The sequence below is a fragment of the Pan troglodytes genome, chromosome 1, assembly GCF_028858775.2.
Source record: "Pan troglodytes isolate AG18354 chromosome 1, NHGRI_mPanTro3-v2.0_pri, whole genome shotgun sequence".
Lineage (NCBI taxonomy): Eukaryota > Metazoa > Chordata > Mammalia > Primates > Hominidae > Pan > Pan troglodytes.
In genome coordinates, this window is record NC_072398.2 from 222,383,254 (window position 1) to 222,525,087 (window position 141,834).

At 50.1% G+C, this 141,834-nt stretch overlaps 2 protein-coding genes and 1 pseudogene across 9 annotated transcripts; all 3 read right to left on the reverse strand.

The window, feature by feature from the left end:
- Nucleotides 1-2,211: 2,211 nt before the first annotated feature.
- Nucleotides 2,212-28,538, reverse strand: TMEM201 (transmembrane protein 201). Of its 6 annotated transcripts, XM_063805114.1 has the most exons (13): nt 28,250-28,538; nt 21,275-21,395; nt 20,236-20,430; nt 18,664-18,840; nt 15,843-16,192; nt 15,025-15,228; nt 9,523-9,755; nt 7,171-7,242; nt 6,290-6,589; nt 6,022-6,080; nt 5,754-5,875; nt 5,204-5,341; nt 2,212-4,107 (listed from the first exon to the last, which is right to left on the reverse strand). In XM_063805114.1, the coding sequence occupies exons 1-13, from the start codon at nt 28,360-28,362 to the stop codon at nt 3,894-3,896; spliced, it is 2,298 nt and encodes a 765-aa protein (XP_063661184.1). In that variant the 5' UTR covers nt 28,363-28,538; the 3' UTR covers nt 2,212-3,893. The 6 variants fall into 6 exon arrangements, 5 of the variants coding, with proteins under 5 accessions (XP_063661184.1, XP_063661187.1, XP_016809144.1 ...); XR_010155045.1 differs by lacking the exon at nt 5,754-5,875; XM_063805117.1 differs by lacking the exon at nt 7,171-7,242.
- Nucleotides 28,539-34,504: 5,966 nt separating this feature from the next.
- SLC25A33 (solute carrier family 25 member 33) lies at nt 34,505-77,649 on the reverse strand. Of its 3 annotated transcripts, none has more exons than XM_009447908.5 (7): nt 77,317-77,649; nt 63,156-63,335; nt 49,602-49,679; nt 46,599-46,699; nt 43,550-43,616; nt 37,030-37,310; nt 34,505-34,979 (listed from the first exon to the last, which is right to left on the reverse strand). In XM_009447908.5, the coding sequence occupies exons 1-7, from the start codon at nt 77,370-77,372 to the stop codon at nt 34,777-34,779; spliced, it is 966 nt and encodes a 321-aa protein (XP_009446183.1). In that variant the 5' UTR covers nt 77,373-77,649; the 3' UTR covers nt 34,505-34,776. The 3 variants fall into 3 exon arrangements, with proteins under 3 accessions (XP_009446183.1, XP_063661208.1, XP_063661218.1); XM_063805138.1 differs by having other exon boundaries at nt 77,164-77,324; XM_063805148.1 differs by lacking the exon at nt 77,317-77,649 and adding an exon at nt 76,672-77,200.
- Nucleotides 40,154-40,962, reverse strand: LOC134809419 (large ribosomal subunit protein uL6-like; annotated as a pseudogene).
- Nucleotides 77,650-141,834: the final 64,185 nt, after the last annotated feature.

The window sequence follows — 141,834 nt, forward strand, 5'->3', positions numbered from 1 at the left end:
AGAGGGGTGGTGCCGGGCACCCTGCCTGCCTCTCTTCACCTCTCCAAATTCCTTCCTGATCTTCTGATGAGCTTTCAACTGCATGGTGGAAGATGCCTGGGAACCAGGGGCAGGTTTCTACAGCAAAACTCAGCTCAAGTACAAAACTAATTTTTCTGTACCTTTCTGTAATGCAACACACAAAAAGCTTTAGCATCTTATTTTTTAGAGAGAGGGTCTTGCTCTTGTCACTCAGGCTGGGCAGTGGTGCAATCACAGCTCACTGCAGCCATGACCTCCCAGGGACTCAAGCAATCCTCCCACCTCAGCTTCCGGAGTAGCTGGGACGACAGGCATGTGCCACCACACCCAGCTTTTTTTTTTTTTTTGAGACGGAGTCTCGCTCTGTCGCCCAGGCTTGAGTGCAGTGGCGCCATCTCGGCTCACTGCAAGCTCCGCCTCCCAGGTTCACGCCATTCTCCTGCCTCAGCCTCCCGAGTAGCTGGGACTACAGGCGCCCGCCACCACGCCCAGCTAATTTTTTGTATTTTTAGTAGAGACGCGGTTTCACCCTGTTAGCCAGGATGGTCTCGATCTCCTGACCTCATGATCCACCCGCCTCGGCCTCCCAAAGTGCTGGGATTACAGGTGTGAGCCACTGTGCCCGGCCCCAGCTAATTTTCTTAAGTTTTTGTAGAGACGAGTTTACACTATATTACCCAGGCTGCTGTTGAACTCCTGGGCTCAAGAGATCCTCCTGCCTTGGCCGCTCAAAGTGCTGGGATTACAGGCATGAGCTACTGCAGTGGGCCCTTGGGATAATCCTTCAGAGGTGAATCATTCTACTGAAGATTCTGGCCAGGCACAGTGGCTCATACCTATAATCCCAGGACTTTGGGAGGCTGAGGTGGGTGGATTGCTTGAGCTCAGGAGTTCGAAACCAGCCTGGGCAACATGGTGAAACCTCTTCTCTACAAAAAATACAACAAAAATTAGCTGCGTGTGGTGGTGTGCTCCTGTATTCCCAGCTACTGGGAGGGCTGAGGCGGGAGGAATGTTTGAGCCCCTGAGGTTGAGGCTGCAGTGAGCTATGATTGCATCACTGCACTCCAGCCTGGGGGACAGCGAGACCCTGTCTCAAACAAAACCACCACAAAGAAGAGATGCCAATATCTTAATGCCAGGATTATGAGGCATTTTCTTTTTTGCTCACTTCTATTTCTAGGTTTTCTACATAAATGTGTTACCTTTTGATAAGAAAACCATAGATGGCGTTACTACTGGTGCTCCCAAGTTGGGGAGAACCTCACAGCTGAGGGCGTTTGGCTCTCTGCTGCCCTCACTTGGCCTCTCCTCGCCAGGCCGGGGTAGGAGCTGAATGGGCTGCTGGAAGCCTGAGCCTCAGGTTTAAACATGATGTTCCCAACATCTTGAGGACCCGGGGTCAGTGAGCTCAGAGGCGTTTGCGGCTCCCGCTGCAGGCAGCTCCTGATGGGAAGCCGACCCAGCCCTGCACCCTCATCTGCCCTCAGGGTCTGGTTCAGGTTGGTCCTGCCGGCCCCTGGGAGCCGGTCCCCCTGCTCACTGGCTGTGGTCCTCCTGCCCGCTGGGCACTGGGCCAGAATGACAGCCCACCTTGGTAGAGCTCCCTCTGCGTTGTGCTGTGGCTTAAGGGTCCCCATATCAGCCCTGGATGGCCGTCCTGTTACTCTCGTGTCAAACTGAAGCCAACAGAAATGCAGATCCCAGTCATCAGAAAGGTGACCCCAGAGCTTGTGCTGTGACACCCCGGCCATTCCCCATCCCCGCCGCCTCAGCATGGAGCCGTGCAGCAGCTCTAAGCCCTCTCTGAGGAAGACAAGGTCTTTTTCACAACCTGACCGTGGTCCCTGCAGCCAGGGGCAAGGACGGTCAGGGATGGCTGGTGGGCTCAGGCTTTTCTGAAGAGCTGAGCTGAGCATTTCCTGCCTGGACACCCTTCTCTGCGCAGCAAACTCTGGGGTGTCCTTCCAGCCCAGGCTCAGCCAGGCAGCGAGTCTCCTGTCCAAATCCCTAAGCCCCTCCAGGGACACTGTCTGGTCACACTGTGGCCACCCCAACCCGAGCCCCCCACTCCAGAACCCCCCATTGAAGAGGAAAGACAAAGTGGATGAGAGCCCCCTTAGCAGGGACCCTGCCCTACCTGGAAGGCCCGAGCTGCCCAAGCAAACGAATACAGACAGCCAGCAGGCATCATTCAAAGGCTGTATCTTTTTTGGTTTCCTTTTTTGCTTTTGTAAAGAAAAATAAGGTTGTGTTTTCTGTTTGAAACAAAACATAAAACCCCCTCCCGCTGGGCCTGTTCCCTGGCTCTGGGGGATGCTGGGACCACAGGTCTGGGCAGGAGAGGCCAGGCTGCCCGGCTGAGAGGAGGGAGCGCCCTCAGAGCCAGAGATGAAGTGCATTTGGGAATGGAGTTTGATTAAGCAAAAAATAAAAAACCTCGACACGCACACACATGCCTGCTATACAGAAATGGGGACCAAGAGGCGCTGCCTCCGAGTTGGAACCATTGCTGGCAGCTGGACTCAAAAGTCCTGATGCTGTCCTGGGGCCCCCATTCCCCACGTTTCGGGGGTAGGCAGAGCAGGAGGCGGCATCCACAGCTCTCAGGACAGGAGTCAGGGGAGAGGAGGGTGACGTCAGAGCAAGCTCCTTCCCCACATTAAAAAAAAAGTATTAAAAAAGCACCCAAAGCTTAAAAAAAAAAATCCTCCATGGCAGGGAGAGTTGGGGGCATCCTGCTTACTAGCAAAATGCCTGACCTGGCAAAATGTGTAGAAAAATAAAATTAAACTTTATCCCTGAATGGCAGAGTGAAGACCCTTCTTCCCGCCCCACAGTGAGTCTCAGAATCCACCGAGACAGCTGATTCCTCCCCAACTGGCACCAGCACATGACCAGCAGACACACACTGTCCCAGGCCCGTGTCCCAGGCCCAGGGTGGGACAGCGGAGGGGCTCTGATAGCCACGGGTGCACGGTCCCTCCCCGCTGCCTCACAGCATTGGGAGCGCCCCTCCTCAGTGCCAGGAAGGAGCCCCAGCAGGGGAGTGGGCAAGAGAACCAGGGGAAGATGGGGTTCTCAGGGGCTCCTGGGCAGGAGAACTAGGGGAAGATGGAGTTCTCAGGGGCTGAAGGGAGGCAGGTGCCCAGTAGGGTGGGCGAAGGGGTGCAGTCTCATCTGAGATCTGAAGGCCCCCCACCAGCCTGCCCTGCAGTTCCATGTGCAGCTGAAGGACCAGACGTGCAGGCCTGGAAACACAGGGCGAGGTGGGCCAGGGCTCTCCGCATTCTCAGGGTAAAGGGGCTGCTTCCAGGAAGTTCCACAGAGGTCACAAAGCGGGGCACATGTGGCAGGGGAGGGTGGGGCAGAGGCTCGCGCTGGTCCTGGAGGCCCAGCTGGGCCTTTGGCTGCTCAGACCTGGGAGCTCTGAGGATCCTGGGAGCCCTTCTGCCCACTCCACAGGAAGGGGCAAGACAGGGCAGATGATAAGGACCATGCTTCCCCCTCCCCCAGGGGGCCTTCAGCTTAGTGGGGCTCTGAGGTTGCCCCAGGTGAGACAGGGGAGTACAGTACAAAGATGTGACTACGCCTGTGGGCGTGGGGCTGGAAGGCAGGCCGGGCAGCTCCTGCTGCAGTTACAGTAGTACTGGCGTCCCTGCCAGGCAGGGCTGAACCGTGTGGGGCACCCCAGGGTCATGCAGCCCCTTGGGGCTCCCTGGCTTCGGGATCAGAGTGTCAGCACCAAACACAACCGATGTCAGCCAAGGAGGTGGGCGGGCAGAGAGTGTGACCTCAGACACACGCTCAGCCCTGCAGTCTGTTAGGTGAGGAGGGGCAGGTGTCCTGAGGACAGTCACAGTCCAGTGAGGTCAAGGCCCTGGAGATGAGGGCAGAGGTGGCAGCCCCTCCAGGGAGGGTTCTGAGGCCGGCAGTGGTGAAGCAGCAGGCACCGGGTTGCTCCCCTCCGAGGGGCTCCAATGGTGGGTCAGCGCAGGCTCTGGTACAGAAACACCGAGGTGAACAGGGCGTTGGCGGCCAAGCTCACGGCCAGGAGGCCCCGGACCAGGGAAGGGCCGAAACGACCTGCAAAGCAGAGACCTGGTCAGAACATTGTTTGGGTGGGTGGGGTCGCTGTGCAGCTGAGCAGCCCCCTAGAGCATGCGGTTTGTGGGGAGCTCAAGGCTCTGCCCAGGGTACTCTCCGAGACCGGTGAGGCTCACCCCCAATTCTTCTCTTGGCCAAAGGCTTCCCTAGCAGGAAAGACCCCCACTCCCTGCCTCCCTGAAGGCACAGCTTTTCCTAACTCTGAGCCGCCAGGAAGGCCATGGGCTGGGCTGTCATGAGCTGGGGCCTGGGTGATGAGGCAGTGACCACAATGGCCACTTTACAGATGAGGTCACGGGGGCTGGGAACAGGAGCACCCCGTCCAGGCCTCCAAGGGAATAAGCAGCCAACCCAGGTCCACCTGCCGCATGCCGCAGCCTGCGTTCTTACCAAGGCCTCCAAGCTGCTGGGCCACCCTCCAGCCTGGGGCAGCACTGGCTTTGAGAGTCAGTGCAAAATGACCTGCCCAGGAAAAGCCCTGCTTGCTGATCTGTCCATCTCCCTCAACACACACCCCCTCCTCCCCACCCAGGGAGTGATGATGTGTACCACAGATCTGGTCTCTTGCCCCTGAGCCCCAGGGTTAGTGAGCAGAGAACCTGGGATCTGAGCCAGGCAGCTCGGCACCCGGTGCAGGCTGCAGCCCCAGCGTGACGTGGTCCCGGTGCACCCAGGCTCTCTGGGCACTTCCGGCCAGGATGGCAGCCTTCGGTATGTGTCCTAAATGGCAGCCACGGGCCACAGGTGCCTACTGAGCACTTGAAATGTGGCTAGTGCAGCTCAAGAACTACATTTCAAACTTTATTTAATTTTAATTCAGTTAATTTAAATAGCTGCCTGGGGCCAGAAGCTACTGGAATAGTGCAGATCGGGGCCCAAATCCCGAGGGGGGGAGTGCCGTCTACTGAGTCCCTGACCCTGGATTCAGAGGCGCCGGGTGGGTTACTTGTCGGCCACTCAGGGACTGCAATGTCCTGGAAGATTCTTTCTGTCAGCGCTCTGGACCCCCCAGGGGGAGATGGTGGCTTCGGATGTGTGCCCAACCCCCTCCCCTCCGGCACCTCACGGTACAGACCTCTCCAGGTGGCGGCCTCCTCCGAGCAGCCCCTGGTGGTGGTGTCCACCACACAGGTAGATGACTGGGAAGAGTCGTCCTCTTTCTTGATGGAGCGGTTGCTGCAGGCGCTGCCTCTTTCCAGCTTGGATCTCAGGTCTGCAGAGAGAAGGGTGTGCTTCTCAGTGGCGCTCACGGCTCCCTCCAGGGACAGACGTGGGGCAGCTGTACTTCCACTCTAAGGACAGCTGTCAGAAGTGGTGAGCCAGCCTGTCCCAAGCCACTCATCCACCCTGGACAGTGGGGGGCCAGGTCCTTGCTCAACTGTCCTGCCACCTCTTGTCTGCCAGTATTCAGGCCCAAGGTGACCAGATCTCTGACATCGAAAGAGACATGGGAAATCTAAACATTCGAGGCCGGGCGCAGTGGCCCACGCCTGTGATCCCAGCACTTTGGGAAGCCAAGATGGGTGGGTCACTTGAGATCAGGAGTTCAAGACCAGCCTGGGAAACATGGTGATATCCCATCTCTACTAAAAATATAAAAATTAGCCAGGCATGGTGGTGCGCACCTGTAGTCCCAGCTACTCGGGAGGCTGAAGCAGGACAATCTCTTGAACCCTGGAGGAGGAGGTTGCAGTGGGCCAAGATCACGCCACTGCACTCCAGCCTGGGCGACAGAGTGAGACTGCATCTCGAAAAAAAAAAAAAAAAAGGAAATCTACAAATTCATGTGAAAGTTGAAAGTTGTAGGTTTTAATGGCTGGGGGCTAACTGTAAACATTTTAAATGCTTTGCATACAGCACCATTTGAGTGAAACTATCTGTGACCACACGCACCTGGCAATGCGTGATGTGTTTTCGATCAGTTCCAAGAAACAGAGGACCCTGAAGGTCAACTGCAAAAGGAGAAACTGAAATCAGCCATTAGAGGTCAATGTCCCAGAGGGTTCAAGTCACCAGAGCTGGAATGGGGTGCCTAGAGCTCCAGGGTGGGAAGTCGCACACCGGAGTCAGAGCAAGGATGAGCCCCCCCACCGCCGCACAGCCAGGCCTCTTGGCAGCAGAGGCCCTCCCACGGCCCCTTGGGGTGGTCAGAAGGCCGTACCCAGGGCGTGCTTCACGTCCTGCAGGGGTGGCTTCCGGGGAACGTGGGGCGGCTCCATGGTGAAGAGGCTGCCGTTGTGAGGCGAGTGCTCATCGGAGCTGCTGGGCGTGGTGGGGGCCTCTCCAGGGGGTGACGGGAACAGCAGCAGCTTCTGTCCCTTCAGGTTGAGCCGGGCAGGGCTGATGAGGGGCCTGCGGTGGCGCAGCGAGCCGGAGCTGGAGGCCACCGAGCCAGCCACGGAAGGCGCTGGGGAAGGGAGTGGGGAGGAGGGGCAGCTCCCCGACAGAAGAGAGAAGTAATCTGGAGGGAGGGAGGAAGATGCTCCTGTCACTGCAACGCTACGACGCGCTATTTCATTTCTGGGGGCTTTCTCCTATTAACCCGGGAAGACAGGAAAGGTGCAGAGACTGGGGACAGGGGGACATCCTGCTGCAAAGCTGAAGGAGGAGAGGTGCCCTCTACCAGGCACCTGAGGGAGAGGAGAGATCCCGGAGCCTCAGCCATGGCCTTCTGCCCTTGATTTCCATCCAAAGCCCCGGGCACCAACAGCTGAGAGCAAGGCCAGATAGCAGCAAACCCTGGAGGTACAAGGCCAGCTCACCCGAGGCCTTGCTGCCAGCTGGCACCTGGTGCACCAGCTCCAGCCGTGACTGCCACTGAGGACGGCAGAGCAGCATGGTACCATCTGATCCTAGAGACTGTCATTCCCATTTCACGCAAGAGGAAACTGAGGCACAGGTGTGTAGGTCACTTGCCCAGGGCTGAGATGTGAACACACACTTGGGGTCTGTCTGACCCCAAAGCTCACACAAACCACTGTGCTCTGGAACGCCCGGGCTTCATGCTGCCCCGTCCCCCACTTAGCTCTCTGTCTTCCTCACCTGAAACAGGAAACTCCCCAGATCGAGACACCTGAGATGGTGGGCGGCTACCGCTGAACAGATAGCCGGAGTCTGGAGACAGAGAGAAGCGGGCGACACGTCAGGCCTGTGGATGACGTGCAGAGGCCCCCACAAATGCTCTGCCGAAATCCCAATCCAGCCTTTGCTCTTTACAAATGTGCTTTCATGGGAACACAGGTGCTCACGGATTCCTCGGACTGCTGTCTGAGGGGTGCTGGGCACGTTCCCTTTTTGCAGATAAAGAAACTGAGGCTCGGGCTGGGCGCAGTGGCTCATGCCTGTAATCCCAGCACTTTGGGAGGCTGAGGTAGGCAGATCAGATCACGAGGTCAGGAGACTGAGACCATCCTGGCTAATATGGTGAAACCCCGTCTCTACTGAAAATACAAAAAATTAGCTGGGCGTGGTGGCAGGTGCCTGTAGTCCCAGCTACCCAGGAGGCTGAGGCAGGAGAATCACTTGAACTTGGGAGGCGGAGGTTGCAGGGAGCTGAGATGGCGCCACTGCACTCCAGCCTGGGAGACAGAGCGAGACTCCATCTCACAAAAAAAAAAAAAAAAAAAAAAGAAACTTGAGGCTCACAGCAGGTGGTGAGAAGAGTCGGCACCGGGCATATTGTCCACTCCTCGTTCCATGCCCTTCTTCCCACAGAAGGGCCTGCTTTTCCAGCCATCTAGTCCCACTTTCTCCACTAATTGCAGACCCCAACTGCCTGTTCTCTCGACCCCAGGGATCACCAACCACGCTGCCTTTTCCTAAATCAGGTGCACGCACCCCAAGGGCAGGGGCCCCAATTCCAAGTGGCTGGCTGAGAGCTGAATGTGGGACCCAGGGACTGCCTCATGTCCTGTTGCCACCTGTGGGCTCTGAAGGGTCTGTTGCAGCATGCAGATAACCCTCCCCTCACCAGGCCAGGGGATAGGCTGGATAAGGGTGGTCACAAGAACCCAGCATGCCAACCAGGGTCCTTCTAGAATCCATTCTATGGATGCTGGGAGAGGCCGTCTTCCTGCTGGGCATGGGCTGCAGGACACAGGGATGAGGTGTGTGGCAGAGAAGCGGACTGAGGACAGACAGGGAGACAGCAAGCTGGATTCTGGCCACAGCACCTGAGCCCGGTCCAGCGCGTCTCTGAATACATGAGCCAAAGCCCTGCAGGAACTCCTGCCCCCGACCCACCCTCTGGCGATGGAGACCGGGCTCCTTCCCCCGACCCACTCTGGCAATGGAGACTGGGGTCCCATCTGTCACCGGACACTCCAAGACAAGCTTGCGCCCCAAGACCTCTGCTGCCACCTCAGACAGGTCACTACTGTGTCCCTGCCTTGAGCCTTAACAGGGAGATTGCCTGTTCTTCTCTGTGGGCAGGAGCCCCTGCCTTGGAGGCCTGAACTGGCCCTGGGATTGCCACGCTCCCCTCCCAAGGGGCTTGAAACAGAAGTCCCTGAGCTCTGCCACCTTGGTCAGTGCGCACAGAGTTTACTCGGAGTGCTCAGGCCCAGGGCAGGGCTGCTCCTGGAACCTCCCACCCCAAGTTCCATTCAAGTGCCACCAGGCTGGGGTGCCCTGAAAATAGGGGGGTATCTCTGCTTAGGGGAAAAGCAAAAGCATCCTAATATAAACCTTGGCGTGTGTGCAAAATGGCCTGCCCTCTAACTGCACGAGAGGAGAGGGGCCTTGGCTGTTATCAGCATCTCCTCCCCTAGAATAACTAGAGTGGCCCCCTTTGCTGAGGGGCATGTTGCAATTTTAGAGGAAAAGATTAGGGCACAGCACGGTGCACACATTTACCCAAGGTCATGTCACCAGAGCTGGGACTAAGGGGCTGTGCTGGGGCTCCCAGATGATATGGCAATTCTGGGCACTTTATTTTTATTTTTGTTGAGACAGGGTCTTGCTCTGTTGCCCATGGTGGAATGCAGTGGCGTGATCATAGCTCACTGCAGCTTCCAACTCCTGGGTTCAACTGATCCTCCCACCTCAGCCTAAATAGCTGGGACTATAGGTGTACGCCACCATGCCCAGTTAATTAAAACAACTTTTTTTGTAGAGACAGCGTCTCCCTATGTTGCCCAGGCTGGTCTTGAACTCCTAGCCTCAAGCCATCCTCCCACCTTGGCCTCCTAAAGTGCTGGGATTAAAGGCATGAGCCACCTATTCCTAGCTAGTCTCATTTCTTTGGGGGGAACTAAGGCTCAAAGCTCTGTGCTGCCTGTCTCTGTAGCAGGAACACTAACCACTCCCGGCCCTCCCTACACTATGTACCCATCCACAGTTCTGTCCCAGCTGCCCCCAGCCCTGACTGTCTGCCAATGCCTGGGCACCCCTTACCTGCTCGAGTCAGAGAGGGTATGGTTCCCAGAGAGAGGGCCCGGCTGAGGCGGCCGGGCAATGAGGAGGGTGAGGTCCGTCGAGGAGACCGGAAGAGCTGCTGGTTGGCGAGGGGCAGGAAGCTGGGCGGGCTGGGGATGAACAGAGACGCTGGAGAGCCTCCGACACTCGGGTGAGGGATGGCCAAGCTGGGGCTGGTGGGGAAAAGGCCGGCAGAGTCTCCTGGGAAGAACCTGCAAGGGCCCGTCAGGCACGGGACAAGAAGAGGGTCAGCGGGAGGTCCTGGAGGCAGCCTTGCGGTGGGTCCCACCCCTCTCCCACAGTGCAAGGTGGGGGCCTCAGCTGGGGTCCCAGAGGAGGCGTGCGTTAGTTAAAGCAGAAAAGCAATCCGACCACATTCACGCCATTAGGAGCGGGTGGCTGGGAGGTGCCAGCAAGACCCGGCCCTCCCCGCATGCCCCCTCCTACCCCCTCGGCTCACAGCAAACTATCTCCACTACGAGTCTCGGTATTAAAGTGACACTGTCGCCTTTGCCAACCTCATGCCAACCCTTTCGCCTTGAAGCAAAAATGCCCAGCCCCGTGCCAGGCACTCAATGAAGGTTAATGGACTTGGACTCCTTGCCACTTCTTGTTCTGTGCCGAGCCTTCCCACAGAGCGGCTGGGCTCAGGGACATCCTGGCTCATCTCCCAGACGGGCCTGGATCATAGGAAGTCAGGCCCCAGCACGGCTCTGGGCACCCTCTGTTCCCAGGTGTGATTCCTGGAAGTCCTCCACAGCTCTGCCCTTAGAAGGCTGCCTCCTGCTCTCTGGCCTTGCACTCTGGAAACTCCTCTGAAGTTCCTGGTAGAGCAGAACTGGGGGGCAGCCAGGCCTTGGAACCCCCTGGAAGAGGCTCTCACGGGACAACGCCAAAACCGAAGTTAGAAGAGACCCATCCACGACCGCAAGGCTGCCCGAAAGACGGAAGGTGACAGTGTCTCTTTAACTCGAGATGGTACAAATCACACAACAGGACCTGATGGCCCCACGCCAGAACGTCAACCATGCTTCTGATTAAGGCACCCAATTACAGAGGGAAGAGAGGGACAGAGGCAGTTAATACATTAGTCCACCGTCTGGACGGAGCTCCGGGGGTCCAGCCTTACCTCGGTGCCAAGGGACAAATGAGCCCAGTGGACAACGTGCTGGTGAGCGGGCAGGCTGGCCCACGCCCTGCAGGAGCCGGGGGCTGCTTAAGGGACCTGTGCCCAGCACGACTGCATGCTCGGGGATCGCTAGCCAAGCCGCGCGCCACCAAACTCCCAGCTACCTTCCCTCTGAAAAAGTTTTACAAGGAAAGTGTGGGGCCAGCTCTTGACTTCCCGGAGAATCATGTAACCTTTCTAATGCCTTCCAAGGTGCCAGGAGACCACCTGGACTTCAGAACCAAAGGCGAGGCCATGTTTGGCGAATGTGGGCATCAAGGCAGGAGCTGAGCTGGGGACCCTGGGGAAGGCCCCGGTCAGCCGGACTGGACACATCCTTGTTCCGCCTGCTGACCTGTGATTCCCAGGCCCAGCGCCCGCTGCTTGCTCCCAAGACTCCAGGGAAGGCTCCACCTCTACACAGAAGATGAGATTTTGTGTCGTCATGTTAGAATTCTGATTCCATTTGGCGGGACAGCGCAGCAACTTCAGGGAATGACCCTGAGGGCACCTTTAGGCAGGGGCAGTGAAGGTGTTGCTGGGACCTTGGGGCATGACCCTCCATGGGAGGGAGTTTGTGGGGCAGGGCTCTGCGCTGGGCTTCCTGTGCCCACCCTGCCCGGCAGCACAGACATAGCCAAGAGTCAGCCAAGGGTGACCAGGTCCCCCAGTGACCTGAGAGTACCGTTGGGGGACGCGTGAAAGGAGGGTCCTAGTGGGCTGTGGGTATGAGGTGGTCAGCTGGGCCACGCAGCTCCTGGCCCCAAAGGGTGGGCTCCAGCAGGAGTGGCTGGGTCTTGCCAGTGCATCCCCACTCCTCCCAGCTCCTGCTCACACCACCCGGGGCTGCCTCAGTGCTTAAAGGCTGAATCTCCTGGCCACCTGGCACAGGGGCTGTTGTTCCCAGTTTGGTGCCACTGAAGATGGTGCTGTGGGGAGTTCCTTCGCAGTTTGACTCCCTCACTGTGATATGTGGGAACATCACTCAACGAGCAAGACCTCGTAAATCGCTCACAGGGCTGGACTCTGTACAGGGGCCCCAGCGAGCCTCCGCCAGCTAAAGGAGCCCAATCTGTTGGACCCTGGAGAACTCCAAAGGTGCTGACATTTCCTTTGGCGAAAGACCCCCCCGACTGCCCTGTGCCCTCAAACCACGTCTCAGAGAGGGACTAAGAGACCAGGATCAGGCCTGGATGCTGGCTCTGGGGAGTGTCAGAGAGGGACTAAGAGGCCAGGATCAGGCCTGGATGCTGGCTCTGGGGAGTGTCAGAGAGGGACTAAGAGGCCAGGATCAGGCCTGGATGCTGGCTCTGGGGAGTGCCGGAGCAGATACGCTCATCTGACACCAAGGGGAGATGTCTGGTCTTCTCCGACCCAATCCCAGCCCACATCAGGAGTGGAAGGGGAGAGACCACGTTTTAAGCAACAGTTTATTGAGACGGAAAAAATATGATCCAGCAAAGGCGAGGAGGCGAGCCGGGCCCCGAGCCAGCTGGTGTCATTGTCACTGGCTCCCAAACCTGACTCCTGTGGACGTGTCTGTACCCCAAACACAGCTGCCCACCCCAGCCCTGGCACAGAGACCTTCTGAAAGAAAGAAAAAAGAAGAAAGACGCGGCACCTGACGCCAGCGGGTAAAAGCAGGGCCCCAGAGGCATTTATTGAAAACACAGCATCCAAAACACGACATCTAGGCCAGGCGCGATGGTTACAGTGATGAGAGGGTCACTAGACAATTATCCACAATTCTACGACATGAGACAGAGACTCAGCAACAGTCACAGACAGAAAGGTCACGCGTTCCTTCCTGGGCAGGGCGGGGTGCGGCAGGTGCGGCGTGGAGGCTGCGTCCTGGCGGTTTGCTCCCAGGCAAGGGGTACGGGGGTCCTGCTTGGCCTGGGTGGGGACCTCAAGTCTGAGGGTGAGGATGGCTGAATCTACCTCGCTTATGTCTCAGGGACGGTCACCCAAACCTAGGATGACCCTAGCCAGACCCTAGAAGGTCTGATGGCCATCCCAAGTCCCCCACGAGGAGAAGAGTTCCCTGGCAGGGGTGACACATTCCCGGTCAACAAGCCACAACACAGTGGTGCCTGCACTCTCTCAGCTGTTGCCACAACACTTGGTGCTGGAATTTTCTCCACGTAGTGAAACTTTTAAGGGACACATGAATAATTTAAAAAGTCACACAAAACTCTACAAAAGGCAGGAATCCTCACTCTGCTGAGAGCTACCTCCTGAGATGTCGTTTCCGGACCCCGGCAGAGGGCAGGAGCGACATCAGCTCGGCAGGAGGATCCTGGCCAGCGCGAGGGCTGGCTCTGGTTATTATAAATAATCTAATTTAAATACACACATACACACAGATGTCCTGCTTCTACCCAATGCCAAGAAAAGCAGAAATTAGCATCACACTGTCAACACTTCCTCGAGAACCGAAGATTCGAGACGCAAGCAACAGCATGGCCAGCCGACAGGACGCTTTCCCGTCCTGGCTCCACCACGTCCTTCTCTCAGATGGGCTCTTTGTGGGCTGGGGGGGTGGCGTGAGTGCACAGGCAGGCGGTTCCCTGCCCCTCAGGTAGACACCACGGGGGGACGCTTTGGCTCACCCGCCCCAACTCCTCACTGCAGAACCAGTGGGAAGCGTGGCCCCGACCACATCTTTTCAGAGGGGTTTTCTCACCTCACGCTCCACACAGAACAACAAGCTGAGCCCAGTAACGCTGGGGCCTTGTCTGAAGCCACACAGGTCATCGGGCACAGAGGCCACAGAAGCCCCAGAGGGTCTCCCGATGCACCTGGGTTCCTCACTTGTGAAGCTGGGTGGGATGTGAGCTGCTACCCAATCACTGGGGTGGGGCAGCCTCTAGGACCCCCAGGCGTGGCAGATTCACAGCAGTGAGGCCTGGCACCTGCCCCCCCAACCCATCCCGGCAGACCCAGGTGACGGGTGTAACCCTCATGCACCTGTGATCTGCTCTTGCCTCCCCCGGGGTTCCAACGCACAGGAGAGAGGAGCTGGCACACCCTGGCCACATCTGGAAGGTGAATTCGTGCTCAGAGTGGCGAGTGGCAGGACATGCGGGCCCCGAGGGAGTGGGCAGCCAGAGGGAACATGCCCGGTGAGGGACGGCCTCGGGCCACTCTCGACTGGGACCCCTGGATAAAGCCCCCAGGCCAGGAACTTCCTCTGCACGTGGCAGCCCCTCGACTTCCAGAGTGTATCTTCATGAGCCACCTCATGTGATCCCCACACCCACTGAGCTGGCACCCAAGGGCTATGGAGAGGGGTCCACCTCATTTCATAGATGGTAAACTGAGGCTGAGAACAGCAGGGGCCTGGCCAGGCCCTGCTACTGAGGAGCAGGTCTGTGGGCTGCCCCCTCACCTGAGTCGGAGGACAGAGTGGCGCTGGGCCATGGTGAGCAGGCACCTGCAGAGGCTCATGACAGGTCAGGGAGGGAAAGGATGACAATGACCTGATGTCACTGAAGGCCTGCATACCCTGGGTCCCTTACCCTTGGAAAAGCTCAGATTCCCCAAGGTCAGCACAGGCTCCTACTGCCTGTCTCAGGCGGGGTCTCGCTCCCCAAACTCATGGCGAAGGCCAGGCTGGGCCCAAGAACTGCATTCTCCATTTCCGGGGACTCGGGAGGGTCTCGGAGCAGGAGGCCAAGCAGCAGACAGAGCTGCAGCTCTGCCTCCTTCACGGCTCCACCACCTCCTGCAGGGCCGGTCCAGCCATAAGCAGGACCAAGGGGACAGACCACAGGTGCTCCTCAGGGGTGAGGCTGGGGCTCTCTGCTGCCCCAGCCTCACTCTGCTGCACGGTCAGGGCACGCCAGGGGCCCAGCCTGCAGCCACTGTCACCACCCCTGTGCAGAGGCCAGAAGGGAAGACAGCAGGACCAGGACCCTCACCCAACAGTGTCAGAGCCAGCAAACGGCGTGGTGAGAGGGGGGTGCCTGGAGCTGCCAGTAGGAAGCCACGGGCCAGAGCCTGTGTGGGCGCTGCCCACATTCCAGTCACCAGGCCAGTGAAAGGGCCATTGGCCAGAGAGGTGGCAGCAGTGGTGAGTGGCTACAGGGCACTTGGGGATGGCTGGTGGTGCCCGAAAGGAAAAGGCGGGACAGACTGACTCTTCGAGGCAGTGGAGGGACTGGGCCAGGACCTGGGGCTGTAGGGTGGGGGTGGGAGGGCGTGAGCAGGTGAAAAGAGGCAGGACAGAGAGGGGCCCGCTTCGGACCTGGCAAAGCCTGGGCCTGAGCATCCGTGTGTCCTCCCCCCGCAGTCATGGCTGCTTCTCTGACCTTCGGGGCCGGAACCTCCGTGGGCCCGTTGCCTTCCTTGTGGCCACAGCCGCCGTGAAGCCAACCAGGCAGCACAAAGATGTGGTGCTGAACTTGAGCGTGTCTAGCCAGCTAGGTGAGGCGGCCTGCAGGTGCTGCTCAGCCAGGTGCAGCCCCAGCAGCAGGGCCCACAGGCAGGTGCAGAAGGCATCGATCCTCCGGAGCCTGAAAGGGAAGCAGCGGGGTCACCCCAGGGGAGGACAAGACCTCCTGGGTCCACGCCTTCCTTCCTGCCTCCTCTGTCTATACCTGGCCCTGCTCAGAAGAGTCCAGAGCCAGGGGACAGCGTGGGCTCGGAATCCCCTCACACTCACACGCTCCCTGGCTCTGAGCAGGTGGGTCAGTGTTTCTCCTCAGCCTGTAAGTTCTAGCCTGTAACAGGGCTAAGGAAAATTCCTCCGAGTCGGTGAGCAGGGGCGACGGGGACACAGCACTCACAGGACATGCTCCCACTCAGGGAACCCCAGAGCCCCCCACGTGAGCCCCCACAACCCAGGAGGCAGGTGGTTATCGTCATCCTGATTTGACAGAGCCCGAGGAGGAGAGAGGAGGCAACCCGGCCCAGCTCACAGCGGGTGTGCACGGGGCTGGCTCAGAGGGCGTCTGCAGCCTCACCTCACCTACGACTCCCAGCCCCTGGGACCAAGCCTTGTACCAGTGACATGGTGGAGTTCAGCCTAGGGCTGTGCACCCAGTGGGGTCTCTTGGCCCCCGCCCTAGACAGTAATCCAGCACACAGTCCCCTGCCCGCCAACTCCTGGCCCTGGCCCCATGCACACCTGATGCGGCCAGCCAGCAGCATTGCCAGCAGGCAGGTGAGTAGGCCCAGTGCCACGACGCCCGTCTGGTGGCTCTGCCCAAAGGCCCAGGCCTCACACAGCTTCTCCGCCATGTGCTCGGGGAGTAGGCCCAGCAGCTGCCGCCAGCCCTCGGCCCCAGGGGTGGTGCCATTGTCAGGTGTGGCTGAGCCATTGCCACCAGGTGGCAGGGCCAGGGGCACAGTGGTGCCTGGGGCGAAGTGTCCGCTGGCCCCATACAGCGCGGTGGTCAGTAGGAAGGCGCAGGCCAGGAAGGCGAGGGCACGGAGCAGGATGACCTGGACCGGGGACTTCACGGCGGAGGAGAAGTTCTGCAGAGGAGGAAGAGAGGCGGGTTAGTGAGACGGCCACAGAGCCACCCCCAGCCATCACCGGTGCCAGTCTGTGCGGGGTTCTGGCCAGACCCATGTTCCCACACATCCTGGGCTTGGTTCAAAAACTCACCACTCAGTTCCACCGGCCCGCCTCACTTCTGGGCGGGGAGGAGTGCTGCTCTACCACCCTCTCCTTTTAAAGAAGACTTTCCATATCGTAGTGACCTTATTTTGGCTCACTGCAACCTCTTCCTCCTGGGTTTAAGCGATTCTCCTGCCCCAGTCTCCGCAGCAGCTGGGATTACAGGCGCCCACCACCACACTCAGCTAATTTTGTATTTTTTTTGTAGAGATGGGGTTTTACCGTGTTGGCCAGGCTGGTCTTGAACTCCTGACCACAGGTGATCCACCAGCCTCGGCCTTCCAAAGTGCTGGGATTACAGGTGTGAGCCACCGCGCCCAGCCAAGTTGAGCCCCTTCCTTTACTCTGGGGAAGCAACATGCCCATGGGGCCACCTCCCTATCCTGCTCCCCAGGCCCCTTCATGTCATCCAGGGTGGGTGTCCCGGGAGAGTGACTGGTATCACCACGCGTTTATTATGTGCGTATCTGAGCATGGGTTTTAGGGGTGGCCCTCCTGTTTCTCAGCACTTTCCTGGCACTTGCATTCGTCCTCCTAGCAGCCTTGGTGGTGCACTCCTAAGCCCTGGACCCATTTACAGCTGTGGAAACCACACTCAGGGAAGCTGAGAAACTTGCACAGGGCCACGTAGAAAGCCCACACCTGGTATGCAGTGGCTCCAGGGTTTGAGCCCAAGACCATCTGGCTAAAACTAATTTTTATCATAGTACTCAGTTGATAGAATATTCTGGTTGTTTAAAAAATCTGGTATGGTAGCAAGGAGGTTAAGTAGTAAAATCTACCCCTACAAGGAAACTCCTATCCACCCCTTTGTGTCTCTAGATGTGACCTGGGTCTGATTGATATGTGGTTTCCAGTCTGCAGCTGGGACACAGCCGTGCTACCTCTGCCCTGCCACACGTCTGCACAGCAAGGCACCAGGTGGACCCTCTCCTGGGGCCTTTGGTTCTCATTCTGTCTGCCTTGTTCCTGGTCTGAATAACTTACTACTGTACTTTTAAGGTTAACTTTTGCCACAGTTATCTGTCCATTTATGTCAGCTCCAATTAAAATCACAATAGGGGCCGGGCGCAGTGGCTCACGCCTGTAATGTCAGCACTTTGGGAGGCTGAGGCGGGCGGATCACGAGCTCAGGAGATTGAGACCACGGTGAAAACCTGTCTCTACTAAAAATACAAAAAATTAGCCAGGCGCCTGTAGTCCCAGCTACTTGGGAGGCTGAGGCAGGAGAATGGCATGAACCTGGGAGGCGGAGCTTGCAGTGAGCCGAGATCGCGCCACTGCACTCCAGTCTGGGCGACAGAGCGAGACGCCGTCTCAAAAAAACAAAACAAAACAAAACAAAACAAACAAAAAAACCTCACAATAGGAATTTTTGGTGAGAACTTCACAAAATGATGGAAACAGTTATTTGGAGGCTGGGTGCGGTGGCTCAGGCCTGTAATCTCAGCACTTTGGGAGGCCAAGGCGGGTGGATCATTTGATGTCAGGAGTTCAAGAGTTCAAGACCAGCCTGAGCAACAGGGTGAAACCTCATCTCTACTAAAATATAAATATTAGTCGGCTGTGGTGATGCGTGCCTGTAATCCCAGCTACTCAGGAGGCTGAGGCAGGAGAATTGCTTGAACCCAGGAGGAAGAGATTGCAGTGAGCCGAGATCGCGCCACTTCACTCCAGCCTGGGCGACAGTGCGAAACTGTCTCAAAAAATAAAATTTAAAAATAAATAAAAGGCTAGGCATGGTGGCTCACGCCTGTAATCCCAGCACTTTGGGAGGCCAAAGTGGGAGGATCACCTGAGGTCAGGAGTTCAAGACAAGTCTGGCCAACATGGTGAAACCCCATCTCTACAAAAATATAAAAATTAACTGGGCATGATGGCGGGTGCCTGTAATCCCAGCTACTCGAAAGGCTACCTGGGAGGCAAGGTTATAGTGAGCCGAGATCGTGCCACTGCACTCCAGCCTGGGTGACAGAGCAAGACTCTGTTTAAAAAAAAAAAAAGGACGGGTGCAGTGGCTCACATCTGTAATCCCAGAACTTTGGGAGGCCAAGGCAGGCGGATCACCAGAGATCGGGAGTTCGAGACCAGCCTGAACAACACGGAGAAACCCCGTTTCTACCAAAAATACAAAATTAGCCAGGCGTGGTGGCGTGTGCCTGTAATCCCAGCAAAACTTTATCTCAAAAATAAAATAAAATAAAATAAAAATAAAGGGGCTCAGCTCTGAAGAGCTACCCTCTGGTCACTAGTGCCCAGCCTCCTGGGAGGGTTTCCTGAACAAACTCAACGCCCCCACCCCCGCCCTGTGGATGCCGCCTCTCACCTGTGCGTGGGTCTGGTCGGCCTCCCGGCGCTTGAACTGGTGGCTGAGCAACAGGGCGCGCAGCTGGCGGTTCTGGTGCTTGATGTAGTACTCCACAGCCGCTTGGCACGGCCGGCACAGCTTGTACATCTGCTCCAGGTGATGCCGGTACACCTCGACCTCCTCGTCATACCTGCCCTGTGGGGTTGGGGGAACAGGCTCGGCATCTGCAGGGGTGGCTGAGCTGCCTCCATCTTACAGGTCAGACGTGGAATCAGATCCTGACCTGCCACTTACTAGGGGATGACCGGGGGCAAGTCAACCCCACTTTGAACCTGCTTCCCCTCTGCCCAACAGGACAAATGCCCACTGTGTAGAGCCATGTGGACTACCGGGAGTTAGAGCCAATCCAGGGCACGGCCCACAAGTGATGGGGACACTAACAAGGTTCTGTTGCTCCAGGGACGCACCCGCAGGCCAGGAGCTCAGGGTCTGCTCCCCAGATGCAGAGCTCCAAGAAGGTGGGTGAACATGGGGGAAGGTGGCTGCGGGCTGACACTGCCTGGAGTGGGGCAGATGGACAACCCAGACTGTGGCGCCTGCCCTTCCGCTTGAACGCTAGAGAGCCCCTGGCCAGGCCTGTCTTTGTGGCAGCTGAAGGTTTCTTTCAGCTTCTGAAATAGCCCAGAAGACAAGTCCCCTCCTTCTCAGCCCTTAGACGTGCAGCACTGCAACTCTCCCTCCCTGTTTCTGAGGAAGCAAACATTTTGGCCTGCAGGGCCAGGAGGGTCAGGAGTGTGATTCCTTGCTGCGACCAAGCATGCCGAAAAGCTGCCTGGCTGCCAAGTCACCCCTGCTTTCCCCTTCTCGCAGGTTCCCCATCCCTGCCTTGGCCTGAGTTCACCTCTGTTGTCCCTCCCTCCCAGGCTGGACCCCAGGAAAGCCAGTGTCTCTGGGCCCCAGCTGGGACCTGCCTCTTGAGGTGACAGGACTCCCTGGGCTGGCCGAGGGCAGGAAGGAGCAGCCAGTAAGCAAGGCTCTTGGACTCCATGGAGGGCACAGGCAAGGTGAGGCTCCCAGCTCAGCCCAGCTCCTTAATGCCAAGCCTCTCAGCAATGTCTAGCTTCCTCCTCCTCCCAGAAGCCAGTGGCATCCTACACCAACCCCACAGCAGACTGCCGGGGCCACCAGCAGGCAAGGCTGATTCAGAGAAACAGGACAGAGTGGGTCCAACAGGGCCCCACCTGGAACCCAAGGTCCCTTCCTCCCTCTGCCCAGGGACAAATTCCTCTGGACTGGCAGGTGCTGGGGTTTCCACGGTGTTCCTAGGCTTGGAACCCCGATAGCAGTGACTGTAAGACATGGGGAGAAGCAGCTCAGCTCCAACGGGGTCAGAAGAACTAACACATCCTGGAATGTGCTGGCAGTGGCAAGGATGAGGGGGCCCCTTTGGGCACTCAGAACAGAAAAGCCGCTGTCTAGCAGAGCAGGGGCCAGAGGACCAGAGTCAGCACCCTGCACGTGCCTGTCCCCCGGCTGCTCTAAGCATCCCTGGCCCCAGCCAGGACCCCTGCCCTCCCAACCCGGCCTCACCTCCTCGCGGGGAGCGAAGGCGGCCAGCTGCTTGATCTTGGTGGTCTGGTGGTGGTTGCACCTCTTGCACAGCAGGACTTGGCTGCTCACCCACTGCTGCGGCTGCGAAGGGTCGCGCAGGCTGGGCGCGCTGCTCACCACGTGGTTCAGGTGCTCCAAGTACTGGGCGGGGATCGGCTTGTTGTAGTCGCCGTTCTGCGGGAGAGAGGTGGGACTCGAGGCAGGCAGGCCCTCCCAGCTGGTTCAGGCTTGGTGATGTCCCTGGGGGCCCGCCCCGCTCCAGGCAAGTGATGGTAGATCTCAAACATCTCCATTCTTTTTTTCTTCTGCAAACAGCAGCTGCTTTTCTTCTCAAGACACCTCCATGGAACCCAAAGGCCCAGATGCCGAGTGAAGCCACCTAGCCTAAGCACAGAGCAGGGCCTGCAGCCCGCCGCCCACCCACACACCTCTAGCCAGCATCTGTCCTCAGAGCCCTACCCTCTCGGAACTCAGTCTGCAAACCCTGGTCTAGTCCAGGGGACAGCACACTATGACCCGTGGAGGAGCTGCCTGTTTCCGCAATCAAGTTTTATTGGAACACAGCCAGGCTAATTCACTCTTGTATTACCTACGGTGGCTCAGCAGGGTTAGCAGTTGTGACAGAGACCAAATGGCTTCCAAAGCTTAAAATACTATCTGGCCCTTTGCAGAAAAGGTTTGCTAGCCCTGATATAGTACAGAGAATGAGATGCAGAGCCAGAAAGACCTGGGTGTGAACCCCAAATCTGCCACTTTTAGTGGTATAACCTTGGACAAACTGCCATGGCTCCCTGCGTCGGGTTCCTCCTCAAGTGAGGAGACAGCGCCAGGGCAGTGGTGAGAATCGAGTGAGACGATGTACACGAAACACCATGCTCAGGGCCTGGAGAGGACAGGGTATGAGGGTGTGGGGTCCATGAGCCCCGGGGCAGGGCAGGGACACAGGGTGGTCTCAAGGTGCAAATCTCAAGATCCCCACCCCCGCATGCCCACCCGTCCGCCTGCCTGTGACCCACACCTCCTGGAAGCCGTTGTACTGCTCGCAGTGGGGACAGTCCCAGCAGTTGCGGTTCCCATAGGGCACCAGCGTATCCTGGTTGCAGAACCAGCAGTTGACCATCGTGTGCGTTGGCTTCATCCTGTGGACCAAGGAAAGTGCGGGTTGGCCTGGAAGACCCCAGCACCTGCTGGAGAGGGACCTCCATGCCCTGCCCCAGGGCCACCAGGGAAAGGGTGCTGGGAGTGGGATCTGGGATCTGGGGATGCAAAGCTGGAGATGCTGGCCCCAGAACAGCAGGAGGAACAAGGGCTCTGAAGGAGAGGAACGCAGACTAGGTATGGCTGCATCCACCCAGGACCAGACAGGGAGGCCACGGCCAACCTGGGCTTCTCAGTCTTCAAGGGGAGGAGGCCAGCTGGAGCCTCACCAGATCCCTAGGCTCCAGTGCGGCCGCATGGGGACCCAGGGCCACCAGCTCCTGGTGGCCTGGGGCTCACACATGGAGCACAACAGGGGCCAGGGCTGGCCAAACCACAGGACTGACTGGGACCAGGTTCTAGGACCACCCCTCCCCCACGAGGTCCTTGATCCTGGGCTGCAGAAAGGGTGCGCCCCAGGGAGCTTCCAGATTGAAAGGGGCCTCCTGTGCTCCAGAGAGAGACAGTCCCAGGATGTGAGAGCCAAGGAGGCTGAGGGGAGGGAGCAAGTGACAGCTGCCCAGCCTGGGGCCAACCCTCTCTGGTGGAGAGGACAGTGGCCCTCGCTGGCTACACGTGTGGTGACAGGTGGGGCCTCGGGATAATCCCAGCCCAGACACTGGGGGATCTATGCTCTGGGCCCCCCTCTACCCACCTCATTGGTTATGGGACACTGGGGGACTGGGGAGGGGTGGGCAGAGAGACCGCCACTGCCCAAAAACCCCCCCCAGTTCCGGAAATCCAGGAACAATGTGGGTGACAGGCAGCAGCTGTGGGAGCCCTGGGGCCCCGGCTTTGCTGCTCCGACTCTCCACCTCTCCCCCAGGGGCCACCTCCAGCTCGAGGACACTGCTTGAGCCCCTGCCAGAGTGGGCAGCCACTCCCTGCACAGACGGCCCCCCGTCCACAGGACCAGAGAGCACGGCCCTCTGGCCTTTCATCCTGAGGCGCTGCTCAGAGAAAGGAGGACGGAGCCCCAGGAAGTTCCTGTACTCTCAGCCTCAGTGTCCACATCTGTGAAGTAGGGGCAACCACAGCACCCCCGGCTTCTGCATGCTGCAAGGACGCAGTGACACAAGACAGAAAGGTGCTGTGCTCTGCAAAGAGCCAGCTCTGTCGCTAACCCATCGGGCTGGCCAGGGGCCTGAGGGGGAGGCTGGGCCCTGGGAAGCAGGGCTCCCGCTTCTGACACTACTGCTGCTGCCCGGCCCTCCCCTCCACCCCTTTCTCCTGACCAGGGGCATATGAAGGGAGATGTGTGATCACCTGTCAGCTGGGGACAAAAGCACCTCCCTCACAAGGGACTGCTCGTGGGACGCACTTAACAGTGACTGGCCTAGAGTATGTACGCAAAAAAGCCAAGTTACATGGAGTTGGGGGAGGCTTGGGAGAGAAGGGGAGATGGGACCAGGCCCTGCGGGGAAGGCCCAGGGCCCACAGGGGCAGCTGGGATCTCCCCCAGCAGCCTCGGCCCACACCCTTCTCACCCCACACCCCCTGCCCCAGCACAGGCCCAAGCCCTCACAGAGGACAAGGACCACTGCATCTTGTCAACAGCATGGAGACAGTGGGCAAGGCCTGCAGACCAGCGACGAAACGGAGCCAGCCAGCTGGGCAGGCAGTATGGCAACAGGCATGGCCTTGGAGAGCAGCTCTGCCTTCTAGGGCCGCAGTCTCATCCCTCACCTGTCAAAGGGGGCTGCTGAGCGTCCCTGCCCCAGGAGAGGCCACTGTGAGGATCCTACAGGAGAATGCAGGGAGGCGCTCAGTGCTCGGCATTAGGACAGCGCCACCGGGCGCCAACTACATGAACAGCCAGGGAAGGAGACTCGCTCTGGGGCATGTGGAGACCTGCTCTTCTGCGGTGCCCGCATCTAGCACTCCCGGGCAACTAAGCACGTGGACTTCCCTGTGCTAATTACTAGCTGTTGTACAGGCTTCTTTGTAACTGTGCACGGGGGCATGTCCTGATGGGTTATGACCTGCTTGTGTGACCCCCCACCCCAGAGCCCTGAGCCGGACAAGGCTCTGCACCCAACTGACTTTGGGTGACAGGCTTCCTATCCCCACGGAGGGCCCCTCAGCTCTCTTACCCTGTTTGAAAAGGAAGGTCAACCCTTGAGCCTGCCTAGGGGACCAATGACAGCTGAGCAGGGGCTGTGGCTTCTGTCCAGGGCGCCTGCCATGAAGCCCCGCCCACCCCAGGAAGTCATGTTTCCATTCTGAATCTCCTGCTCTGTTGCTAGGGAAATGGCTCCACTGATCTAGAATGAGGCGGCCTGGAAGAGGGGGGAGGCAAGGGATTAGCCCTTGTCCCTGGGGCCAGCAGCTTTAACTCCTGTCACTCTCAGCCCTGGGTAATCCCTGCTAAAGTTGGGGGTGGGCTCTCTCGTGGCCAGAGCAGCTGCCACCCACTTTGGCCAGGCAGGCCCTACCTGCCAGGGGGTCCTCTCCCACAGTGCCTTTGGGGGCAAGCCCTGAAAGGTCCCAAGAGGCAGGTAGGCCAGGGGTCGATGGGGAGCTGGGCATGAATTGCAGGTCCCCCAGGCACCAGCACAGCGGCGTCAGACACATGACCGCATGTGAAACACTGTCCACAGCTCGGACGAGGTCCCCACGCAGGTGGGGGAAGTCCTGGCCCCTAGCCTATGCTTGCCTCTGCCCGACCTGTTGAGGCAGCATCTGGGCCAATCTCTTCTGAGCCAGCCTAGGCTGGACCCTGTTTTTGCTCTGGGAGAAGCCCCCAAGTTTCCCTGATAAACCCCTCAGCCCACTTCTCTTCTGCAAGCCAACAACCTCCGTCCTTAACTTGACTCTGGGACAAACCACAGTTGGTGGGCAAGGTTTGAGGTAACGTGACAGAATGTCCCTGCAACACAAGCAAGAGAGGAGCTTGGGCCTGGAGGGGCTGCCCCTGCCCACAACGGTTCCAGCTCTGGGGGCACAGCAGCTGGCCCTATGGGTCCCATTTGATGGGTGGACACGAGGGCCTGGAGGCCACTATCTCGGCTCCTGCTAGCTCGATGCCGAGCCCCTGGGAAGCCTGAGGAAGCCCGGTGGGAGATGGGTCCCTAAGAAAAAGCTAGGGCAGCTGCATGCTCTGTACCTGCCCCGTCCACAAGCCCAACATACACACTGAGGGAAAACAAGACAGGCAGGTGTCCTTAATGATGACACCACTCCAGAGCCCTGAGCACGGACATGTATTGAAACAAAGCTCCTGCAGGATGCCTCACTATTCCCTGCAGGTGGGAGGGGCTCTGTTCTAGGTGCGAGCCCAGCGCTGGGTCCTCAGCCTAGGAAAGCACCAGGTAGGGGGCACCTGCTAGAGGGGGCACTGGATGGGGCTTGGTCCCTGCCCTGGGGAGCTCAGTGGTTGTAGCAGGCTGGCCAGCTCCCAGAGTCTCTGCCCAGCCCTGGGAAATCATCACCTCCTCAGACAGGGGCCTTAGCACATTGCTCGGGACCTGGGACACTGTGTGCTGGCCCCAGTGGGGGGTTGGAAAGACTGTAAGAGTCAGGTTCCCTCAGGGGCCAGGAAGCCAGAGGCCAGCCTCCCAAGCAGCTCCTCACCTGCACTTCCCGCTTAAGTGGGCAACACCGTGTTTCATTCAACCAGAAGGACCAGAGAAGGGGCCTCCTGGGCTTCAGCGACAGCAGCATCAAAATGCAACTCAGAACTTAGCACTGCCAGCGCCTCCAGCCCATCTCCAAGCAAAATATACTTGAATCCACAGCAGCAACTCCAACATCAGGATGGAAAACACCCCAATCCACCATTCTAGGGTCGCTCCTGGTGCGAGCGGAACATCCCATCAGTTAAGCAAGCACCACCCTAGGCTGGCAGAGATGCAAACATGAGCAAGACAAGAACGACGACCTCCCAGGGCAGCTGGTGACAGATGCCACAGGACAGAGGCCAATAAGCGGGGCATCTGCGGTCGCCCTGAAGCACAGCTGTGCTCACCAGCAGGGCAGACGGCAGAGGGAGGGGACCACCCAATGTATGCCCGGGGTGCGGCGGTTGCTCAGGGAGAGTGCGCAGCAGCAGGAGAGTGAGTGGGAGGGGTGAGCCTGGAAACGGGAAGGGCCGTTACAGGGGACTCTGACTTCCAGAATGAGGCTCTGCTGCATATCCTCTGGGAGGCTGCATCCTCTTTGTCCCCAAACACTAGAAAGGAGACAATCCCAGTAAACACCAACAAAGCCCCGGAGGCGGGGCGGTGGTGTGTGCAGGGATGTGCTGGCAGAGCATGGATCCTGGGCATCGTTTGAAGAGGGCTGAGGACAGGCACCCGAGCAGCAGCGTCCAGGGGACAGGGAGGCCTAGGAAGCCACAGACTTCACAACGGCCTGGACACAGGGAAGTGAAACTGGGGCATCTGCCCCCCAACTGTGCTGACCGTGGTGGCTTCCCATAGGTGCAGAGAAGCAGCCAAGGGGCTCCGTGAGCACCCAGAGGTTGAAGCTGGGCTGACAAGCTGAAGTTCTGGTGTGAGGCAGGGCCCTGCCATTTAACAGCCGGGTGATGTGGGGCAGGTAGCCCAACCTCCCCAAGCTTTGGTTTCCTCATCTGTAAAATGGGAGAACAGTAGAGCCCGCCCTGGCAGTTTCATGAGGAGACAGTGTGCTGTGCTTACAGCCATCAGCTGCTCCCATCAGTAACAACCATGGAAGCGAGAGGACTCCATGCGTGGGGAAGCCAGGGCGGGCCCTGACTGAGGCTGTGGGAGGACTCAGTCCTTCAGAGAAGCAGCCTCCTTCCCATGCGCCTCAGCCAGTCCTAAAGCACAAGGTGGGGCTGACCTGCCCACTCCCTCTACATCTTCCTCTCTGTCCATCTCTGTGCTGAGCCTGCAAACACCCACCCAGCCAAGTCGCCTTCCAAAAACAGCTCTCCTTACATGCCCTCCCGAGGGTCATTCAAAACCCACACTGCAGCCAGAGTCAATGCTTGGTTCCTCGCTGTCACAGCACTCTCCTCCTCGGAGGAAGGCTCAACCTCTTGCTAGGTTGGTCTGGCTTCTGAATCGTGACAGTGGCCAATTTATGACCTCCAGGTGAAACCCAGTGCTCTATGAGGACATCTTAAAGCATCCTGGGAAAGGCTGGCCCTTCTCAGCCCAATCAACAGCAAGGGTCTCAATGCCACACCGTGACCTGCTGGTGTCGTCAGGGGTGTGAAAGGACTTCCAGGCACCCTCCTAGTTCCCCTGGCACCAGCTAGCCCAATATCTCTCCAAGGCCCCAGACTCTTGTTTCCAGGAGATGGAGAGCTGTGGCCAGCAGGGCAGGAAGGGGAGACAGCATCCCTGAGGACAGCTGCAGTGTGTGCACAGTGAGCCACCCAGTCCAAGTCCAGCCTCAATAAACACAACGGAGGTGCTGTGTGGCTGGCAGACTATCCCCTCCCCCAGGCTCTCATCCTTGAGGCAACACCCCCCATCCTGGGTTAGCTGAGAAGCGGCTTCGTCCAGGAAGAACACCAGGTGCTGGACCAGCTCAGCTGGCAACATGCTCTGGGAATGTGAGCAAATCACCTGAGGTCTCTGGACCTCGGTCCCCTGGGTATAAAACCATCGGCTTGGACAAGCTGGTCCTGCAGATGCTCAACTTCCAGAAATCCAGCAGAAACCGACATGGAGAGACTTGTGTTGTCAGGGACCTCTGGGCTGGGGTCACTCAATCCCCAGCTACCCTCCTCAGTCACATCTGGCCCATCCTCCAGACACAGCTGATGTCCCTCCCATGCCTTCCTCCTCTGGGAAGCCTCTGTGACTCAACCACCTGTACTTCTTTTTCCCCGTTTCCTCCCTGGAGGAGAGAAGCAGCACCGGTATGTGTTAAGGAAGAACAAACAGACCAGCCAGACGATCAGGGTTCAAATCCCAGCTCTGCCACTTGCTGCTGAGTGGGCAAGTCCCTTCTCCCCTTTTTCCTAAGGGTGTGAGCTCATTGCATCCCTTGCCGAAGCTGCAAACCCATCCACTCTTTCTAGGATGTTCTCACAACCCCACTTTCCCCCCTGCCCTCTGGAAAGGTGGATCAAGTGGAGAAACAGTAAGCTACCTGCGAGGCTCTGCTGAAGCAAGAGGCCACTAAGCTTTTATGCCTGGCGATGGAGGCCGATGAAAGAGGCCGGATCTGAACCCGGGGGCCCGCATGGCCCGTGAGCCGGGCAGGGAGGAGGGTGGCCCCGGCCCGTCTTGAACTGTTTGGAGGCATCTCAGGCCTTGCCCACCTCTGGGAGGCAGCCCAGCCTCGGGGTCTGCCCTGCAGATTCCATCGGCTCAAACCATGATTCCTCTCATTAACAGCAAGTTACTGAGCCTCCCTGTCCCTCAGCTGCTCTAGCGTAAGCAGGGGCTGTGGCTCTGAAACGCGCGGATGCGAGGCGTGTAGAAAAACACCCGGGACGTCACATGCCGAGCAGCAAGCGCCAGCCGCGATCGCCAGCATCGCCGTGCACCGGGGCCCAGCACGGGGCTGAGGGCGGGGGCGGCCCGTGCGCACCGGCTCCAGGTCCCCGCGGCTCCCGGAGGAAGTTTGTGGCCCCCGCGCGGCGCTCTCGCCCGCACCCCACGTTCCCGGAGTCCCCGCCGCCCCACTCGACTCCGCAGCCGCTTCCCGACTGCAGTCTCAACCCGGTCTCCGGGGGCGGCGGCGCGCGCCGGGGGTCTCCGCGCGCCCGCGGGCAGCCCGGGTCCCGGCCGAGGGGGGCAGCGGGCCGGGGCGGCGCGGGGGCGGGCCGGGCGGGCGGCGCAGAGGGCCGCGTGGGGCCGAACCATGCACTCACCTCCGCGCGATCCGGTAGAGCAATACGCCGGCCGCGGCGCACGCCGTGACCCCCAGGCCGCCGGCCAGGCCGGCCGTGGGGCAGCGGGCCAGCAGCGCGCTCACTCCCTCCATGGCTCTCCGCGTGGAAGGACGGCAGGCCGGCAGGGAGGTAGGCGGGTAGGCGGGCAGGCGGGCAGGAGGCGGTGACGCCGGGGGCGCGGGCCGCAGGCGGGACGCGGGGCGGCGACGCGCGCCTCCTCGCTCCGTGACCTTCGCCGCTTTGTAGCAGGCGCGGGCCCGCCCCCTGACTCGGCGCGCTCCCGTCGCGCAGCCAATCGGGACGAGGGGTGAGCGCGGTTGGGCGGGGCGGCGGCGGAAGCGACAGCGCCGGCCCGGGAGCGCCCCCGCGCGGCCGGAGGTGGAAGGCGGCGCGGGGAGGGCGGGGCACGGAGCCCTGTAGGAAAGCCCCGCCTTCTGCCTCCCGCCCCAGCCGCCAGGCCCGGAGGTCTGGCTGCAGACAGTCCACCGAGCTTCTGCTAAGGGGAGCATCTCCAGAGTACGCAACTGCTTGTAATTAGTCTTTTTCCCCCTCGCTAATCCTGGCTAGTCAAACCCAGCCTATGCGCCCAGTGCTGTTTAGCAGCTCCTTGAGCCGCTCTAATGGTTGAAAAACTAGCTTTTTAGAAACACGATCATCCACGGATAGGGACATGGTTGAATAAATCATAGGACAGCCATAGTTCGGAACATAATGCAACCATTAGAAAGAATGCCAGATCCAGGCAGGGCGCGGTGGCTCACGCCTGTAATCCCAGCACTTTGAGAGGCCGAGGCGGGCGGATCACGAGGTCAGGTAATCGAGACCATCCTGGCTAACACGGTGAAACCCCCTCTCTACTAAAAATACAAAAAATTAGCCGGGCGTGGTGGCGGGCGCCTGTAGTCCCAGCTACTCGGGAGGCTGAGGCAGGAGAATGGCGTGAACCCGGGAGGTGAAGCTTGCAGTGAGCCGAGATCGCGCCACTGCACTCCAGCCTGGGCGACAAAAGCGAGACTCCTTCTCAAAAAAGAAAGGAAAGGAAAGGAAAGAGAGAGAGAGAGAGAAAGAAGGCAGGAAGGAAGAAAGGAAAGAAGGAAGGAAAGAAGGAAAGAAAGAAGGAAAGAAAGAAAGGAAGAAAAGAAAAGAAAGCCAGATCTGGAGTTATTGGCATAGATGGATGATACATTGTTTTTAAAAAGCAACATGCGGGCAGGGCGCGGTGGCTCACACCTGTAATTCCAGCACTTTGGGAGGCCGAGGCAGGCAGATCACCTGAGGTCAGAAGTTCAAGACCAGCCTGGGCAACATGGTGAAACCCCATCTCTACTGAAAATACAAAAATTAGCCGGGCGTGGTGGTGCACACCTGTAATCCCAGCTACTCGGGAAGCTGAGGCACAAGAATCGCTTGAACCTGGGAGGCGAAGGTTGCAACGAGTCAAGATTGTGCCGCTGCATTCCAGCCTGGTGACAGGAGACTCCTTCTGAAAAAACAAAAACGACAACAAAAAAGCAACATGCAGGCCGGGCACATGGTGGCTCACGCCTGTAATTCCAGCATTTTGGGAGGCCGAGGCAGGCGGATCACAAGGTCAGGAGTTGGAGACCATCCTGACCAACATGGTGAAACCTGGTCTCCACTAAAAACACAAAAATTAGCTGGGTGTGGTGGTGGGCGCCTGTAGTCCCAGCTACACGGGAGGCTAAGGCAGGAGAATTGCTTGAACCCAGGAGGCGGAGGTTGCAGCGAGCTGAGGTTGCGTCACTGCACTCCAGCCTGGCAACAGAGTGAGACTCCATCTCAAAAAAAAAAAAAAAAAAAAAAGAAAAAGAAAAAGAAAAAGCAACATGCAGATTGATTTTTAAATAATATCCAAAGCTTAAATAAAGCCTTATGTGCTTGTGGGAAGTGGAGAATAGTTAACACTGAACTGCAAACTGTGGTGGTGGGAGGAGATTCAAGGGGAAGAGTCACTGTGTTTCATTATTGATTTCAGCTAAATTACTAGTTTTAAAAAAGTAAACAGAAAATATTTGTATCTAATTACACACTATGTTCCAGTGTTCTGATCACTTTTTTTTGAGGTTAACACTGTAAACTCTTTGTGGGTAGTGATGGATTGAGGACAAATGTTTTTTTTGCTCCTGCAGCCAGTTCCTCTGTCCACACTGGAATCATGCACATTCACTGGGGGGAAGGGGGACTGGAGAGTGAAGCAGACAGGAAACCTGGAGGTTCACTTGGGTCTGGACCTCCTCTTTCTTGTGAGTATCCCAGCAAAAGCCTTTCCATGCAATCTTGATGCTTTCACCAGCCATGAGCAAACAAAATAATCATTTAAGGTGTATCTTCCCTCAAAACAGCAGGCAGGCATTGTGTTTAAGTACCATTTGCTTCCCAAGGAAGATTCAGTTTGCATGTCCCACCCAAAGGACTCTTTATGTGGCCAATTCTATTACGTGCATTAGTTTAAGCACACCTTTATCAGCAGTATCATCCATGGATCTGTAATTCTTAAGTAAATGGAATGAAATGGTTTGTCAGATCTTGACTTTGGAGTCAGACCATTCCACAGGCTCAGATGCCCCTCTTGCTGTGCCGTCCAGATTGGAGTAGAGTGGCACAATCCCATGGCTCACTGCAGCCTCAACCTCCTGGGCTCAAGGGATCCTCCCACCTCAGCCTCCCAAGTAGCTGGGACTACAGGTGCATGCTCAGCTAATTTTTTTGTAAAGAGAAGGTCTCCCTATGTTGCCCAGGCTGGCCTTGAACTCCTGGCCTCAAGCAATTCTCCTTCCTCAGCCTCCCAAAGTGCTGGGATTACAGGTGTGAGCTACCGCGAGGTGGCTAATGCCTGTAATCCCAGCACTTTGGGAGGCCAAGGCAGGCAGATAACTTGAGATCAGGAGTTTGAGACCAGCCTGGCCAATATGGTGAAACCCTGTCTCTACTAAAAATACAAAAATTAGCCAGGCGTGGTGGCGGGCACCTGTAATTCCAGATACTTGGGAGGCTGAGGCAGGAGAATCGCTTGAACCCAGGAGGTGGAGGTTGCAGTGAGCCGAGATCATGCCATTGCACTCCAGCCTGGGCCACAGAGCGAGACTCCATCTCAAAAAAAAATTGTTTTAATTTAAAAAATCTTTATATTAAAAAAAAGAGAAAGAAAAAAGCACAACAGGATGACTACAGTCAATAATAATTTAATCGTACTTTTGAGACAGGGTCACTCCTGTCACCCAAGCTGGACTGCAATGGTGCCATCTCAGCTCACTGCAACCTCCGCCTCCTGGGCTCAAGTCCTTCATTCTCCTGCCTCAGCCTCTGGAGTAGCTGAGACCACAAGTGCACACCACCGCACCCAGCTTTTTTTTTTTTTTTTTTTTTTTTTAAATAAAGACAGGGTTTCACCATGTTGCCAGGCTGGTCTCGAACTCCTGAGCGCAAGTGATCCTCCACCTGCCTCACCCTCCCAAAGTGCTGGGATTACAAGCGTGAACCACCCAGCCCCAACATTAACTGTGCATTTCAGAATAACAAGAGTGTAAATGGATTGTTTGCAACTCAATGGATACACGCTTGAAGGGACGGATACCCCATTCTTCATGATGTGCTTATTTCATGTTGCACGCCTGTATCAAAACATCTCATGTACCCCATAAATATATATACCTCCTATATACCCACAAAAATTAAGAGAAAAACCACAGGTATTTCCCATTTTTAAAGCTAATGAGCCCTTTACAGAGGAACCATCACTTCTTTCCTACTTTGGGTGCCTAAGCAGCTTGCATTTCCATGCCCTGGGGCAGGAGAAGCAGAAAACTAAAATTATAATTGGTTACTATCAAATTTATTCATTCAAGAAGGAGTGAAAACAAAGCAATTTTACACCTTCATATTAGACACAATCTTGGAAAACAGGTTTTAATATGGATATAGGAGGATGTTGCTAAGTGCCATCATCGAATATGAATATTAAAATAGGAATGTGAATATTAAAATTAGATGTTACTCTGTAATTCCAGTGCTTTGGGAGGCTGAGGAGGTAAGATCGCTTCTGGCCAGTAGTCTGAGACCAGCCTGGACAACATAGCAAAACCTCGTCTGCACAAAAATGAAAAAACATTAGCTGGGCATGGTGGTACTTTCCTGTGGTCCAAGCTACTTGGGAGGCTGAGATGGGAGGATCCCTTGTGCCCAGGAGTTTGAGGTTACAGTGAGCTATGATCTTGCCACTGTATCCAGCTTCAGTGATCGAGTGACACCTTGTCCCAAAACAACAACAACAACAAAGGAAGGGGCGGCGCGGGCCAGGTATGGTGGCTCCCTCCTGTAATCCCAGTACTTTGGGAGGCCGAGGCGGGTAGATCACCTGAGGTCAGGAGTTTGAGACCAGCCTGGCCAACATGGTGAAACCCCATCTCTACTAAAAATACAAAATTAGCCAGGTGTGGTGGCGCATGCCTGTAGTCCCAGCTACTCAGGAGGCTAAGACAGGAGAATTGCTTGAAACCGGGAGGTGGAGGCTGTAGTGAGCCGAGATTGTGCCACTGCACTCCAGCCTGGGAGAGACAGAGCGAGACTCCATCTCAAAAACAAAACAAAACAAAACTTCTGGAATAGCATTCCTGTCATGTATTGTGAAGTACAGAAGCTTCACTAAAGTCACTCATTTTGACTTCTACGTAGTTGTTGGAGCAATTACACTAGAGTCAAGAATCCCAGTTAAAAGTAAACTCAATTTAAATATAACTTGGAAATATCCTCCTCTTAACCCTACCAGGGTGTCTGCAAGTAAACCTGAAACTAGTGCATAGGTATTAGAAATGAGTATCTTTCTAGACGTTCAAATTGAAAACCAACCTTCATGTACAATATACTCAAATTCCAGTGAAAGAGCTAATGGAAGACTAGGGGTTTTACTTGCCTTCTTCTTAGTATCATCTTTTTGTTCCCTTATTAAATTTGCTTTAAAACCAAGGGGGTAACATCCTGGCTTTTTTTTTTTTTTTTGAGATGGAGTCGCACTCTGTGGCCCAGGCTGGAGTGCAGTGGCGCCATCTCAGCTCACTGCAAGCTCTGCCTCCCAGGTTCACGCCATTCTCCTGCCTCAGCCTCCCGAGTAGCTGGGACTATGGGTGCCCGCCACCATGCATGGCCAATTTTTTCGTATTTTTTTAGTAGAGACGGGGTTTCACCGTGTTAGCCAGGATAGTCTCGATCTCCTGACCTCGTGATCTGCCCGCCTTGGCCTCCCAAAGTGCTGGGATTAAATTTTTTTTTTAAATGTTGAACTAGGATATTTAAACAATCCCAGTGCTTCCTATCAGAATGTGAGCTCTCTGACGGGTGAGCCATAGTCCTACGTTGTGCTCCTTTTCTGCAAGAGCAGAGGTCCAAGAACAGGGCTAAAGACCTCAGTGGGAATGACTGTTCATCACATTCTGGATTCACAGCCAAACAGGGTAGCTGTGCTGTCAACACACTTAACAAGGCAACTGGTCTTAACTTCCGGAACTATATCCAGGAGCCAGGCCATTGATAAAACAGTTCTTTAAAAATTCTTGCCTTTGGTTCAAAGTAGGGAGAAAAGGATAACTTCAGGAAATTTTTTATAGCTTAAAATATTTAGTGTCAGAAAGTTATATATATTCATCTCAGCAGTCTGAATGCTTAGATGATCAATCTGCAAGTAATTGGAAATGTACAAAGAAGAAAAATTGCTGGGAAGTTTGTCCTGGTCCACACACCACCACCAAAATGTGACACAAATTTTTTTTTTTTTTTGAGATGGAGTCTCACTCTGTCGACCAGGCTGGAGTGAAGTGACGTGATCTCAGCTCGCTGCAACCTCTGCCCCCTGGGTTTCAAGTGATTCTCCTGCCTCAGCCTCCCAAGTAGCTGGGATTACAGGCACACGTCCGGCTAATTTTTGTATTTTTAGTAGAGACAGGGTTTCGCCATGTTGGCCAGCCTGGTCTGGAACTCCTGACTTCAGGTGATCCATCTGCCTCGGCCTCCCAAAGGGTTGGGATTACGGGCGTGAGCCACAGTGCCCAGCCAAAATGCGACACTTCTTCCCTGTCTAGCAGTGCAAGATCTTAAAGTCAGATTATAAAACAAGTTGTATTCTCACTTTATCATTTTTCTCTGCAGTTCTAGGGCAGGTTTATCTGAATTACTTAAGTCCTTCATAGTATAGTGAGCATAAAAGAGGACACAAGCCAAATGTATACTTAAATTAAATAGCATGATTTAATTTAGTTGGTGCTTAACCCTGAATCCTCTTAAGTTAAAAAAAAAGTTATAATTAACTATTAACGTTAATGAATTTAAACCTTCCAGAAAGCATGAATCCAAAAGGAAATGTCCAACAGGTGATATGAACCAGATATTTTATGGCCTTTCCTGTTTCAGTCTCAAACTTTCTAAACATCAATGGGGAAAAAAAATTCTCTAGAGTTTTTCAGTTTTATTCTTCTAGAGCACAATTTTCCGGCCTGTTACTGAGTACGGTCTTCTAACAGGTACACAATTAACTCATAAGTAGACAACACAATGGCAGTATTTGGGATCTGCCGGATAAGCTGGGCAAACAGTCCTCTATAAAAGGCAAGGTAGCCTTCTTCCCGGAACACCAGGCGCGCCGTCTGGACAAAAGACTTGTACTTGGTGCCCTCTTCCCGGAGCCTCGTCCTTATGACTTCTGCAGAGAGAGAAAGACCTACTTTACGCCACATATTAAATGGGGAACGAATTCATAGCACACAACTTTAAAACTGTCAAGGTTAGGCCGGGTGCGGTGGCTCACACCTGTAATCCCAGAATTTGGGGAGGCCGAGGCGGGTGGATCACTTGAGGCCAGGAGTTGGAGACCAGCCTGGCCAACATGGTGAAACCCTGTCTCTACTGAAAAACAAAAATTAGCCAGGCATGGTGGTGCACGCCTACTACTAGAGTGGCTGAGGAATGAGGATCGCTTGAACCTGGGAGGTGAAGGTCGCAGTGAGTCGGGATCGTGCCACTACACTCCAGCCTGGGCCACGGAGCAAGCAAGACTCTGTCTCAAAAAATAAATAAATAAAATAAAATTGTCAAGGTTACAACTGTGTCTATTTCCCACCTCAGCTGTATTTGGACAGGAAAGTCACATAACCTAGAGGGACAATGAAAAATTAAGTTCTTTTTAGAACCTTTTCCAACTCTAGGATTTGGTCAACTATGGACACTTACACATACATGAAAGTACACAATAACTTTTTTTTTTTTTTTTTTTGAGGCAGAGTCTCACTCTATTACTCAGGCTGGAGTGCAGTTGGTACGATCTTGGCTCACTGCAACCTCTGCCTTCTGGGTTCAAGTGATTCTCCTGCCTCAGCCTCCTGAGTAGCTGGGATTACAGGCACCTGCCACCACACCCAGCTAATTTTTGTATTTTTAGTAGAGACGGGGTTTCGCCATGTTGGCCAGCCTGGTTTCGAGCTCCTAATCTCAGGTGATGTGCCCATCTTGGCCTCCCAAAGTGCTGGGATTACAGCAAAATAACTTTTAAGGGGTTAAAAAAAGCTTAGTTTGAATGAGATTAATGTTAAAATAATTCATGGTTTTCTACTCCCAATTAAGCAAATGCTAATTTGTATGAAGTATGGCAATACCTTCAACGAATTCTTTTATTTTTCAGTTTCCTCCTCCTCCTGGAAACGTTTTCTACTCTGCCCAGCTCAAAAGCCACCCTCTCCTTTGCCAGCCTTTGCCCACCTGGGCCTCCTTCCCAGACACCTAGAGTTGGACATTCGTCACTCCTGCCCTCACACAGACCTCAGACCCTGGGAGGTATCACTGACCTCTTTCCTCAGATGTCCTCTGGGGTCAGCTTAGTGCTCCAGGACACAAAGGGGACTCAGCACCTGTTACTGAGTTGACCGTATGCATTTGCCATAGCTGACAGTACAGAAGGCTTATGAAAATAAAACCTGTTTTTCATGGCACAATAAACTAAGCATTTTTTAAAATAAGTAGGCCAGTAGGTCAACAATTCTATAACTTAAAAAAATAAACTTACCCAAAGTAGCCTTAAGGCTCCATTAGAAATAGAGGCTGAATGATTATTATTATTATTATTATTTTTTTTTTTTTGAGACAGAGTCTCGCTCTGTTGCCAGGGTGGAGTGCAGTGGCTTGATCTCGGCTCACTGCAACCTCCACCTCCCGGGTTCAAGCGATTCTCCTGCCTCAGCCTCCCAAGTAGCTGGGACTACAGGCGTGCGCCACCACACCCAGCTAATTTTTGTATTTTTAGTAGAGACGGGGTTTCACCATGTTGGCCAGGCTGGTCTCAATCCCTTGACCTCATGATCCGCCCGCCTCAGCCTCCCAAAGTGCTGGGAATACAGGCGTGAGCCACCGTGCCCCGCCGAGGCTGAGTAAGTTTGGCTCCCATATTATTATTTTGATTCAAGGAATATTAAATACAATCCAGATTTTTAGCTTCCTTGAAAACAGCAAAAGTTCAGCAACCCAGGACCTGCGTTTCTGCACAACAAGTTTTGGCTATTATCAGCTGGATTTGAGTAAGGTCGAGTTCCCACCACTCACGTGACCTCTGTCCATGCGGTTAGAGCTGTTTCCCTCATACTCACTGACCTTACCTGCAGGGATCCTGCACCTCAATGTGCGCCACAGAAGTCTAGATATACCCACAAACAACAAACGTGACAGCTGTTTTACTGCTCTGGAAGAACAAAAGCAAAACATACCGTGTGGATAAGCAATGCAGGAGGCACAGCCCTTAGAAAGAGCAGCAGCTGCCATAAGTCCAAAAAAACTTGTGGAATTTTTCTCAGTCCCATTTGCAGAAGAGGCTAATGGAGCTTCTTTCAGATACTTCTTTAAACTTTCATAAATAGCAAAGCAGATTATAGTTTCGGAAATTCCAGCATACGAGGCAGTTAATCCTCTATAGAAGCCACGAATGCCTTCGGTCTGGTAAACGTAACGAGCACACTGGAGTGTATTCATCTGCTTAGAGCCCCTCACTCTGCATAAAAGAGACCAACACAGGCTGTTAAGGAGACATATCATGGCGGAACACAGACATCACACAGTAGGATAACAGGTACGGGTCTTCCTTGTGGTGTTAGGATACTTGTTTCCTGGCTCCTAACTCTCATAGCCCTTGTCTTTTGTTATGTGGGGTGTGTGAGGCCGCAGGGGCAGCCTCTGACAGTCCCTTGATCTCCTTGCACCTGCCCCAAGGCCATCCTCTAATGTCCTTACCTTGTTGGTCTTACTCCATGAGAGTCCCCTCCTATCCCCTGGGAGAAGGAATGCTGCTGACAGGAAGCTTCCAGAAAAACCCAAGAGGACAGGGTTCAGGGAGCTTCCAGAGCTGATCGCATGGAGGCTCCTGGAGGGTGGCCCCCGGGGAGGGTATGAAAGCTCCACGCCCCTTACTCTGTACCTGGCCCTACCTGTCTCTTCTTCTGTATCCTTGCGATGTCCTCTATAACAAACCAGTAAATATTAAGTGTTTCCCTGAGTTCTGTGAGCCACTCCAGCACATTAATAGAATCCAAAGAGAGGGTCATGGGAACCCCAACTTGAAGCTGGTCGTTCAGAAGCTCTGGAGGCCCAGACATACAACTGGTGTGTGGGTAAGTGGGTGGGCGGGGGGTGGGCAGTCTTGGGGACTGAGCCCCCAATCTGTGGGGCTGTCTCCTGGTAGACAGTGTCGGAAGTGAACGAGAGGACACCCAGCTGGTGTCCGCTGTTTGGTGTGTGTGGAAAAACCCCCTACACATTTGGTCACAGAAGTCATCTTCTGTGTCAATGACTGTTGTGGTGTGACAGTGGAGGAAAAACATGGTTTGAGGAGAGTTTTTCCCACGTATCTTTGTACTGTTGTCAGCTGACCTCCAGCCCACTGTGAGGCCAGACCAAGTAGCTGGCACACCTGACAGGCCCACAGAACACTAGCTACATCTGTATCAAGAGTCATAGAAACATATTCATAAAAACATTAGCATTTGACCTAATTTTAGAAAGAGCTGCAGGGAGCAGTAAGGCTCATCACAGAGGAACTACAACTGCAAAACAATCAGGACAACAATCTAGATAGCTGACCACGGTATATCTGCTAGATTAAGTCACAAGGCCGTGAGACACAGGGAATGCTTTCAGTGGAAAACAGGACTAAGTTAAAGGTAAAGGATGATCACAAGGGCTGGGCGCAGTGGCTCACACCTGTAATCCCAGCACTTTGGGAGGCCAAGGCGGGAGGACTGCTTGAGGCCAGGAGTTCAAGACCAGCCTGGCCAATGTAGTGAGGCTCTATCTCTACAAAAAAAAAAAAATAATAAGAAAGAAAAATAGGAACATTCCAACCTGTTGGTGAGGCTACTTATTAGATTTCTGATCACACTCGTCTCCAAATAGATTCTATTATTGCTAAATTTATAAAATCATAAAACATCAAAATAAAACAGCAAATGAAAACCATGAGGTTTAGAGGCTCCTACCCCAGGACATAAAGCATTTATGAACTGCCTGGCTGCAAGGCAGGAGTGAGCCACCAGATGAGTGTAGTTAGGTGTGCACTGGTCACACATCACAGACCCCTCCGAGCGGGCGCAGACCTGGGGCCCCTTGGGCTTCAGTCTCAGCTGGGCTCTCTCCCTTCTTTATTATCTCCGCATAGACTGTTCCCGCTCCTTAGCCGCAGTGACCTTTCTAACACAAATCCAACCATGCAACTCCCGTGCTTAAAACCATCCAGAGGCCGGGTGCGGTGGCTCACACCTGTATTCCCAGCACTTTGGGAGGCTGAGGTGGGCAGATCACGAGGTCAGGAGATCGAGACCATCCTGGCTAACACGGTGAAACCCCGTCTCTACTAAAAAATACAAAAAATTAGCCGGGCATGGTGGCGGGCACTTCCCAGCTACTCGGGAGGCTGATGCAGGAGAATGGCGTGCACCCGGGAGGCGGAGCTCGCAGTGAGCTGAGATGCACCACTGCACTCCAGCCTGGACAACAGAGTGAGACTCTGTCTCAAAACAAAACAAAACATCCAGAGTTTCTCACCCTTGGCACTATTCACATTTGGGGCTAGACTATTCAGTTTGGGGAGAAGCAGGCTGTCATGTGCCTTGTAGGGTTTAGCAGCATCCTGGCCTCTATTCACACTAGACACCAAAAACACTCACCTAAGTTGTGGCAACTTCAAATGTCTCCAAACTTAAATGCTGAATGTCCCCTGGAGGGCACCCCCTACCTCCATCCTCCATTTCCCCTGAGGACCACTGCTCTGATGACTTTCCACTGCCCTCAAAGCCCAACTCCAAACTCCCTTTCAGGCCTGGGAAGGATCGGGCTCCCCTGCTCCTCCAGCCTTATTCTTCCATAACTCCCTTCTCCAGCGCAGATGCACGTACTACACGCCAAATACACTTCCTGTCTTACAGCTCCCCAGAACTAACCATGCTTTCTTTTCTTTTTTTTCTTTTTTCATTTTTTTGAGACGGAGTCTTACTCACTCTGTCCCCTAGGGTGGAGTGCAATGGTGCAATCTCAGCTGCAACCTCAACTTCTGGGTTCAAGCAATTCTCCTGCTTCAGCCTCCCTGGGATTACAGGCTCCCGGGTTCACGCCATTCTCCTGCCTCAGCCTCCCGAGGCATGACACCACACCCGGCTAATTTTTGTAGAGACAGGGTTTCACCATGTTGGCCAGGCTGGTCTCGAAATCCTGAGCTCAAGTGATTCGCACACCTCGGCCTCCCAAAGTACTGGGATTACAGGTGTGAGGCACCGAGTCCAGCCTAACCACGCTTTCTTGACTCAAGATTTCTATACTCACCTTCTCTCTGCCCAAAAGACTCTTCTCTGCCGCCCCCACCTGGCTATTCTTTTTTTCCCAAATCAATGTCTTTTATGGCATCATTTAAATATCACCAATAGGTCTTAGGAATCATCCAGCATGTTGTTTCTGTAGCGGGACAACTCTTAGTTCTTATTCATCAGCCTGCTGAACAGTTCCTTTTTCAGAGACATAGATACCATCCCCAAACTTCCTGATATCCTTAACTGTTGTGGCTTGCTGAATCAAGGCAACTGAATTTGAAACAAGCTCGATGTCATTTCCTTCAAGGATTAAATTCATCTTTCTAGGCTTGAGATACTGAACAAGCAACACCTGGTCTCATCTGAACCCTGCGGGTGTATTTTTCATCCAAGAAATTTCGGATTTCAACAAGAGACCCATCCTCCTGGATAACAATGTCGGTGGGGAAGTGAGCATACGCAGACCTCATCTTGTAACAGAAGCCCAGTGTAACACCCTTGATCGTGTTCTGCACATAACTACCAACAGTTCGAACGGTAGCCAGTTCCTTTCTGTTACCCCACCGTGTGGCACTCCAGAGCCTCTTTAGACTGAGTTCTACATTGATGTGACTGAAGTCCCTCTGCATGGTTCCTCTGGGGCCATTCACAGTAACTGTGCATCCCTTCAGGGTAATGTTGACATTTTCTGGAATGACAACAGTCTGATTGCTGTGAATGGTCTTCATTTCCACAGTAGACACGGCAAAGCCCACCTGGCTATTCTTAAGATGGGAGTTGGGTGCTGCTGCCTCTGAAGGCCCTCCCAACCTTCTCTCTCTTAACCCAACCTGTACTGGGTGACTCTTGAAGGTCTAGTGGCACCCTCAGCAACCATATCCCACCAAACTTTAATTATCTTATCTGTGAAGCTGTAAGTTCCTAGAAGCTAGGTCTTAATTCCCTGCTGTTTCCCTAGTGACTAGTGCAAGCAACAAATATTCACTGCTGAGAGACAAATATTAACAGAGCTCACCCAAAGTTCTGAAGTATTCTTGAGCACCATCATTAGGCAGAATGACAAGAATACATATACAAGCTCTCAGCTGATGGACGCATTTATCCCTTGCTAAACAGAAGTGATATGAGTTTACTATGGGACACTCAGAATTAGGAGGAATTACCAAAGGCTTCCACAACAGGTGATAGCATGACCAGGAAGGGGAAGGGGGAATCTCTGGTGAGGGACAGCATACGTGGGGAGACAGAGCAATAAAAGCACATGACATTTTTGGAAAACTACAGGACTGCTGAATTAGGAATTTACCCTGAGAGGAACAGATTCATCAAAAGAGTCTGAACAAATGGTCTGTTCAAATGATTATACCTGATGCATGTTAGAAGGCTCTTTTGGGCAGAATAGATTGATTGGGGGAACTTGGAGTCAGTGACTCATGCAGAGGTTATCATGGTCATTAGGAAGAAAAATGAACTGGGGCCCCTACCTACCCTTCCTGGGGTACTCCCTGCCTCCTTTCGTTTTGTTTTCGTTTTTTTTTCCAGACAGAGTCTTACTCTATCACCCATGCTGAAGTGCAGTGGTGTGATCTCGGCTCACTGCAACCTCCACCTCCCGGGTTCAAGTGATTCTCCTGCCTCACTCTCCTAAGTAGCTAGGATTACAGGCGCCCACCACCAGGCCTGGCTAATTTTTGTATTTTTAGTAGAGACGGGGTTTCACCATGTTGGCCAGGCTGGTCTCGAACTCCTGAGTTTGTGATCCACCCGCCTCGGCCTCCCAAAGTGCTGGGATTACAGGCATGAGCCACTACGCCCAGCTCTGCCTCCTTTCTTTAGAGGCAGCTGAAAATCAGAGTGGACTGGCTGGAAGTTTCCAGTGCATACATTTCCAGGCAACATAGTAATACAGGGGTTCTTAATAGAATGCTGGTAGTTCCTTCACTTGGACTGGGGAGAAAATGCATCTTTAACCCTAATCCCTAACCGAAATCCAATAGTTAAGTTGTTAACTATTGGAGTTTAGGGCTAAGCATAGTGGGGTATCTAATCCCAATTTGGGTCTTAGCTATTGTGTCTTCAGAAGTATTAAAGCCACCTTCATAGTTTATTTTATTTCAGCTAGGGTTTTTTACAACTTAGATGAAGCTTAGCTTTATTAAGTCTAAAACACTCTTTACACCGGGTTCCATTAGCTTGGGTTAATTGTATTCATTACGAATGTAAATACACAGGCCACAGTAGTAGCAGCAGTAGTACCTGTGATTTGACACACATAGAAATATTTTCATGTCACATTACATTTGTTGAAAACATCACAGGACACTGTTTATCATTTCTTAGAAATTATAGTAGTTACTGGACTACTGCCATATCTTATTCATTTAATGTGTTAAAGAGGCATACTACTGTATCACTGACAAGTGTATTTTTAAAAACCTTATTAAGGCCTGGTGTGGTGGTTCACGCCTGTAATCCCAGCACTTTGGGAAGCCAAGGCAGGAGGACTGCTTGAGCCCAGGAGTTGAGACCAGCCTGGGCAACATGGCAAGATCCATCTCTACAAGAAAAACAAAATTAGCTGGGTGTGGTGGTATGCACCTGCGGTCTCAAACTACTGAGGAGGTGAGGCTGAGGCAGGAGGATTGCTTGAGCCTGGGAGGTCGAGGCTGGGTGATAGATGAGGCCCTGCCTCAAAAGAACAAAAAAAAAAAAAAAAAAAAAAAGAAAGAAAGAAAAGAAAAGGAAAAAAAATACATTATTCTACTTAGGAGGCATAGATTGCAGTGAGCCAAGATTGGACCACTGCACTTCAGCTTGGGCAACAAGAAAGACCCTATCTCAAAACAAAAAAACAAAACAAAACAACAACAACAAAAAAACAAAAAAAAACTCAAAAAACAACATTATTCTAAAAAGGGCCTGCAGGTGTCACCAGACTACCAAAGGAATCCACAGCCCCACAAAATGTTACAAACCCCTGGCTGGAGCTTGAGGGCAGAAACCTATTACAGCTGAGAGCCTTTGGAGACTAAAATTAGCCCTCTGAGGTCTGAGGACACTCAGTGTTGTGCCCGTACTGTCTTCCCTTTTGAAAGGGAGACCATCCGGAGGAGAACCCACAGCACTTCAACTGGGGTGGGGTCTGCAAAGGAGAGACAGTCACTGACTCTCTGAGACAACAGGCGGGACTGCGGATCAGGGGACACAACCAGAGATATCCCCTCCTTCCCCTGTTTGTCATCTCTGTCGCCCTCATCTTCCCATGATGCTTACAGCACAAACCTCAACACAAAAGGAATCCCGCGTGCACTTAGATTAAGGAAACGAGGAGGGGGGTACATCTCTATATCTCATCCTTAGAGATGTGGAGGAATTGGGGCAAGAAAAAAAAATCCCAAAAATCCTTTCATTAAGGAAGGAACAAATAATAACTTACTTCTGTTCTAGCTGCATTCGGGTTTTAACCATCCATATAGGATTCATTAAGGAATTTGTGATAAAAGCTGGAAAAAAAAAAACAGTAAAGGTCAACACTGTACATAGTCAATACTTATTAAAGATGTCTATTATCATATAATAAACTTTGAAATAGGGATTTCAATGGCCTAATAAAAAGACAGTAGGAAGCAGTTATATTTCTATCCTGCAGATAGAAGCTTCAGTTTCCCCATTAAGTGTAACATCTATTGGTATTGCTGGATCTAAAAGAAATTTCTCTTAATTTTCTAGAATCCCTTCTAGTCTTTTCAACCTGTAGGTGGTGGTGTTGATATCTGTGTTAATGTGATTCCTACTGAAAATTGTAACTGTCCTAAACCTCAATTTATAAGCCTCAGATCCAGAAATAATTTAACTTTTAAGACTGATCTGCTTATTTGGTTATATGATAACCATTTGGTGAGTATGCCTTCTCCATCTCTTTAAAAAAAAATTTTTTTTTTTATAGCGACAGGGGTCTCCCTTGTTGCTCAGGCTAGTCTCAATTCCTGGGCTCAAGGGATCCTCCAGCCTCAGCCTCCCACAATGCTGGGATTACAAGCATGAGCCAACACACCCAGCCAAACCTCCCTCACCTAACATTGTGAATCATTCTAGGACAACCAAAAAAAGCAACACCATGGTATTAGTCTGACATACAGTATCTCTTCTGTAACACCTCACACCCTCTATAGTGCTATGGAAGCAGATTAATTTGATACTAGGAAGCCACTGGTTTTTTCTTTTTTTTTGAGATGGGAGTCTTGCTCTGTCGCAGGCTGGAGTGCAGTGGCGCGATCTCGGCTCACTGCAAGCTCCGCCTCCCGGGTTCACGCCATTCACCTGACTCAGCCTCCCGAGCAGCTGGGACTACAGGTGCCCGCCACCGCGCCTGGCTAATTTTTTTTTGTATTTTTAGTAGAGACAGGGTTTCACCGTGTTAGCCAGGATGGTCTCGATCTCCTGACCTCGTAATCCGCTCGCCTCGGCCTCCCAAAGTGCTGGGATTACAGGCGTGAGCCACCACGCCCGGCTGACACTGGTTTTAAGAACTTCCTTGAGGTCTGCTTTATTTATCAAGGGTTCTAAGTTAACTTTGCAAAAGTTACAAAACAGATTAATAGTTGTTAGCTTATGCTAACTCACTACTGGCCTATCTTTAAGCGAAGGGCTACCTGTTTTGGAACTCTGCCTTTCCTCCTCAGAGCTCTGTATCACACAGAAATGGCTTCCTTGTATAAAGCAACTTTAAGATTTTCTATTCAGGGTCTAGAAATAATTAGCTATAAATATTCAGACAGGTTGGTCATACTTGTATTTGGAGTAACAACGGCAGACAAAACTGGTGTGTACATCTTACAGACTGGTAAGAGATGCAAATTTTTCGTAAAATGCCAATTTAAGTTCTCTAAAATATCTTTCTAGGCTCGGTGTGGTGGCTTATGCCTGCGATCCCAGCACTCTAGGAGGCTAAGGCAGGTGAATCACTTGAGTTCAGTAGTTCGAGACGAGCTTGGGCAACATGGTTAAACTCCATTTCTACAAAAAATACAAAAAAATTAGCTGGGCATGGTGGCATGCAGCTATAGTTCCAGCTACTCAGGAGGCTGAGGCAGGAGGATGGCTTGAGCCCAGGAGGTGGGGGTTGCAGGGAGCTGAGATCATGCCACTGCACTCCAGCCTAGGTGACACAGCCAGACCCTGTATCAAAACAAAACAATACCAATTAAAAAAAAAAACCCTTCTGTTTAAATGAACATAGAACTCTATACAAAAGAGCCTTCTCGGCCGGGTGGGGTGGCTCACGCCTGTAATCCCAACACTTTGGGAGGCCGAGGCAGGCAGATCGAGACTATCCTGGCTAACACGGTGAAACCCTGCCTCTACTAAAAATACAAAAAATTGGCTGGGTGTGGTGACACGTGCCTATAGTCCCAACTACTCGGGAGGCTGAGACAGGAGAATCCCTTGAGCCCAGGAGGCGGAGGTTGCAGTGAGCCGAGATTGCGCCATTGCACTCCAGCCTGGGCGACAGAATGACTCTGTCTCAAAAACAAACAAACAAAAAAGCCTTCCCTTCTCTCAGAAATCTACACGTTCATGTTTTGCAAGTACATCCCGGGGAAGAAGTCCCGCTATGGCTTTTCAGTAGGAAGTGGAATGGTTCCCTCAAAAGAGAACAGATGCCCTATGAGCTGTCACTGACCCTACTGGAAACTCCACTGCAAGCCCTACACCCTCATTGCATAACCCATAGTTGGGGACAGGAGTGCCAATTGTACACAGGGTGTGTGGGACCCCGTGGGGAATCTGAAGAAAGAAACTCTTAATTTTAGAAAATCATCTGATGGGGCTGGGCGCAGTGGCTCATGCCTGTAATCCCAGCACTCTGGGAGGCCGAGGAGGGTGGATCACTTGAGGTCAGGAGTTTGAGATCAGCCCGGGCAATGTGGTGAAACCTCGTCTCTACTAAAAATGCAAAAATTAGCCAGGCATGGTGGCAAATACTTGTAATCTCAGCTACTCAGGAGGCTGAGGCACAAGAACCACTTTAACTTGGGAGGAGGAGGCTGCAGTGAGCCGAGATTACACCACTGCACTCCAGTCCAGCCTGGGTGACAGAGTGAGACTCTCTCAAAAAAAAAAAAAAAAAAAAAAAAATCTATCTATCTATCTATCTATCTATATCTATATATCTATATCATTTGATGGGCAAACAGAAGACATGAAAAACCTATGAATATTCCTTTAGAAGAACAAAATACCAGTAGCATGCATAGAACATGTACATTTTGAGGGCAAATAAAGAGCTTTAGTGGTCAAGGAAAATAAAATCAAGCTACAAACCGCTCTCACTCTCCTATCGGTTGTAACATAAAGCTTTAGAAAAACAATTTTAGGTGCAAAGGAAGCAAGGAGCTAATTTCTAATTCCTGGAAAAACTGGCACAATGCATGCTTTAGAAAAGTGAGAGAGAGACCCTCTCTTCACTCACTAGGGTAACATACCTGCAGAGCCAGCTGAGAAAATATGCACAATATTGCTGTTAGGCACGAAAATGCCATTAAATTGCTCTTTGGCTTTGGAGTAACATGCAAAGTATACAGCCCTGTTAGAACAAAGAGAACATTATAAAGAAATCATCACAGTGCAACTTTATACGTCCCTCCAGAACACCTGAAAAATTTTCGGAAAATAAAATGGGAAAGATGCTGCCATGTACTAAAAAGCTTGTCCTCGCCTGTGCTAAAACCAAAACCTGCCACAGGCACGTTCAGGAAGCTCCTGTGTGTCCCTCCAGAAATGATTTAGTGGTGACAGAGGTGTTCAAAAATAATTGAGGAAAGTGAGATTTGGGGAAGACATCTACAAAGTCCTTTTACATTCTTCGTTCTGGATAAATGCTAATCCTTTAAGCTTCAACACATTGGAAGTTTTAATTTTTTTTTTGTTTCTAGAATAGACCACACTTTTTCACCCTGTGCCAAAATGAGAATGTCAAACATAATTTGAACTGTTTTTGGGTGACTCGGGATCACACAGGAACAGCCATCATATCATACCTGTGTTTTCATAAAGGGCCCTTCCGCCACCCCCTGCCTTGACTACCGCAAAGTGGTCCCGTCACCCTTGTTTTCTCTTCACTTTTCCCCCTGCTGTCTTCCCTCTTGTTGGGGCTGGGAAATAGGAGCTACTTGGGATTTTTCCTGCTCTTTCACCAGCAATGCAGGGAAAATGTTTCTTTCTTCTGCTGGTCAATGAATCAATCATAGAATATATTTTGCAGTTTAGGATCTTAACTACTTATCATTGTTGTGTTATAAAAGTCTTCCTTTTCCCCTAATGGGTGAGGCAGTCAGGAACCTGCATCAGGTTACCAGGGTTACACTGTAGGAGCATTGCCTGTGAGCAGCGAGGGCTCTTCTCACTTTATTTACTACAGATGGGCAGTAGGTTTCCCATCTATGAATAATGCACACCCCAGATCATCTCACAGACTAGTACTTTCTGTCTTTAAATATATCACACATACTTGCTACAAAATTCTAAAGGAACAAAAGCAGTAAAAAAGTCTGCCTTTTCACAACATCCCCAGGTGATCTGTGTTTTTTTTTTTTTTTGAGATGGAGTTCTCGCTCTGTCACCCAGGCTGGAGTGCAGTGGCATGACCTGGGCTCACTGCAACCTCCACCTCCTGGGTTCAAGCCATTCTCCTGCCTCAGCCTCCCGAGCAGCTGGGATTACAGATGCATGTCACCACGCCTGGCTAATTTTTGTATTTTTGTAGAGATGGGGTTTCACTATGTTGGCCATGCTGGTCTCAAACTCCTGACCTCAAGTAATCCGCCTGCCTCAGCCTCCCAAAGTGCAGGGATTATAGGTGTGGGCTACTGCGCCCAGCCGATTTATGTTTAAATTGGAGCACTGATCTGGAAGAATTCTATAAGCTTTTGGTCTTCACCCTATATAAGACAACATTCTCATTTTTGTTGTAAGACTTCATTTTCTTTTTTTTTTTTTTGAGACAGAGTCTCGCTCTGTCGCCCAGGCTGGAGTGCAGTGGCGCGATCTCAGCTCACTGCAAGCTCCGCCTCCCGGGTTCATGCCATTCTCCTGCCTTAGCCTCCTGAGTAGTTGGGACTACAGGCGCCAGCCACCAAGCCCGGCTAATTTTTTGTATTTTTAGTAGAGACGGGGTTTCACCGCGTTAGCCAGGATGGTCTCGATATCCTGACCTCGTGATCCCCCCGCCTCGGCCTCCCAAAGTGCTGGGATTACAGGCGTGAGCCACCGCACCCGGCCAGACTTCATTTTCTTTCAAGTCTCTTGGAGTATGACAAGTTAAGTGTCCTGCCCTGCCACCCAGTTCCCTTCTCAGGAGGTCCTTTCCGGAAGAAGTTTTTTTGTTTTGTTTTGTTTTTTCTTTTTGAGATGGAGTTTCACTCTTTCACCCAGGCTGGAGTGAAGCGGCATGATCTCAGCTCACTGCAACCTCTGCCTCCCACTGGGTTCAAGCAATTCTCCTGCCTCAGCCTCCAGAGTAGGTGGGATTACAGGTGCCCGCCACCATGCCTGGCTGATTTTTTATTTTTAGTAGAGATGGGGTTTCGCCAAGTTGGCCAGGCTGGTCTCCAATTCCTGACCTCTGGTGATCCACCTGCCTCAGCCTCCCAAAGTGCTGGGATTACACAGGTGAGCCACCACAGCCGGCCTGGAAGCAGTTTTTAATCTACTTTCCAGATATGCTATTCTGTATCTGTCTCTGTTACTTTTACAATCATACACTGTTATCCTCTCTATCCTATCTATCCAAGAGAACTTTCTGCCAAGATGGGATGCCCTGCATCTCTGCTCTTCAATACAGTAGCCATTAGCTGCATGTGGAGATTGAGTGCTTGAAACATGAAGACTGAGCAACTGAACCTTTAATTCTGATTAATTTACATTTAAACTGCTCCATGTGGCCAGTGACTACCCTTATGTACTGGGACAGTACAGTTCTGTATATTTCAAACAGGCTTTCAGGAGAAGACCTGCAAAGATATGAGGATGTCATTTTACAGAAAGTGAAGTTAAAAGCCTTTACAATTCCTCTGGATCAGTGTTTCTAACTGCGTTGGAGTCACCTGGGGGTTCTGTTAAAATGCAGATTCTGATGTAGGTCTGGGATGTGCCCTGGGATTGTGTGTTTATAACAAGCTCTCAGACAATACTAATGCCGCTGGCCACATGCCATACTTAGAGTAGCAAACACTTAAAGTACATTACAGTAATGATAGCAGATTAATTTTCACACTTAAGAATATAAAGAATACAGTAAGTAGAATCCTTTCTTTCACACACTGAAGACACACCTAGCATTCTCAATGACTATTTGCTATGTCCGCTATATTTAGGCAAATCCAACACAGAAAAAGACACTGGTCATTCAGCAGCATCACCCTTTGGTAAGAAAGGACCCAGAATTCCATACTGCTTAGCATGAGCTAGCTGGAAAGTTTAATGCTTACCTTGATGGTGCAACTCCAACCAAATTTGGACCCAAGCCTCTAAAAAGTGACTTTGGTCCCTCTTTCTCCAAGATTGACCTGAATAATAAGAAAAGACAAACCTTTAAAACCCCTCAGGCAAGGTCTATTAAAAATGATAAAGAGTCAACCTTCTCATTAGTTCCTTGAGAGAATAAAATGTTTGAGATCTCAAGCTCGACTCTTATCTGATTTGGTTACAATACAGAATCAGAAGGCTGTAGAATACTGCTATCATTAGCACAGTGAAAAAACATGCCTCAAAAAGCATCAGTTAGACATATTTTCTTTCTCTTTTTTTTTTTTTTTTTGAGATGGAGTCTCGCTCTGTTGCCCAGGCTGGAGTGCAGTAACATGATCTCGGCTCACTGGAACCTCTGCCTCCTGGGTTCTAGCAATTCTCCTGCCTCAGCCTCCCAAGTAGCTGGGATTACAGGCACTCACCACCACACCCAGCTAATTTTGTATTTTTATTTATTTATTATTATTATTTAGACGGAGTTTCACTCTTGTTGCCCAGGCTGGAGTGCAATGGCGTGATCTCGGCTCACTGCAACTTCCGCCCCCCAGGTTGAAGCGTTTCTCCTACCTCAGCCTCCCGAGTAACTGGGATTAAAGGCATGCACCACCATGCTCAGCTAACTTTATATTTTTAGTAGAGATGGGGTTTCTCCATGCTGGTCAGGCTGGTCTTGAACTCCTCACCTCAGGTGATCTGCCCGCCTCGGCCTCACAAAGTGCTGGGATTACAGGCATGAGCCACCACACCCGGCCCAACACAGGAGGAAGCTGTGCAGAGTCTGTACTATACAATGAAATCCTGTGAAAGTAGGATGAGTATCTGGCAGAGGGTGCCACACAGGGAATAATTTCCTCATCATAATAAGATTCACTGAGAAACAGGTTCAGAGATTTCTTTTGGATTTACTGCTTCTAACAATCCTATCTTCTAGATCTTTACCTAATGTAGTAGAATCTTATACAGGGATATAAAGAATAGAGCCAGCTCAGTGCTCATACCTGTAATCCCAGCATTTTGGGAGGTCCAGGCAGGAGGATCACTTGAACCCAGGAGTTCCAGACCAGCCTGAGCAACACAGTATAAACCCCATCTATACAAAAAATGAAAAATATTAGCCAGGTGTGGTGGTGTGTGCCTGTGGTCCCAGCTACTCAGGAGGCTGAGGTAAGAGGATCACTTAGCCTGGGAGGTCAAGGCTGCAGTGAGCCATGATCATGCCACTGCACTCCAGCTTTAGCGACAGAAAGAGACCCCTTGTCTCAAAAATTAAAAACAAAAAAAAAGTTGGCGGGGGAGGGCAGAATTTAAGGAATAGAAAACTAATAATTTTCATGGACGGATGACGGTTATTTAAAACCAAAGCCTAGTATCTCAAGTCCAAAGATTATACCGTGACTGCTTTTTGTTTTTCATTTTCTTTTCTTTGTTTTTTTTTTTTTGAGACAGAGTCTCACTCTGTCACCCAGGCTGGAATGCAGTGGTGCAATCTTGGCTCACTGCAAGCTCTGCCTCCCAGGTTCACGCCATTCTCCTGCCTCAGCCCCCTGAGCAGCTGGGACTACAGGCACCCACCACCACGCCCGGCTAATTTTTTGTATTTTTAGTAAAGACGGGGTTTCACTGCATTAGCCAGGATGGTCTCAATCTCCCGACCTGATGATCCGCCTGCCTTGGCCTCCCAAAGTGCTGGGATTATAGGCGTGAGCCAATGCACCCAGCCAACTGCTTTTACTTTTAAACTTTTTTTTGTGTGATGACATACACATAATAGAAAATCTACCATTGTAACCTTTTTTTTTTCTGAGACAGAGTCTCGCTCTGTTGCCCAGGCTGGAGTGCAGTGGCATGATCTCAGCTCACTGCAAGCTCCGCCTCCCAGGTTCATGCCATTGTCCTGCCTCAGTCTACCAAGTAGCTGGGACTACAGGCACCCACCACCACGCCCAGCTAATTTTTTGTATTTTTAGTAGACACAGGGCTTCACTGTGTTAGCCAGGATGGTCTTGAACTCCTGACCTCGTGATCCACCCACCTAGGCCTCCCAAAGTGCTGGGATTACAGGCGTGAGCCACATTGTAACCATTTTTAAGTGTACAGTTGAGTGACATTAAGTACATCCACACTGTTGTGCAACCATCACCACCATCTACCTCCAGAACCTTTTCATCTTTTCAAACTGAACCTTTGCACTCATTAAGCACCAGCTCCCTAGCCCTCCCTCCCGTCAGGCCCTGGCAGTCACCATTCTACTGTCTCTAATCTGACAACTCTAGGTATCTCTTATCAGTGGCATCACATCTTTTTTTGTGACTGGCTTATTTCACTCAGTCTTTGAGGTTCATCCATGTTGTAGCATGTGTCACAATTTCCTTCTTTTTATTTTATTCCTTTTTTGAGACAGGGTCTTACTCCATCACCCAGGCTGGAGTGCAGTGGGACGATTTTGGCTCATGGCAACCTTCACCTCCTAAGTTCAAGCAATTCTTGTGCTTCAGCCTTCCCAGTAGCTAGGATTACAGGTGAGTGCCACCACGCTCAGCTAATTTTTGTGTGTGTGTATATATATATATATATATATTTTTAAATAGAGACGAGGTGTCACCATGTTGGCCAGGCTGGTCTCGAACTTCTGGCCTCAAGTGATCCACCCACCTTGGCCTTACTAAGTGCTGGGATTACAGGCGTGAGCCACTGTGCCCACCCAGAATTTCCTTTTTTTTAAAGGCTGAATATTATTCCACTGCTGTATACACCACATTTTATTATCCATTCACCCATCGATGGACACTTGGGTTGCTTCCACGTTTTGGCTATTATATATAGTGCTGCTATAAACATGGGTGTACAAATATTTGTTTGAGTCCTTGCTTTGGATTCTTTTATGGAATCCAAGTGGAATTGCTGGATCACACGGTAATCCTATGCCTAATTTTTTGAGAAACCACTAGGCTGTTTTCTATAGTGGTTACACCACCTTACATTCCCGCCTGCAATATAAAAGGGGTTCCGATTTCTCTATAAACACGCCAATGTGCTTTTCACACAAAAAAGTTAAATATTGTTTCCAATTAAAAGCGACTCAGAAAATCCTGAAAGGATTGTATGGAACATTCTTTAGAGGCATTTTTCCGCAGCAACACAGTTATTCACGTTGGTTAAATTTACTCTCTTCAATGGTTCAATTTCCATGGTATCCAGTAGAATTTACATTGTTATATAATGGTCTTCTCTAATTTAATCTCTTTTTCTTATTGAGGATTTCTCTTTACTAGTAGTACCATCCATTTGATAGCACTTAAGGTTGATCTAGCTCACAAATAATCATATGCTAGTCAAAAGTTAATAGAATGGCTGGGAGCAGTGGCTCACATCTGTAATCCTAGCACATTGGGAGGCCGAAGTGGGTGGATCACTTGAGGTCAGGGGTTCGAGACCAGCCTGGCCAACATGGTGAAACCCCGTCTCTACTAAAAATACAAAAACTAGCCAGAAATCACTTGATCACAGGAGGCAAAGGCTGCAGTGAGCCCAGATCATGCCACTGTACTCTAGCCTGGGCAACAGAGCAGGACTCTGTCTCAGAAAGGAAAAAAAAAAAGTTAATAGAATGTTTTACTTTCATTATAACACACAGAAGGTATGATGAAAAGGTCTTTCACTTTATGGAAAAGATGTTCCTATAAAGTTAATAGTAAAGTAAATCCTGTCAATTCTATTTCTACCTCTTCCACTTTCTCCACAGGGAAAGTTTCCCAAATTAAGCTGGTTTTTGGTGCAAAAGAGGTACAGCTGACATTCTGGTCCACAGCATACTGGATAATGTTAAAGTTTCATCTATTTCCAGCTCTCCTTCCTCAGATCACTATGTAACTTTTCATGCTGTAGATTCTCTGAATGTATAAAGTAAATAGAATTTTGAATCTTAGCTTCTCTTCTAATTTTTGGATGTTTAAAATAAAGAATATCTGTACCTTCAAGAGCTAGTAGTAGGCTAGCAATTAGATGAAAAAGAGTGGAAAGAAAAAAGTAAAACTATGTCTATTCACAGATGGCATGATCTTTTGTTGAAATACTAAAGAATCGGCCGGGCACGGTGGCTCATGCCTGTAATCCCAACACTCTGGGAGGCCGAGGCAGGCGGATCACGAGGTCAGGAGATCGAGACCGTCCTGGCTAACACAGTGAAACCCCATCTCTACTAAAAATACAAACAAAAAAAACTAGCCAGGCGTGGTAGCGGGCGCCTGTAGTCCCAGCTACTAGGGAGGCTGAAGCAGGAGAATGGCGTGAGCCCAGGAGGTGGAGCTTGCAGTGAGCCGAGATTGCGCCACTGCACTCCAGCCTGGGTGACAGAGCGAGATTCTGCCTCAAAAAAAATAAAAAAAAAATAAAAAAAAAAAGCTATTATTTTAAAAAGTAGTAAGTCAGACCTTAGTTCAATTTATATAATTTTTTTTTTTTTGAAACGGAGTTTTTGCTCTTGTTGCCCAGGCTGGAGTGCAATGGTGCGATCTTGGCTCACCACAACCTCTGCCTCCCAGGTTCAAGTGATTCTCCTGCCTCAGTCTCCAAGTAGCTGGGATTACAGGCACCCGCCACTACGCCCAGCTAATTTTGTATTTTTAGTAGAGACAGGGTTTCTCCATGTTGGTCAGGTTGGTTTCGAACTCCCTACCTCAAGTGATCTGCCCACCTCGGCCTCCCAAAGTGTTGAGATTACAGGCATGAGCCACTGTGCCTGGCCCATTTATATAATTCAATTACATAAAAATATTATGCAGAGACAGTAGTCTTATTTTCTAATCAAATCATTTTCCTTACTGACAGGTGTTAAGCCCAGGCCCTTTTAAGTGATCCCATACAACCTCTGCCTCCTGGGTTCAAGCAATTCTGCTGCCTCAGCCTCCTGAGTAGATGAGATTATAGACAACAGCCACCACGTCCTGCTAATTTTTTTTTTTTTTTTTTGAGATGGAGTCTTGCTCTGTCAGCCAGGCTGGAGTGCAGTGGCTGCATCTCGGCTCACTGCAGCCTCCGCCTCCCAGGCTCAAGCGATTCTCCTTCCTCAGCCTCCTGGATAGCTGGGATTACAGGTGTACACCACCATACCTGGCTAATTTTTGTATTTTTAGTAGAGATGGGGTTTCACCATGTTGGCCAGGCTGGTCTTGAACTCCTGACTTCAGGTGATCCGCCCACCTCAGCCTCCCAAAGTGCTGGGATTGCAGGCGTGAACCACGAGTATTGCCCTTTTTTTTTTTTTTTTGAGAGGGAGTCTCGCTCTGTCGCCAGGCGAGTGCAGTGGAATGATCTCGGCTCACTGCAACCTCCACCTCCCGGGTTCAAACAGTATTGCTCTTTTAAGGGTTCAAGCAGTATTGCTCTTTTAAAAGATCGAGCTGTCTGAACTAAAACCTCTCTCAAGTAACACCTTGAAGTGGCCTATACTTTATAATATAGCACATAATCAAGATTTTCAAACGCTAAGTGTATCAAGAAATTGTGTAAAGTTTAGATCCTCTCTGTGGTCCCCATTAATGTACCCTGTTCAGCTTCAGGAGTCATTTAAACACAATTAAGGGAATCTCTGGCTCCAGGAAGCTTGAAGCCGCTCATCCATAATGCAGTAGGGAACTCGTGTCCTCAAGTGACTCAGGCCTGTTAAGAACTTAAGAAAGGCGGTCTCCATAGTTACACATAATAACAGTTGGCAAAAAGCCAAATCTGTTACATAATCCAAACTTCTAACCTAGCTTGATGTTTACAAAACTTTTCTGGAACAATTAAGATCCTACTATAAATGGTACATTTCAGCTGCAAAATCAAGCCCAGAAGGATCCAGACTCATTTTCCTGCAGTCACAAACTTTCATTTAGGAAAAAAATGGAAAAAAAAAATCAGGGTCTTGTTTGGAGCATTTTATTCTCTTCACTGTTTTATATCATAATATGCATACCACAGGCTAATCCAAGACAAATGTCTCATCTGAACACTGCGGTTCCTAAAAGATAAGATAGGAGATCACTAACACGTTACTTTTCAATGAAAAAGGCACTTGAAAAAACAAAAAGAGGGCTGCGCGCGGTGGCTCACGCCTGTAATCCCAGCACTTTGGGAGGCCGAAGCGGGCGGATCACAAGGCCAGGAGATCGAGACCATCCTGGCCAATACCGCTGAAACCCCGTCTCTACTAAAAATACAAAAAAAATTAGCCGGGCGTGGTGGCGGGTCCCAGCTACTCAGGAGGCTGAGGCAGGAGAATCGCTTGAATCTGGGAGGCAGAGGTTGCAGTGAGCAGAGATGGTGCCACTGCACTCCAGCCTGGGCGACAGAGCAAGACTCTGCCTCAAAAAAAAAAAAAAAAAAAAAAAAAAAAAGAATGTGTCTCAGCAGTTTAAATAGTAAGAACTTTGCTGGAAAATATTAAGCCAGAAGATTTTTATTTTTTTTAAAAGCAAATACCTGAAATACATATACTATTTATTACTCTGGCGCATTTAATAGCAGATACCTGAATCTGTTAACATATTGCCTTTTTGCTTTTTAAGTAACTATTAAAAAAAAAAGAGATAGGTTCGAGATAGGTTCTTCAATAGAGAATTTTTTTCTTTAACAGAATACTTTTCTTTAACAGAATAGAGAATATTTTTTTCTCTGAATTTTGAAAATAAACTTTCTATAAACAAATTCTGTTCTCTGACAAGTCTTTTAAAGTAGTATTCCCCAAATGAGTAAGACTGTTAATAAGCAGACAACTTTTTTTTTGAGATGGAGTCTTGCTGTTGCCCAGACTGGAGTGCAGTGGCACGATCTCGGCTCACTGCAACCTCCGCCTCCGGGGTTCACGCCATTCTCCTGCCTCAACCTCCCGAGTAGCCGGGACTACAGGTGCCCACCGCCACGCCTGGCTAATTTTTTGTATTTTTAGTAGAGATAGGGTTTCACCGTGTTAGCTAGGATAGTCTCTATCTCCTGACCTCGTGATCCGCCCGCCTCGGCCACAAGCAGACAACTTTTAAACGAATGACCATGTTATTTGCATGGGTTTTTTTTCTTTTCTCTTTTTTTTTTTTTGAGATGGAGTCTCGCTCTGCTGCCCAGGCTGGAAGGCAGTGGCGTGATCTCGGCTCACTGCAACCTCCGCCTCCCAGGTTCAAGTGATTCTCCTGCCTCACCCTCCCGAGAAGCTGGGATTACAGGCACGTGCTGCCATGTCCGGCTGGTTTTTGTATTTTTAGTAGAGACGAGGTTTCGCCATGTTGGCCAGGTTGGTCTCTAACTCCTGACCTAAGGTGATCCACCTGCCTTGGCCTCCCAAAGTGCTGGGATTACAAGGGTGAGCCACTGCGCCCAGCCTTGTATGGTTTTTGAATAACAAAGTGTCTTCCAAAAATGTCAACAGGAAAGTAACACGGGCTTTGTAGATAAGACAAAAGCCTGTACCCTTGTTCTTGTTTGATCACTTACTAGATAAGGACCCTCTCTGTAAACCATCGTCACTGCCGTTAGCTTAGGGATGGTTAATGAAGAAACAGAAAGCTGTACAATAATCCAGGTGAGAGAGGATGGTGGCTTCAACCCACATGGTAGCAGCCTGAAAAGGAGCCACCCTCTGTTAAGCCTCCCTAAAGCTTCCTAAGTTGGTATATTGTTTTTATGTAAGTCCTGAGTTACAGACTCTGCCTTTAGAACTTATTAACAGGAAAAGATACAAATTTCCCCCGAAGAGTATGCTTTCTTCACATGAGAATTATGTAATAGGATATTCCCCCCCACCTTTTTTTTTTTGCCTCTATTAAGAGATAAAAGACTTTAAGGTTAAAAAAAAAAAAAACAAACCTTGTGTTTAAAAGCAGAGAGTAGCTATTATAATGACAGCAGCTTTTATTATTTACACGGAGGGAGGGTGTTAAGCCCTTTATATGCAATATCTTCCTGACATGCCAAAACTCATGCATTCAATTTCTATGGAATGCTTGCTATGTGACAGGCAACATTCTCGATGCTTGGGGACGATTTCAGTAATTAAAAGAAACCAAAGTCACTACCTCCAAAGAAGTCCCATTGGAGGGGGTGGTGAAGAGGGAGAAAAGAATAGAAATAAGTAAACTACACTGTATGTTGATGGACGTAAGTGCTACGGATAAAAATATAAAGCAGGAAGGTGGGCTAGAGTGTTGCGGAGAGTTTGCTTTTAAATAGCATGGTCACTGTAGGGTCTTCCTGCAAGGTGATGACAGCGGACGTCAGCCGTGCAGACAATGTCTACTGCAAACACCCTGCGGTGGGAAATGTTCCTGGCCTTTTAAAGGAACAAAAAGGAGGCTGGAGAGGCAAAGGGGAAAATAGGAGATGAAAAGTCAGAAGTAATGGGAAGGGTGAGAATCGTGTAGAACCTAGTAGGCCACAGGGATAGCTGTAGCTCTTACCCAGAGGGAGACAGCAACTCTGAGCAGAGGATCTGAGCAGAGGGTTCTCTGGGTGCTCTGCTGAGATCAGACTGAGGGTAGAGGGCAGCAAGCTTTCAAGCCAGAGCAGTCAGGAAGCGAATGCACCAATATAGGTGAGATACGGTGGCTTCCATCAGGACAGTGGTGGAGGAAGTAGTGAGAAGGGGTAAGATTCTGTATTTATTTTGAAGGTAGACTTGATAGGATTTGCTGCAGGGCTGAGAAATAAGATCCAAGGATGACTATGAAGCTTGAGATCTGTGTAGCTGGAAAGATGGAGCTGCCTCTAACAGAGACAGGGAAGACTCTGGGAGCAGCAGGTTTTATGGAGTTCTGTTTTGCTCATGTTACTCTTGGATGGCTAATAAACATCCAAGCTGTCAAACAGGCAGCCGGATGGAGTGTGTGAGGCTCAGAGCAGAAAGGCTGCCAGCTTACAGATGGTATTTACAGCCATGAAACTAAGTGCGCCCACAGGAGTGGCAGTAGCTAGAGAAGGCCAGGGTCTGGGCCCTGGACCCTCCAACAGCCAGAGGTTGTAAGGCTGCAGCACAGCAAAGGAAACAGAAGCAATAGCCACGGAGGCAGGAGGGTGCAGTCCTAGGAGTCTCTGAGCTGGGAACTGCTGCTGCCTTCGCGGAGAAGCAGCAGAGGCTCAGCCTTGTGTCTGGGGCTTGTTCATTTCTTACTTTACTTTAGCAGCTTCAAGTCTTTCTTAGAAGCAAGGTGGATATACATTGAACATGACTTTGGGCATGTCACTTAGCCCTTAACCTGCATGTCCTCTTCTCTAAAATAGAGGTAATGTCACGCCTGAGTACTAATCTGCTAAGGTTGTGAAAAATCAATGAAATACTACCACGTAAAAGGAGTTTTCTTCGTAAGTGTATACACCTACTATGTACCCACAATTTTTTAAAAGTAGTCCTTTACTTGAAAGTTATTAAATAGTTGTGTGAGAGAATCTTTCTTTTTTTTGACACAGGGTCTTATTCCATTGCCCAGGCTGGAGTACAGTGGCACAATCACAGCTCACTGCAGCCTTGATCTCCTGGGCTCAAGGACATCCTGTCTTACGTAAATTGTGCCTAAAAGTGCTAAATGTGTGGTTTTTGCAATAGAGCACCTGCATTTTATTACGTCTTTTTCTAACATTTCCCAAATACATTTTTACAATGATAAGTAGCTTTCCTGATAAATGTGTCTTGAACACACTCTTGCCCAAGAATCAGTTTGAGAGATCTGAATATCATGCTCAGTTATATTCAACTCCTAAGTTCAGCCTCCTGAGTAGCTGGGATTATAGGTGCACGCCAACATGCCCGGCTAATTTTTTGTATTTTTTGTAGAGATGGGATTTCGCCACATTGCCCAGACTGGTCTCAAACTCCTGGGCTCAAGCAATCCATTTGCATTGGCCCTTCAAAGTGCTAGGAATACAGGAATGAGCCACCGTGCCCAGCCCAGAATTTTAAAAATATATAATAAAGCTGAGGAAATAAAGCTTAAATAAAATAGTTCTTGGGTGAAAAGTGCCACTTTACAAACACCTTTCTGACAAAACATTATAACTAAAATTTTACTTACTAACGCCATTGTTTATATTTTGATGTCAATAAAATAAACTGATTTAAAAGTATTCATGCCGAGCACAGTGGCTCACGCCTGTAACCCCAGCACTTTGGGTGGCCAAGGCGGGCAGATCACCTGAGGTTGGGAGTTTGAGACCAGCCTGACCAACATGGAGAATCCCTGTCTCTAATAAAAATACAAAATTAGCCGGGCGTGGTAGCACATTCCTGTAATCCCAGCTACTTGGAAGGCTGAGGAAGGAGAATCGCTTGAACCTGGGAGGCGGAGGTTGTGCCGAGATCGCGCCATTGCACTCCAGCCTGGGCAACAAGAGTGAAACTCTGTCTCAAAAAAACCCAAAATTAATTAATTAATTAAAGTATTCATATGTAAGTGATGGCTCATTATTGTGTAGCTGTGGCTGTATTAACCAATGAAGCCGGTGGGACTGTAATGAAAATAGTTTGTCTTTCGTGTGGTGTGGAAGTTGTTCCTGTGTTAAAACATGGAGTGGCCTTTTTCCTTTGATTTAAATTTTACTAAACAATTGCCCTAATTGAGGGGAGGGAACAGATACACACAGACACACAGACACACAGACACACAGACACACAGACACACACACACACAGACACACACACAATCTCTTATGGGGGGGGGCTGGATTTACTGGAGATTAGAAAGCCATAAGAATCCAAAATGTTCTAAAATCAGAAACTTTTTGAGTGACAACATGATGCTGAAAGAAATGCCCATTGGAGCATTTTGTATTTCTGGACTGGGGATGCTGAACTGGTATGATGAAGCAAATATTCCAAAATCTGAAATCTGCATTGCTTCTGGTCCCAAGCATTTCAGATAAGGGACACTCAACCCACATATCCTGTAAAACCTAAAATGGAGAAACATTCCCATTTACCTTCCAGCTTGGCCCTGTTGACACCCACACTTTTGGGTAACAGTTCCCCAGTTACAGTAAATCCAAATTCACTAGTCATGATTATTTGGCAAGAGGAAGTTCATTTTGAATGTTACTGAAGTAACATTACCTGTCTCAGTTTCCTTATGTCCAAAGCACTGCATGTTCCTTAGAAGAAAGGTGTCACCCGGGACACTGGCACCGCCTAAGCATGTGAAAAGGCAAAGCAGGAGGAGTGTTCTCACAGTCCCATCTTGATGGGGGCCATGGACTCGGATCTGTCCTGAGAGCAAAGTGTCCCTCCACATCTCTGTGCTTCTGTCCCTCCTGTACCCACCCCCAACTTTCCTGCCCAGTGTCTCCACTCCTTTTCTTAGCATTTAATTAAAAAACCTGATTCTCACCCAGACACAGTGGCTCACGCCCATAATCCCAGTACTTCGGGAGGCCAAGGCAGGCAGATCTCCTGAGGTCAGGAGTTCAAGGCCAGCCTGGCCAACATGGTAAAACTCTGTCTCTACCAAAAATACAAAAATTAGCCAGGCATCGTGGTGCATGCCTGTGATCCCAGCTACTCGGGAAGCTGAGGCAGAAGAATCGCTTGAACCGAGGAGGCAGAGGTCTCAGTGAGCAGAGATCGTACCATTGCACTCCAGCTTGGGTGACAGAGTGAGAATCTGTCTCAAAAAAGAAAACAAACAAACAAACAAAAACCCCAATTTCTCCTGGAGTCTTGGACACCAATCTCCCTGTTCCCTCGCTGGGCTTCTGATGCTCTCACTTGTCCCTGGCATCTGGTCTTGCTGTTCAGTTTTGCTCAGTAAGCTCAGATGTACCTTTGCACACATTTGGCATGAATGCCCGAGTGACTCATAGTTGGGTTTTACAAATAAAACATACCTAAAAATAAACTAAGCACTCTCCAACTCATCCTGCCTTATCTAAATTGTGCCTAAAAGTGCTAAATGTGGCTGGGCGCGGTGGCTCACGCCTGTAATCCCAACACTTTGGGAGGTCAAGGTGGGCGGATCACGAGGTCAGGAAATCGAGACCATCCTGGCTAACATGGTGAAACCCCGTCTCTACTAAAAATACAAAAAAAATTAGCTGGGTGTGATGGCGGGCACCTGCAGTCCCAGCTACTCAGGAGGCTGAGGCAGGAGAATGGCGTGAACCCAGGAGGCGGAGCTTGCAGTGAGTGGAGATCGCGCCACTGCACTCCAGCCTGGGTGACAGAGTGAGACTCCATCTCAAAAAAAAAAAAAAAAAAAAAAGTGCTAAATGTGTTGTTTTTAAAACAGAGCATCTCCATTTTATTACTTTTTTCTAACATTTCCCAAATAAATCTCTATACTGATAGCTTTCTTGATGAATGTCTTTCTTGAACATACTCTTGCCCAAGAATCAGTTTCAAAGATTTGAATATTACACTCAGTTAAATTCAACTATTAATTATAGAGCATCTCAAAGTACAAGGTCCTGAGCTAAAAATCAGATATTCAATCAGTTCTCTTCTGAATTTGATTTTACCTTATGCATAGACTGATAAGCCAAATTTGACTTAAGAATATTTGGCTACTTTATAAGCAAATGAATTATTTTTTCTACAGTAAAAATAATAAAATGGGCAGGTAGCTCAGGTATAAAACAAATTTTAAAGCCCATTTTATTAAATATAACTTTTCTACACATTTAAAAATATTTCCCAATAAAAAGCAAAAAAAAAAGCCGGTGTGGTGGCTCACGCCTGTAATCCCAGCACTTTGGGAGGCTGAGGCAGGCGGATCACCTGAGGTTGGGAGTTTGGGACCAGCCTGGCCAACATGGAGAAACTCCATCTCTATGAAAAATACAAAATTAGCCGGGCATGGTGGCGCATGTCTGTAATCCCAGCTACTCGGGAGGCTGAGGCAGGAGAATCGCTTGAATCCAGGAGGCAGAGGTTGCGGTGAGCTGAGATTGTGCCATTGCACTCCAGTTTGGGCAACGAGAGCAAAACTCCAGCTCAAAAACAAACAAACAAACAAACATTTTGTTTCTTTTAAAAATATTCACGGCTGGGTGCGGTGGCTCACGCCTGTAATACCAGCACTTTGGGAGGCCAAGGTGGGCAGATCACCTGCAGCAAACCAAGATCGCACCATTGCACTCCAGCTTGGGTGACAGAGCGAGATTCTTCTGTCTCAAAAAAAGTAAATAAAATAAAATAAAATATTCACAACTCTTCTGTTGTGCAATTTTTAAAATTTTACTCTATCACCTCTTATCTTCATTTCCCTCAAAAGCTTTGAGCAAGAGCAATGATGTGATGCAACAATTTACACGTGGATTTTTGGTTTGCTTTGCTAGGTTTACTTTAACTGCCCTGGATGATGGTCACATGTACACTGGGACCCCCGCTGCCAGGGGAGCAAGGTCAGAGCTCAAAGGTATTGGTAAAGAAATCTAATTCTTAAGTTAGGACCAAGGCTATGCAAACAGAACATCACATTTGATAAGCTTGATGAACATTCTCTGTTGACAGTGGTGGTACAGGGTGTGCAGGTGGCAGGAGCAGACAAGACTGAACTTACTTCAGAACCTGAAAGAGTCCAGGTGTCACGGATGTTGGTCTCACCATTCCAGCTCCACTAATGGTCCCCAGATGAACCTGAGGATAGTAGACTGTCCGGAGAGCTAATCTTGAAGACTGCAACCGTGTCTTAATGACTTCTAGTGGACAAGTGAAAACAGCACCAACTGTGCCTCCACACCTGTAAGGGAAACCAAAGCAGATCAGAGAAGCTATACTATTCTCCACACAATGGAATGCTAAGTTTAGCTTTTCTCTCTTTAAAACTAGAACGCGCCGGGCGCGGTGGCTCACGCCTGTAATCCCAGCACTTTGGGAGGCTGAGGTGGGCGGATCACGAGGTCAGGAGATCGAGACCATCCTGGCTAACACAGTGAAACCCTGTCTCTATTAAAAATACAAAAAAAGAAAAAAATTAGCTGGGCGTGGTGGCAGGTGCCTGTAGTCCCAGCTACTCGGGAGGCTGAGGCAGGAGAATGGCGTGAACCCAGGAGGCAGAGGCTGCAGTGAGCCGATTGTGCCACTGCACTCCAGCCTGAGTGACAGAGCAAGACTCCGTCTCAAACAAACAAACAAAAAAAAACAACAACAAAAAACTAGAACACAACAAAGGTTAATAAAATTAGTTGAACCTCAGCACTTTGGGAGGCCGAGGCAGGTGGATCACCTGAGGTCAGGAGTTCGAGACCAGCCAGGCCAACATGGCAAAACCCCATCTCTGCTAAAAATACAAAAATTAGCCGGGCATGGTGGTGCATGCCTGTAATCCCAGCTACTCAGGAGGCTGAGGCAGAGGTTGCAGTGAGCGGAGATCTCGCCGTTGCACTCCAGCCTGGGCAACAGAGCAAGACTCCATCTCAAAAAAAAAAAAAAGTTGAAATCCCAGAGCTAAAGGGTAACTACTATTCCCATGTTAGCACATCCTTTGGGGCTTTCCATTCTTGGCATTTTCACCTAACCCCTTCCCAGTATCTAGGTATTCTGAGTGCCCTTTTATGGCAAATTATGCACCTGCTTCATCATTTCCAATGGCTTCATACTATCTCTGCCTTATCGATTGATAAGATTTTAACCAATTTCCTACTGTTGGACATTCATGTAATTTCCAATTTCACTACCATGCTGCAATGAATACTCTAGAAAAGTATTTCTGCACATTCAAACAAAATAGTTCATTCAGGTGAAGATACTATTTTGAAAATCAATATTTACTCCAATACAGACCCTTCTTAAAATTTGATTAATTACTTTCGGCCAGGCACTGTGGCTCACACTTGTAATACTACCACTCTGGGAGGCTGAGGCAGGTGGATTACTTGAGGCCAGGAGTTCGAGACCAGCCTGGCCAACAGGGCGAAACCCAATCTCTACTAAAAAAAAAATACAAAAATTAGCCGGGTGTAGTGGCACATGCCTGTAATGCCTGTAATTCCAGCTACTGGGGAGGCTGAGGCAGGAGAATAGCTTGAATGCAGGAGGCAGAGGTTGCCTTGGCAGTGAGCCAAGATTGTGTCACTGCACTCCAGCCTGGGTGACAGAGCAAGACTGTCTTAAAAAAAAAAATCTGATTAATCACCTTCAACAATGAAGTCCTTGTGTTTCCCTCATTCACAACTATCAGTTAATCCTGTGTTTTCATTACTCACACTGTCTCTCTGGATCAGGGTTCCCCTAAGCCAATCATTTGAGTATTACCCTTATATTCATATCAAGATATTACCTGAATTACTATTTAAATATTTTTCTTCAAGGCAACTCACTTATTTATCCTAAAATACCTACTTCCATCATCTCTTAAACAATTCTACCAATGAAATAACATGTTTGATGGGCTAGTTATAATTAACAATGTCAAGGGCCATAGACACATCCTCACCCATGCCTACCAATGATACAGGCCTCACTCTGGAAAACATCGCTCTATAATCTGATGAGTTCAAGATTCAGACCTGGGGCCTTACTTATCTTTCCATCCCTGGCATCAGGGCTCAACAAGTTCCTAAACAGTGTTTACTAAGCAAAGGAATTATTCAATTGAGATTTCAACAAAAATGGCTTCCAAGGTTTCTAAGTATTTGAAAAAAAGTCTTTCTCATTAGACTGGGAGCTCCTTGGAGAAAAGCTGTTCGTACATTCTTGCAACTAGAGCGTAGCAGGCACCTGGCATAAAATAGGTGGGTCAATAAAAATGATAGGGCACCAGCATCTCCGCCTGGGAAAAGCAACGACAGGAAGGAAAAACAGGCCTGGACATATAGAATGTTTATGCAGCTTCCCTACTCCACTAGAGGCAAATGTTGGAAATCTAGAAGCAAACCTAGTACCTAACACACACTCTGAAAGTAATGAATGAAGTAAAAACCCCATGAGGGATTATTTTATTTTATTTATTTACCTATTTATTTTTGGGGGACAGTTTCACTCTGTCACCCAGGCTGGGAGTGCAGTGGTGCGGTTTCAGTTCACTGCAACCTCTGCCTCCTGGGTTCAAGCAATTGTCGTGCCTCAGCCTCCTGAGTAGTTGGGACTACAGGTCCCAGCTGTATTTTTTTGTATTTTTAGTAGAGACAGGGTTTCACCATGTTGGCCAGGCTGGTCTTCAACTCCTGACCTCACGTGATCCACCTGCCTTGGCCTCCCAAAGTGCTGGGATTACAGGCGTGAGCCACGCACCTGGCCTATTTTTATTTTTAATCAAGTTGTGGGCCTAGCTTAATACTGGTTTGTGTAATTTGCTCCAAGCACTAGAATATATCTAAAGAAAATAGGCTATAATAAGGAATATTTTTAAAAAGATAGAAGTGGCCAGGTGTGACAGCTCATGCCTGTAATCCTAGCACTTTAGGAGGCCGAGATGGGTGGACCACTTGAGCTCAGGAGTTGGAGACCAGCCTGGCCAACAGGTCAAAACCCTGTCTCTACCAAGAATACACATTAAAAAATTAGCTGGGTGTGGTGATGTGCGCCTGTAGTCCCGATACTCGAGAGACTGAGGTGGGAGGATGGCTTAAGACCAGGAGGCAGAGGTTGCAGTGGGCTGAGATCACACCACTGCACTCCAGCCTGGGTGACAAAGCCAAGACTCAGTCTCAATAAATAAATAAATAAATAAATAAATAAATAAATAATAAAAATAAAAATGATAGACGTAAAAACTTTCTAACCCATGTCTATTCATACAAAATACTCCTACCTGTCATAATAACCACATGCCTAAAAAGTATAACATTTAAAGATACTGAGAAACTTACCAGCTACGTAGTAAAATAAAGAAATACCTGAAATCTATTTGTGTTCGATAACATAACTCCAAATCATTGAAAAAGAGCTTCTGGGTAAATCCTTTCATCAGAAAGCCAGTAAGTTCAAATACCATACAGGTCAACCACCTTTGCTTTGTCCCTAAGTAAAATGCACTCATTACTTTGGCCAACTGTCATCCAAGTCTATGCCACTGATCAAAGGATGGTGTGTTCGTCCAAAAAAGCAAATGCCCTAGTAACAGTGAATCAGTGACCTCTTTCAAGGTGGCAGGCCACACTCACTTTTTTTTTTTTTTTTTTAAAGACAGAAGGTCTTTCTCTGTTACCCAGGCTGGAGTCCTGTCTCTACAAAAACAAAAACAAATTAGTCAGGCATGGTGGTGTACACCTGTAGTCCCAGCTACTTAGGAGGATCACCTGAACCCAAGGAGGTCAAGGCTGCAGTGAGGTGAGATGACACTACTGCACTTCAGCCTGGGTGAGACCCCGTCTCAAAAAAAAAAAAAAAAAAAAAAAAATATATATATATATATGTATATAGAAAAAATATATAGAAATATACATATATAGAAATATATATATCTATATATATATATCTATATGTTGGGCGTAGCGGCTCACACCTGTAATCCCAGCACTCTGGGAGGCTGAGGTGGGCAGATTACTTGAGATAAGGAGTTCTAGAGACCAGCCTGACCAACATGCTGAAACCCTGTCTCTACTAAAAATACAAAAATTAGCTGGGTGTGGTGGCAGGTGCCTGTAATCCCAGGTACTCAGGAGGCTGAGGCAGGAGAATCCCTTGAATCTGGGAGGCGGAGGTTACAGTGAGCCGATCTCGCACAACTGCACTCCAGCCTGAGCGACAGAGCAAGACTCTGTATCAAAAAAAAAAAAAAAAAAAAAGGTTTGTGATGTACTGGAGGCCTTGGTGAATGTTTTTTCATTGTAGATGGCATTCAACCTACTATGAGCCCCAACACTGGGAACTCCCATTGATCCCACCATCAGTTCATCCCCCGCATTGATCCCACCATCAGTTCATCCCCCGCATTGATCCCACCATCAGTTCATCCCCGCCATTGATCTCACCAGCAGTTCATCAACCCCATTGATCCCACCAGCAGTTCATCCCCCGCATTGATCCCACCAACAGTTCATCCCCCCCATTGATCCCACCAGCAGTTCATCCCCCGCATTGATCCCACCATCAGTTCATCCCCCCCATTGATCCCACCATCAGTTCATCCCCCCCATTGATCCCACCAACAGTTCATCCCCCCCATTGATCCCACCAACAGTTCATCCCTCCCATTGATCCCACCAGCAGTTCATTCCCACATCTCTTTTCTGCCTTGCTTGCCCTGGGGAGCTTGCAGGCAGAACTAGGTGCCTTTCCTTCCTCTGGTCCCCATGCTCCTTGACATCAAGCCAATGGGACCGCTAGGAGTTAACAAGATTGGCTCAAAGTGGGAGTCACTGAGTGTCCTTCCCAAGCATACCACCCAGTCCCTTCTCATCCTGCTGGCTTGGGCCAATGCACCAGCCTCTCACTTGTAGGAGGCATCTGGCCACAGAGCAAGCTACCAGTCTCCCTGCCTTACAAGCTCTCTCAATCTGTAGCCCAGACCTACTAGGGGCCGGGGACAGAGCTGGGGACAATAATAGTAAAATCCTCTCTGCCCACACACCCCAATGTTGACACCCACAACCGTTCTTCTCTCATAGACAGTCTGGTCAATGGCAGCAGGGCAGGTTCTTCCACCTAAGTCTTAGACTAGGATCCTCTTGGTTCATCTGAGGGCTCCAGTAGCCAGTGCTCAGACAGTAGGAAAAGTCATATTCAACCGCCAGTTACATGCTGACGCAGCGTTAGCCTCACATAGTTGGAAAATGGACTAATCTGACTGGCAAGCAGTATTTCAGACAAGGAATCTCCAAACTGGGATACATACTCTAAGAGATGTGCACCATGACCTACTGGCATACAGAAAGAAATAACATTTTATTTATAACCTCCACCATTTAATTTCTATTTTGTTTGTTTGCTTTTTGTTGTTGAGACAGAGTCTCACTCTGTCACCCAGGCTGGAGTGCAGCGGCGTGATCTCGGCTCACTGCAACCTCTGCCTCCCAGGTTCAAGTGATTCTCATGCCTTACCCTCATGAGTACCTGGGATTACAGGCATGCGCCATCCTACCTAGATAATTTTTGTATTTTTAGTAGAGACAGGGTTTCACCATGTTGGCCAGGCTGGTCTTGAACTCCTGACCTCAGGAGATGCATCCGCCTGGGCCTCCCAAAGTGCTGGGATTATAGGCGTGAGCCACCGCGCCCAGCCCATTTAATTTCTATTTTGCGTATAGGTCTTATAGTATGTATAAAAGTAACAGGGTAATATAATTATACATAAGATATGCAGAAACATGTTAGTCATAGCAGTGTATGATTAAAGTTTGAAGGCCATGGCTGGGCACAGACTCAAACCTGTAATCCCAGCACTTTGGGAGGCCAAGGCAGGCAGATTGCTTGAGCTCAGGAGTTCTGAGATCAGCTTGGGCAACATGGTGAAAACCCATCTCTACAAAAACTACAGAAATTAGCCAGGCGTGGTGGTGCGCGCCTGTAGTCCCAGCTACTCTAGTTTCAGCCACCCAGCTACCCTGGAGGCTGAGGTGGGAGGATCGCTTGAGCCTGGCAGGTCAAGGCTGCAGTGAGCAGTGATCATACCCCTGCACTCCAGCGTGGGTGACAGGAAGGGAAAAACAAAAACAAAAACAAAATCAAAACAAAACAAACAAGAAACCCACAAAAACTTAAAAAAAAAAAGTTTGAAGGCCACTATTCTAAACCAGTAGTTCTCAATTGGGGCAATTTTGTTCCCACCCCAGTAACAAAATGTCAAGACATTTTGGGTTTTGAAATGGGGGAGAGGGGGTTACTCGTATCTAGTGGGTAGAGGCCTGGGATGCTGCTAAATATCCTACAATGCACAAGACAGCCCATCCCTCACAGACAAATAATCATCCAACCAAAGTTGAGAAACCCTGTTCTAGACCAATAAAATGGGCACTATTTGAAGACCGTAAAATGGACTGGTGGCACTGCTGGTTGCCTCCCCAGCATCCATCCGTCTCTTCCTCTGTCTTAACAAGATCGCTAATTTCCTTTTTTTTTTTCTTTTGAGACAGAGTTTTGCTCTTGTTGCCCAGGCTGGCGCAATCTCAGCGCACTGCAACCTCCGCCTCCTGGGTTCAAGCAATTCTCCTGCCTCAGCCTCCGGGGTAGCTGTGATTACAGATGTGTGCCACAATGCTTGGCTAATTTTTGTATTTTTAGTAGAGATGGGGTTTCACCATGTTGGCCAGGCTGGTCTTGAACTCCTGACCTCAGGTGATCTGCCCTCCTTGGCCTCCCAAAGTGCTGGGATTACAGGCATGAGCCACTGCGCCTGGCCAAGATCCCTAATTTCTTAAGTCACACAGAGGACAGGATTGAACTCATGTCTAGTTTTGGCCTGACTCACTGAAGCATGTCCACATCATAACATCTACTTTGCCTTATCTGTTTAGGGATGGACATATGATTTCAGCCCAAGTACTCAGCATAATTTCCCTGGGAGCAATGACTGGTTTAGAGCAAGGGGTACATGTCCTAGTGGATTCAGAATTACACTGAAGACTTGCTTAATGGTGGGAGAAATACCAGGAGCTGCTGCTGGAAGCCCTTCTGTGGCTATGCAGGGCCAGCCTTAGAATGAAGCAGGTTACTGGAGGCCAAGCAGGCGTGGGTGGGCCCCTCCCGGTGACACTGATGCACTGCTCAGCTAAGCCCTCACCAGAAGCCTGTGCTCCCTCTAGAGTTCAGGTTTTTGTACCCATAAGCAAGCCGGTTTGAAGTTGAATCTTCTATTACTTGCAACTGAACACCCCCTAAATGAGCCTAGTCAAAAAAAATGTATACCTAAACTTTTCGAGAAAGCAGTTAAAGAGTTTTACTAACATAAATAATCTTCCAAAGGCCAGCTGGGACTCATGCTTGTCTTAACAGTTCTGAGGAAACACCCTGGACATTAATTTAATTTTGCTCCTAAGGTAATACTGTTCTAGTCAGTCACTGATGCCAAAGTGCAGAGAAAATTCTCTGTGGGGCAAGGTGCGGTGGTTCACGCCTGTAATCCCAGCACTTTGGGAGGCTGAGGAGGGCGGATCACGAGGTCAGGAGATCGAGACCATCCTGGCTAACACGGTGAAACCCTGTCTCTACTAAAAATACAAAAAATGAGCCGGGTGTGGTGGCGGGTGCCTATAGTCCCAGCTACTCGGGAGGCTGAAGCAGGAGAATGGCGTGAACCCGGGAGATGGAGTTTGCAGTGAGCCGAGATCGCACCACTGCGCTCCAGCCTGGGCGACAGAGCGAGACTCCGTTTCAAAAAAAAAAAAAAAATTTCTCTGTGGGATATTCCATTCACAGCAAACATCTGAAGGATTTGAATCCAGTGGAGGAAAGCTAGGAAAAATTGTTAAACTACATGTCTAAAAGCAGTCATGAGGGATGCTCTTTGAAGTCTATTTGCCTAATTTTCTAAAAAGAAACTACTAATTGAATTTTTTCTGCACCTTTTCTGTTTTCAACTATGTATTCCTTTTCTGTTTTTTTAGACGGAGTCTCGCTCTGTTGCCCAGGCTGGAGTGCAGTGGCGCGATCTCGGCTCACTGCAAGCTCCGCCTCCCGGGTTCAAGCGATTCTCCTGCCTCAGCCTCCCAAGTAGCTGAGATTACAGGCCTGCGCCACCATGCCCAGCTAAATTCTTTTTTATTTTTAGTAGAGATGGGATTTCACCATGTTGCCAGGCTGGTCTTGAACTCCTGACCTCAAGTGATCCACCTGCCTCGGCCTCCTTTTAAAGTGCTGGGATTGGCTGGGCGCGGTGGCTCACGCCTGTAATCCCAGCACTTTGGGAGTCCCAGGCGGGTGGATCACGAGATCAGGAGTTCAAGACCAGCCTGGCCAAGATGGTGAAACCCCATCTCTACTAAATATACAAAAAAAAATTAGCTGGGCGTGGTGGCAGGCGCCTGTAATCCCAGCTACTCGGGAGGCTGAGGCAGGAGAATCGCTTGAACTCGGAGGGCGGAGGTTGCAGTGAGCCAAGATCTCGCCACTGCACTCCAGGCTGGGTGACAGAGTGAGACTCCGTCTCAAAATAAAAATAAAAATAAAGTGCTGGGATCACAGGTATGAGCCACCACACCCAGCCTATGTATTCCTTTTCTTTAAAGATAAAAATATGCTCCCCTAGAATCACTTGAACCCGGGAGGCAGAAGTTGCAGAGAGCTGAGATCACACCACTGCACTCCAGCCTGGGTAACAAGAGCAAAACTCTGTCTCAAAAACAAACAAACAAAACAAAAAAACCCACCAAAAACAAAAAAACTCCCCTCCCCATTCCTCTACCTTCTCTCATTATTCCTTTCCAAAACTGAAGTTTTGTATTTATTACATGAAGATATAGTTAACCTTCTAATCCTTTTACACCCATGCCTCCCTAGTTTAATTTTTCCCCTTGTGGCTTAGGCACCTCACCTCCAGTTGACAGCAGAGTAAAACTACAACGTTACTACTATAATATATACTGGGATTTTAAAAAAGGTATCTTTATGTGATCAGAAGTCATAAAATTTTAAATTATGCACACAGAATTGTGCTTTTTAACTCTGAGTTTAAACTATCAAGGAAAATTTGTAAAAACCAACTGTCTTCAACAACAGCCTCTGTTCCCTATGCATACATGCCTATCGGGCACTAAAACCAAGGCCTGTATGCTCTTTCTGATAATAATCATTACCCCACTGATGGTAAACTGCTTTCCAGGCTCACAGCTTATCCACATTTTGCCAACAAATGATACTGCCAGACATCCTGCAATCCTAATCTTTGGAGGTTTGGTAACCACCATTTCACCTGCTACCTCTATCGTGCTATTTAAAAGACATTAGGTGCTTTTCTGTATACACTGTAAATTTTTGGAAAGTTTTACTTGAAACCTGGCATTGGCTGGGCTTGGTGGCTCATGCCTGTAATCCCAGCACTTTCGGAGGCTGAGATGGGCAGATCACCTGAGGTCAGGAGTTCGAGGCCAGTCTGGCCAACATGGTGAAACCTGGTCTCTACTAAAAATACAAAAAACAGCCGGGTGTGGTGGCACGTGCCTGTAATTACAGCTCCTTGGGAGGCTGAGGCACGAGAATTGCTTGAACCTGGGAGGTGGAGGTTGCAGCGAGCCGAGATGTCACCACTGCACTCCAGCCTGGGCTACACAGAGAGATGCTGCTTCAAAAAAAGAAAAAAAAAAAAAACTAACCATTAGCTGATAAAGATTTAATTTGCAGGACAAGTACCTGAGTATACCTGGCAACAGCTGCCCATACTAGGTGGGAAAACATTGAATTTTGAAAATATCTGTGTCTTATTATAGTTTAAGTTTTTCATTTTTTGTTTTTTGTTTTTCTTGTGAGATGGAGTCTCTCTCTCTGTCTCCCAGGCTGGAGTGCAGTGGAGCAATCTCAGCTCACTGCAACCTCCACCTCCCAGGTTCAAGCGATTTTCCTACCTCAGCCTCCCAAGTAGCTGGGATTACAGGCATGCACCACCATGCCCAGCTAATTTTTGTATTTTCAGTAGAGACGGGTTTTGCCATGTTGGCCAGGCTGGTCTCGAACTCCTGACCTCAGGTGATCCACCCGCCTCGGCCTCCCACAGTGCTGGCATTACAGGCGTGAGCCACCACACCTGGCCTAGTTTAAAATCTTAAAGATATACTATATTCCCATTAAAATACATTTTAAAGGCTAGGATGACAAAACAAAAAAGCATGCCATAAAAATAAGACCCAAAGCATCTAACCCAGGATCAACCTCTAAATCTAAGGACAGCTTAGCCCAGCTATTTCAGGTACTGAGTAGATCTAAATCGGCACTGTGCTGTTAAGTGGCTGCCCAGCAGATGAAGGACATCACTAGCACTAACAGACAACCAGAACCCCCATGCTATTTGATGGGGCAAATTTATAGGATTTTCGTCTTTGGCAAATCAAGCCTACATACAGAAGGGCCACCTCAAAGCACTTCTGTGTTCTTCTTGATGAGGTGGTTTAAACAATAGAAAAGGAATGACAGGACTGGGCCCAGTGGCTCACACCTGTAATCCCAACACTTTGGGAGGCTGAGGTGGGCGGATCACCTGAGGGCAGGAGTTCGAGACCAGCCTGTCCAACATGGTGAAACCCTGTCTCTACTAAAAATACAAAAATTAGCCGGGCGTGGTGGCGTGAGCCTTTAATCCCAGCTACTCAGGAGGCTGAGGCAAGAGAATCACTTGAACCCAGGAGGTAGAGGCTGCAGTGAGCTGAGATTGCACCACTGCACTCCAGCCTGGGCAACAAGAGTGAAACTCCGTATCAAAAATAAATAAATAAATAAATAAAAATACCTTTTCACGCAGGGCGTGGTGGCTCACACCTGTATAATCCTAGCACTTTGGGAGGCCAAGGCAGGTGGATCACTTGAGGTCAGGAGTTCGAGACCAGCCTAGCCAACGTGGCAAAACCCCATCTCTACTAAAAATACAAAAATTAGCTGGGCATGATGGCACATGCCTGTAATCCCAGCTACCGGGGAGGCTGAGGCACGCGAATCAAATTGCTTCAACCCGGGAGGCGGAGGTTGCAGTGAGCAGAGATTGCACCACTGCACTCCAGCCTGGGCGACAGAGTGAGGCTCCGTCTCAAAAAATAAAAATAAAAATAAAGAAATGCTTGTTCAGTATCACAGTATCATTAATTAGCAACAGTATTAAACTTGTTTGATGTTATAGTTTCCAATGGCTATTCAATAAACAAGAGAAATGTGACAGATTTTTAGTGGGGACTCTGACTTCTTTTCAAAGGAAGTGCACTTCGTCTTCTGGAAAGACGCCAGCTTAACAACAGCAGCAACTAGTTACTTGGAGCAAGGCAGCACATATTCCACCGGACTAGGTGGGACCTCTGGGTGGCCTCATTTTAACCATACAATACAGCCATTTTACACTCAGCTCCTTTCATGTTCTTCCCTAACAGAAAGTAAAATATTTTAGGCTAGTGAGAGTGGATCAAAATCCAATTAGTTACTCTGAAAACATCCTTTTGGAAGCTGTCTTTTCTTTCTTGAGTCTCAAATTGCTGCCAAGACAGGAACGGAAACTTGTTAAATACAATGGCTTCAGGCGCCACCCTAATAAACTACCTACATCTTAATCAAGCAGGAGAGCTGTGCTGGCCACTGCAGATTTACTCCATCACAAGGTATAAGCCTGGTGCCCTAGTAGGAGAATCTGGCAGCCAGAGGGCACAGTGAGGGGTACAGAGGGAGATTCAACAAGACAGGGCCATCCATCTCACAGTGAGCCTCAACAGAGGCTGCTCCAGCATGCAACTCTCCTGGTTTGGAATACAAAGAAAAATTGTAAAAGACCACCTCACTGGCCGGGCGCAGTGGCTCACGCCTGCAATCCCAGCACTTTGGGAGGCCGAGGTGGGCAGAGGGGGTCAGGAGATCGAGACCATTCTGGCTAACACGGTTAAACTCCGTCTCTACTAAAAATATACAAAATTAGCCGGGCGTGGTGGCGGGCACCTGTAGTCCCAGCTATTCGGGAGGCTGAGGCAGGAGAATGGCGTGAACCCGGGAGGCGGAGCTTGCAGTGAGCCGAGATGGCGCCACTGCACTCCAGCCTGGGAGACAGAGCAAGACTCCGTCTGAAAAAAAACAAAAAACAAAAACCCACCTCACTAAAAACAGTAAGTCAAAATCACTGAGCAGAAATTCCTTTTTTTTTTTTTTTTTAAATGATCCTTCTTGGCTTAAAAAACGTGTGAGACAAAAAAAAAAAAAAAGGCCAACTTGTTTAAAATTCCCAAGAAAGACAAATTTATATAGAGTGGCTTAATTTAAGAATGCTTCCCCCTTGTGTTACTCTGAAAGGAAGTCTCCGCCGGGCATGGTGGCTCACGCCTGTAATCCCAGCAATTTGGGAGGCCAAGGTGGGCCATCACTTGAGGTCAGGAGTGCCAGCCTGGCCAACATGGCAAAACTCCGCCTCTTAGCAAAAACACAAAAAAATTAGCTGGGCGTGGCCGGGCGCAGTGGCTCACGCTTGTAATCCCAGCACTTTGGGAGGCCGAGGCGGGCGGATCACGAGGTCAGGAGATCGAGACCATCCTGGCTAACACGGTGAAACCCCGTCTCTACTAAAAATACAAAAAGCTGGGCGCAGTGGCGGGCGCCTGTAGTCCCAGCTACTCGGGAGGCTGAGACAGGAGAATGGCGTGAACCCGGGAGGCGGAGCTTGCAGTGAGCCGAGATGGCGCCAGTGCACTCCAGCCTGGGCTACAGAGCGAAACTCCGTCTCCAAAAAAAAAAAAAGGAAAAAAAAAATTAGCCAGGCATGGTGGCGGGGCCTGTAATCCCAGCTACTCGGGAGGCTGAGGCAGGAGAATCGCCTGAACCCGGGAGGCGGAAGTTGCAGTGAGCCCAAAGATCGCACCACTGCACTCCAGCCTGGGCGACAGAGGAAGACTCCCTCTCAAAAAAAAAAAAAAAAAAAAAAAAAAAAAAAAAGGAAGTCTCAATGGAGACATGGAGGGAAGGGTTGCAAGGGAATGAATGACAGGGAAGAGATGAATGAGAAACTCTTCCAATCTATGAAGACCCACCGAAGTTTTTGGTTAAAGTAACCTGGTGACTGCCCACAATACAAGTACAAAAAAAGCTCAGGGACGCTTTCATCAGTCATCTTCCAAGATAAGTTTCTCAACCATTGTTTGTTGTAAGGAACATATCCAGGTAGGAATCCAGGCTGCAACTACTCAAGCCAAGATGATCATCCCAGGATAAACTATTTTATGCAAAATATCCTACACTCAAAAATTCCTGTGCCAGGCCGATGAGGTCCTCAAATTAATACTCCAAATATCTGTAAGACTCCGAAAGGACCCCAAGCCACCGGCTATGATAAAGGAAAAAAGGAAATTACTAATACTCAAAAATATTTTACCTTCTATTCTCGGCGGGAGGTGACAAGGGGAGGTGGCGAGGGGTACCATCTCCCTTCCTAACCGCAGAACTCAACCTCCTAAAAATGCATTGTCTCCCTGGAAAAAAAGTGCCTGACCATAGACCCAATGCAGCTTTCAAAACAAGGAACACCTTACAATTCTGCGGTCTCTGGCGTTGGAAGCGTCTACCAGCCGGCGAGAAGTGTCTCAACACACCTTCCAGACCTCATATTAGTTCGGGTCCCTGGCTTAGCCACCCCGCGTGTGGCCGCAAGCATCACCGTTCACCAGCACCACCCAGGCCTTGCTGACGTCCAACGTCTGCAGACCTTTTTGCCCGTCCGGATGACCTCCCGCGCTGCCCTGAGGAACCTCGGGCACACCCGAGCATCAGCGATCCTACCACGGGCTCTGAGGCGCTGCGCTTCGGGAGAGGCCCCAGGAGAAGGGGGCGGGGGAGGGGGGGCCGCGCCACAGCGTCCAGGCTGGACCGCCGCCGAGCAACACTCGCCGGCCACTGACTGTTCAGAATGGGGAAAAGCTGGGGACGCCGCGGGGAGGACGGGCGGCGGGGCACAGCCGCCCTCGGGGCTGCGGTCAGGACGTAGGGGTGAGGAAGGCCCGACCCCCTCCCTCGGCCCTGCCCACCAGTCCCCGACGCCGGGACTTCCTCCTCCCGAGCGCCGGCGCCGTAGCCCGGGGAAGGCCGGTAACCGCCGCGGGAGGCTGGGGCCGCGCCCGGGGCGAAGGCCGAGGGGACCGCAGGCGGTGGGGCGCGCGCGGCTGGGCCCGGGAACTCACCCGCCGGCGAAGAGGTGAAGCAGCGTGTTCTCCTTCTGCTGGCCGCCCGTCGCCATGGCCGCGCCGGCTCCGCGGCCCGTCGCCGCCCGGTGGCGAGAGCGCGTGGCGGCTCGAGGGATGCGCGAGGTCGCCGGGTCTTGTCTCCCCGCTGCCCTCAGGGGGCTGCCGGCAACGCCTCCATGCGCGCGCGGGCTCCAACGCCCGGCTCTGCTCGGCCCGCGCCTTCCGCGGCGTGGCCGCCGGCGCCTCACCGGCCTCTGCGGCGCGAGCCCGGCGGGGAGCTAGAGCCCGGCGCGCGGCCGTCACGTGGCGGGGGCCGGACCGTGACGTCACGGGCGCGCGAGTCTGGGGCGGGGCGTGACGGGGGTGTGGACCCAAATTTCGAGCGCTCATTGGTTAGAACGCGGATGTGGGCGGGGAGGTTGCGCAGTTCTGGGGCGGAGCCAGCCCCGAGCGAATGACTGGGGAGAGGGGCTGGCCTAGGCCGGAGTGTGGAGGCAGTGGAAACTGGCTGTGACTGACTGGTCCTCGCTCCTCAGAGAAGCCTCGCGAGGCCCTAGGCCTTGCCTTATTTTAAAAGTTTACTTTGTGATATTTACGTGTGCAAAAGGTGTACAAATTACGTGTTACATCTCACACCTCTGTACTCACCACCCCGTTTAGGGAAACAAAAACATAATCTAAAAAACTATAATCTAAACAGCCTTAGATAATCAGTGAGGCCCTCACGGTGGCTCACGCCTGCAATCTCAACACTTTGGGAGGCCGAGGCGGGCGGGCGGATCGCCTGAAGCCAGGAGTTACAGACCAACCTGGCCAAGACGGCGAAACCGTGTCTCTACTAGAAATACAAAAGTTAGCCGGACGAGGCGGCGCACCCCTGTCATCCCAGCTACTTGGGTGGCTGAGGCTGGATAATCGCTTGAGCCCGGGAGGCGGGGGCTGCAGTGAGCCAAGATCTTGCCACTGCACTCCAGCCTGGACGACAAAGCGAGACTCTGTCTCAAATAATTAATAATCATTATCATTATGTGGATTTTTGATCTCCCTATAAGTAGTATTATATGCTGCGTATATTTTGCAGTATGCTTTTTGCTTCTTTTCTGATCATCTCCAGCCCAGACCTAGATATCCAAACTGCTTCTCTCAGCCTATGTCACTGGGTCATTGTCATACTCAACCTGACATCTTCTAATCTCCAGGTCTCCCCCAGATGGAGACTTTCCTGGCCGCCTTTGCAGCGCAGTCTGTCACACGACTATAGAACCAGGGCTTCTGCAGTTAGTTTGTTGATTTATTTAAGTTGTCCTTCCCATACAGGAATGTAAGCTTCAGGAGAGCAGGGACCTTATTTCTTTTGTTCACAGTTGTTCCTGACACAGTACCTGCCACCTAGTAATGCCCAAGGAGCTAATGAATAAAGGTCCCAAATTGAACTTATCATTCTTCCCCTCCCCCACACCTGCTCTACCTCTATTTCCTGTCCTGGCAGTGACACCACTGACTGCACAGGCACCAGTGCCAGAAGCTTTCCTGTTACCTTGGACTATGTCTCTCTGTCCGTCTCTCTCTCAGCAGACCACCATTCACCTGCAAAACGTACCAACCCTTTCTCTTCCGTCTCTCAGAGCTCCGGAAAGCTGTACCTTGACCAGAACAAGCAGTTAGATGTCCTGTGTGTAAACATAGAGAGCTTAAGTAGGAGGGAATTGTGTGGAAACATGGGAGCTAGCCAGCCAATCTGTATTTGATTGCTGGGACTCTTTAAATAAAAACAGCTCTTAGGAGCAGTCCTCCAAAATGCAAATACAGTGGTTACTATTAAAGCCATTGCTCCCAGGCCTAGGAGAAGGGGAAGCCATACTAGGGCATGAGGTATCTGACAAAAAGAAGTAAAGAAAACCCAGCACAGTGGCCCACTCCTGTCATCCCAGCACTTTGGGAGGCTGAGAAGAGTGGATCACTTGAGTCTAGTAGCTCAAGACCAGCCTGGATAACGTGGCAAAACCCTGTCTCTACAAAAGAAAAAAAAAAGTAAAAATAAATAATTTTTTATTTTTATTATATTTTTTTTATTTTTATTTTTATTTTTTTGAGATGGAGTCTTGCTCTGTCACCCAGGCTGGAGTGCAGTGGCACGATCTCGTCTCACTGCAACCTCTGCCTCCCGGGTTCAAGCAATTCTCCTGCCTCAGCCTCCTGAGTAGCTGGGATTACAGGCATGCACCACTACACTGGGCTAATTTTTGTATTTTTAGTAGAGACAGGGTTTCACCATGTTGGTCAGGCTGGTCTCAAACTCCTGACCTCGTGATCCGCCCACCTCAGCCTCCCAGAGTGCTGGGGTTACAGGCGTGAGCCACGGCACCTGGCCTATTATTTTAAGAGGAGGCCTCATTCTGTCACCCAGGCTGGAGTGCAGTGGCACCATCTTGGCTCACTGCATACTCCACCTCCCAGATTCAAGCGATTGTCCTGCCTCAGCCTCCTGAGTAGCTGGGATTACAGACGTATGCCACCATGCTTGGCTAATTTTTGTTGGTTTTTTCTTTTTTTTTTTTTTTTGACACGGAGTTGCACTCTTGTTGCCCAGGCTGGAGTGCAATGGCGTGTTCTCGGCTCACTGCGACCCCCACCTCTTGGGTTCAAGCGTTTCTCCTGCCTCAGCCTCCCGAGTAGCTGGGATTACAGGCGCCCGCAACCATGCCTGGTTAATTTTTGTATTTTTAGTAGAGACAAGGTTTCACCATGTTGGCCAGGCTGGGCTCGAACTCCTGACCTCAGGTGATCCGCCCGCCTTGGCCTCCCAAAGTGCTGAGATTACAGGTGTGAGCCACCACGCCTGGCTTGAACCTGCTATTTTCCCTGACTAGGATGGCCCCCTTCCTAGACTTCTAGAGCTCCTCTGACACCAGCTCAGGCACTGGCCATGGCCATGTACTGGGTATACAACAGAGATTCCAATAGATAAAAACCATTAATGAAACATTGGCAATCAAATCCAGCAATATAGAAAAAGGATAATACATCAGGACGAAATGAGAGATGCCCAGGAATTAGAGATTGGTTTAACATTCAAAAAATCAATCCATATAATTCAGCATATTAAGAGAATAACAGGGACACATGTTCCCAGGACCTCCTGGGGCTGTGTCAACAGCAAAAAAAAAGAAAAAAAAAAAAGAAAAAAAAGAAAAAAAAAACGTGAAAGAGAAAGAGAGAATAATGGAAAAAAACCTGATGACCATGTAAATTGATGCAGAAAAGCATTTGAAAAAACTGAACACCTATTCATGAAAAAAAGCTCTCAGCAAACAGGGAACAGGAGGGAATTCCTCTATCTGATATAAAGCGTCTACCCCAAACCTATAGCTAACATCACACACAACATTAAATAACTGACCACCTGCCCCTAAGATTGGCAATAAGCAAAGATATTTGCCGTTACCACTTACTCAATGTTGTGCTAGAGGCCCTAGTCAGTGCAGTAAGGCAAGAAAAAAAATAATGTGTAAAGATCATAAAGAAGTGAAACTGTCTTCAGTCATAGATGATGTAACTGTTTACTAGAAAATTCTAAGTAATCTATATAACAACTACTAGAACTAATTAGTGAATTTAGCAAGATCACAGGAAATAAGGTCAATATACAAAAAAAAAAAGGTTTTGCTAGCAGTAATTTTAATATAAAAATTTTTTAAATTATTTTTAGGCCAGGCGCAGTGGCTCACGCCTGTAATCCCAGCACTTTGAGAGGCTGAGGCAGGCAGATCACCTGAGGTCAGGAGTTTGAGACCAGCCTGGCCCATAAGCTGCTACTAAAAATACAAAAATTAACTTCGGCATGGTGGTGGGCGGCTGTAATCCCACCTGCTTGGGAGGCTGAGGCAGGAGAATGGCTTGAACCCAAGAGGCGGGAGTTGTGGTGAGCTGAGAACGTGCCATTGCACTCCAGCCTGGGTGACCAGAGTGAAACTCCGTGTCAAAAAAGAAAAAAATTATTTTTACAGGCTGGGTGTGGTGGCTCACCTCTGTAATCTCATCACTTTGGGAGGCCACGGTAGGAGGATCATTTCGGCTGTAGACTAACCTGGGCAACATAGCAAGACCCCATCTCTATTTTATTTTATTTAGTTTTATTTTTTTTTTTAGATGAAGTCTCACTCTGTCACCAAGGCTGGAGTGCAGTGGCATGATCTCAGCTCACTGCAACCTCCACCTCCTGGGTTCAAGCAATTCTCCTGCCTCTGCCTCGCGAGTAGCTGGATTACAGGCACGTGCCACCATGCCTGGCTAATTTTTCTGTATTTTTAGTAGAGACAGGGTTTCATCATGTTGGCCAGGCTGGTCTTGAACTCCTGGCCTCAAGTGATCTGCCTGCCTCAGCCTCCCAAAATGTTGACATTACAGACGTGAGGCACCACACCCGGCACCCAACTCTATTTTAATATTAAAAAATTTTTAAATTATTTTTACATCCCTTCTCGGCCTTTTGGCTAAGATCAAGTGTAAAACGATTTTTATAGCTGGGTGTGATGGCACACACCTGTGGTCCTGGCTACTTGAGAGGCTGAGGCAGAAGGATGGCTTAAGCCCTGACGCTGGGCGTGGTGGTTCACGCCTATAATTCTCACACTTTGAGAGGCTGAAGATTGCTTGAACCTGGGATTTCGAAACCAGCCTGGCAACACAGATGGACCCTCACTCTATAAAAAATTTTAAAAATAAGCTGGGTATGGTAGTGCGTGCTTGTAATCCCAGCTACTCTGGAGGCTGAGGTGGGAGAATCTTTTGAGCCTGGGAGGTTGAGGCTGTTGTAAGCCGTGATCGCACCACTGCACTCCAGCCTGGGAGACAGAGAATGACTCCATCTCAAAAAATAATAATAAAATAAATAATAAGAGCAAAGAAAGAAACCAGACATAAAAAGTATATGATTTCATTTACATGAAATTCTAAAAAAGGTAAAACTAATCTTTAGTGACTGAGAACAGATGAGTGGATGGATGCTGGGGGCCGGGGATAGGAGGGGACTGACTGCAAAGAGGCTGGAAAAAACTTCTTAGGGGTGACAAAAATGTTTCATACCCTGATCAGGGCATATACATACAATGAGAATCTTTGTTTTTGAGACAGAGTTTTGCTCTTGTTGCCCAGGCTGGAGTGCAATGGTGCCATCTCGGCTCACTGCAACCTCCGCCTCCCGTGTTCAAGCAATTCTCCTGCCTCAGCCTCCTGAGTAGCTGGGATTACAGGTGTCCGCTACCATGCCCAGCTAATTTTTTGTATTTTTAGTAGAGATGGGATTTCATCATTTTGGCCAGGCTGGTCTCGAGCTCCTGACCTCAGGTGATCCACCGCCTCAGTCTCCCAAAGTGCTGGGATTGCAGGCTTGAGTCCCTGTGCCCGGCCCATACAGTGAGAATTAAACTCGTTAAAAGTCATACTTAAAATGGGTGCATTTTATTGTATGTTAATTATAATGTATTTTAGAAAAGTGGACCATAAAGTAGGCCAGGCGAGTTGGCTCAGCCTGTAATCCCAGCACTTTGGGTGGCCGAGGTGGGCTGATCACTTGAGGCCAGGAGCTTGAGACCAGCGTGGCCAACATGGCAAAACCCCGTCTCTACTAAAACTACAAAAATTGGCGGGGCGCGGTGGCTCACGCCTGTAATCCCAGCACTTTGGGAGGCCAAGACGGGCGGATCACGAGGTCAGGAGATTGAGACCATCCTGGCTAACGCGGTGAAACCCCGTCTCTACTAAAAATACAAAAAAGTTAGCCAGGCATGGAGGTGGGCGCCTGTAGTCCCAGCTACTTGGGAGGCAGAGGCAGGAGAATGGCGTGAACCCGGGAGGCGGAGCTTGCAGGGGGCTGAGATCGCGCCACTGCACTTCAGCCTGGGCGACAGAGCGAGACTCCATCTCAAAAAAAAAAAAAAAAAAAAAAGGAACTACAAAAATTACCTGGGCATGGTGGCGGGCGCCTGTAATCCCAGCTACTTGGGAGGCTAAGGCAGGAGAATTGCTTGAACCCAGGAGGTGGAGGTTTGCTTGAACCCGGGAGGTGGAGGTTGCAGTGAGCTGGGATAGTGCCACTGCACTCCATCCAACCTGGGCAATAGAGCAAGACTTTTGTCAAGAAAAAAAAGAAAGAAAGTTGACTTATAAAGTAAAAAAGCAAGGTGGATTACAGACATAAATATATGTATATATGTATGACATGCCAGGTGTAGAGAGGAAGAAGTTCACAGACAGTTATACTCAGAGATTCATTTAGGTGTTCCTGGGTCTCTGACTTGGTGCGGTGGGAGAGGAGAAGCTTGTTTGGGCTTTTTGTAACCATTCCAAATTTGAAGGGCCTGAGGCTTCCTGCTGACCTGTTGTGGATTTATTTCGCTTTCTCCTCTGACTGCTTGTTGGCAAACCACTAATTGCTTCTTTAATCCTTGTTTTTCTGCAAAAACTGCTGGCTATTGGAAAAACCTCCATCCTCTCCCAAAAGTTTGGGGTTTCATTTCTTTGCAGGAGATTGTAAGGAGCATTTCAATTTAGCAGAGAGCCAAAGGCTGGGGCTGGACCTCCCAGGAGGCCTCACTTAGGGGGAGAGGAAGCTGTGAGGCCTGTTTCTGCCCAGGGGCAGTAGGAGCAGGTAGTGCGATTTGGGGGCAAAGGACAAATACCCAGCAGGTCACTGGTCCTCTTCTCATTTCTCCTCAACCAATCCAGCCTGAGCCAGGTTTCCAGCTATGGGCCTAATGAGACCGCAAGTCAAGCCTCGTTAATGAAAGGCCTGTGTTGTTCCAGCTCTGACAAGGAAAAGCCGCTGCCTGTTGCGAGTCCCGCTCTGTGCCTACAAGGCTGGAATGTGTTTTTCCAACTTTGTGTGAGCTCTTTGTCCCTGCCCACAAATGTTCATGATCATTTCTTATAAGGAGGCAACTTTGGTGCACTATCTCAAGTCTAAGAGGCCCAGACTTACGTTTCTAATGTGTGTGTATTTTTAATTTTTATTTTTTTGAAACAGTTTTGATCTTTTGTCCAGGCTAGAGTGCAGTGGCGTGATCTCGGCTCACTGCAATCTCTGCCTCCCAGGTTCAAGTGATTCTTGTGCCTCAGCCTCCCAAGTAGCTGGGATTACAGGTGCACACCACCACACCTGGCTAATTTTTGTAGTTTTAGTAGAGACAGGGTTTCACCACGTTGGCCAGGCTGGTCTCAAACTCCTGATCTCAGGTGATCCACCCATCCTGTGGCCGGGTGCGGTGACTCACGCCTGTAATCCCAGCACTTTGGGAAGCTGAGGCAGGCAAATCACCTGAGGTCGTGAGTTTGAGACCAGCCTGACCAACATGGACAAACCCCATCTCTATTAAAAATTAGCCAGGTGTGGTGGTGCATGCCTGTAATCCCAGCTACTCAAGAGGCTGAGGCAGGAGAATTACTTGAACCTGGGAGTTGGAGGTTGCAGTGAGCCAAGATCGCACCGTTGCACTCCAGCCTGGGCAACAAGAGTAGAAACTCTGTCTCAAAAAATTAAAATAAAATAAAATAACATATATAATCCTTAAAAAAGGGGTGGGGCGCAGTGGTTCATGCCTATAATCCCAGCACTTTCAGAGGTGGAGGAGGGCGGATCACAAGGTCAGGAATTTGAGACCAACCTGACCAACATGGTGAAACCCCGTCTCTACTAAAACTACAAAAATTAGCCGGGTGTGGTGGTGCATGCCTGTAATCCCAGCTACTTCAGAGGCTGAGGCAGGACAATCGCTTGAACCTGGGAGGCAGAGGTTGCAGTGAGCTGAGATTGCACCACTGCACTCCAGCCTGGGCGACAGAGCGAGACTCCGTCTCAAAACACACACACACACACACACACACACACACACACACACACACACACACACAGCTGGAGGCTGGGAGCAGTGGCCGATGCCTGTAATCCCAGCACACTTTGGGAAGCTGAGGTAGGTGGATTGCTTGAGTTCAGGAATTTGAGACCAGCCTGGCCAACATGGTGAAACTCCATCTCTACAAAAAATACAAAAATTAGCCACACGTGGTGGCAGGTATGGGTGTCTGTAGTCCCAGCTACTTGGGAGGCTGAGGTAGGAGGATGATTTGAGCCCATGAGATGGAGGTGGCAGTGAGCCAAATTTGTGCCATTGCACCCCAGCCTGGGCAAGACAGCCAGATGCTCTCTCAAAAAAATAAATAACTAAAACTAAACATAAAATAAATAAAATAAAAACACCCTGAAACTGCGTCAGTTTGCCTCTAAATGAAGTGGAGCTAGGCCGGGCTCTGCTGTCAAGGCAGTTAACCTCCGGCCTTCAGGGCTTTTGGATTTCAGAATTGTGGGTGAAGGACTGTGGATCTGTTTCACTTCATCCACCTGACAACCCTGCGAGTGAGTATTCTCAAAGCTGGCCAGGCTGAGTGCTTTGCCCGAGGTCACAGAGCCCGTGCTGGCCACACTTGCAGGAGCACGTTCCTTGAGCACTGGCCACCTGCCAGCACTTCATGCACCTAAACTCATTTAGGCCCCTAAGAAGCCATGTCCTTTTTCTTTCTTTCTTTTTTTTTTTTTTTTGAGATGGAGTCTCGCTCTGTCTCCCAGGCTGGAGTGAAGTGGCATGATCTCAACCCCCTGCAACCCCCGCCTCCTGGGTTCCAGCGATTCTTCTACCTCAGTTTCCCAAGTAGCTGGGATTATAGGCGCCCACCACCATGCCCGGCTAATTTTTTTTTTTTTTTTGAGACGGAGTTTTGCTCTTGTTGCCCAGGCTGGAGTGCAATGGCACGATCTCAGCTCACTGCAACCTCCACCTCCCAGGTTCAAGGGATTCTCCTGCCTCAGCCTCCTGAGTAGCTGGGATCCCAGGCATGCGCCAACATGCCCGGCTAATTTTTTGTTTTTAGTAGAGACGGGGTTTCTCCATGTTGGTCAGGCTAATCTCGAATTCGTGACCTCAGGTGATCCACCCACTTCGGCCTCCCAAAGTGCTGGGATTACAGGTGTGAGCCACCACGCCCGGCCTAATTTTTATATTTTTAGTAGAGATGGAGTTTCACCATATTGGCCAGGCTGGTCTCAAACTCCTGACCTCAGAAGATCTGCCTGCCTCAGCCTCCCAAAGTACTAGGATTAATGGCGTGAGCCATGGCGCCCAGCCGCCACGTCCTCTTACTCCCATTTTACAGATGAGCAAACTGAGCCTGGGAGAGGTTAATAACTTGTGTGGAGTTATGATGTGAACCCAGGTACCCCTGCCTGCAGAATGGGAGTGCCTAACTCAGAGCTGGGGCAGAGGTCAGCACACTCTCCCTTAGGTCAGGCCAAGTGGGTTCAAATCCCAGCACCCTGGGCACCTCACATAGCCTCTCTGAGAATCTGTTTCCCAAACTGTTGAGGGCAGATGGAACTGCCTCAACAGGACCTGGCTCACAGGGCTGTGGTAGGATGACAGACGTTAACTGTGCCTCAGCCAGAGAAAGTACCCAGTAAGCAGAAGCCCCATCATTGTCATGTTTTCGGTCCCCAGCCCTCAATATGAGTTTCAGCCAGCTAAGCGCCGTGGATCATCCCTGCAATCCCAGCACTTTGGGAGGCCGAGGCGTGTGGATCATTTGAGGTCAGGGGTTCAAGACCTGTCTGGCCAACATTGCGAAACCCCGTCTCTACTAAAATTACAAAAATTAGCCGGGCATGGAAGCAGATGCCTGTAATCCCAGCTACTTGGGAGGCTGAGGCAGGAGAGAATCGCTTGAACCCAGGAGGCAGGGGTTGCATTGAGCTGAGATCGCACCATTGCACTGCACCCTGGGCAACGCAGTGAGATGCCATCTCAATTATATATATATACACATATGTGAGTTTAAGCCACATTGATTGTGGGCGGGCAGCTACCAGTTGGAAAAGCTGCTGGGTGAGAGACTTGGAGGATCCTCAGCATACAAAGTGGGTTCTACGTTCTTGTCTCCAGAGTGTTGCTCTCCTCAGCCTGATACCCAGCGCCAGCTGCTCTGAATACCAAGGGGTGCTGCGCCAGGGGCATCACCATGGATGTGGCCATCCCCTAGGGAGAAACCACAGCGTCTGGACCCACAGCAGCTTCCAAGCAATGAATGAGTGGGGGCGGAGCAAGAGAAAGCACACGGCCGACCTATTGCCCAGGCTGGTCTCGAACTCCTGGGCTCAAGCAATCCTCCCACCTCGGCCCCCAAAGTGTTGGGATTACAGACGTGAGCCACCATGCCTGGCCAACAGGGTAATTGGTAGACAAAACACATAAGACATAAGAACAAAGCTGGGAGTCCCAGAGGCTCAGTGCAGATAATGCAGGTAGGCGTAGGCTCCAGCTGATGTCACCAGCAGTGACTTCTGCATGCGTCAGGGAACTGCTGAGAGACAGAGCAGCTTCAGGCTCTCAGAAGTCACTTTCATTTTTCAATGGGCTTTTTTTTTTTTTTTTCCTGAGACCAATTGCCCAGGAGGCAGAATCAGGACACTCTCTAGAGGGCCAGCAAGCCTCGGGGCTTTGAAGATTTCATTACCACCTAGAAATTATTCTTTGTTCACTGCCCTCCCAGGGGAGCTGGCTCCGGTGGCAGACCTGGCATCACCACAGTCTAAGTAGGGCAGAGCTGGGGTGCTGCCGCTCTAGGCCCAGCAAAACAGAGGGGCAGGCCTGCAGAAGGGACCCAGACCCTAGCGAACATCCAGAGAGTGCCGGCTCTGCGCTTTAGTCGTATTGACTCAGTTGTTCCTCAACATTGTCAAGTGGGGACTATTTTATTACTGTCCCCATTTTACAAATAAGGTGACTGAGGCACAGAGGATTTGAACCAGTGCATTTCAGCTCCAGAGTCTGTGCTCCACCCACTGCCAGGATGGATTAGAGACTCCAGGCAGGGAGCATTCCCAGCCTTTCTTCCTCTGACATCAGTTAAGCCGACCTGTAAGCCATCTTTCCCCTTGACCAACCTCTTTGTGCTGATTTTTTTTTTTTTAATTTTTAGTTTTTAGACAGAGTCTCACTCTGTCGCCCAGGCTGGAGTGCAGTGGCACGATCTTGGCTCATTGAAACCTCCGCCTTCCAGGTTCAAGAGATTATCCTGCCTCAGCCTCCCAAGTAGCTGGGATTACAGGCGCCTGCCACCATGCCTGACCAATTTTTGTATTTTTAGTAGAGATGGAGTTTTGCCATGTTGGCCAGGCTGGTCCTTGGCCTCCCAAAGTACTGGGATTACAGGCATGAGCTGCGGCGTGCAGCTCTCTTCATGCTGATTTGTGAATCTGTTGCCAGTGAGGGGAAAGGAAGGAAAGCCAGATGTGGAAGGAGATGCACTGGGTTCTCATTACCAGACATGGTTTCATGAGGGCCTGTGAGATGCTCACCATCAGAGCTCATGAACACTGAGCACTTCAAGGCATGCTCTGCCACTTTCAGGAGTGTGACTGGGACTACAGGTGCACGCGACCACACCCGGCTAATTTTTATATTTTTAGTACAGACAGGGTTTCACCATATTGGCCAGGCTGGTCTCGAACTCCTGACCTCTTGATCCGCCTGCCTCGGCCTCCCAAAGTGCTGGGATTACAGGCATGAGCCACCACACCCAACCCACTGATGGTTAATATTAAATGTCAACTTGATTGGATTGAAGGATGCAAAGTATTGTTTCTGGGTGTATTTGAGACAGCCAAGGAAGAAGGGCTCCCTGGAGATCGTTTAACCGGCCTGCGTACCGGGAGGAGTGTGCACTGGGGTGGAGCCTTGGGAAGTTTGGGCTGTTTGCAGTGGGGAGGAGCCTGGACTCTCCAGTTCCTGGGTGGTAACCTGGGATTCAATCTGTGAGGTGGGAAACCTACGAGCAGGACCCTCGCTTTGCTGAGAGTTCCTGTTTCCCCTTTTGTCCTTTTTGCCCAGTAAATTTCATTTTTCTCACCCTTCAAAGTGTCTGCGAGCCTAATCTTTCCTGGTCGTGTGACAAGAACCTGAATTTTTCTTTTTCTTTTTTTTTTGAGATGGAGTTTCGTTCTTGTTGCCCAGGCTGGAGTGCAGTAGTGGCTCGATCTCGGCTCACCAAAACCTCCGCCTCCCCGGTTCAAGCGATTCTCCTGCCTCAGCCTCCTGAGTAGCTGGGATTACAGGCATGTGCCACCATGCCCGGCTAATTTTGTATTTTTAGTAGAGATGGGGTTTCTCCAAGCTGGTCAGGCTGGTCTTGAACTCCCGACCTCAGGTGATCCGCCCGCCTTGGCATCCCAAAGTGTTGGGATTTTCCTACAACATGTCTGGGTGTTGCCAGAAGAGATTAACATTTGAGTCAGTGGACTGGGAGAGGAAGACCCACCCTTAGCGTGGGTGGGCACCATCTAATCGCTGGCCACCACGCCCGGCTAATTTTTTGTATTTTTAGTAGAGACAGGGTTTCACTATGTTAGCCAGGATGGTCTCAATCTCCTGACCTTGTGATCCACCCGCCTCGGCCTCCCAAAGTGCTGGGATTACAGGCGTGAGCCACCGCACCCGGCCAGGGATGACTTTGAATAGACTAGGAGGCAGGTTTGCCCTAAACAGTTCCCAGCTTGACTTTTCCCTTTAGCTTAGTGATTTTGGGGGCCCAAGATAGTTTCCTTTCACAGAACAAGCTTGGATTGTGTGAGGAACTGAAAGGAGGCCCGTGTGGCTGAAGCCTGGGGAGCCAGGGGTGAGAGATGTGGGGGACGGAGAAGCAGGCAGGGTTGGTGCCAGGCCAGGCAGGTTGTGTGCATGTAGACACAGACTTTTACCTGGACAAGCTGGTTTTACCCTTCTGTCCAGGGACTGTCTCCATACATCCTCCTTCATATGCTGAATCTTCATTCAAGCCTCATGACTTTGAGACGTGGCTGAGCCACACATTTGGGGAGAACAATCTGGCTTACAAAGCCAACGGTGTGGGCAGGATTGCAGAAGAGATTCAGTTCCAGAGTCTGCGTTCTGGAGCTGGTGGGAATTCTGAGTGACCGACAAGGCCCTGATTCATCCTTTGGTCCCTGTGTGGTTAATTTCTTTCTTTCTTTCTTTCTTTTTTTTGAGTCAGAGTCTCGCTCTATAGCCCAGACAGGCTCACTGCAACCTCTGTCTCCCAGGTTCAAGCGATTCTCTTGCCTCAGCCTCCCGAGTAGCTGGGACTACAAGTGTGCGCCACCACACCCAGTTAATTTTTTTGTATTTTTAGTAGAGATGGGGTTTCACAATGTTGGCCAGGCTGGTCGTGAACTCCTGACCTCAAGTGATCTGCCTGCCTCTAAGGGGGGAGACCATCCCTCATATTGTCTTATGCCCAATTTCTGCCTCCAAAGAAAGAAGAAGTAAAAACTAAAAGGCAGAAATGAAATCCACAAACAGCCCGGCACCACACCCTGGGCCTGGTAGTTAAAGATCGACCCCTGACCTGATCGGTTATTTGCATAAAAAAAAAAAAAAGCCCGAGCGAGGTGGCTCACGCCTGTAATCCCAGCACTTTGGGAGGCCAAGGCGGGTGGATCGGGAGTTTGAGACCAGCCTGACCAACATGGAGAAATCCCCTCTCTACTAAAAATACAAAAAATTAGCAGGGCGTGGTGGCACATGCCTGTAATCCCAGCTACTTGGGAGGCTGAGGCAGGAGAATCTCTTGAACCTGGGAGGCGGAGGTTGTGGTGAGCCGAGATCGTGTCATTGCACTCCAGCCTGGGCAACAGGCTTTGAGACTCTGTCTCAAAAAAAAAAAAGCACTGTGAAGATCCCTGTCCTGTTCTGTTCCTTTCTAATTACCGGTGTATGCAGCCCCCAGTCTCATACCCCCTCCTTGCTCAATCCATCACGACCCTCTCACGTGGGCCCCCTTAGAGTTGTGAGCCCTTAAAAGTGACAGGAATTGCTCACTCGGGGAGCTCGGTTGTTGGAGACATGAGTCTTGCCGAAGCTCCCGGCCTTCTTTAACTTGGTGTCTGAGGGGTGTTGTCTGCAGCTTGTCCTGCTACACCTCAGCCTCCCAAAGTGCTGGGATTACAAGCGTGAGCCACCATGCTCAGCCCCCATGATGGTTAAATTCATGTGGCAACTTGACTGGGCTAAGGGTACTCAGATGGCTGGTAAAACATTGTGTGTGTGTGTGTGTGTGTGTGTGTGTGTGTGTGTGTGTATGTGTATGCTTCCAGAAGAGATCAGCATTTGAATTGGGAGACCGAGTAAAAAAGATCTACCTTCACCTATGTGGGTGGGCATTGGCCAATGCTCAATAGAGCAAAAAGGCAGAGGAAGGTGATTTCACTGTCTGCTTGAGCCGAGACATCTGTCTTCTCCTGCCCTTGGACATTGGAGCTACTGGTTGTTGGGTCTTCAGACTGGACCAGGACTTACACCATTGTCTTCCCTGGTTCTTAGGCCTTTGGGTTTGGACTGGAACTGCACCACTGGCTTTCCTGGGCCTCTAGGTAGCAGATGGCAGATTATGGAACTTCTCAGCTTCCACTATCCTGTGAGCTAATCCCTCATAATAGATCTCTGTTTTTCTGTTTTGTTGAGATGGAGTATTGCTCTTGTTGCCCAGGCTGGAGTGCAATGGCGCAATCTCAGCTCACTGCAACTTCCACCTCCTGGGTTCAAGCGATTCTCCTGCCTCAGCCTCCCTAGTAGCTGGGATTACAGGCGTGAGCCACCATGCCCGGTCTTAGATCTCTTTTTATATATCCATATCTATGTCCTATTGGTCTTGTTTCTCTGGAGAACCCTGACCAATATAGTCCCAGCGCCTCTGCTTCTAGAAATACGACAGACTTGAGATCCTAAAAAGCCCCCCTTACTACAAAACTCCTACAGATCCAAGATGAAACAATAAATAGGCCAGGTGCTGTGGCTCACACCTGTAATCCCAGCACTTTGGGAGGCCGAGGTGAGTGGATTACTTGAGGTCAGGAGTTCGAGACCAGCCTGACCAATATAGTGAAACCCCGTCTCTACTAAAAAAATACAAAATTAGGCCAGCACGGTGGCTTACGCCTGTAATCCCAGCACTTTGGGAGGCTGAGGCGGGCGGATCATCAAGATCACCCTGGCCAACATGGTGAAACCACGTCTCTACAAAAAATACAAAAATTAGCCCGGCATGGTGGCACGTGCCTGTAGTCCCAGCTACTTGGAAGGCTGAGGTAGAATCACTTGAACCAGGGAGGCCGAGGTTATAGTGAGCCGAGATCATGCCACTGCACGCCAGCCTGGATGACAGAGCGAGACTCCATAAAAAAAATAAATAATAAATAAGAGTCTCCCTCTGTCACCTAGGTTGGAGTGCGGTGGTGCAATCATAGTTTCCTGCAGCCTTGAACTCTCAGGCTCAAACCATCCTTCCACTTCAGCCTCCATAGCAGCTGGAACTACAGGTGGTGCCATCACACCTGGCTGATTTTTTTTTTTTTCAGGCAGGGTATTGCTTTGTCACCCAGGCTGGAGTACAGTGGGGCGATCTCAGCTCACTGCAACCTTCTTTTCCCATGTTTGAGCGATCCTCCCACCTCAACCTCCCAAGTAGTTGGGACTATAGGTGCATGCTGCCACACCTGGCTAATTTTTGTATTTTTTGTAGAGACAGGTTTTGCCATGTTGCCCAGACTACACCTGGCTGATTTTTTGTATTTTTTTTTTCTAGAGACGGGATCTTGCTTTGCTGCCCAGGCTGGTCTCAAACTCTTGGCTTCAAATGATCCTCCCGCCTCAGCCTCCCAAAGTGCTGGATTACAGACAATAAATTCCTTTAAAATACAAAGCAGTTTTCTTATTTATTTATAATTGTTATAAAATATATATAACAAGGCCGGGCGCGGTGGCTCACGCTTGTAACCCCAGCACTTTGGGAGGCCGAGGCAGGCACCTCATGAAGTCAGGAGATCAAGACCATCCTGGCTAACACGGTGAAACCCTGTCTCTACTAAAAATACAAAAAAACTAGCCCGGCGTGGTGGCGGGCACCTGTAGTCCCAGCTACTTGGGAGGCTAAGGCAGGAGCATGGCATCAACCCAGGAGGCGGAGCTTGCAGTGAGCCGAGACAGCAGCACTGCACTCCAGCCTGGGCAACAGAGCAAGACTCCATCTCAAAAAAAAAAAAAAAAAAATATATATATATATATAAAACAAATTTACCATATTAACCTTTTTATTTTATTTTTTTTTCTTCAGAGGGAGTCTTTTTTTTTTTTTCCTTGAGATAGAGTCTCGCTCTGTCGCCCGGGCTGGAGTGCAGTGGCGTGATCTCGGCTCACTACAAGCTCTGCCTCCTGGGTTCACACCATTCTCCTGCCTCAGCCTCCTGAGTAGCTGGGACCACAGGCACCTGCCACCACGCCCGGCTAATATTTTTGTATTTCTATTAGAGACGGATTTTCACCATGTTAGCCAGGATGGTCTCGATCTCCTGACCTCATGATCTGCCCATCTCGGCCTCCCAAAGTGCTGGGGTTACAGGCGTGAGCCACTGCGCCCGGCCGAGAGGGAGTCTTGCTGTCACCCAGGCTGGAGTGCAGTGGCACAATCTCGGCTCACTGCAACCTCTGCCTCCTGGGCTCAAGCCATTCTCCTGCCTCAGCCTCCCCAGTAGCTGGGATTACAGGCGTGCACCACCATGCCCAGCTAATTTTTGTATTTTTAGTAGAGACGGAAGGTTTCACCATGTTGGCCAGGCTGGTCTCGAACTCCTGACTTCATGATCTGCCCGCCTTGGCTTCCCAAAGTGCTGGGATTACAGGCGTGAGCCACTGTGCCCGGCCCATATTAACCACTTTTAAGTGTACTGTTTCGTGGCATTAAGTACCGTGTCACTGCCACCACCATCCACCCCTAGAACTTTATCTTTCTAAACTGAAGCTCTGTCCCCATTCACCACTCCCATTCCCTGCTCCCCCAGGCCCTGGCATCCACCATTCTACTTTCTGTTTCTTTTTTTTTTCTACTTCTGTTTCTATGGATTTGAATTTCTAGTACCTCATATGAGTGGAATCACACAGTGTTTGTCCTGTTGGGTCTGGCTTACTTCACTGAGCACAACGTCCTCAAGGTTCTTCCATGACGCAGCATGCGTCAGAACTTTCTTCCTTTTTTTTTTTTTTTGAGACGGAGTCTCTCTCTGTCGCCAGGCTGGAGTGCAGCGGGGCGATCTTGGATCACTGCAACCTCCACCTCCCGGGTTCAAGCGATTCTCCTGTCTCAGCCTCGAGTAGCTGGGATTACAGGTGCTCGCCACCATGCCTAATTTTTGTATTTTTAGTAGAGATGGGGTTTTACCATGTTGGCCAGTCTGGTCTCGAACTCCTGACCTCAGGTGATCTACCCACCTTGGCCTCCCAAAGTGCTGGGATTACTAGCATGAGCCGCCATGCCTGGCCTGAATTTCCTTCGTTTTGAAGGCTGAATGATGTTCCATTGTATGGATAGACCACATTTTGTTTATTCATTCATCCATGGATGAACATTTGGATTGCTTCCACCTTTTGGTCATTGTGAATAATGCTGATGTGAATGTGCAAATATCTATCTGAGTCCCTGTTTTCAATTCTTTTGGGTATATGCCCAGATGTGGAATTTTGGGATCACCTGGTCATTCTCTGTTTCTTTTTTTTTTTTTCTGAGACTGAGTCTCGCTCTGTTGCCCGGGCTGGAGTGCAGTGGCGTGATCTCGGCTCACTGCAAGCTCCGCCTCCTAGGTTCATGCCATTCTCCTGCCTCAGCCTCCCGAGTAGCTGGGACCACAGGCACCCGCCATTACACCCGGCTAATTTTTTGTGTTTTTAGTAAAGACGGGGTTTCACCGTGTTAGCTAGGATGGTCTCGATCTCCTGACCTGGTGATCCGCTTGCCTTGGCCTCCCAAAATGCTGGGATTACAGGCGTGAGCCACCACACCCAGCCTCTATGTTTAATTCTTTAAGGAACTGCCCATACTATTTTTCATAAAACCATGAGAAATCTCCAGGGGTCAGAACTCCCTCCCTTGAGTTGTTTGCTGAACTTTGCAGCCCCACTGTGCAGGTTCAGGTGGCTGAGGAAGTACTGGTGCAGGTAAGGGGCCCTCCAGGGGCTGCAGCCTCTATGAGGCATGAACTTTCCCACACCTGCCAGCAAAGGTAGATGAGGAAGTCGGTCGGTCCATCTGGACTCAAGAAGGAAGGGTAAAAAGCTCCTTTGAAAATGTGTACCTAGGCCGGGTGCGGTGGCTCATGCCTGTAATCCCAGCACTTTGGGAGGCTGAGGTGGGTGGATCACCTGAGGCTAGGAGTTCGAGACCAGCCTGGCCAACATGGAGAAACTCTGTCTCTACTAAAAATACAAAATTAGCCGGGCGTGGTGGCGCATGCCTGTAATCCCAGCTACTCGGTAGGCTGAGGCGAGAGAATCGCTTGAACCTGGGAGGTGGAGGTTGTGGTGAGCCAAGATGGTGCCATTGCACTTCAGCCTGGGCAACAAGAGCGAAACTCCGTCTCAAAAACAAAACAAAAAAACAAAAAAAGAAAATGTGTGCCCTTGGATCACAAGGTCAGGAGTTCAAGACCAGCCTGGCCAACATGGCAAAACCCCATCTCTACTAAAAATACAAAAATTAGCCGGGGCATGGTGGCATGCCTGTAGTCCTAGCTACTTGAGAGGCTGAGGCAGAAGAATCGCTTGAACCTGGGAGGCTGAGGTTGCAGTGAGCCGGGATAGCACCACTGCACTCCAGCCTGGCCTGCCTCAGTGTGTCTGGGGCTGCAATTTATACTGCTTTTGTGATGCAGAGAGCACCACATTGGAAAGTTACATTTGCCTTTGGTTTCCCAAAAGCACCACCTTTTGGGTGGTGCACAGGGATCTGGGAGTTAGTGCATGTCTGGGATGTGGTTCCAGGAAGCACAGGGAGGGGAAGGAGGGGAGAGAGCAAGGAGGTGAGGGTGAGCAAAGGGACCGCTGTCATTGCTGTTGGGATCTGGTGCTCAATCCCACAGGGCCCCAGGGAGACTGTGCAGACGCAGCCCAGAAGGTCCCTCTGGGAGGCAAGGAGGCAGGACGTTTCCCACTGAGTCTCAATCCTCATTAGCTCAGGGTTGCTCCTGACTCCTCAGCCCGTGTGCCCCCATGGTGGGGGAGTGTCCTCGTGGAGGACGGGGAAGCCACAGGAGCCTGCAGGGTGACTTGGGGCTGGCTGAGGGGATAGAGGTGGGTCCCTGACGAGTCTGACCTGTTCAGTGAAACAGTCCCAGGTGACAGTGTTTGGGGAATCTCGCAGAAGTCCCACATCCTCAGTAACAGCAACACGGGGTTTCTGTCTGAGGAGCCCAGCAGAATGTGAACCCAAATTCACCATTTCAAATCACTCACTGACATACAACATTTCCAGATCTGGCCGGGGACAGTGGCTCATGCCTGTAACCCCAGCACTCTGGGAGGCTGAGGCGGGCAGATCTACTAAGGTCAGGAGTTCAAGACCAGCCTGAACAACATGGTGAAACCCCATCTCTACTAAAAATACAAAAATTAGCCAGGAATGCTGGTGCATGCCTGTAACCCCAGCTACCTGGGAGGCTGAGGCAGGAGACTCACCTGAACCCAGGAAGCGGAGGTTGCAGTGAGCCGAGATCATGCCACTGCACTCCAGCCTGCACAACAGTGAGACTCCACCTCAAAAATTATGTATGTATATCATTGCAGATCCTTTCACCATGTGATATCTGCCATGCCTCTGAGCCTTTGCACATGCTGTGCCCTCTGCCTGCCCTTTCCTGCTGGTAGAGTCACCTCCAATGCCACCTCCCTGTGGAGCCCCGGCCGCTCTCCTTCCCCAACCCTCGCTAACCACTCCTCTGCCTGCACCCTCAATGCCCCAGCGATGTCCCAGTGGAGACGCATTTGTTTCTGTGTGTCTCTCCTGCTCTGGTTTTTATTGCACTGCCTGTGTAACATGAACAGGTAACAGGATTGTGGAAGGTGTGCCCTCCCCAACCTCCCTCTTTTTTTTTTTTTTTTTTTTTTGAGACAGTCTCGCTCTGTCACCCAGGCTGGAGTGCAGTGGCGCGATTTTGGCTTACTGCAAGCTCTGCCTCCCGGGTTCATGCCATTCTCCTAGCTCAGCCTCCCGAGTAGCTGGGACTACAGGCGCCTGCCATCACGCCTGGCTAATTTTTTTTGTATTTTTAGTAGAGACGGGGTTTCACCGTGTTAGCCAGGATGGCCTCGATCTCCTGCCCTCGTGATCTGCCCGCCTCGGCCTCCCAAAGTGCTGGGATTACAGGCATGAGCCACTGCGTCCGCCCCCCAACCTCCCTCTTATCCCTTCATCAAGGGAGAGTCTTACTGCAAAACAGAGGTAGAACTTGGTTTCAAGAACCTGTGTCCATGAACATCATAACATTTCATTTCTTTTTTTTAATTGGAGATGGAGTTTTGCTCTTGTTGCCCAAGCTGGAGTGCAATGGCACGATCTTGGCTCACTGCAACCTCTGTCTCCTGGGTTCAAGCCATTCTCTTGCCTCAACCCCCAAATAGCTGGGATTATAGGCATGTGCCACCACGCCTGGCTAATTTTTGGTATTTTTAGTAGAGATGGGGTTTCACCATGTTAGCCAGGCTGGTCTTGAACTCCTGACCTCAAGTGATCCGCCCACCTTGGCCTCCCAAAGTGCTAGGATTACAGGCATGAGCCACCACGTCTGGCCAACGTTTCATTTCTTTAAAATCATCTGTGGATTTTAGACGGAGTCTCCCTTCAAGGTGTGGGCACCAGCATATTTTGTTTTAGTTTTTTAAAAATCGAACTGCAAGTCATTGCATATTCAGTGGGGTTTTAAACGCACCTCCTAGTTTGAGGCATGTAGGGCTGACTTGGGGCTGCCTTCCCTTCCCTATTTGCGAGTCCGTGAGAGACTGGCCTGTCCTGGCAGGATGCTTGCGGTCCCTGGGAACTTGGTGTCCTAGGAGAGGGCTGGTGATGTTTTCTTCCTACACCTGTTCCCTCTCACTCCAAGGGCTTTCCCTCTGAGGGAGGCAGGGTGTGGTGGGGTGGGGGGGGGTCATCTGATCCTCCAGGAGAAGCCTGGAGTTGCCAGCACTTCTTAGGCAAGCACAGAGACAAGCCAATCTTCTGGCCCAGAAGCTGGGCTGGCTCTTCCATCCTGGTTGTACAATGAGGACATGGTGGGGACTTGGCCCCCTCCTCTGCACCTTCGCAGGCACCCCTGATGATCATGGATCGCATTTCCAGCCCCAGAACATTAGAAGCATTTTGTTCCTGGATGGCAGATTAAGTCACAAGTCCTGAATGAGGAGCAGCTGGGAAGGTGACCATGAGCACGTGTTTTCATTCAAATATCAAGACCCCAGGAGGGGGTGGATGTAGGGGCATCTATCTGTGGGAATAGCCCTAACTTAACTATATACAGATTTTTTTTTTTTTTTTTTTTTTTTTGAGACAGGGTCTTGCTCTGTCGCCCAGGCTGGAGTGCAGTGGCGCAGTCACGGCTCACTCATGCTCAAGTGATCCTCCTACCTTGGCCTCCCAAGTAGCTGGGCCTACAGGTGCATGGCACCATGCCTGAGTAAGTTTTATTTTTTTAATAGAGACTGGGTCTCCCTATGTTGCCCAGGCTGGTCTCAGACTCCTAAACTCAGGCAATTTACCCACTTCCTAAAGTGTTGGGATTACAGCCATGAGCCACCACACCTGGCCAACTTTTATATATTTTATAGCTCAGATTTGACATCAGGAATCAGATCCGTCCACAGGGATTGAAACAAAGAAAAACCGAGTAATCTGTCTCAGGGTCATATGTCAGGACATGCATTTATTATACATCTGGATTTTTAAATTAGCATAAGGCTCATGAGACTACAGCCCATGGGTAGGCCTGTTTTTGTATTCCAGGGCTGAGTAAGAATGATTTTTACCGCTGGGTGCAGTGGCTCATGATAATCCCAGCACTTTGGGAGGCCCAGGTGGGCGGATCACGAGGTCAGGAGATCGAGACAATCCTGGCTAACACGGTGAAACACCTTCTCTACTAAAAATACAAAAAATTAGCCAGGTGTGATGGCAGGCACCTGTAGTCCCAGCTACTCAGGAGGCTGAGGCAGGAGAATGACGTGAACCTGGGAGGCAGAGCTTGCAGTGAGCCGAGATCACGCCACTGCACTCCAGCCTGGGTGACAGAGCGAAACTCCATCTCAAAAAAAAAAAATAAAAAAAATAAAGAATGATTTTTACCTTTTTACATGCTTGGGGAGAAAAAAAAAAGCAAAAAAAGAAGAATATCGTGCAATATGTGAAAGGCATAGAAATTTGCATTTTCCTGCTTATAAATAAAGTTTTATTGGGACCTAGCCACACCCATGGCAGAGCTGAGTTGTCAGGTCAGAGACTGTGTGGCTGCAAAGCTCAAAATAGTTACTATTCGGCCCTTTATAAAGCGTTCACTGAGGCTTGGGTTAGAATATTGGCAATAAAGGAGTTAATGATGCTACTTATCTGTAGCACCCAGCACGGTGCTGGGCAGCACTGAATGTTCAATACATATGTGCCTGATGATGAAAGCCCCTTTTCTCAGGGGCTTTCCCTTTTGATTATGTCTAGCTATCCGCCTACCCTAACATTCATATCGTTTATCTTTTCCTTCCTTCCTTCCTTCCTTCCTTCCTTCCTTCCTTCCTTCCTTTCTTCCTCCCTCTCTCCCTCCCTCCCTCTCTCTCTTTCTCTTTTTTTTTCTCTCTCTCTCTTTCTTTTTTGAGATGGAGTCTCACTCTGTCACCCAGGCTGGAGGGCAATGGCACGGTCTCGGTTCACTGCAACCTCCGCCTCCCGGGTTCAAGTGATTCTCCTGCCTCAGCCCCCTGAGTAGCTGGGATTACAGGTGCGCGCCACCACACCTGGCTATTTTTTATACAGACGTGGTTTCACTATGTTGGCCAAGGTGGTCTTGAACTCCTGACCTCGTGATCCGCCTGCCTTGGCCTCCCAAAGTGCTGGGATTACAGGCGTGAGCCACTGTGCCCGGCCTTATCGTTTACCTTTTCTATCTTTTTTTTGAGACAGAGACTCTGTTGCACAGGCTGGAGTGCAGTGGCATGACCTCGTCTCACTGCAACCTCTGCCTCCCGGGTTCAAGCTATCCTCCTGCCTCAGCATTCCAAGTAGCTGGGACTATAGGCAGGCACCACCACACCCGGATAATTTTTGTTTTGTTTTGTTTTGTTTTGAGACGGAGTTTTGCTCTTGTTGCCCAGGCTGGAGTGCAATGGTGCAGTCTCAGCTCATTGCAACCTCTGCCTCCCAGGTTCAAGCAATTCTCCTGCCTCAGCCTCCCGAGTAGCCTAGATTTATAGGCGTTTGCCACCACGCCCGGCTAATTTTTGTATTTTTAGTAGAGACTGGGTTTCACCATGTTGGCCAGGCTGGTCTTGAACTCCTGACCTCAAATGATTCGCCCCCTTTGGCCTCCCAAAGTGCTGGGATTACAAGCATGAGCCACTGCGCCTGGCCTGTATTTTTTTTTTTTTTTTTTTTTTTTTTTTTTTTATAGCAGAGACGGGGTTTCACCATGTTGGCCAGGCTGGTCTGGAACTCCTGACCTCAAGTGATCCACCCGCCTCGGCCTCCCAAAGTGTTGGGATTAGGGGTGTGAGCCACTGCGCCTAGCGAAAAAAGTTATTTAGAATTATTCTGTACTGGAGATTTCTCTCCCCCAGTTATTTACTTATTTATTTGTATCAATGTGGGCTGCTGGATATTTATTTTATCCTTTGAGTTGTTATTCAATGCAACATTATTTCTTTTATCACTCACCTGTTTCAGTTGGCTCTATGTTCCCTTGTCATCACCCCATCATTTTGTTTTTTAAGCTCTTCCTTACTTTCTGACTTTACAAGATGCTTCAAGCTTATCCTATAAAGACCCCTCCCCGGCCAGGTGTGGTGGCTCATGCCTATAATCTCAGCACTTTGGGAGGCTGAGGAGGGCGTATCATGAGGTCAGGAGTTTGAGACAAGCCTGGCCAACATGATGAAACCCCATCTCTACTAAAAATACAAAAATTAACCAAGCGTGGTGGCATGCGCCTGTAGTCCCAGCTACTCGGGAGGCTAAGGCAGGAGAATTGCTTGAACCTGGGAGGCGGAGGTTGTAGTGAGCCAAGATCGAGCCACTGCACGCCAGTCTGGGTGACAGAGCAAGACTCTGTCTCGAAAAAAAAAAAAAAAAAGACCCTGCCCCAGTTCTGGAATCAGTCATTTCTCCAAAGAGCCCTGGTTTCTTTTACTGGGGAGAATGCATTAGAAACCAAGACCTCACTGCTCAGTGCTGCTTGGGTGTTGTTGCCCTCCACCCTCTCAGTGGACAAAACTGGAAATATACATATAGACACAAATAACCTGTGTATATACGCATATCTATACTTTCCATATTTATCCATCTGTGTTTATATTAAGCTAAACAGGAATTAACACTGATGTCTCCAACTGTAATCCAGCATCACATGGTTCATTCTAGCCTTTTCCCTTACTCATCTCTACCTCCCCTCTCCAACAGCGAGAAACCTGGCCCCCACCATCCACCATCTATTTACTTGTTGTTTAATCCCAATATAAGTGGTATACAGTGGCTCTGAATTGTTAAGTCCATTCCATGAGAAACAACTTTAGCAACTACAGGACAGTGCTTATGAGTGGCACCGTTTTTCTTTGGTCTTAAAGTCTTTCCTCATTTCCAAAGTTTCTTTCTTTTTTTTTTTTTTTTTGAGATGGAGTCTCACTCTGTCACCCAGGCTGGAGTGCAATGGCACGATCTTGGCTCACTGCAACCTTCACCTCCCGGGTTCAGGAGATTCTCTTGCCTCAGCCTTTCGAGTAGCTGGGATTACAGGCGTGTGCCATCATGCCCCACTAATTTTTGTATCTTTAGTAGAGACGGGGTTTCACCGTGTTGGCGAGGCTGATCTCTAACTCGTGACCTAGTGATCCGCCCACCTCGGCCTCCCAAAGTGCTGTTATTACAGGCATGAGCCACTGTGCCCGGCCTCTTTTTTTTTGAGACAGAATCTTGCTCTGTCACCCAGGCTGGAGTGCAGTGACACTATCTCAGCTCACTGCAACCTCTGCCTCCTGGGTTCAAGGGATTCTCATGCTTCAGCCTCCGGAGTAGCTAGGATTACAGGCGCCCACCACCACGCCTGGATTATTTTTGTATTTTTAGTAGAGACAGGGTTTCACCATGTTGGCCAGGCTGGTCTCAAACTCCTGACCTCAAGTGATCCACCCACCTCAGCCTCCCAAAGTGCTGGGATTACAGACATGAGCCACCGTGGCTTGCTGGAGATCAGAGTTTTTAAGAATAACTTGGTGGGGACAGTGAGTCCAGTGCTGATTGGTCAGGTCAGAGATGAAATCATAGGGATTCAAAGCTGTCATTTTACGCTGAATCAGTTCCTGGGTGGGGGCCACAAGATCAGATGAGCCAGTTTATTGATCTGGGTGATGCCAGCTGATCCATCAAGTGCAGGGTCTGCAAAATATCTCAAGCATTGGTTTTAGGTTTTACAATAGTGATGTTATCCCCAGGAGCGGTTTGGGGAGGGTCAGAATCTTGTAGTTTGCAGCTGCATGACTCCTAAACCATCATTCCTAATCTTTTGGCTAATCTGTTAGTCCTACAAAGGCAGTCTAGTTCCTAGGCAAGAATAATGTTTGTTTGGGGAAAGGGCTGTTATTATCTTTGCTTTAAACTATTAAAAAAAGAGGGTGCAGTGGCTCACGCCTGTAATCTCAGCACTTTGGGAGGCCAAGGCAGGCAGATCACTTGAGACTAGCCTGGCTAACATAGCGAAAGTCTGTCTCTACTAAAAATACAAAAAATTAGCTTGGCCATGGTGGCACAAACCTGTAATCCCAGCTACTCAGGTGGCTGAGGTGCAAGAATCACTTGAACCCGTGTTAGGAATGCCTGTTCCCTGGTGCCATAAAGAAATAGCACTTGAACGTAAATTTAATTTCCTTAGCAAGGCCATTTTTTAACTTTCTGCAGAAAGGGTACACTCGCCAGCAGTTTTGCCATGAGAGTACACTGAACAAAGGAGACAGGGTCATTTATATCCTGATGCGTCCACCCTACTGCTGTGTCTGGTTTCCATTGGCTGGAACGGAACCTCATATTCTGTGTTTGTCCTGATTTGCTAGCAACTTAAAACTTCTAAAAAAGGCAAAAACAGAGGAGAAAAAAGGAAGGGGGAAGTAACTCGTGGAATGCTGAGAAAGGTAAAAACACCTTCAAATAAGGAAGAGGAACAGGCTATGAGCTAATGCTTGCTTGGACCAGTATAAGCATGCCAGGGCAAATATTTAGGCTAAATTGTGGGAGCTAAGAACATAAAGTACATTGATTTCTTTATTATGGCTAGCAGATATTCAAGAATATTAGCACAGGTCTTTGAATAAATTTTGCTTCTAAGAGAGGTTACTATTTATTCCTAATTAGACGGGGAAGAACATCTTTGAAGAGGAACTTCTACTTTACTTTTTACACCCAGTGGGTGGAGGTTCGATCATGGCACAATCTCGGCTCACTGTACTCCAGCCTGGGTGACACAGCAAGACCCTGTCTCCAAAAAAAAAAATAAAAATAAAAATAAAAATGGCTGAGTGTGGTGGCTCACGCCTGTAATCCCAGCACTTTGGGAGGCCGAGGCGGGCGGATCACGAGGTCAGGAGATCGAGACCATCCTGGCTAACAGGGTGAGACCCTGTCTTTACTAAAAATACAAAAAATTAGCCGGGCGTGGTGGCGGATGCCTGTAGTCCCAGCTACTCGGGAGGCTGAGGCAGGAGAATGGCGTGAACCCGGGAGGCGGAGCTTGCAGTGAGCTGAGATCGCGCCACTGCACTGCAGCCTGGGGGACAGAGCGAGACTCCGTCTCAAAAAAAAATAAAAATAAAAATAAAAATAAAAATAAAAACTGTAAACTAAGTTCTCCCCAAAGTTAGTTCAGCTTACACCCAGGAGTGAACCAGGACAGCTTGGAGATTAGAAGCAAGATGGAGTTGGTTAGGTCAGCTCTCTTTCAAATTTTGTCATGGCAGTTTCAGCAGGGCAGAAAGAACCCATCATGGCATTCCATGGCTTCCAGGTGATGAAAGCTCTCTTTCCCCTGGCGTTGCCTCTGCCGCTTTCCCTCCGCCCTCCCTGCTTGCCTGGCGTGGCCTCCTCTGTGGCTCCTTCTCTTCTGCCCCCTGTGCTGGGTCCCAGGCCCACCCTTCTGAAGCGGCTACGTTGTCTGGGGTAAATACCCTGGGGTTCATCGTCTTGCCCCAGAAAAACTTAGGACACGGACACACACGAGGCGTTTAGGAGTGGAGGTTCAACAAGCAAGAGAAGGAGAAAGAAAGAGGAACACAGCTCTCTCTCTAGTGAGAGAGAGGGGACTTCTGAGAGGAAAAGGCTGGCCAGTGGTGGATGCGCCGAATTTGTTTTTGTTTTTGTTTTTGAGACAGAGTCTCACTTTGTCGCCGAGGCTGGAGTGCAGTTGCACAATCCTAGCTCACTGAAACCTCCTGCTCACTGCAACATCCGCCTCCTGGGTTCGAGCAATCTTCAGCCTCCTGAGTAGCTGGGACTACAGGCATGCATCACCACGCCCAGCTAATTTTTGTATTTTTAGTAGAGATGGGGTTTCACCATGTTGGCCAGGTTGGCCAACAACAACAACAAAAAACAATCTTTAAAAAAATCAATCAGCAGCCTGGCGTTCCCAGCATTCTTTCCCCTACACTTGGCCGCACATTTTCTGACCCTGCACTGACCTGTCATTGTTCAGGGTGAGCTGTAGTGGATGGTGAAAGTGTTTCTGGAAGTCTTTTCTTCTATTTTTTTTTTTTTTTTTTTTTTGTGAGACAGAGTCTTGCTCTGTCACCCAGGCTGGAGTGCAGTGGTGTGAACACGGCTCACTGCAACGGCGACCTTCTGGGCTTAAGTGAGTCTTCCCTTCAGCTTCTTGAGTAGCTGGGACTAGAGGTTCATGCTACCATGCCTGGCTAATTTTTGAAATGTCTTTGTAGAGATGCAGTCTCATTATGTTGCCCAGGCTGGTCTTGAACTCCTGGGCTCAAGCGATCCTCTTGCCTTGGCCTCCCAAATTGCTGAGATTACAGGCATGAGCCACCATGCCCAGACATTTTTTTTTTTTTTTCAAAGACAGGGTCTTGCTCTGTTGCCCAGGTTGGAGTGCAGTGGTGTGATCATAGCTCACTGTAGCCTTGAACTCTGGCCTCAAGCAATCTTCCTGCCTCAGCTTCTTGAGTAGCTAAGACTACAGGCCTGCACTACCACACCCGGCTACAGAAGCCTTTTCTATAAGAATTTTACATACACAGACTTGACGACAAACCGCATAGATATTCACCACCAAACTTAGCCCACCTTCTCATCAGATTCCAAACACCTGCATCCATTGTAATGATCCCTGACGGGAGGGGCAACGCACAGTGGGAGGTCAAAATGGAAAGGGGTCATATTTAACCACTTCCCCTTTGCAAGTTTGGCAAAAACATTTGACCAGGAGAGGCCCATTGCTGGAGTCCCTGTAGCTTAAGCTGGGTCTGCCCCTGCATGAAGCACCTGCAGGAGTTTAGAACCCAAGTTCTCCTTGTGTTGTAGAGAAGACGGTGCCTGTGGTTCTCTTAAGGACATTTGTACATTATCTGGCTGGTGAATCCAAAAGAAAAGCAATACTTTTTTTTTTTTTTTTTTTTTTTTTTTGAGATGGTATCTTGCTCTGTCATCCAGGCTGGAGTGCAGTGGTTCGATCTTGGCTCACTGCAACCTCTGCCTCCCAGGTTCAAGGGATTCTCATGCTTCAGCCTCCCGAGTAGCTGGAATTACAGGCGCATGCCATCACGCCCAGCTAATTTTTGTATTTTTCATAGAGACGGGGTTTCGCCATATTGGCCAGGCCGGTCTCGAACCTGACCTCAGGTAATCCACCTGCCTGAGCCTCTCAGAGTGTTGGGATTACAGGTGTGAGCCATGGTGCCCAGCCAAAAAGCAATAGTTTAAAAACTTGCTTACACAAATACTCCCACCGCATTTTTCATAACAGCCAAATGTATTAGGGTTCTCTAGAGGGACAGGACTAACAGGATAGATGTATATATATGGGGGAGTTTATTAAGGAGTATTGACTCACACGATCACAAGGTGAAGTCCCACAATAGGCCGTCTGCAAGCTGAGGAGTGAGGAAGCCGGTTTGAGTCCCCAAACCTCAAAAGTAGGGAAACCAACAGTGCTGCCTTCAATGTGTGACCAAAGGCCTGGGAGCCCCTGGCAAACCACTTGTGTAAGTCCAAGATCCCAAAAGCTGAAAAACTTGAAGTCTGATATTTGAGGGCAGGAAGCATCCAGCACGGGAGAAAGATGAAGGCAGAAGACTCAGCAAGTCTAGTCCTTCCACCTTCTTCTGGCTGCTTTATTCTGGCTGCTCTGACAGCTGATTAGATGGTGCTCACCCAGATTGAGGGTGGGTCTGCCTCTCCCAGTCCACTGACTCAAATGTTAATCTCCTTTGGCAACACCCTCACAGACGCACCCAGGAACAATAGTTTTGCATCCAAATCCAATCAATTTGACACTCATTATTAACCATCACACCAAACAACATAACAATGCTAATGTCCATCTATTGATGAATGGAAAAATGAAACATAGTATATTACCACACAATGGAATATACATATAAAAAGGGATGAAGTACTGATACATGCTATGAAATGAATGAACCTTGAAAACATCATGGTAGGCCAGGCGCGGTGGCTCATGCCTGTAATTCCAGCACTTTGGGAGGCTGAGGCAGGCGGATCACGAGGTCAGGAGATCAAGACCATCCTGGCTAACATAGTGAAATCCCGTCTCTACTAAAAATACAAAAAAAATTAGCTGGGCGTGGTGGCGGGTTCCTGTAGTCCCAGCTACTCCAGAGGCTGAGGCAGGAGAATGGCGTGAACCCAGGAGGCGCAGCTTGCCGTGAGCCGAGATTGTGCCACTGCACTCCCGCCTGGGCAACAGAGCAAGACTCCATCTCAAAAAAAAAAAAAAAAAAAAAAAAAAAAGCAAGTGAAAGAAGCCGGAGGATAAAGATCACGTAGTGTGTAATTCCATTTATAAGAGATTTGCAGAGTTGGGCGCAGTGGCTCACAACTATAATCCCAGCACTTTGGGAGGTCAAGGCGAGCAGATCACTTCAGGTCAGGAGTTTGAGACCAGTCTGGCCAACATGGTAAAACCTTGTCTCTACTAAAAATACAAAAATTAGCTGGGCATAGTGGCGGGTGCCTGTAATCCCAGCTACTTGGGAGGCTGAGGCAAGAGAATCGCTTGAACCGGAGAGGCAGAGGTTGCAGTGATCCGAGATCATGCCACTGCACTCCAGCCTGGGAGACAGAGTGAGACTCCATCTCAAAAAAAGAGATTTGCAGAGAAGGCAAATTCATAGAGACAGAAAGTTTAGGGTTGTCAGGAGCTGGGGAAGGGAGAATTGAGGGTAACAGCTAAGGGATATGGCTTCTTTTAGAGTGATGAAAATCTTCCAAAATTGATTGTGGTGATAGTTGCACAACTCTGTGAGTCTACTAAAAATCATACAATTTGTCCACTTTTTTCTTTTGTGGCATGGCCTGGCTCTGTCCCTTAGGCTGGAGTGTAGTGGTGCAATCTCAGCTCACTGCAACCTCTGCCTCCCGGGCTCAAGTCATCCTCTCATTTCAGCCTCCTGAGTAGCTGGGACTGCAGGCGTGCATCACCATGCACAGCCAATTTTTGTATTTTTTGTAGAGACAGGGTTTCACCATGTTGCCCAGGCTGGTTTCGAACTCCTGAGCTCAAGCAATCTGCCTTTCTCGACCTCCCAAAGTGCTGGCATTACAGGTGTGAGCCACTGCACCCAACCCAACTGTACATTTTAAATGTATGAGTTGTATGGTATGTGAATGATAGCTTAATAAAGCTGTTACCAAAAACCAAATCACAACAAAACCCTTACTGATCGCTTTGAGACAGTATTTATTTAGATTCATAATACACATCAACGGGAGGTGTCACTGTGTGAATTCTCAGGGTGATTCAGAGTTATAGAGTCACTTTTGTGAAAACTCCAACTTGGGTCAAGCAGCTTCAGGCCAACACAGGACCAGCTGAAGAGGCTTATTCCAAGGGTACATGTTCAAAGTCTGGATACCACATGGAACCAGGCTGTGGGGTGATGGAAACTGAGCAGGAATAAAAGGGAACAGGCAGGCCGGACAGGGTGGCTCACTCCTGTAATCCCAGCACTTTGGGAGGCTGGGACAGGTGGATCACTTGAGATCAGGAGTTTGAGACCAGCCTGGCCAACAGGATGAAACCCCATCTCTACTAAAAATACAAAAATTAGTTGGGTGCAGTTGCACACGCCTGTAGTCCCAGCTACTGGGGAGGCTGAGTCAGGAGAATCGCTTGAATCCAGGAGATGGAGGCTGCAGTGAGCCGAGATCTCACCACTGCATCCAGCCTGGGCGACACAGCAAGACTCCATCTTAAAAAAAAAAAAAAAAAAAAAAAAAGAGGCCATGCACAAAGGAGAGCTAGTCACACTTGTTTCAGCCTCTAATTGTCATCTCTCTCCCCTCTAAGATACTAAAGCAAGATTGGAACCTGGGACAGTTTTGCAAGCGACAGAATTTTAACCCGGTCTGTGGGGCTGTTGTCCTGCCTTGGAGGGAGGCCAGTTTCTGATGCCAGATTGAATGTAGATGCGATTGCAGCTGCAGTTAGGAAACAGTAGTAAAGCACCCAAGGAAATCAGTTTATTTTCTCTTTTTTTTTTTGAGATGGAGTTTCGCTCTGTTGCTGAGGCTGGAGTGCAATGGCGTGATCTCGGCTCACCACAACCTCTGCCTCCTGGGTTCAAGTGATTCTCCTGCCTCAGCCTCCTGAGTAGCCGGGATTACAGGCGCCCCCCATCATGCTAATTTTTGTATTTTTAGTAAAGATGGGGTTTCACCATGTTAGCCAGGCAGGTCTCAACCTCCTGATCTCTGGTGATCCACCCGCGGCCTCCCAAAGTGCTGGGATTACAGGTGTGAGCCACTGCACCTGGCAGAAACCAGTTTCAGAAGTGAATCGAGAGGGACTGTCACATGCATCAGAGGAGCCCGTTCCAGGGGGACACCATTAGTCCAGGTGGGTTTTCAGAGCAATTACAGAGAATTTGCTCTCCTTCAAGGTCCAGCATGCAGACCTGCAGGCCTTACAGCCTCACAGACAAGCTCTCAGTGTCAGTGGCCACCGTGGACACGTGCTGCCCTTCTTGACCTTGCTGTCCCCGTGTGCCTCCCATGGGTGTGGAAGGAAATGGGTTTAGCTTCTCTTTCACTAGGAACTCACCTGGGCATTAGGCACTATAGTGGGTTGAACGGTGGCCCCCCAAATATATGTCCATCCAGAACCTGCGATTGTGACCGTATTTGAAAAAAGCGTCTGTGCAGATGTGATTAAGAATGTCTAGATGAGGCCGGGCGGGATGGCTCACGCCCGTAATCACAGAACTCTGGGAGGCCAAGGCGGGCGGATCACCTGAGGTCAGGAGTTCGAGATTAGCCTGGCCAACGTGGCGAAACCCCGTCCCTACTAAAAATACAAAAAATTAGCCAGGCGTGGTGGTGCGCGCCTGTAATCTCAGCTACATGGGAGGCTGATGCAGAAGAATTGCTTGAACTCGGGAGGCGGAGGTCGCAGTGAGCCGAGATCACACTATTGCACTCCAGCCTGGGCGACAGAGTGAAACCCTGTCTCAAAGGAAAAAGCAAAAAGAAAAAGAACCTCTAGTTGAGATCATTCTGGATGCCTGGTTGGACCCTAATTCCAATGACTGGTGTCCTTATAAAAAACAGAAGGGGAGACACAGATGCAGAGGAGACGGCCCTGGGAAGACAGAGGCAGAGGTTGGGTGATGCAGCCACAGGTGAAGTCACACCTGGAGCCTCCCAAAGGGAAGGGTGCTGCCCCAGAGCCTTCGGAGACAGCGCGGCCCTGCCAACACCTTGATTTGAACTTCTGGCCTCTGAAACTGTGAGAGACTCAATTTCTGTTGTGTTAAGCCACCCAGTTTATAGCCATTTGTTACAGTAGCCACAGGAAATTAATACAGTTCTTCTGGGTCTCAGCACCTCATCAATAATGTATTGTCAAATAAAGCAGCGTTTACCATAGGCTGGGGACTATGTAGGTTAAGCCTTTTATCTATTTACACTGTCTAATCCTTGGAATAATCTGTAAGGTAGGTGCTGTTATATTCCGGTTTTGCCAGTGCAGGAGAGCGGCTCAGACTGGGTGAGTGTCCTGGCTGCAGAGGTGGCTGGTGGGGCCCTGCTGTGTGAGCAGGTGGGGCCTGCTGTGGCTCCCTCCTGGGCTCTTGCTCTTGACCACCTGATATAGGAGCACAGAGAATCTAACACGTATAGCCCCCGGCCAGGCCCTGTCCCTGAGATCTTCAATTCTGTGCACTGACTCGCACTCCAGGGGGGCCTGAGAGGCTGTAGGAGGATTAAAGGGTTACGTTCAAGCCTTCAGTGGCAAGGCCCGGAAATGATGCCGAAAGACTCTCGTGGCCCTGCCTGGAAAGAGCTTTTTTTTTTTTTTTTTAATTGAGATGGAGTCTCACTCTGTTGCCCAGGCTGGAATGCAGTGCTGCCATCTCGGCTCACTGCAACCTCCACCTCCCAGTTCAAGAGATTCTTCTGCCTCAGCCTCCTGAGTAGCTGGGATTGCAGGCATGTGCCACCACACCTGGCTAATTTTTGTATTTTTAATAGAGATGGCGTTTCACCTTGTTGGCCAAGCTGGTCTCGCACTCCTGACCTCAGGTGATCTGCCCACGTTGGTCTCCCAAAGTGCTGGGATTATAGGCGTGAGCCCCGGGCCCAGCCTGGAAGGACTTCTCTTGCAGCTCCTCTTCCTGCCCCTGCAGATCCCTACAGTAAGTACGCTGGATGGGAGAGGGATGCTTGGTGGCGATTGAGAGGTCAGCACTGGAAGTCATCCTGGAGACCCGGCCCCTCCTGGTACAGGTGTGGCATTGAGTGTGAATGGAAAGAAAATGTTGGCCCATGGCTTGATATGGGGGCATGGAAACAGGAGCGATGGTGGATGTTGAAGGCTTGGCAGTGCACAAACAGGGCTGCTTCGGAAGGGACCATGCGACAAACAGGGCCCGGGGTGTGGTGGGCTCACTGAGACCCCCGTGATGGGGAGGACCCAGCCTGGCCCTGCCCACAGCCACAGCCTCTAAGGACGGTGGTGCTTCTCCCCCGGGCTGTCCACTTGCACCCCTCATGCCTCACCCTGGAACCCCAGAAGAAAGCAGCAGTGGTTGTTTAAATAATAAAAAATTTGGCTGGGTGCAGCGGCTCATGCCTGTAATCCCAGCACTTTGGGAGGCCGAGGTGGGTGGATCATTTGAGTGAATGAAAAAAAATCTCAAGAGTGAATTTTAGGTCAGGAGTTTGAGACCAGCCTGGACAACATAGTGAAACCCCATCTCTTCTAAAAATACACACAAAAAATTAGCTGGGCGTGGTGGTGCACACCTGTAATCCCAGCTACTAGGGAGGCTGAGGCAGGAGAATCGCTCAAACATGGGAGACAGAGGTTGCAGTGAGTGGAGATTGCACCACTGCACTCCAGCCTGGGGGACAGAGTGAGACTTTGTCTTAAAAATAAAAAAATAGGCTGGGTGCGGTGGCTCACACCTGTAATTCCAGCACTTTGGGAGGCCGAGGCAGGTGGATCACCTGAGATCAGGAGTTCGAGACCAGCCTGACCAACATGGAGAAACCCTGTCTCTACTAAAAATGCAAAATTAGCCAGGTGTGGTGGTTCATGCCCGTAATCCCAGCTACTTGGGAGGCCGAGGCAGGAGAATTGCTTGAATCTGGGAGGCGGAGGTTGCGGTGAGCTAAGATTGTGCCACTGCACTCCAGCCTGGGCAACAAGAGTGGAACTCCATCTCAAAAAAATAAATAAAAAATAATAAAATTAAAAAAATACATAAAATAAAAACATTAATAATAAACAGGTGTGGGTCCTGGGGTGCAGGGCTCTGAGGAATGCTCATTCAAGTCAAGTGATCTTTAGCCCCGTGACCTTTCCAATGCCAGCTGGGGATCTCGTCTGCCTGTCCGGCCAGAACAAATGAAAAACAGGCACCCGGGAGTCACCTGAGCCACCACCCTGTGTTCCCTCCTCTCCTTGGAGTGAAATAACAGCTCGGCTGATGCCATGAGGTGAAACTAGGGCCCAGGAGCCGCCGGCCCCTCATGGGACAGACTGTACGGCCCAGGCTCCTCCGGGCCTGGCCAGCGTGGTTATTTATAAGCCCCGGCTGCCTCCAGTGTGCCTGGATCAGACTGGCTTGTTTGGGTCACCGGTGCCAAGTTTTTTCTTTCTTTTTCTTTTTTTCCAATAAGAATCTGCGTCTGAGCATGGACGGAATCCCAGAATCAAATCACTGGATCAATACTTGCTCACCAAACACATTCGAGACCTCAAAAGCTCAAAGGTGAGGTTTTTCTTCCACCTTTCCTCTGGACAAATGCCTTGACCGTGGGAAGGAAACAGTGGAGCTCTGAGCTGGAGGGGGCGGTGCTCCCAAGAGCATCTCCCTAAAATTTGCCCCGATGGTGTCCTTTCTCAGAGATGGACATATCGAAACTTTTCTTTCTTTCTTTCCTTCCTTCCTTCCTTTCTTTCTTTCCTTCTTTGTTTCTTTCTTTCTCTCTTTCTTTCTTCTTTCTCTCTTTTTTTCTTCTTTTTCTTCTTTCTTTCCTTTTCTTCTTTTTTTTTTTTTTTTTATGAGACAGGGTCTCACTTTGTCACCCAGGCTGGAGTGCAGTGGCACGATCATAGCTCACTGCAACATCCACCTCCCAGGGTAAAGCGACCCACTTGCCTCAGCCCCGAAGTAGCTGGGACTACAGGCATGTGCCACCATGCCTGGCTAATTTTTGTTTTTGTTGGTAGACATGGGGGTTTCACCATGTTGCCAAGGCTGGTCTTGAACTCCTGAACTCAAATGATCCTCCTGCCTCAGTCTCCCATAGTGCTGGTATTACAGGCATGAGCCACTGTGCCCAGCGGGAGTTTCATTTTTATTTGCAAAGTAGACTGAAGTCCCTGGAGAAAAGGCTTCAGAAACATATTTTATAGGACTTAGGGCTGTGCTGTGCATTTCACAGGCCCTGGGTACTTTTTCTTTCGTGAGTACCTTCTCCATTAAAATTTTTTTAAAATTATATTTTATAGCCACATACGATTTTACAGACAAAATCCAAGCTGGAGTCATTATGATATATATTTATGATTATATTCATATATACTTATATATTTATATATTTATTCATATATATTTATTATTATATTAATATTTTCCTCCTGATTTTATTTTTTATTTATTTTTATTTTTTTTGAGAGGGTGTCTCCCTCTGTCACCCAGGCTGGAGTGCAGTGGCGCCATCTCGGCTCACTGCAACCTCCACCTCCCGGGTTCAAGTGATTCTCCTGCCTCAGCCTCCCGAGTAGCTGGGATTACAGGTGTGCGCCACCATGCCCGGATAATTTTGTATTTTTAGTAGAGACCCACACCTGTTTACTATTAATTATTTTATTTTATTTTTGTGTTTTTAAATTTTATTTATTTATTTATGTTTTTGAGACGGAGTTCCACTCTTGTTGCCCAGGGTAGAGTGCAATGGCGCAATCTCGGCTCACTGCAACCTCTGCCTCCCGGATTCAAGCAATTCTCCTGCCTCAGCCTCCCAAGTAGCTGGGATTACAGGCATGCACCACCATGCCTGGCTAAAGAGAGGGGGTTTTGCTGTGTTGGCCAGGCTGGTCTCAAACTCCTGACCTCAAGTGATCTGCCCATCTCAGCCTCCCAAAATGCTGGGATTACAGGAGTGAGCTACTGTGCCTGGACATTTCCTCCTGATTTTATAAAGGAGTTAAAACATTTTCTCTGGGTCCTAAATGTATCAGAGCCCCTGGGCCCAAATGCTGAGTCAGTCCTGGGGGTGCTGGTGTCACCCTCCCTTTGCTGTTTTATTTTTTAATCGTTTCTGCTATCAAGGTTTACCATGCTAAGTGATTTACATGCAAAATCGTGTCTCTTCCTTACAACAGGCTGTAGGGTAGGTACCCTTGCTACCTACTCTACCTACAGACAAAGACGCTGAGAAATCAGATAACTTGTCCAAGGTCATGGACAGCTGGGACTAGACCCATGGCTTGTCACACTCCACCAGCCTTATTCTTAACCTCTCTCCCTGATGCCTCTTGACCCACATTCGACTTTGAAAAAGTTTACGCACTTAGTTCATCGGAAAAAGCCACACACAGCTGCCCGGAGGACTCTGTTAATCAGTAGCTCGTTGCTTCTGGCCCAGTGGGCAACACCAGAGGCAGAAAGTACAGTACAGAGAGAAGCGCAGGCCAGCAGTTGCATCTGAACCCACGCTCTTCCTCCCAGCCCTTTCCCTTGTCTTCACTCACAACCTAGTGTCCTCAGTATCGCCCAGCACGTGAGGCAGCCGGTTCACTCCAGCCTTGACCAGGGCCATCGCGGGATCAGAGCCTCCTCTGTGAGAATTAGAAAACAGTATCTCTTCCTCAAGACCCTTGACTGCTAGGAAATTGACACCAAAAACATACAAATCTACAATGTCCAGTATGTAGGTGATGTGAATGGCTCTCTCTTCAGTGTGCAGTGTGCACACCCTGCGCACCTATACAAGGCAGCCCTGTCCAGGCCTCCAGACGTCCCAGTGCCACTGCCTGCTGTCATGGGGTTCTAATCTAAAGGGTGAGATGCCAGTCCCGGGAGAAGGCTAATGATGAAAGGTTCCAGGATAAAGGTTAATATACAAAAGTCAATTACTTTCCTAATGCCAGCAATAAAGTGGAATTTGAAAGTAAAAACATATTACCATTTACATTAGCATCCCTCAGAATTAAGGCCAGGCACAGTGGTTCACACCTGTAATCCCAGAATTTGGGAAACTGAGGCAGGTGGATCACTTGAGGTCAGGAGTTTGAGACCAGCCTGGCCAACATGGTGAAACCCTGTCTCTACTAAAAATACAAAATTTAGCTAGGCGTGATGGCGCATGCCTGTAATTCCAGCTTCTTGGGAAGTTGAGACTCAAGAATTGCTTGAACCTGGGAGGTAGAAGTTGCAGTGAGCTGAGATTGTGTCACTGCACTCCAGCCCGGGTGACAGAGCAAGACTCTGTCTCAAAACAACAACAACAACAACAACAACAACAAACAAACAAAAAACCAAAATATACAAATAACTCAACAATAAGAAAATGAGCAACCTGATTTTAAAATGGAGCAAATGCTTGACCAACACCTCACCAAAGAAGATATGCAGAGGGCAAATAGGATATGAGAAGATGTTCAATATCATTTGTCATTAGAGAACTGCAAAGTAAAACAAAAATGAAAGTACTGCATACCTATTAGAATGGCCAAAGTCGCTGGGCGCGGTGGCTCAAGCCTGTAATCCTAGCACTTTGGGAGGCTGAGGCGTGTGGATCAGAACAGCTTGGCCAACATGGCGAAACCCCGTCTCTACTAAAAATACAAAAATTAGCCAGGCGTGGTGGCACACACCTGTAATCCCAGCTACTCGGGAGTCTGAGGCAGGAGAATTGCTTGAACTCGGGAGGCAGAGCTTGCAGTGAGCCGAGATTGTGCCACTGAACAACAGCCTAGGTGACAGAGTGAGACTCCATCTCAAAAAAAAAAAAAAAAAAAAAAGAATAGCCAAAGTCCACAACACTGACAACACAAATGCCAGTGGGGATGTGGAGCAAAAGGAACCCTCATTCACTGCTGGTGGAAATGCAAAATGGCACAGCCACCTTGGAAGACAGTTTGGTAGTTTCTTACAAGACTAAACATACTCTTACTATACGATCCAGCTGATGAATTGAAAACTTACATCCACACAAAAAGCTGCACATGGATGTTTATGGCAGCTTTACTCCTAATTACCCAAACTTGGAAGTAACCAAGATGTCCTCCAGTAGGTGAACAGATAAATAATCTGTGGGTCCCTGGGTGTGGTGGGTCACACCTGCAATTCCAGCACTTTGGGAGGCCGAGGCAGAAGGATCACTGGGCGCAAGAGTTTGAGACCAGCCTGGGCAACATAGGGACACCTTACAGATGTCAGGTGCTCAGTGGAGTTTTAGCTTAGGTCCAACTTGTGGTGGCTCCCGTGGATCCCTGAACCCATCCTGGGGTTATTTCCTGGTTCCAGGTTCGAAATGGACATACTTAGCACCTGGCAGAATCCCCACACTGGTTCCCTACCTTGTGCGGTGAGGGCTGTTATGGTGGGAAAGGCCAAGTGGAAACCATTAGCGTTGCCTCTGCCTAGGAAAATAGTACATCAAAAGCAACATTGCATTCCTGGGGTGGGGCTGCAGAGATTAGCACCACCATCAAGGACTTGGAGGAGGCGGGGGTGGTGACCCCCACCACATCCCCATTCAACTCTCCGATTTGGCCTGTGCAGAAGACAGATGGACTTCGGAAACTGATAGTGGATTATTGTAAACTTAACCAAGTGGCGACTCCAAAATTCACACATCTCTGGTCCCTGCTACTGCATGCAGCTGTTGATCTGACCAATGCCTTTCTCTTTATACCTGTCCATAAGGCCCAGCAGAAGCAGTTTGCATCCAGCTGGTAAGGCCGGCAATGCCCCTTGGCGGTCTGGGCTGATGGGTATATCAACTCTCCAGCCCTATGTCACAGTTTAGTTCACAGTCATCTTGATCACCTTTCCCTTCCACAAATATGCTGGGGCTGGGCGCGGTGGCTCACTCCTGTAATCCTAGCACTTCAGGAGGCCGAGGCAGGAGGATCGCTTGAGCTCAGGAGTTTGCGACTAGCCTGGGCAACACAGTGAGACATCATCTCTCTCTCTCTCTCTCTCTTTTTTTGAGATGGATTTTTCGCTTTTGTTGCCTAGGCTGGAGGGCAATGGTGCAATCTCGGCTCACTGCAACCTCCGCCTCCCAGGTTCAAGCAATTCTCCTGCTTCAGCCTCCTGAGTAGCTGGGATTATAGGCATGCGCCACCACACACAGCTAATGTTTTGTATTTAGTAGAGACAGGGTTTCACTATGTTGGTCAGGCTGGTCTTGAACTCCTGACATCAAGTGATTCACCCGCCTTGGCATCCCAAAGTTCTGGGATTACAGGCATGAGCCACTGCGCCTGGGCCGACATCATCTCTATAAAATTTTTTTTTTTTTAAATTAGCCAGGCATGATGGTGTGTGCCTGTGGTCCCAGCTACTTGGGTGGCTGAGGCGGGAGGATTGCTTGAGCCCAGGAGTTCAAGGTTGCAGTAAGCCATGATTGTGCCACCGCACTCCAGCCAGGGTGACGGAGTGAGACTCTGTTTCACAAACGAACAAAAACCACAAAGATCCCCAAAACGGTGGAACTTCAGACAGTGGAATATTACTTAGTGCTGAAAAGAAATGAGCTAGCAAGTCAAGAAAAGACAGAAGGAAGCTTGAGTGCATATCACTAGTGAAAGAGGCCAGTCTGAAGAGCCTACATGCTGCATGATTCCAGCTATGTGACATTCTGCAAAAGACAACACTGTGGAGACAGTAAATAGTTCAGTGGTGGCCAGGGGTTGGGGTTGGTAGGGAGGGGTGAACAGGCAAAGAACACAGGATTTTTCGGGCAGTGTAACTATTCTTATGCCGCTACAATAGTAGATGCACGCCATAATGCATTTCACATTTGTCAAAGCCCGTAGAATGAACACTACCAGGAGTGAGCTCCGGTGTCAGCTCTGACTTTAGTGACAATGACGTGTCGATTGTAATGGAGGTACCACACTCTCCTGGGGGATTTTGGTTTCGGGGGAGGCTGTGTGCAGGGCGATTGAGAAGCAAGGGCGGGGGCAGTTGAGAGCCTGCCCCGGGCTTGCGTCCCGGCACCCTCACTATCCAGCTGGGGTAGTTGCCACCCTGCACCCGCGGTGCGGGTGAGGACCGAGGGGTAACAGTGCATGGCGCAGCGCGGGCGGCGCGGGTCGCATCCTCTCCGGAGGCCATCGCGGCCGCTTTCCCGCGCTTCCTGCCGGCGCTGCTGCGCCCCCTGGTGGCCGCACGAGGAGTGGCCACTCTGGGGCGCTACTTGAGGCGGGGCTGCCCTCGCGTCCGCAGTGGCCACCCTTGCGGTGGGCACTGCGGTATGACCTACTAATCAAGGTCCCCAATGGTAGCCACGCTGAGTTTTCTCCCCGCCTGCTTTCTCGAGGGTCCTGAGCCGCCATCCCCAGGACCAGATTGGGGGACCCTTGGTGGCCCCTCTGGAAGATGGTACCCTAAAGCCCTTTACCCAGCCACTACCAACCTTACCCAGGACGAAGACCAAGCCCCTCCCCTCCCCGCTCTGCCCCTCGGGCTCTCCCAGGACACACCCCAAGCGGCGGAGAGAGGCAAACCTCCTCCCCCCGGAATGCCCACAGCAGCCCAGGGTAGCCCATCCACTCACTAAACCAGAGCTGCCAGGGTGGGGAATGCAGAGAGGCCCCGTCCCAGGACCCTCCCTCTATGAGCAAGAAGTCCAGGGAAAGGCTCTGCCACCTGGTTTTTGAGGGAGGCTGAGTGTTAAGACACGCAGAGGTGATGCTAAAAGGAGAGGGTGCCAGGGTTTACCGGCCGCCTCCTTCTCTCCCAGCAACTCCAAATAAGAATTTTTATTTTTATTTAGAAAAAGTCGTACTTTGTTGCCCAGGCTGGCGTGCAGTGGCGTGATCTCAGCTCATTGCAACCTCTGCCTCCCGGATTCAAGTGATTCTGGTGCCTCAGCCTCCCCAGTACTTGAGATTACTGGCATGAGCCACCACACCCGGCTAATTTTTGTATTTTTAGTAGAGACGGGGTTTTGCCATGTTGCCCAGGCTGGCCTCAAACTCCTGAGCTCAGGCAATGTGCCTGTGTCGGCCTCCCAAAGTGCTGGGATTACAGGCGTGAGCTACCGCGCCTGGCTATCAAATAATAATTTCAAAAAATTAGCAAAGTATGTGTTTTAAATTCTCAAGTTGATGGTTATAGTTTAATTCAGGAAGGAAGAAATTAGGAGAAAGCAATAATCTACAGGTGAAATAATGGATGAGCCATTAGGGAAAAATTCTAGAATTTCACTTTTAAAAACCCATTTGTGAGGATAAAGTATTTATTTATTTATTAAGATGGCGTCTCACTCTGTTGCCCAGGCTGGAATGCAGTGGTGCGATCTTGGCTCACTGCAACCTCCGCCTCCCAGGTTCAAGTGGTTCTCCTGCCTCAGCCTTCTGAGTAGCTGGCATTAAAGGCGTCCACCACCACACCTGGCTAATTTTTGTATTTTTAGTAGAGATAGGGTTTCACCATGTTGGTCAGGCTGGTCTCAAACTGCTGACCTCATGATGTGCCTGCTTTGGCCTCCCAAAGTGTTGGGATTACAGGCATGAGCCACTTCACCTGGTCGAGGATATTTATTAATAACATCTTTTTTTTTTTTTTTTGATGGAGTCTTGCTCTGTGCACTGGCATGATCTTGGCTCACTGCAACCTCTGCCTCCCGGGTTCAAGTGATTTCCAGATAATTTTTGTATTTTTAGTACAGACAGGATTTCACCATGTTGGTCAGGCTGGTCTTGAACTCCTGACCTCAAGTGATCTGCCCACCTCGGCCTCCCAAAGTGCTAGGATTACAGGTGTGAGCCGCCGCACCTGCCCAATAACATCTTTTTGTATTATTTTCTGGTATTATCATGCAATGGCTGATGACATCTTTCATGTAAATGGGCCCCTGGCCGTAGGCCAGCTAATAGCCACCCCTGTGTCCTCCTTTGAGGGAGCCCTGAAGTCCTCCCTTCTCCCCAGGTCTTCCTTGTTAGTAAGGCATGAATCCCAGGACATCCTGAGTGTGACTGGATTCTGGAGGCAACTGGCCAACAGGCGAAGGTGAGCTGACCCACAGCTGGGTGGTGGCCACAGCCACAGCAGGAAGAGCAGACTGGGAACCATGATGGGAGTGAACTGAGAACTGGAAGAAATTGTGTGTCTGTGTTTGTGATTTTTTTTTTTTTTTTTTTTGACATGGAGTTTTGCTCTGTCGACCAGGCTGGAATGCAGTGGTGTGATCTCAGCTCACTGCAACTTCTGCCTCCTGGGTTCAAGCGATTCTGCTGCCTCAGCCTCCCAAGTTGCTGGGATTACAGGTGCATGCCACTACGCCTGGCTAAATTTTGTATTTTTAGTAGAGATGGGATTTCACTATGTTGGCCAGGCTGGTCTTGAACTCCAGACCTAAAGTGATCCACCCGCCTCGGCTTCCCAAATATGTTTGTGATTTTAGTCTGGACCTGCACAGGCTGTGAAATCAGGGCATTTGAGCCATGTTTGTCTAAATTTCAAAGGGCTGTGTTGGCCCAAAGTGACATCTGAGTTGGTCACAGTATACAATATTGAATTTTTTTTTTTGAGATGGAGTTTTGCTCTTGTTGCCTAGGCTGGAGTGCAATGGCGCGATCTTGGCTCACTGCAACATCTGCCTCCCGGGTTCAAGTGATTCTTCTGCCTCAGCCTCCAGAGTAGCTGGAATTACAGGTGTGTACCACCACGCCTGGCTAATTTTTGTATTTTTAGTAGAGACAGGGTTTCATCATGTTGGCCAGGCTGGTCTCGAACTCCTGACCTCCTGATCTGCCCTCCTCGGCCTCCCAAAGTGCTGGGATTATAGGTGTGAGCCACCGCGCCCAGCCAATATTGAAGTTTAATGTCATTGATGTCCCCCTGGAAATCGGGGTGCCACCAGGAAACTGGCTCTATGGCAGGTGATCAGGGCTGGAGGATGGCTGGCTTTTTTTTTTTTTTTTTTTTTTTTGAGACAGAGTCTTGCTCTGTTGCCCAGTCTGGAGTGCAGTGGCGCAATCTCGGCTCACTGCAAGCTCTGCCTTCCGGGTTCACGCCATTCTCCTGCCTCAGCCTCCTGAGTTGTTGGGACTACAGGCGCCCGCCAGTGCCTCAGGTACATTTTCTATTTAAAAAACGGTTTTTCTATAATAAAAGCGATAGAACCTCAGAGAGCTGGGGAAACTGGGACAGAAAGACGAATAAAGCCCTTATAGCTTGGACTACAGAATTTGCTGACTCAGTTCATTAACACATGACCCTGTTCATGAACACAACTGCAATCCTAGGCCATGTGCAAATCTAAATTATGTGTTAACATAGAGAAGCCAGTTTTTTCAACAAATGAATTGCAAGTGAAAAAAAAAAAAAGGTAAACACAGAACCTAAAGATAAAAAGATTTAAACGGAAGATCAACCAATCTCAGTGGATCCTGATTCAAACTAACTTTAAAAAAAGAACAGCTGGGTGCAGTGGTTCACGCTGGTAATCCCAGCACTTTGGAAGGCCAAGGCAAGAGGATCTCTTGAGGGTAGGAGTTCAAAACCAGCCTGGGCAACATAGTGAGGCCCTACAAAAATTTTTTTAAAAGATCATTTTTGTCATTGATAAGACTGTTGATAATATGACACTGATAAGTGAGCGGTGTTGAAAAATTTATTTTAGGTGTGTATAATAACATTGTGGTGATGTTTAAGAGTCCTTATCTTTTATGCATGCACAAATATTTACAGATGGAATAATATGTTATCTGGGATTTGCTTTAACATAGCACAGTTGGGGGTAGTTGATGCAGGTGAATATGAAATGAGAATGAGATTGGTCAAGTGCCTTTTTTTTTTTTTTTTTTGAGATGGAGTCTTGTTCTGTCGCCCAGGCTGGAGTGCAGTGGCGTGATCTCGGCTTACTGCAACCTCTGCCTCTGGGATTTAAGTGATTCTCCTGCCTCAGCCTCCTGAGTAGCTGGGATTACAGGCGCCCACCACCACGCCCGGCTAATTTTTTGTATTTTTAGTAGAGACGAGGTTTCGCCATGTTGGCCGGGCTGGTCTCGAACTCCTGACCTCAAGTGATCCACCCGCCTCGGCCTCCCAAAGTGCTGGGATTACAGGCGTGAGCCACTGTGCCCGGCCGAGTGTTGTTAATTGTTCATGAGATTATTCTGTTTTTTAATGTTTGAAACTCTCCGTAATATAATGTTCTTAACAATTAGAAAAGAGATTTTGCAGGGGCTGGGACTGACCTTATCTGAGTGTGAAGGGACCCACGTTATGAGAGGCACGCAGTGGGCTGGGAGAAAGTGCTGGACAAGTCACACTTGGTCCAGCTGCCAGCTGCCTCCAGATGCGGCTTTCTATGGCTCAGTGTCCGCCAGGGGGAGCCCGAGACCAAGCTAACCCGCCCAGGACCGAGAGGCTGGGCAAGGGCTGAACCTGGGTGACCGGCTCTGAGATCTGCTGAGATTGCAAACGCCTAGGTGGGGGAAACTTTACACACCAACCTGAGACGTGCATGAGGCGAAGGCGAGGGCCAACTTTTGGGCCTCCCAAAGTTCTGTGATTACAGGCATGAGCCACCACACCCAGCCTTATTTTATTTTTTCAGATGGGGTCTTTCTCTGCTGCCCAGGCTGGAGTGCAGTGGCACGATCATAGCTCACTGCAGCCTTGAACTCCTGGCATCAAGTGATCTTCCTGTCTCACCTCCCAAAATGCTGTGGTTACAGGCATGAACCAACGTGCCCAGCCGTGAGCAGACTTTGTTCCCTCCCATGCTGAAGCTGAGAGTATGATGGGGGCCCCTGGGCCTCCTGCCCTTTCCCTCGGTGAGCTTGGTCGAAAACACGGAAGTTGCAGATTGCTACGACAGCCTCTAGACTGCCTGATGAAACTGGCTCCTCGGAAAGCAGACTCTGAAGAGTTGGCGTCCACAGCACGGGTTCACATCCCACAATACACACATGTGTGCTGCCCATGTGCACGCCCCGGGAATCAGATCAGGGTGACGAGCCATTACAGTTCACACAGGCCTAACCCCCCACCTCAAAACATTGCTATGGGGACAGTAAAATGGATTGCATGGCCCATGGATTGGCAGTTCCTCAGAAAGCTGGACATGGAGTTACCATATGACCCAGAAATTCCACTTCTAGGTATATACCCAAGAGGATTGAGAACTATGTTGGCACAAAAACTTGCAGCTAGCAGCATTATTCATAATAGCCCCCGAGTGGAAACAACTCAAATATTCATCAACAAATAAATAAATGAAATGTGTAGATTTCTTTTCTTTTTTTTTTTTGAGACGGAGTTTCAATCTTGTTGCCCAGGATAAAGTGCAATGGTGTGATTTCGGCTCACTGCCTCCCGGGTTCAAGTGATTCTCTTGCCACAGCCTCTCGGGTAGCTGGGATTACAGGTGTGCACCACCAGGCCCGACTAAGTTTTGTATTTTTAGTAGAGACGGGGTTTCACCATGTTGGTCAGGCTGGTCTTGAACTCCTGACCTCAGGTGATCTGCTCATCTTGGGCCTCCCAAAGTGCTGGGATTACAGGCGTGAGCCAACATGCCTGGTCTAGAATGTGTAGATTTTTAAAAACACACACAGTGAAATACTGTTCAGGCTGGGCGTGGTGGCTCATGCCTGTAATCCCAGCACTTTGGGAAGCCAAGGCGCGTGGATCACTTAAGGTCAGGGGTTTGAGACCAGCCTGGCCAACATGGTAAAACCCCATCTCTACTAAAAATAAAAATTAGCCAGACATGATGGGGTGCACCTGTAGTCCCAGCTACTCAGAAGGCTGAGGCAGGAGAATTGCTTGAACCCGGGAGGCAGAGATTGCAATGAGCTGAGATTGTGTGCCACTGCACTCCAGCCTGGGGACAGAACGAGGCTCTGTTGCAAAAAAAAAGAAAAGAAAAGAAGAGAAAAAAAATACTATTCACCTATAAAAAGGAATGAAATACTGATACATAGATGAACCTTGAAAACATGATGCTAACCAGACACAAAAGGCCACATATCGTATGATTCCATTGATATGAAATATTCTGAGCAGGCGAATTGGTAAAGACAGAAAATAGATGAGTGGTTGCCCAGGGCTGGGGAGGTGGGGATGGGGAATGACTGTTGTACGGGGTCTCTTTTCAGTGTGATGAGAGTGTTCTGCGATTGAACAGTAGCGATGATGACGCCGCATTGAGAATATGCTAAAACCCAGCAAATTACGCACTTTAGAATATGGTAAAAATGGTGAGGGTTTGAAAAAATAGACTGAAATGCAGGAGCCGCCATTCGGCCAGGGAGGTGGGCAGGACGTCTGAGGATTCCTTCTAGAACCACGGTGAGGGGCAGGCCTTGAAACCTCCTCTGGGTAGCCGCTTGCCCTCACTGCTCCCCTGAAATCAGCCTTGTCCAGCTCGCCAGTGACCCTGCCTCAGCCCTGGTCTTCCTCAACTAGCAAACAAATGCCTCTTCTTCTTCTCCTTCTCCTTCTTTTTCCTTTAAATTGAGACAGAGTTTTGCTCTTGTTGCCCAGGCTGGAGTGCAGTGGTGCAATCTTGGCTCACTGCAACCTCCACCTCCTAGGCTCAGGTGATTCTCCTGCCTCAGCCTCCCGAGTAGCTGGGATTATAGGCGCACGACACCACACCTAACTGATTTTTGTATTTTTAGTAGAGATGGGATTTCGCCATGTTGGCCAGGCTGGTCTCGAACTCTTGACCTCAAGTGATCTGCCTGCCTCGGCCTCCCAAAGTGCTGAGATTACAGGTGTGAGCCACCGAGCCCAGCCTTCCTATTCTTCTGCACGTCCTTCCTGTCTTCTGGGACCACAGCACTCTGGATCCTCCTCCTGCCTCCCTGACTGCTCCTTCTCAGTCTGCTGCTGGCTTACTGATGCTCACATGTCCTTAGATTGCTTCTCTGCTGGTCAGCTCACTCCCAGGTGCTCTCAGCAGGTCTCAGGCTGTTAAGTAACACCCAGTCATCAGTCCAGCCCCAAGTGTCCCCTTACTGCAGACTCCATGCCCAGCTGGCTCCTCAGCCTCTCCACAGAAGGCCCAATGAGAAGCTCATACCTAACTTCTGCAAAGCCACTTCCGTTTGCCTGGTGGAAACTTGCTCCTCCCAGACTTCCCTATCCTTGCTCCTGGCAGCCCCATCCTTCCTTTTGCTCAGGCCAGCAATATTGGTGTCACTTAAAAATGGTAGGGCCGGGTGCGGTGTCTCATGCCTGTAATCCCAGCACTTTGGGAGGCTGAGACAGGCGGATCACGAGGTCAGGAGTTCGAGACCAGCCTGGCCAACATGGTGAAACCCTGTCTCTAAAAAAATACCAAAAAAATTAGCTGGGGGCATTGGTGCATGCCTGTAGTTCCAGCTACTTGGGAGGTTGAGGCAGGAGAATTGCTTGAACCCGGGAAATGGAGGTTGCAGTGAGCCAAGATTGCACCACTGCACTCCAGCCTGGGTAACAGAGTGAGACTCCGTCTCAACAAAAAAAAAAAAAAAAAAAAAAAAAGAAAAGAAAAGAAAAATGGTTAAGGTGGCTGGGTGTGGTGGCCCATGTCTGTAATCCCAGCACTTTGGGAGGCTGAGGCTGGAGGATCACTTGAGCCCAGGAATTCGAGGCCAGCCTGGGCCATATGGTAAAACCCATCTCTACAAAAAATAAAAAAAAACCTTTTTTTTGAGACAGAGTCTCGCTTTGTCCCCCATGCTGGAGTGCAGTGGCGCGATCTCAGCTCACTGCAATCTCTGCCTCCTGGGTTCAAGCAATTCTCCTGCCTCAGCCTCTTGAGTAGCTGGGACTGCGTGGTGGCGTGCACCTGTGGTCCCAGCTACCCGGGGGAGCCGAGGTGGGAGAATCGCTTGAGCCCAGGAGGTGGAGGCTGCAGTGAGCTGTAATTGCACCATTGCACTCCTGCCTGGGTAACAGAGTGAGACCCTGTCTCAAAAAGAAGAAACAAAAAGGAAAAATAAAAGGAAAATATAAACCTAGAATTTTTTTTTTGATGCAATGAGATAATGTGGTAAAGCTCCCCGGCAGTGCTTGGCACATGGGAGATGCTACACTGACTTTTTTTTTTTTTTTGAGACAGAGCCTCGCTCTGTCACCCAGGCTGGAGTGCAGTGACGCTATCTTGGCACACTGCAACTTCTGCCTCCAGGGTTCAAGCAATTCTCCTGCCTCAGCCTCCCGAGTAGCTGGGACTACAGGTGCGCACCATCACACCTGGCTAGTTTTTGTATTATTTGTAGAAATGGGGTTTCACTGTGTTGGCCAGGCTGGTCTTGAACTCCTGACCTTGGGTGATCCTCCCATTTCAGCCTCTCAAAGTGCTGGGATTACAGGCGTGGGCCACCGTGCCTGGCCTCCACTGACATTTACAGGAGGCCTAGGATGCTGGAGTGACCGGAGGAGGTGGTGGGACTGGACTCAGGGCTCCAAGATTCCCCACTGGGCTCCTGGCTCTGCTCTCAGATGGAATGTTCTTGGGGCAGAAACAGAGACATAACAGGCAGCAGTCTCCTCTTGCGGCTTGACAGAGAAGATCCAGAGAGGGCAGAAACGCGGGCCAGAAAGAGGGGAGAAAACTCAGGCTGGATTCAGGCTCAGACAGAACAGAAACCCACGAGTATTGCAAACATTCTCCATCTGGCCACAGCCGCGTCTGTAATCAGGCTGATGAGAAGTACTCGCACCAAAAAGCACCCCTGGAAAAAAGAGGATGCTTCTTATCAGGGGCCTTCCCTTTCTTTTGGGTCTTTCTGTATGGAATTCAATGATGACTTTGGAGGAAAGTTTGAGGAGAAAAGGCAATAAAAGTGATGGAGAGGTTGTAGGGCCTAATTATGAGGAGAGATGAAATGACAGCTTGGCTGTGGCACAGACCTGGGGGAGACGTGGCCTCATGCTGGCTGATGTTAAGGGTCCAGATGGAAGGAGAAGTTGGGGAGAGTCTGGGAGGATGTGAGGAGGAGGAATGAAGTGCTATTATGAAAAGGAAGTGATAGGCTGAGGTTCAAGACGATTTCTGGGCCAAAAACCCGTTGAGGAGAATAATGGTCTCCCAAGGGCCCTGGAAACACTCCATTGCTTGATATAGTCAACGTTTTACAAGATCAAGTCTCAGGATCTGTTCTGTCGGGAGTGACCACCTCTTCCCCAACTTGGATGTTTCATCTCCAGGCTCTCTGCCTCTTTTACCCGTTTGTGTGGGTTTGCAGCCTCGGTCTTCTGGGCTGTGGACAGGGCTCTGGCCCTGGAACACAGGCTGGGAGGCGAGTTCAGCGAAGAGGACCAGCACGCCTGCCTTCTGCTCCTCCTAGGAGAGTCTCAGATAACAGATGGCGGAATAGCCAGAGAGCATCTTCATCCCGCCGGGGGCGAAGGAGGAAGGAGCAACCAGATGAGGTGGGAGGCTCTAGGAATATTAGGGGTAAGCAGTCAGTGGGCTTCTGGTCTCTGGTCCGAGCTGAACACGTATTTGGCGGTTTCTCTTCTTCCTTTTTTTTTTTTTTTCTGAGATGGAGTCTCACTCTGTCGCCCACGCTGGAGTGCAGTGGTGCGATCTCAACTCATTGCAACCTCTGCCTCCTGGGTTCAAGCGATTCTCCTGCCTCAGCCTCCTGAGTAGCTGGGATTACAGGCGCCCGCCACCATGCCCAGCTAATTTTTGTATTTTTGGTAGAGATGGGGTTTCACCATGTTGGCTAGGCTGGTTTTGAACTCCTGACCTCAGGTGATCCACCTGCCTTGGCCTCCCAATGTGCTGGGATTACAGGCGTGAGTCACTGCGCCCGGCCCCATTTGACTGGTTTCTTTTGGGACAGTTTCTTTGACTTCTCTAATTCTCTGTCCCATGGGGTCATGATGCCTCAACGCTTCTGATTTGCCCTCATGTGTACCAGTTTCAGGCCAATGGCCTCCTTTATCTATTCAGCATTCGTAGTTGAAGCCAACCTTGAGAGTGGCTGAAAACATTCCAGATCATCTGGGGTTCATGGGAAAAGTTGGGGCTGGAGATATATGTCTGGGAGTTGTCACCACGTAGATGGCGTTAGAGCCCTGAGTTGGGGAGAGCTCACTTAGGATGTGAAGGTGGGTGGAGAAAACAAGACTCTGGCCTTGAGCTCTGCGCCAGCCAATCTTAGAGGCTGAGAGACTTGGAGGAGGAGGAAGAGGAAGAGGAGAAGGGAGTGGGATGGACAGAGGATCCCAACGAGCACTTACAGAGCATTTACCACATTCCAAGCACTGGGAGAGGGAGCTGGAGGGCCCCACACCTGGCCCTCCAGTAGCTTCCGGGCCATTGGAGGAGGCTGAGTAACAAACCGCCACCATCAGACTTGGCAACAAGTTCATTGAGGGGTTAGTTGCTGGGGCTTGGGCAGTAAAGAGAGGTGCATCAGAACCCTACAGGGTATCCAGAGAGGGCTCCCAGAGCCTGAGACACGGGAACTGAGTCTCAGAAAACAAGTGAGTGCTGGAAAGTGAGGGGCAAGGTGATCCCGAGAGCCCACAGGAGAGGCGCAAACTGAGAATTGCAGTTGTTAGATGGGGGTCCATGCAGAGGGGCAGGGGATCGCTGATTGGCAGAGCACTGGGAGCCTTCTGTTTGGGTTTGATCCCGTGGGGCTGTGGCCACAAAATCAGGGGTTAGGGGTCAGCAAACTATAGCCTGCAGGCCAAATCCCTCCTGCTGCCTGTTTTTGTACAACTTGCAAGCAAAGGACGATTTTTACTTTTTTTTTGAGACAGGGTCTCACTCTGTTGCCAGGCTGGAGTGCAGTGGCGCGATCTTGATTCACTGCAACCTCTGCTTCTTGGGCTCCAGTGATCCTCCTGCCTCAGCCTCCTGAGTAGCTGGGACTATAGGCGCACACCACCATGCTGGGCTAAATTTTTGTATTTTTAGTAGAGATGGGGTTTTGCCATGTTGGCCAGGCTGGTCTTGAATTCTTGAGCTCAAGCAACCCTCTAGCCTCAGCCTCCCAAAGTGCTGGGATTACAGGTTAAGCCACTGCACTTGGCCAAATTTATACTTTTCTTAATGGTTGGGAAAATAAATCAAAAGAAGAACAATAGTTCATGGCTGGGCGCAGTGGCTCCTGCCTGTAATCCCAGCACTTTGGGACGCCATGGCAGACGGATCACCTGAGGTCAGGAGTTTGATACCAGCCTGGCCAACATGGCAAAACCCCATCTCTACTAAAAATACGAAAATTAGCTGGGTGTGGTGGCATATGCCTGTAATCCCAGCTACTCGGGAGGCTGAGGCAGGAGAATCGCTTGAACCCAGGAGGCGGAGGTTGTAATGAGGCGAGATCACACCACTACAGCTTGGGCAACAGAGCAAGACTCCATCTCAAAAAAAAAAAAAAAAAAAAAAAAAAGAGTAGTAGTAGTTCATGACATCTGACAATGATATGAAAATCAAATTTCAGGCCAGGTGTGGTGGCTTACACCTGTAATCCCAGCATTTTGGGATGCCAAGGTGGGCAGATCACTTGAGGTCAGGAGTTCGAGACCAGCCTGGCCAACATGGTGAAAACTCGTCTCCACTAAAGATACAAAAATTAGCTGGACATGGTGGTAGGTGCTTGTAATTCCAGCTACGCAGGGGGCTGAGGCAGGAGAAAGAGAATTGTTTGAATCTGGGAGGCGGAGATCGCAGTGAGCTGAGATCATGCCACTGCTCTCTAGCCTGGATGACAGAGTGAGACTCTGTCTCAAAAAAAAAAAAAAAAAAAAGAAAAAAGAAAATCCAATTTCAGTGTCCATATATAAGGTTTGATTGGGACAAGGCTTCATCTGTTCAGAAGCTATAGGCAGTGTGTGCTCTCCAATGGCAGAGTGGAGGATTTGCACTGAGACTGGTGAACTGCAAAGCCTAAGCTTCTCACATCGAATCCTTTAGAGAAAAATTGTGGAGGCTTTGTGACATGGTATTTTAGACACCCAGTGGTATTTTAGGGACCCAGTGGCAAACAGGACAGACAGAAATTGGGGCTCTTGTGGTTTCCATCCTGGAGGGGGATGCCTCTCTCCAGCATTGCCTCTTTCTGAGGGCAGAGACCACGTGGATGGGATCGGCTCCTGGTTCTAGGATTTCTCCTGTTCCTCTTCCCAGGAGTGGAGTCAGCTGTCACAGGGAGCCGGTGACCCTTAAGGCCAGGACCTGCCGGAGCCTCCCATGTCGCTGTTCGCTCTCCAGCCCTCTGGGAGAGGTGACGTGGGCCATATGGGGCCAGTGCAGGGCACCCTCTCTGGCATGGCGTTTATGACGTGGTTGTAACGGGCTCCAGGCCAGGAAAAAGATGTACCTGCTCCTACAAAAGCGAGCCCTTCTCATGAGTGCACTCCCTCTCCCTGGTGGAGTAGCAGTGGGAACATCTTTTACCCAGAGCTGAATGTTATTGTTTTGTTTTTCCTTCGGGAACGAACTGTTCACTCAAGGGCAGGCACCAAACCTTGTTTTCTGGGGAGGGGAGGCCACCTCCCATGGCTCCCCTGCAGGGACTCACATGGTCCTTGGAGCTCTCCCTTGAAGGCTGTGAACAAAGACACAGCGGTCCAGCCCGGGAGTTCATAGCTCCCTTTGGAGCCCCTTGGCTCGGCCGGCCTCTGACTTCAGGGTTGCTTGGCTGAGCAGGGTGCTCCCAGTGTGCTCCTTGGTGTGAAGATATGTCTGTGTCACTCCCCGAGTGTCCCAGCAGCTGGCTCAGGCTTGGCCACCCTTGCTCAGCTGGAGAGCCCCTCCATCAGCAGAGGCAGCCTTGTCGGTGGCTAACAGCAGGGCCTGGAGCCTGAGTGCTGGGGTACAAATGTCGCTCTGCCACTTAGCAGCAGTGTGACCCGGGCAGGCTGCTTAACCTCTCTGTGCCCTTGTATCTATAAAATGTGGTAATACTAGTGCCTGCCTCGTAAAGCCTTTATGAGAATTAAGCGACTTAGCATCTGGAACATACTTAGAACAATGCCTGTGTGCAGGCCGAAGCAGCCCTGTCTAGGACACTAACCCGCTGTGTTGACTTCTGATTATCACCAGTTCCAGGAATGCCTCTGAGATTTTTATTTTGTCTATTGCTCTTGCGTAAGAACATGTACTTTCGGTAAATCCTGCCTTTAGGTCAAAATAACCTTTTGAAAAAATATATTAAAAAAATATAAATAGAGACAGGGTCTCACTATATTGCCCAGGCTGGTCTTGAACTCCTAGTCTCAAATGATCTTCCCACCTCAGCCTCCCAAAGTGCTGGGATTACAGGTATGCGCCACCACACCCAGTCCCAGAACAACCTAGACCATAAGCCCTGCCCTTAGGCAGATTCACTTGGCATGCTTACCTTTCTCTACAATTGTCTTATATATTGCTTCCCTATTGGTGTATAAGCCCTGGGTCTGGGAGGGAATGGCGTAGGGATCCATCATCTTGCCTTGCAGCCGCCTGAAATGATGGCTTCTTTTCCTAAGTCCCTATTAAATTTCCCTTCCGAAGCTGGGTACGGTGGCTCATGCCTGTAATCCCAGCACTTTGGAAAGCCGAGGCAGGTAGATCATTTGAGGTCAGGAGTTTGGGACCAGCTTGGCCAACATGGTAAGACCCCATCTCTATTAAATATACAAAAATTAGCCAGGTGTGGTGGCAGGTGCCTGTAATCCCAGCTACTTGGAAGGCTGAGGCAAGAGAATCACTTGAACTCGGGAGGGGGAAGTTGCAGTGAGTTGAGATCGCGCCACTGCACTCCAGCATGGGTGACAGAGAAAAAAAGTTTTCTCGAAGACAGAGAAAAAAAGTTCCTTTCTGAGAAATGATATATCAGCCTCTTTGTTCCACCTCTCAGCTCCCTTGGACTTTGGGGGCAGGTTTGCACAGATTTGCACACTGCAAAACAATGGTGGCACAGAATGTTCCTATGCGTTTTTGTGACATAAATAAACAGAGGGAGGTCCTCAGAGGGACCCTGGCTCTCTCCTTCTCTCTGTTCCCAGAGCACTTTATGAATGTGCTCTTCTAGCACCTGGCCGTTTTGTTATAGGGTCCAGGGTGGGCACTGCCTGAAATATCTGTGCCCCGTCCATTACCTGGCAGAGCACCTGGCTCAGTGTAGGCTCTGGGTAAATGAATGAACGAATGAGACACCCCACCTTCCCCAAATTGGTAGAAAATGTTCCTGGAAAAATGAGTCCCTGTGAAGGAAACTTTGACCATAATTTCCAAAGGAATTTCAAAGCAGAGTCCATGTTTCCAGGGTTGACCAGCACGGCTGCTGGGTCTGGCTGGGAACTTGGAGGTTGGCCAAGTGAGCCCAAAGCGAGCGCGTGGCAGGGAGGGAAGAGCAGGTGCTTGTACGACAGGATGGTGAAGGAGGCTTCCAGAGGACGAAGCTTTGGGCCAGCCAGGACCTGCCCTGCTGAGCCCAGGAGAGAGGCCAGCACCTGCTGGCACTCAGCCAGTGGTGGTTTCCCCCAGGACAGTGTGGAAAGGGAGGCTCGTTCGTTCTTTTAGGCTAAGTCTTAGGAGAGACTAGGTTATTAGAATTTTAAGGGCTGGAGCTGAATGTGGTGGCTCACACCTGTAATCCTACCATTTTGGGAGGCCAAGGCGGGTGGATCACCTGAGGTCAGGAGTTCAAGACCAGCCTGGCCAACATGGTGAAACTCCATCTCTACTAAAAATACAAAATTAGCCTGGTGTGGTGGCTGCTGCCTGTAATCCCAGCTACTTGGGAGGCTGAGGCAGGAGAATTACATGAACCTGGGAGACAGAGGTTGCCGTGAGCCGAGATTGCACCACTGCACTACGGCCTAAGCGACAGAGAGAGATTCTGTCTCAAAAAAAAAAAAAAAAAAAAAAAAAAAAAAAAAAAAAGACTGGGCATGGTGGCTCACGCCTGTAATCCCAGCACTTTGGGAGGCTGAGGCAGGTGGATCACTTGAAGTCGAGACCAGCCTGGCCAGCATCGTGAAACCCTGTCTCTACTAAAAATACAAAAATTAGCCGGGTGGGGGGGTGCATGCCTGTAATCCCAGCTACTAGGGAGGCTGAGGCAAGAGAATCACTTGAACCTGGGACGCAGAGGTTTCAGTGAGCCAAGATGGCGCCACTGCACTCCAGCCTGGGTGACAGAGTGAGACTCCATCTCAAAAAAAAAAAAAAAAAGAATTCTAGGGGCTGGGTGTGGAGTTGGTCCAGGGAAGTTAAATATGATAGTTGGCTCCGAAGCCCAGCAGCTCCAAGGGGCATGGAGTGCCCTAGAGAAACAACCTTTGCTCCCTGACAAGTCCTTGGTTGCACCAGCAGGGGAGCGGGTCCACCCCAAGGAAACATAACTGGTCTTGCCTGCAGTTCAGGTGAACTATGCATCTCGGTCCTTTGGCTCAGGTCCTCTCTTGGTAGCCAGTTTCCAAGCAGTCCTGGGTCACCCAGCTTGGCCCCACCCATCTGTCCACACCTTAGCTGGCATCCAGAGGTGATGGTCAGGCGAGGGGCCTGACATCACCATCTTTGCTGATCTCCAAGTTAGAATCAAGTGAGGAAGTGGGGGACAGCGGATGACCCTGTCTAACAGCCTCTGGGCTCTCACATTGAAAAACACGAATGGGCCGGGCATGGTAGCTCAAGCCTGTAATCCCAGCACTTTGGGAGGCTGAGGTGGGAGGACCACTTTAGGTCAGAAGTTTGAGATCAGCCTGGCCAACATGATGAAAACCCGCCTCTACTAAAAATACAAAAATTAGCCGGGCGTGGTGGCATGCACCTGTAGTCCTAGCTACTTAGGAGGCCGAGGCAGGAGAATCCCTTGAACCAGGGAGGCAGAGGCTGCAGTGAGCTGAGATTGAGCCACTGCACTTCAGCCTGGGCAACACAGCAAGACTCCGTCTCAAAAAAAACACAACAACAACAAAAACCCATGAATGCAGTCACTATGAGAGCGCCAGACAGACTTTGGGTGGTGTTGAAAGGCCTAGTCAGATCACTGGGGCTGGGGGGGGGTGAACTCCACCCCTCCTCCAGCTGTTGGTGTCAGAGGTCTCCCTGTGAGCCGCTGCAGGCAAGGGAGCAGGGGCCTCCAGAGGTTGACCTCAGCAGAAGGAATACTCATCTAATACTGATGGCTGCAGTATTAGAAATTGCATCCTTAAATATGGGACAGAATGGGAACTGGCCGCTTGCTCGGATAAAGGCTGCTGGCATAAATTTAAACTCTGTATCTTTGGAGAAAACTTGGAAAATAACCTCTTTTTTTTTTGAGACGGAGTCTCGCTCTATTGGCAGGCTGGAGTGCAGTGGCGCGATCTCAGCTCACTGCAACCTCCGCCTCCCGGATTCAAGCAATTCTCCTGCCTCAGCCTCCTGAGTAGCTGGGACTACAGGTGCGTGCCACCACGCCTGACTAATTTTTGTATTTTCAGTAGAGACGGGGTTTCAGCATGTTGGGCAAGATGGTCTTGATCTCTTGACCTCGACCTCGAGATCCACCCGCCTCGGCCTCCCAAAGTGCTGGGATTACAGGGGTGAGCCACTGAGCCTGGCCCTTTTTTTTGATGGAGTTTTTGCTCTTGTCACCCAGGCTGGAGTGCAGTGGTGCAATCTTGGCTCACTGCAACCTCTGCCTCCTGGGTTCAAGCGATTCTCCTGCCTCAACCTCTTGAGTAGCTGGGATTACAGGCGCATGCCACCATGCCTGGCTAATTTTTGTATTTTTAGTACAGATGGGGTTTCACCATGTTGGTCAGGCTGGTCTTGAACTCCTGACCTCAGGTGATCCACCCGCCTCGGCCTCCCAAAGTGCTGGGATTACAGCGTGAACCACCATGCCCGGCCAATAACCTCTCTTTTAAAACAGTGTTCCAAGGCATTTTGTTCATTCATTCATTCAACAAAGGTGAATTGAGGTCTTACTATATGGCCCAAGCATGGTACTGGGCAGCCATGGCCAGACACACACCTTGCCCTGAAGAATCCCAGTGTGGCTGTGCAGGGGGCAGACGGGAGACACAGACAGATAACTGACAGGAGCCTGAGGGCAAGTGCTGCGAGGAACCACGCATGGGGTTGTGGGGGTCCGGGAGGCCACCTTCCAGATGGAGGAGAGGAGGGCGCTGAGTCAGGGAAGGCTTTTTGGAGGAGGTCACGCCTGAATCGAGTGTGAAAGGATGAGTAAGCGTTTGGGGGCTGGGGAGGGGGCGATGAGAGTGTCCTGGCAAAGGAGACAAGAGCAAGGACCCTGTGGCAGGAGGAAGCGTTGTGTGCGGGTATGCATGTGTGTATATGCACGTGTATATGTGTATGTATATCTGTTGGTGGATATGTGTGTAGCATGCAGGTATGCAGGTGTGTAAATGCATGTGTATACGTGTGTGTATGTCTGTGGGTGCATGTGTGTGTGTAGCATGTGGGTATGCACGTGTGTAAATGCATGTGTATATATGTGTACGTCTGTGAGTGTATATGTGTGTGTAGTGTGTAGGTATGCATGTGTGTATATGCATGTGTATATGTGTATGTATGTTGGTGGATATGTGTGTGTAGCATGTGGGTATGCATGTGTGTAAATTCATGTGTATATGCGTGTGTATGTCTGTGGGTGCATATGTGTGTGTAATGTGTGTATGCTTGTGTGTAAATGCATGTGCATATGCGTGTGTCTGTGAGTGCATGTATGTGCATATGTGTGTGTAGCATGTGTGCATGCATGTGTATATGTATGTAGGTGTGTATATATGTGTACACATGTGTGTCTGGGTGCATGTGTGTTCATGTGTGTGTAGCATGTGTGTGTATGCATGTGTGTGTGTGGGTGTGTATGTGTGTGTATATGTGTGTGGGTGCATGTGTATGCACATGTGTGTGAAGCGTGTATGTGTATGCATGAGTGTGTGGGTGCATATGTGTGTGTATATGTGCATGTGTCTATGGGTGCATATGTGTGTGTGCATGTGGGTGTGTCATGCATGTGTGTGTGTGAGAATTGTGGGGCTGGTGTGTTAACCGAGAGGCAGGGGTACAAAGCCTGAAAGGGGAGGGAGGACCCCTTAAGAGGGAGGTTGCATTTTATTCCACAAGGAATGGGAAGGTGCCAAGGCAGGAGAGTGAAACTGGAGTCCCCCTTGCCACAAATATTAATCAGGTCTCTTTTAGTTGCAAATTACAGAAATCCAGTTCCAACTAACTTAAGTACAGAAGGTGTTAATGGTTTTCAAAAGTTAACGGCCTCTAAGGCTAGTTCTGCCTTCAGGTAGAGGTGGATCCAGGAGCTCAGGTGATATTGACAAGAATGGGCCTCCCCTTTGTCTCTGCTTTCCTCCGTGTGGGTCTCATTCTCAAGTGGGTGTGCTCTGGGTGGCAGTAAAGGTGGCTGCCAGCGACTCCAGCCTCCTATCCTGCAGATTCAGCAGATGTCCTGAGGGTGTTCTCATGGGCTGGGATTGAGTCACAAGCTCCCCTCAGAAACTGTGCCCTGGGTGGCAGTAAAGGTGGCTGCCAGCGACTCCAGCCTCCTATCCTGCAGATTCAGCAGATGTCCTGAGGGTGTTCTCATGGGCTGGGATTGAGTCACAAGCTCCCTTCAGAAACTGATCATGATGACTCTGATTTGCACGACTTGGGTCATGTGCCTGCCCCTGAAAGCAGGGGGTGAGGCAGTCACCTGGATTGAAGGGAGGTCAGGACAAGGAGAGAAGGGAGCTGTGCAGATGTCTGACTCCATTTGTATGAAATGCCCAGAATGCATAAATCATAGAGACAGAATGCTGACTAGTGGGTGACGGGAGTGATGGGGCATGAGGAGGAGTGACTGCTTCATGGGTAGGGAGTTTCCTTTTTGGGGGGATAAAAATGTTTTGGAATTAGACAGAGGTGATGGTTGCATGACATTGTGATTGTATTAAATGCCACCAAATTGTTCACTTTAATTTTATTTATTTATTTGAGACAGGGTCTCACTCTGTTGCCCAAGCTGGAGTGCAGTGGTGTGGTTACAGCTCACTGCAGCCTCGATCTAGGTCCTAGGCTCAAGCAATCCTCCCCACTTGGGCTCCCGAGTAACTGGGACTACAGGTGCATGCCACCATGCTCAGCTAATTAAAAAAAATTGTTTTTTTTTTTTTTTTTTTTAGAGATGGGGTCTCACTATGTTGCTCAGGCTAGTCTTGAATTCCTGGGCACAAGTCACCTCCTGCCTCAGCCTCCCAAAGTGCTGGAATTACAGGTATGAGGCACCACGACTGGCAAACTGTTCACTTTAAAAAGGGTGAATTTTGGCCTGGCATGGTGGCTCATGCCTGTAATTCCAGCACTTTGGGAGGCTGAGGTGGGCGGATCACTTGAGGTCAGGAGTTTGAGACCAGCCAGGCCAACATGGTGAAAGCCCTTCTCTACTAAATATACAAAAATTAGCTGGGTGTGGTGGCAGGCACCTGTGCTTCCAGCTACTTGGGAGGCTGAGGTAGGAGAATTCCTTGAACCTGGGAGGCAGAGGCTGCAGTAAGCCGAGATTGCACCACAGCACTCCAGCCTGGGTGACAAGGCGAGACTCCACCTCAAAAAAAAAAAAAAAAAAAAAAACTAAAAAAATAAAATAGTGATTTTTATGTAGTGCAAATCTCACCTCAGTAAAAAAATTTTAAAATGACAGTTGTCCCTGCCCCTCATCCCCAGGCATCCTGGGACACTCCCCCATCCATAGGGGCTGCTAGGCGAGGTGACTCCTTTCCTTCCCCTTCTGCCTGTTTTCTCCCCTCTTAAACTTCAGAGGGTTTGGGACCCGCAGTGGATTTTAAGCCAGAGGCTACTACAGGGTAGTTCCAGGCATGGTGGCTGGCAGGGCTGTAGCCCACTGCTGGGACCAAGGGCATGCCTCTGTGGCTTCTCCAGAGGCCAGTTCCTGTATTTTCATGAGATCTGGTCGAGCAAGCTCTAGTGAGGTGCCAGGGACGTCTTGTTCAGAGGAGAGCTGGTGAGTGGGTTTTCCTGGTGGACCTTTAGCCAGCTGCACCTGTGTTCCTCCGGGCTGTGGGCAGAGGGGAGGGTGCTGTCACAACTTAGGGTCCAAGCTGCAGCTCCAGCGGGCCGGGAAGACTTGGAGCAGCGAATTTCCATCATTGCTTGGCGCGGGGGATCCTTGGTGACGCCACCACGAGAAAGGGCTGGGCTTGGGGAGGAGCCATTCACACTGGAATTGTAAAGAGGAAAGAGGGTTTTGGCTCACTTTCTGAGCGAATCCTCCATGCTGGGGTTTGGGCAGAGCCCAGAGCTGCCTTGGGGCTCTCCCAGAGCGAGCCTGCACTGGCTCCTTCAGGAACCGGAGTTTCCATCCAAACCCTCTTCCTTGGGTTGCTCAATGCAAGCCGGCCGTGGTGGGATGACGACTTCTGGTCCCCAGCAGGCTGGCACTACGCTTGTCTGGCGTGGACATGGGGACTGGTCCCTTGGGCTGAACTGTGCTCTCTGATCCTCTCTGATTTTTATTTTTTTTGAGACAGAGTCTCACTGTGTCACCCAGGCTGGAGTGCAGTGGCAGAATCTCAGCTCACTGCAACCTCTGCCTCCCAGGTTCAAGTGATTCTCCTGCCTCAGCCTCCCCAGTAGCTGGGACTACAGGCGTGCACCACCACACCTAGCTAAGTTTTGTATTTTTAGTAGAGACTGGGTTTCTCCATGTTGGTCAGGCTGGTCTTGAACTCCTGACCTCAGGTGATCCACCTTTCTCAGCCTTGCCAAGTGCTGGGATTACAGACGTGAGCCACCGAGCCCAGTCTTTGCTCCTTCTTTGAGCTGGAGACAGGCTGAGGTCCGGCCTGGGGGTCTAGTCTGCCTGCGCCCACTATCACCCACTGAATAGGTCAGAATCTCAAGGTGATTTTGCAAGCTCCTTTCAGGGATTTTCCCACAAGTTGAAGTTAGAGAATAACTGGGGTATGGAACCACATTTTTGTTTGTTTGTTTGTTTTTTAGACAAGGTCTCACTCTGTCAACTAAGCTGAGTGAGGTGGCATGATCACCGCTCACTGCAGCCTCAACCTTCTGGGCTCAAGTGATTCTCTTGCCTCAGCTTCCCGAGTAGCTGGGACCACAGGTGTGCAGCATCAGACTTGGCTAATTTTTGATTTTTTGTAGAGACAGGGGTCTTGCTATGTTGCCCAGACTGGTCTTGAACTCTTGGGCTCAAGTGATCCTCCCACCTCAGCCTTCCAAAGTGCTGGGATTACAGGCGTGAGCCACCGCTCCTGGCCAGGACTAGGTTTTGCTCTTGAAGGCCGAGGATTTCCCACCTGTTTCCCCGCTGCTTGGATGTTGCAGGACAGGAATTCTCGAAGAGGTCGGGTTCTGGCAAAGACAGTATAGTGGTGGGTCCTGGGCCAGGTGACTTGGGTTCAAATCCTGACTGTACCACTTCCCAGCTGAGGGACTCTGTGCAAAGCACTTCACATCACTGGTCCCCAGTTTTCTCATGTGTACGAAGGGGGCACTGATACTGCCCCTCTGTAGTGGGCCCCCATGATTCATGTCCACCCAGACCCTCAGAATTTGACCTTATTTGGAAATAGGGTCTTTGCAGAGGTAATTAATTAAGGATTCTGATATGACATCATCCTGGATGTAGGGTGGGCCCTATATCCAACAGCTGGTGTGCTAATAAGAAGAGGAGACATGGAGGCATTCACAGAGGGGAGACGGCTGTGGGAAGACAGAGACAGAGAGTGGGGTGATGTGGCCACCAGCCGGGGAACGCCTGGAGCCCCCAGAAGCTGGAAGAGGCCAGGAAGGATTCTTTCTTAAAGGCTTCAGAGGGATTGTGGCCCACTGATATCTTGATTTTGGACTTCTCGACTCCTGAGCTGTGAAAGAACTCATTTCTGCTCTTTTAAGCCACACAGTTTATGATGACTTGAAATGGCCACCCCAGGAAATGAACACACCCTCTCAAAGGACAGTTATCACCCAAAGCCTTTGATACACAGCACATAGTAGGTGCTCAATAAAGAACCACTAGGATCCTTGTGCTGCCTCCTGCAGGGGTGGGAGGTAGGAGGTGTGGACACAGGAAGAGGGACTGTCAGGATAGCTCTGTCACTTTTCAGAGCAGCAGCCTGTGGCCCTGGAGGGGACCATCCCGGGGTATCCAGGGGCCCCCAGCTCCTGCCGCTGCTGGGTGTCACCCTTCCCTGCTGGCTGGCGGCTGAGGCTGGAGCCCTTGAAGGACGGAGGCGGAGGGAAAGTGAGGAGTCTGCTGTGAAGGGCAGCTGCAGGGCCGAGGGCCGAGGCCTTCAATAGGGATGCTTGCCGCTGTGAATCATGGCCCACAGGCCAATCACTGCCTGCTGACACATCACACCCCAGGAGGAGGACGGCTGTGACCTCATGCTGGTTGTCAAACACTCAGGGCCTCTCCCAGCTCTGCCCAGTGCTTCAACTTGGCCCGGAGGGAGGTGTCCCCACCCCACCCCTGCCCAGTGTTGTGTGTTCTCCCCTCCCCTGCACACACAGCAGGACAATCAGACCTTCCAAGCCAAGACTTTAGTGGCGGTTTATGATTTGGATGCTTTGGGAATGGGTGAGGCCAACAGTTTCCACTTCCCTGAGGGCAGCCGAGTTGTAAACCCGGGAAGATGTTCTGCACATCTGCCACAGCTGCCTGGCCAGGGAGCGCTGGGATACGCCTGGGAGGGTGTGTTCCCAGGGCTGGAGTCCTATTCTCTCCTGCCTTCGTCTATAAAAAGAATGGTTTGCAGATGGGGAAACTGAGGCCCGGAGGAGTTAAGAACTTGCTATACACCTCCAAGTCAAACGGCATCTTGGCAAGAGAGGCAGGACCACAACTGAGAGTTTATCTTGGGCAAAGCTCTGCTCTGCTTCCTGGACCGGGGTCCTCGTCTTTTCGGGCTCTGTTGGGAATCTCACCTCCTCTGCTTCCTGGTTCCAGGGTGGGCCTGAGGCATCATTTAAGCCTTGGTGATGGTTACTTGTTGGCTTCAAGTTGTGATGGTAAAATAAATAAGCAAGAGGCTTGGGGAGCTCCAACCAGTCCTGCCGGCTGTTCCCAGATTCCCATTCAAAGCTGCGAAAGTGGCTTAATTATTGTGAAGCCTGGAACTCTCACCTGGCGGGGGGGACAGGGGACAGGGGGTAGGTTAGGGGCTGAATGTGGCCTGGCTCCTGGCCTCTAGACACAGCTCTGTTTTCTTTGCCCTTGCCTTCTGAAGGCGAGCATGTCTCCTGACAGCAGAATTGTAGCTCTCGAACTCCCTCTGTGCCCATCCAGCCTTTACAGGTTGAGCAAACTTCCCCATGCTCAGGATTTGCATTCCTGGCCGCTACATTTCCAGAAAACTGAGCTAGAATTTCAGGAGCGTCTATTCAGAGTGGACGTCTGCAGCGAGCCTGGATCCTTGAGCATCCAGGACACATCCTGCTCCTAACCTGTCCCCTGCCCACCCAGGTGAGAGTTCC

Excerpts from the sequence above, each read along its gene's own strand:
- SLC25A33 (XM_009447908.5), bottom strand. The coding sequence starts at position 77,372 with ATGGCGACGGGCGGCCAGCAGAAGGAGAACACGCTGCTTCACCTCTTC. Across the intron at positions 46,700-49,601 it reads GTTGGAGTTGCACCATCAAG|GGCTGTATACTTTGCATGTT; the intron begins GTAAGCATTAAA and ends TTGTTCTAACAG. Across the intron at positions 43,617-46,598 it reads TTTCTCAGCTGGCTCTGCAG|CTTTTATCACAAATTCCTTA; the intron begins GTATGTTACCCT and ends TTTTTTTTCCAG.
- TMEM201 (XM_063805114.1), bottom strand. The coding sequence starts at position 28,362 with ATGGAGGGAGTGAGCGCGCTGCTGGCCCGCTGCCCCACGGCCGGCCTG. Across the intron at positions 20,431-21,274 it reads AGTACAACGGCTTCCAGGAG|AACGGCGACTACAACAAGCC; the intron begins GTGTGGGTCACA and ends TCTCTCCCGCAG. Across the intron at positions 18,841-20,235 it reads CCTTCGCTCCCCGCGAGGAG|GGCAGGTATGACGAGGAGGT; the intron begins GTGAGGCCGGGT and ends CCAACCCCACAG.